This window comes from Cibotium barometz, chromosome 5 (genome assembly GCF_041138505.1).
Source record: "Cibotium barometz isolate CiBa-2024 chromosome 5, ASM4113850v1, whole genome shotgun sequence".
NCBI classification, from domain to species: Eukaryota; Viridiplantae; Streptophyta; class Polypodiopsida; order Cyatheales; family Cibotiaceae; genus Cibotium; species Cibotium barometz.
This window is the reverse complement of record NC_141050.1, coordinates 4,109,975-4,254,153: the sequence shown is the minus strand read 5'-3', so window position 1 is coordinate 4,254,153 and position 144,179 is coordinate 4,109,975. Positions and strand designations below refer to the sequence as shown.

Below are 144,179 nucleotides of genomic sequence, written 5' to 3'. Positions count from 1 at the left end.
TGTTCTCTCTCTCTCTCTCTCTCTCTCTCTCTCTCTCTCACACACACACACACACACACACACACACAAGGGTTGAGAAGAACATTGTACCAAGATATTTCTCAACTATCTCTATATATATAGGTCATACGAAGGCCCTCTAGCATTTTACATACGTCATATAAAGGCTACACGTGCACACGCACATGCACCCACCCACCCACCCACACGTATGCAAAAGAAGACACGATCTCTAAAAGCCCATCGCCCGCAACTCCCTTTTGATACCTCCAGTGAGCACCTCTTGTAACTTGTTCATTTTTCCATCGCATATCTTGCCTTGTTCCATCAAAACATGTCTAGCCAATTATGACGCTACTGTTGAAAAGGTCTTCCAGAACTCTCATGGATGAAGGATGACTACGAATGTCTCCCAAGCTTGTCGTGCACTCTTATACAAAATGAATACAATTAACTAAGGAAACACATACACTTGCTTGCTTGACTTGCCCTTCAAAAAAGTTTTGAAAAATATAGTAACATCACAAATAAACTTTTTTTCTAGCCAATGTAGAAAATGGTGACCTTCAAACTCAAACCAGTTTTTATTGAAAAAACGTGTAGGTTAATCGGTTTTCTAACTTAATTTTCAAAAAAATTAATCTTTGAATAAAAGACTACGCAAAATTACAATTGATTTTTCTCAATTTGATCCATGAAAACCACACTTACGGACTTTTTTTATTCTTACACTATTAGTATGCCCTTTCAAGAGGCAACATTCGCCCCTCGAATTAAATTGCCCTTCGCACGTGTGGTGAGCCCGCTCCCCCTAGCTTGATTCTTTTAAGTAAAACAAATACTTGACCCATAGCTTTTGTATGCACGTGACAGATGGCAATGTCCTCACAATTTTGGATTTGCTTTGAAGAATTAACAGAAAAAAACAACAATTGCGTGGTGGTGACGCTGTTGTGGCCTCTTCGTTCTTGGTTGGCTGATGAGGCACGATATTTTTGAGAAATGCATATTTGAAATTAAAAAACCAGAGCTTCTTCATTCTCTCTTCCGTGCTTGGAAGGAGATTCGCGCCACACACACACACACACACACACACACACACACAGGAGGACTAGGGATGAAAAAAGCTGATTGTGATCTTTTTTTTCGTCATATATATATATATATTCTAATTTAGACACAAGGAAATTGATGCCATCCTCCGAGCAAAATTCAATTTCATACCAATTTCCTTTGAAATTGCAGACAATCCAAAACCTACGTCACAAACAGGGTAGGAAAGACTAGCACCGTGTACCCAACACAGAATGGAGAGAAGCTTTCTGAGACTTTGTGTGTTAGAATTTCTTAACGCTAAGTGTACACAACTCCCATGACTTAAAACGCATTAAACCGCTGCACTAGTTATAATCTAAAAGACAAGCCATTTTTATAGCACACTAACCATGGTACAACCTAATGTGAAACAGTCTAATTGTGGTGATGAGAGGTCGTGCTCTCTTCGGAGCAAGTACTCTCTTCTTCAAGCATCTGTGAATTGAGGGTGGTCTCCTCTTCCGGCTCACCAAATCGGGACTTGTAGAGCCTCATTTCAAGTATTTTCTTGTGCGAGTTTGAGTGCATTTCACTAACAAAAGTTGGGCTGGCTGCTGGCCTGTACTCTGGGACGAGGCGGCCGGACTTGTACCGGACACCGCAGGCATTGCATAGGGTCTTGGGCCCCAAAGGACCAGCCCTCCATTGGGGAGTCGTTTGCACTTGGCAGTGTGAACACCTGCGGCCCTGTTGCAATCCATCATCATCATCGGCAATGGACGAAGATGGAGCCTTCTTGGCTTTCTTTTTGTGCTTGTTGTTGGAGAACGAGTAAGGCTCATAATCAAGAGACGAAACTTGGCTGTAGAGGTCTTCTTCTTCTTCTTCTTCTTCTTCTACATCTTCAATATAGTGATGGTGGGCAGGCCTTTTTCTGATGCGGTTTGCGATGGGCACCAGCATATGGAGGGACCAAATTTTCCCCCCACTTCTGGACCTTTTGCTGCGAGTTCTTCCTTTCAGAAGAGTGGGTTTTCCCCAACTGCTGCAATAATAATTATTGGTTTTCGAATGGGAGCTTTCGTAGCTAGTGCTTATACTGGGCGTTTCAATGAAAGGGTTTGCCGCACCCGCGAGAGAGCTGCTACTCTTGCTTCTTAGCCCCACGTCCACGCAGCCGTTCCCTTCATCTTTGCTCTTGATTAACCAGTGGCTTTGCATTAACCACTCGCTGTCGACGCCCCTCCCGCCCCACTGCGTCTCACTCCGGCTCGCGGCGCTCACTCTGGCCTCCTCCCCGAAATTCAACGCTAACAAGGACTCGTCCACGGTGTAGGAATCCTCAACGAAACAGGATAACCACTCCAGGTCCGCGAGCTCGTCGGGCTGAAACACCCCACAATTAAAAAGAATAGATAAGCACAAATTGCACATAGCGGGTATGCAACTCTAATTGCCGCAAGACAAGAATAATTAGAAGCATAAATTGTAGCCAAGAAAATAATAATTAGAGCTTACTGGTGAGTAGAGGGGCTCTCCAGCTTCAATTGATTCTTCTAATGACCTGAGGCATGTGGCCTCTGAGCTGTGGTGTGCGGGCTTCTGAGAGCACAGCGTATCGTTTTCCTGCCCAGAGACGGTCGCTGCACAGTCGTCTCCCTCCTCACATAGACCCCCAATGTCTCCGTTGGAGAAGTCGAGCAGGTCGTCCACTAGCAGGGCATCGCTGTCACAACGCTGCGGGGTTTCCATGAAAGCTTCGAGGAGAGAACAGAGAGAAAGCTCCGAGCTCCTCCAAGATTATGGTGTTGAAAATGCAAGGGACAAAAGCAGAGCGGATAACAGGGCTAATATGTAAAATATGTCTGAGGATAAAAGGCCGGGACTGTTTAACCACCCCCCCTCGTGATTTCTCATAAATAATGCATGCGCAGCAGTAGCAAGTCGCCCTGTTAACGTGGCATCTCCGGGTTGCCATGTTGGTGCCAGGTCATCTCTCGCGCGTGCTCCAATCGTGCTTTCCACGAATCATTTGCCTACACGTAGGATCCACCACGTCTGTTTGACTGGACCACGAAGCGCATCACGACCCGGCTTATCGTTTCAACAGTAGTCAATTAATGAAAGGAAATTGCTCTTTTTTGACAAAATCAAACACAGAATTAAGCTATAAAGTGATTCTTATTTTTATAATTTGTTAAGAGTAAGTAAATCAAAACATGGTTTGGTGAGATGCCCCCAAATTTTTAGCAGTAGTAGACTGTTGTGTAGAAGGAGAAGAAGAAGATAGGAAGAAACTCCAGAACCAGAAGACAACTAAGTTAAGTTTACGGTGCCGTCCCGCGGCCGCCCTGTCGTTTCTACCGACACGGATTATATTTGACCATGTCTAGCGGAGGAGATGCTTTCCAACCTCTCGGCCCGCCGCCGGCTTTCTTTGCACGTGCCTGCCTGTGACCGTTTCGTACGCAAAGAAAATCCACCCGCCGGCCCAAACTGGGGTCCGCGGGCGGCCATCACGTCACCGCCAAAAGCTCCACCATCACATTATTATTGTCCTCCACCATGGTATACTAGTAGCCCTTTCGCAACCACCTTTCAAAACCACACACTTACCATGTGCTTTCAGCGTATGTATATTCATTCCCCAACAACTCCACAACTACACACAGCCCACCGAAAGTTTCCTGGTCCAATGTGCAAAAAAGATTATTTTTTTTAAGAGTGTAAATTTTAAAACCTTGGTTTCAAATCAAAGAAATTATTGGTAAAGAAAGTTCCAAAATTTGAAGAAATTTTTTAGGTACATTAGGTCCACATTAGGCTAGCATGGGACTTCGCTTGCCACATTTTGGCATGGCTTTGTATAAGAGCGTTGGCCGCCTAGGACAATAGTGACCAAAATCTTCCATGTGTACTTCAATGGCTTCATGGAAGTCTTCATGCTTGACTTCTCCAACTCTTCAAAGGCTACTTCTTTTGTCACTCACTAGACACTTCTTGGTAACGTCATTTCTGCTATACTGACTTAGAGAAGGATCATGGCTTTATTCCACGCCAACAATTTTCAAGTGTTTCTTGGGCACACTAGCTATCACCACAAGTTTATCTAGACATACGCAAAGATCATTTACCCCTATCACATTTCTTCTTGCCTCCACTGTTGGGTTAGTACATAGAAGGAAGGTTCCTCAAAACTAAAGAAGCTTCTAGCCAACACCTCTTTTGCTTTTTGGGCACAATAGTTATAAGAAGAAATTCATTCAAATGTATAGAGAGATCATTTACCCAAATCACAATCCTCCTTGCCTCCATAGTGACTCATTGCACTAGGGTAGTGCATAGGAGGATAGCCTAAAGAGAAGACCGTACATGTAGATACGCATCGACCAACATCATAGGGTCAATGTTGTTGCACCATGCCATGTGTGCCTCCCATGTGTATCCACATTTTGTCACCATGCAAATGCATGTTCTTGCTACCTATCATCATGCGATAAATTGTTAAAACATTACTAAAGAAATGAAAACATGGATGGGTCAACGATAAATTGTTAAAACGTTACTAAAGGAAACGAAAACATGGATGGGTCAAATGATGTCATACCCATCATGTGAAACACTAGCATGAAAGTAGACACATTGAGAGCTACCTATCTATCCATCCCTTCATGTGTTTCAGCAAGGGGCATCAAGCTACTTGGTTTAAGTTAGGTGATTCCGACTTACTTTGGCAATCTCTCTCTCTCTCTCTCTCTCTCTCTCTCTCTCTCTCTCTCTCTCTCTCTCTCTCTCTCTCTCTCTCTCTCTCTCTCTCTCTCTCTCTCGTGAACGCACACACACACAACAAGTAAAAGAAGAAGCAAGTAGTTAATTTTAGTTTGTAGACCTAAACATGCCTTACATTGACTTCACATATATGAGGTAGATGGGAGAAGTGTCCATATGACTATTTTTCAAAGGTTATCATCATTATCTCACTTGCAATAGACAAGGGACTATTTGCACAACTTATGAGGAAACCTTTCTATACTACACCCTTTTTCACCCTAGAGTTATAAAATTGTGCTTATAATTTACAATTGTGTTCATGAGTGCTTATGTACTTTGTCACAAAATATTTTATTACATTTTCCCTTGAGAATGCACATGTGCGCACTCACACATAGACATGAGTGTTTCTTTTGGGTTGCAACTTACTAGGGTAAAAGTTTAAGCTCTCTCTCTCTCTCTCTCTCTCTCTCTCTCTCTCACGTTTCATGCTCTTAGACACTTGAATTTTTGAAATTTTTTTCACATATTCTCCATGGCATTAAGCACAAATAGAAGATTTGTTCATCACCCTTGTAAATATGTCTTTCATCTTCTAGGTTTTGTTTCCCTATCACTTTCGAGTGAAGGAAGTCGTATTTTTCCCCATTGAATGAGTGAAATCTTACATACCTCTTCACATGTCAATATAATTAGCTTTCATTTGTTGAAAATTGAATTTAAAGCTTTTATAACATCATGCAATACTTTATCTAAGAAGCATTTGTATGTAATAATATTTCTATAAGAAATGAAAACTCTCTATCACTTGCCTTGCACTGTTTTTGGGCAGAGAGAGAGAGAGAGAGAGAAAGAGAGATGGCTTTTCCAAGGAAAAAATACATGGAGAGAAGAAAAAAGAGCCTCTAAAAGTAGAAGCTATTGAAGTTCCCCCTCTACACATCTTTATGTAGAGAGAAAACCAAAATTGAAGGCTTCCTCTTTGATGGCTTATGCACAACGTAATACCTGCAAAGGCTCCTACAAAGGCACACCAATAATGTGCTTGCTACAAACCTAAGATGTGCTGCTACAAAGGCACACCAATAATGTGCTTAATCTTGCCATAATCCTAAGGTGCACAACAGCTCATAGTAAGTTGTTTCACATACATCACACCTTTGTACCTGCCTTACTATTACTATAAAAGGGAGGCCTACATCCATCAAAGGATCCCTACATGTATAAAATTCTTCCACTTTTTTAATTATGTTCTACAGAGTTGTGTGAGGAAAATCAACATTTATTTGATTTTTCTAAGAATCATGCACATAAATATGTGCACTTCAAAAGTGTCATATCTTTCTTTTGAATAATGGGGTTGTTCTTGTAAAGATTTTACCACAAAGTACACAATATTTCATAAGGATGTTTTTAATCTATTACAACATAAAAGATGAGTCCTTGAATATATGATGACACAAGGATTACCTCAAAATTTCGTAATGCTTATGTGAATATGCTTACATTGTTTTCACTACTTTATGAGATACATGGAACATTCAGAGGGGGGGGAGGGGGGGAACTTGCAAGAAAGTTCACTTTGATTTATAAAACGGGTGAATATCTAAGCATTCAAACAACTCATTTCTTAAAATCTCATTTCTTGCATCTTAAATTTATCTCATTTCTTGCATCTTACATTTTTCATGGCTTTTATAGTTTATGATAATAAGGGAGAAAAATAAAATTTATGTCTAGCTCCATAAAACATGTCCTCATGGAATAAAAATTACCTCCTATTCTTTTGTAATCATTAAATTTAACATGTATTGTTGATGACTTTTGCCAAATTGTGTGCCTAACACAAAAGCACTTACCATTTCCTTGGGGAAACTTAATTGGTCATTTTGATTCTCTCTCTCTCTCTCTCTCTCTCTCTCTCTCTCTCTCTCTCTCTCTCTCTCTCTCTCTCTCTCTCTCTCTCTCTCTCTCTCTCTCACACACACACACACACACACACACACACACACACACACACACACACAAACTTTTGGTAGACCTATTTGGTGAGCAATATGATTCACTCTCTATACAAATCTTAAGAACAAATTACTAGTTGAATCTTGTATAGGCTATGTTTTTAATAGAACTTTAAAGATTTTGTATAGCTGAATCTTGTATAGGATATGTTTTCAATAATAGAACTTTAAAGATTTTGTATTTGACCCTCAATCCATTAAGAAATTCTACTAGATTTTTTATTTGATCCTCAATCCATTAAGAAATTCTACTAGGTTTTATTGATTACAGCACTAGTGTTTTCAATAACCATACCATGTTCTAGTCTTGGTGAGCCAAATCTATCTTGAATTAAATTCACCATGATAACCTAGCATGATGAGATCATCCACATAAAAACAATAACTGTGCAAGTCCCCTCAACTCTACCTCTATAAAGACATAGAGTGAGAGGCATGCAGAGACTACAAGTTAGACACTTGCTAATGAATAAAACATCAGCCATGTGCTATTATGCTATGTGGGCCTATTTCGCCTTATAAAGACATAGAGTGAGAGGCATGGGAGGGACTACAAGTTAGACACTTACTAATGAATAAAACATCAATCATGTGCTCTTATGCTCTCTAGGCCTATTTCACCTTGTAAAGTGACATTTTGAGTTTGTCAACTAGGAAGCCCTTGCACCATAGAAAGAGTGTAGGAAAAAACCAATGTTGTGGGGCTTTGCCCAACCACACTCGGGAGAATAAAATAGCTTAATGAAGAAGCCACTATGCCATGACCTATCTCACAATTGCATGGGAAAGGTGTGTCACACCTCATGAATACTTGTGCTCGGATTCTCATAGGAGACGATATTGCCGCACAGCCACACTCCAAAGCTCCACTCCATCATCGCCACACTGGGAAATCCAAAGGAAGCTCGTCCTCTCACTCAATCTCTCTCTCACATACACTCACACATACACAATGAGCATATAATAGCTCTAATTGAATTAGGCAAGCAAGACACAAGAGAGCAAGAGAGTAGAGAAGAAGAGCACTCTATTAGTTATATAAAAGAATGAGTCATGAGAGTTACATTTTAGGTTTTGTAGGTGACCTCTAGGGTTTACACCCTTGGGCAACCAAAGTTAAAAGTTTAGTCCTTGGGCTCATTTGGCCACTCTAGCTAGTGTAAGCCACCTATTCTAAAGCTAGCACTCTCAACCTAGCATCCCGTGGTGCACCTTTAATAGAAAAGCAAGGAGCACACACATAAAATGTACAATACATGGTTTTCATGTGATATTTGGCCATTTCGACACTTGTGGCCCAACAGAAGTGAAAATAATACAGTGGCTACCTAGTGTCGACGCCATAGAGGTTTTCGGCAAGGGTTAACATACCTCCCTTCCTGATGTAGATTTCATCCTCGGTATATGTCAATGAAGATTCGTTGAGGCTGGCTAGATGCATGTTAGCGTTAGAAATGTCAGAGGTCTTGGAAGGTCTGCAAGGCAACATGGTACAATGAGTAAGATGCTCTTTGTGAAAAATAATTAAATTTAAGCATAATGCAAACATCAATCATGCAATGAGGAAAGATTTTTGCGACTGGTCAAATTTTCTAGTTAAGATAAGGGTAATGTTAAGGTTGGTCCAAATTCGATCTAAACTAAGATGAAGCAAAAAGCATGCCGTAGGTTATGACCTTAGTCTCTACATGTACACTATCACTTTGGTGAAACCATCTCTAGCTATTATCTAGCCTCATAAATGAAATTGCTAAGTGATTATTATATGCGTTTGATTTGATTATTTCATTTTTAATTTTTATTTAATGAGAAGAAAGAAATATAAAAGTAGAGCGCTATCGTGCAGAGACCCAAGCAATGGCCCAAAGACCTCATACAAGAGTATCTAACAACTGCTAATAAGTACCTTATGGTCCCAAGGCTCCATCACTAAGAGCCAAAAGTCCTATCTAGATCGCACATGACCAAAATTTTTGTTTTGTATTTTTGCTTTGTTTTTTGTTTTAACTAGTTTCACTTTCACAATTCACCTAGAAGGCTCCATTGTAACTAAAGAGGGCACACTAAGGAAGGTAGAGTACTTGGCATACTTTAATGTCGATCTCAGTAATGTTTGAACTACGATCAAATCCTAAATGGTTATCCAAGTAATAACTAGAAAAGTGGTAGACCAGTCACATGAAGATGCAAGTAAGTACTCAAACAAACACTAAACAGAGAATCATAAAAAAATATTAAAACAATAGCAATAGTTGAGCATGGGTTTAGAATACCGTCCACTGTAAGTTGTAAATCTGGATCTAGTCTACATGACTACACCTCAATAACCTATAAATCATACTCATCATCAGATAACCATAGCTCGTAAAAGCATGCTCTAATTCGGCATCCCTAGGTTTATTTTCTTCCTCAATTGGTTTTGCTTCATATATATATGTCTCCTCTTGTATAGACTAGGCAATAGTGTGAGTGCATCCTCACTGTGATATGGCATGGGTACTATATATAGTGAGCTAAGTAGCTACCGTGAGCAATCTATCTAGGAAATCACCCACCATGCTCTAGAAGAGATAAGGAGTCGGTAACATTACTTCATAGAATGATGGTGTAAGTCCATAAGTTTTTGCCCTCCTCCCTTAGTTTACAAGTTGTTCTTGTGCAGTTCTTATTTGATAGGGTACTCCCACTGGGTAATTTACACTCACGTCATCATGTCATTGTGGTGTCTCTCCTACCATGGACTGCAATAGTCATGTCCTATAGTGCCGAAAATAGGTTCTTTAGTCCCAGCATAAGTAGGACGCTATGTACAACATGCGATGCTCACAAGTAAATCATGGTGCAAGGGAATTGAACTGTAGGTAGAATAGGTCCACACAGGTGGCTCCACAACATCTCTCCCATAGTGGTGCATAAAAATAACGTGAGTAGGTTTGGAAAGGAGGAATACTTAGCTGCCCTTGACAGTACCATTCCTGGCAATCCGGGTCCAGGATAGGGTCACTCGTATATCGATCTACGAAAAGTCCATTCTCATGGCCTGTAGTCATAGTAGAGTCGTACTTCATTCTCTTATTTGACATGTTCTCTTTCTCGTCATCTTTCTTTTTTTGAATGGTATAGTCAAATTTTTAGTATGTGTATAGTTGCTATATTAATGTACATTATTGGTTTAAGCTATATTGTCATGGGATAGCTCTTCCAAACAGGCTCCCTCTTGATATGGACATGAACTTTGTCGGGCAGCAAAACGTGGAGGGTAAAAGTAATGATATTAGCATAAGACCCCCCCTTCCTGCTTTCTATCATACCTTGACCTCGCCGGAAGGTATTGTAGGTTTTTTTGTAACCATCCCTTCCAATTGTGCTCCATCAATGTTTGTTGGCTAGGAGCTCCCTTTGTTACTTGTCGTCACATGTCAATTTCTAGCTTTAATGGTGTTAAAGGGCTACCAAATGGAGCTTATGGGTTCTCCCTTATAGATGAGCAATGGATATGACACCTACATAATGGGTCGCTCTAGGGAAACCAATGGGGTTGGAGCTTGGATAGTCAACAATGGTTTTATAACCTTTAGTGATGTAGAAGCTTCACCATTAATCACCATGTCTCGTGTGATAGGGTTTCTCTTTGGGATCCAGATTTGTTTGGGCGTTGGTGGTGAAGGTTCTTTTACAATAGCTTTCCCTTTGTTGGCATTTGAGTTATTGAAGCCTTTATCCATCATTGACGAGGAGATTTAGAAATTTGTAAGCGCGGCCACAGTGAGACTAGTGGTATACTTTTATGTTTTGGTATCCAAATACAATGGTAACCCTTGTAGTAGCCTTGAGCTTTTAATAAGCATTTGGGGATCCATTTTGGGGTAACTTGTAACTTGGACTTTCTTCGCCGATTCTTGTGTTGAGGTCCTTCTTGCTTGGTCGGTTAAGGTGGTATAGATGGAGAAATCTTGGGAACCCATTTCAAGGTAGATTTGGGTTGCCACTTTATAGCTCATCATATCTACTTGTTCCTTTAATATGTAGGTGTTTGCTATTTGGAGGTAAAATAATCGAGAGTTTTTTGAATAGTGGACGTTGAAGTGGAGGGGGTTTCCATAGCTTTTGTGAATGTTGAAGTGGAGGGGGTTTCCATAGCTTTTGTGAATGTTGAAGCCTTTTCCTTGTTGACTTTCGATAATAGTGAGAGGTGGTAAGGTATTATGAGTAGATTGTTCAACTGTGTTTCGCCCACAAAGACACCCTGTCTCGAGACCAGTCAATCATACATCCTATAACCTTCATCCATGTACGACTAAGTATTACTGGTTTAGGTAATTTTCTGGTAGGCATTACCAGGAAGTCTCCCAATAGGTGCTTACCACCATCATAGTACGTGTTTATTTATAATAGCCCAAGAACCTTGGTATTCCTGCCATGGATACCTTTCACCTTTAAGGAGGTATCTATGAGTTGGGGTTTTTCCAAATGGTTCAATGCATTGAAGGAAATTATATTGTAACTAGCCCTCGTATCGAGTAATGCATTAAGGGCTAGGCAATTGAATGAATGTTCATAGAGGTGCTATGTGCTCCTTTGTGTCTCCTTCAATCTCTCCCACAAAGGCTTATGCGGATCCCAGAATAGCTTCTCGTCATTGATGCTGTTTGATTTGCCTTTCTTTAGCCTCTTGTCGAGCTTGAGATTTCTTTAGTTCCACTTTTTCCTTGGCTGCCTTCTTATCATGTGCGACCTTAAGGCTTCCTCACAACAAGAGGACCATAATACTTTTTGAATTTACTTCCATTAAGGAAGCCAACAGTTTCAACTCCATTAAGATTCTCAACGTGCATATAGTACCTTAAGGTGTTATTTTGCACACTCAAAATGGTCCTTTACGGGTATATTATATTTTTTTCTTTTTGTTTGCAAACTCCATACATAAGTACTAGGTCTCTCTCCTTAATTTCCTTATCCTTGAGATTATTATCAAACCACTTTTTTTGTCAATCATTTTTTGTTAACATGTTCTGCACAGCTATTTGTCTTTCTTCCTCTAGTTTTTCCAGAATGAACAGTAGATCGGCCAACATGTTACCCTCCAGTCTCTCAGTCAATGCCACCTTTAAGCTAGGTATCATGAATTCCTAGTGCAACACCGCCTCAACCCCATATATCATCTTAATGAAGTGCAACTAATTGCAACATTGTAAGAGGTTCGCTAAACCCATAAAGTTGATGTGAGCTTGAATTACCAATCATTGTGTCTTTCTTCAAGAGGTTTTATTGTATATGGAAATGAGGTTTTTATTGTATATGGAAATGAGGACTTTGTTGGTTGTCTCAGCTTGACCATTTGTTTTGGTAGTAAAGTGTGGACTTGCGGTTTGAGATTATGAATGTTGTGGTGAGTTGCTGGATTACATCATTTATAAAGTGTTTCACTTGGTCACTCACTAGCTCATAAGGACAAACAAAGCAGGTAATGATGTTCTCATAGAGAAACTTAGCAGTCACCATGACAGCCGGTTTTTTTTTATGGAGCTCTTGCTTCAGCCCATTTGGTTACATAATATATGGCAATAATGATGAAGCGTGCTTGTGTGCCACATGTAACAGGACTAATAGGGCCAATGAAATCTAAGCCCCATTTTTCAAAAGGGGGGTTGACTCTCACAAGAGGTAGTGGCATCAGTGTCCTTTTTCTGTGGATTTACACAACATTGGCATTCGTAACATCCTTTGACAAATAGTGCACAATCTTTGAAGAGCGTGGGCCACCAATACCCAGATTGGAGTATTTTTCTTGCCATAACATCGTTGCGATGTGTCCACCAGCTACCCCTTGGTGTGCTTACTTGATGATATTTAAGTATTCATCCTCCCTAGGGCAGCATCTTAACGTCATCCTTACCATATCTAAAGAGTTCTAGCAATCAATTGGTAAGGCTCTGCTTCTTTAAGAAAATTTTGGGCTAGATATTTTCTTAACTTTTTTTCCTCTGGAAAACCATTAGCTAGGAAGTTAACGATTCTCTCCCTCCATTATGGAATAGCTTGAACCTTGAATAGTGTAGCATCTGGTAACTTATCATCAACTCCAATTGGTGCTTCACCATTAGGTATGCGAGAGAGATGATCCCTCATGACATGTTTCTTGCACTTTAAGTCCTCACAACTACTATAAAATCAAACTCAAGAAGAATCAACAACTACCTTGTGATCCTTCCCATGGAGCATGGTTTGTTTACCAGATACAACAAGGCTTGATGATCAACATAGAAAACAAATTTGTTAGCAAGAAGGTAATGCCGAATTTCTTTACAGCATAAACCATTGCTTACCCTTCATGCTTAGTGGTGGTGTAATTGATTTCAGTCTCATCTAGTTTGCCGACTTGCAAAACTAATAGGATAGTCCAATTTGTGTTCCATTGGCTATGCTAGGACACATCCAATTGCAAAATTAGAGGCATCAATGTGTACATGAAAGATGAGATCTCAGTTAGGTGTTTGCAAGGTTGGAGCATTGGGGCAAGGCTTGCTTCAGCACATCATCAGCTTGTTGACACTCCTTGGTCCATATGAATACAATCAATAGCTTGTACAAAGGATGAGCTACTTCTGCATAAAAAAGAATAAACCAACCACAGTAGCCGATGTGGCCCATGAATCTCTGGACTCCCTTGTAGTTTATTGGTGGGGGTAAATCCAAGATGATCTTGATTTTTCTCTCATCACTAGAAATCTCATTTTTGGGCACCACATGCCCAAGAATAACTCCATGTTTTACCCAAAATTGGCATTGTAAGGGTTTAAGGATAGCGATAAAATCGGCACCTTTCAAACACCCTTTTTTAGGCACGCTCAATGCTTTTTCCAAGACAAATGATTGCACAAATCATCCAAGAAAGCTTTGAGAAACTTTCTTAAGAATTCCTTAAAAGCAGTATTCATAAGTCTTTGGAATGCAGCTGGTGCATTGGTAAGTAATTAAACCGAATGGCATAACTCCACTAGCATACACACCATGCTCAGTGAGTGACAAAAGCTATTTTGGCTTGGTCCTCAAGTGCCATTGAAATTTGATAATAGCCTGAATGTCCATCCAAAAAGCTATAAGCCTCCTTGCTCGCAACTCGTTTGAATATGGTAAGGGGTAGTGATCCCTGCGCATGACAACATTTACTTTCTTGAGATCAACACACTCTAAGTTTTCCATTCTTCTTGGGCACAACCACAATGGGTGAGACCCATTCTGAGTGTTCAATCTCATAGATGAATCCACACTCAATGAGTCTATCAATCTCTTTCTTAGCAATGCTTACATAATTGGGATACATTAGATAGGGTCATTTGTTGAATTGGTTTAGCTTCGGGTACCATGGGGATGGTGTGTTGTACCACCTCTGTGGTGTGGGAAATCCCTTCATATCATGGTATGTCCATGCAAAGCAATCCCTATACTCCTTGAGGAGAGCTACAAGTTCAGCCTCCTCAGGCTTATTAAAGTCCTTGGCTATGTAGACAGGCTTAGAATCTTCTCTTGGTTTAGCCGAGTCTACTTCTTTGACCTCTACAAGCCTGTCATCATAGGCTCTTGGGGTTACATTTGGCATTACCAAACACTAACTTGTATTCCCCTATGGTGTATGATTTGTAATGCTTAGGTGTGGAGGGCGTAAGTTAGGTGTTGGCATTTTATTTTCTTCTTAGCTGCCTTAGCTGCAAATTTCGCTTCCTTTGGGCCAACTCTTTGTCATTCTTCCACCTCGTGGAATGATTAAATTTTGTTTCATCTACGATGACGTCAATTTTGGCTATCAACTCAATGGAAGGAGGTTTGCAGTACATAAATTTTTGTAATTCCTCTCCCTAGTTTCAATAAACTTGTGTGATGTGCATCGAATGCACCAATGTATTGCAGCCATTAAGTGGTAGTTATCCTCTCTTGCAGCCTTCTATAATGATTGGTTGCATAGCGTTTATGTCTCTGCCATCTTTGGAGATGCTCCTTGTCATCTTGACGAACTTCATTCCTTTCTTCAGATTGGGACTCATCAAAACAGTGTTAGATTTAGAGCTACTCATAGTTTCTTTTGATATTGTTAGCTCAATTTTGCTTGTGGTAAGTGAGGAGCTTGTGTCACTTTCAGTCTCTATTTCAAATTCCTCATCACTATTGGTGTTTGAGCTTGAGTCATCACATGTGGACTCAAGTTCACTATAACCAAACCCCTTAGCATCAAAAGGTAGACCAGGAATCATTCATAGCGGCACAGTCTAAGGGAGCTCCTCACCATCAGGTGCAATCCAGGTAGATCATCTGGTTCCCTAGCTATCAATTGTGGCCATCATATGTATTCTATTTAGATCATCCTCAGGCTCAATAGCTTGTTTGTCAGCATCCTTATTGTGGGCTGGATCCTTCCCTACATCACTCTCTTCTCTACAAGTATAGCAGTATTGCAATGGGACTGAATAAGTGGTGGTGTCTGAATGATTTTCAAAAAGTCCTCCACTATCCCCATAAGATGTATGCGGCCAGTCAAAAGATCAACCCTAATGATGGAATCATCGAATTGAAGGTAGAGATGGTTCTTAGACCAGTCATGTACCATCTTTTCCTCTCTCAAATGAATGGGCATCGTAAGATCATTTTATATGATTCGGGTTGTTTGGAAAAATCTATAACACTGAAGGTATGTTTAACCCGATGTTTGAGAACCTTGATCTTTAAATCTCATAGCATCTCAATAGGTTTGACGATAGTTCCATCAGCCATCTTGACAATAATGTTTGAGACTTCTAGACATGGCTTGGCCATATTCTCCCAACATTTCTTGGTGATTATGCTCACTCCTGCAACACCATCTAGGACTCCCGTTACTATGGTTCCCTTGGAAGTGTGACTGGTAGTAGTGCGTTAGACTCATCACCTCCAAAGTATTGCCCCAGTTTGTTAAGTGGAATTTTAACCATAGATTTGGTATTCTCTTCTTCCACCGGACTATTGATTTGGGTACAACTCAAGGTGCCTCCATTGTATATTGGGGACGTGCCTTATGCATATAAGTAAATGGTGGTAATTTGACATTGAGTTCTCCATTAAGGAGAGCTCTCATTGCTTCAAACAATTCAGGATCTCCACTCAATAGGGTGGTTATAGTTGCACGAGTTTATGAGGTCAAAAAGTCTAACAATTTGGGAATATTTAGTGGTGCATTCATGACCTCCTTTCCATAAATAGGTGTCAGTGAGATTGAGAAATCCATCTCCGAGATACGCTCACGCTTTCCATATGGTAGTTGTCCCTTGAACTAATAGGGATCAATCTATGAGAGGTGGAGACCTCAGTCACTTCCATAATGACACTTGGCACATTTAGAGGTATGAAAATCTCAATAGTAGACATTAAGGTACTATAATAGCCTGAATGTCCATCCAAAAAGCTATAAGCCTCCTTGCTCGCAACTCGTTTGAGCACATGTTCTGAATATGGTAAGGGGTAGTGATCCCTGCGCATGACAACATTTACCTTCTTGAGATCAACACACTCTAAGTTTTCCATTCTTCTTGGGCACAACCACAATGGGTGAGGCCCAAATTACAACCATTTACTTATATGCATAAGGCTCGTCCCCAATATACAATGGAGACACCTTGAGTTGTACCCAAATCAATAGTCCCAGTGGAAGAAGAGAATACCAAATCTATAGTTAAAATTCCACTTAACAAACTGGGGCAATACTTTGAAGGTGATGAGTCTAACGCACTACTACCAGTCACACTTCCAAGGGAACCATAGTAACGGGAGTCCTAGATGGTGTTGCAGGAGTAAGCATAATCACCAAGAAATGTTCGGAGAATATGGCCAAGCCATGTCTAGAAGTCTCAGACATTATTGTCAAGATGGCTAATGGAACTCGTCAAACCTATTGAGATGCTATGAGATTAAAAGATCAAGGTTCTCAAACATCGGGTTAAACATACCTTCAGTGTTATAAACTTTTCCAAACAACCCGAATCATATAAAATGATATTACGATGCCCATTCATTTGAGAGAGGAAAAGATGGTACATAACTAGTCTAAGAACCATCTCTACCTCCAATTCGATGATTCCATCATTAGGGTTGATCTTTTGACTGGCCGCATACATCTTATGGATAGTGGAGGACTTTTTGCAGACACCACCACTTATTCAGTCCCATTACCATCTTTGCCTCTCTCATGAATGGGCATCGTAAGATCATTTTATATGATTCGGGTTGTTTGGAAAAGTCTATAACACTGAAGGTAAGTTTAACCCGATGTTTGAGAACCTTGATCTTTAAATCTCATAGCATCTCAATAGGTTTGACGATAGTTCCATTAAGGAGAGCTCTCATTGCTTCAAACAATTCAGGATCTCCACTCAATAGGGCGGTTATAGTTGCACTAGTTTATGAGGTCAAAAAGTCCAACAATTTGGGGATATTTAGTGGTGCATTCATGACCTCCTTTCCATAAATAGGTGTCACTGAGATTGAGAAATCCATCTACGAGATAGGCTCACGGTTTCCATATGGTAGTTGTCCCTTGAACTAATAGGGAGCAATCTATGAGAGGTGGAGACCTCAGTCACTTCCACAATTACACTTGGCACATTTAGAGGTTTGAAAATCTCAATAGTAGACATTAAGGTACTATAATAGCCTGAATGTCCATCCAAAAAGCTATAAGCCTCCTTGCTCGCAACTCGTTGGAGCACATGTTCTTAATATGGTAAGGGGTAGTGATCCCTGCGCATGACAACATTTACTTTCTTGAGATCAACACACTCTAAGTTTTCCATTCTTCTTGGGCACAACCACAATGGGTGAGACCCATTCTGAGTGTTCAATCTCATAGATAAATCCACACTCAATGAGTTTATCAATCTCTTTCTTAGCAATGCTTAGATAATTGGGATACATTACATAGGGTCATTGTTGAACTGGTTTAACTTCGGGTACCAGGGGGATGGTGTGTTGTACCACCTCTGTGTGGGAAATCCCTTCATATCATGGTATGTCCATGCAAAGCAATCCCTATACTCCTTGAGGAGAGCTACAAGTTCATCCTCCTTGGGCTTATTTAAGTCCTTGGCTATGTAGACAGGCTTAGAAGCTTCTCTGGTTTAGCCGAGTCTACTTCTTTGACCTCTACAAGCCTGTCATCATAGGCTCTTGGGGTTACATTTGGCATTACCAAACACTAACTTGTGTTCCCCTATGGTGTATGATTCGTAATGCTTAGGTGTGCAGGGTGTAAGTTAGGTGTTGGCATTTTATTTTCTTCTTAGCTGGCTTAGCCGCTGCAACTTTCGCTCTTTCTGGGTCAACTCTTTGTCATTCTTCCGCCTCGCAGAATGATTAAATTTTGTTTCATCTACGTGACGACGTCAATTTTGGCTATCAACTCAGTGGTGGAAGGAGGTTTGCAGTACATAAATTTTTGTAATTCCTCTCCCTAGTTTCAATAAACTTGTGATGTACATCGAATGCACCAATGTATTGCAGCCATTAAGCGGTAGTTATCCTCTCTTGCAGCCTTCTATGATCATTGGTTGCATAGCATTTATGTCTCTGCCATCTTCGGAGATGCTCCTTGTCATCTTGACGAACTTCGTCCCTTTCTTCAGATTGGGACTCATCAGTGTCAAATTTAGAGCTACTCACAGTTTCTTTTGATATTGTTAGCTCAATTATGCTTGTGGGTAACTGAGGAGCTTGTGTCACTTTCAGTCTCTATTTCAAATTCCTCATCACTATTGGTGTTTGAGCTTGAGTCATCACATGTGGACTCAAGTTCACTATAACCAAACCCCTTAGCATCAAAAGGTAGAGCACGAATCATTCACAGGTGCACAGCTTAAGGGAGCTCCTCACCATCAGGTGTAATCCAAGTAGATCATCTGCTTCCCTAGCTATCAATTGTGGCCATCATATGTATCCGATTTAGATCATCCTCAGCATCCTTGTTGTGGGCTGGATCCTTCCCTACATCACTCTCTTCTCTACAAGTATAGCAGTATTGCAATGGGACTGAATAAGTGGTGGTGTCTGAATGATTTTCAAAAAGTCCTCCACTGTCCATAAGATGTATGCGGCCAATCAAAAGATCAACCCTAATGATGGTATCATCGAGTTGGAGGTAGAGATGGTTCTTAGACCAGTCATGTACCATCTTTTCCTCTCTCAAATGAATGGGCATCGTAAGATCATTTTATATGATTCGGGTTGTTTGGAAAAGTCTATAACACTGAAGGTATGTTTAACCCGATGTTTGAGAACCTTGATCTTTAAATCTCATAGCATCTCAATAGGTTTGACGATAGTTCCATCAGCCATCTTGACAATAATGTCTGAGACTTCTAGACATGGCTTGGCCATATTCTCCCAACATTATGCTCACTTCTGCAACACCATCTAGGACTCCCGTTACTATGGTTCCCTTGGAAGTGTGACTAGTAGTAGTGCGTTAGACTCATCACCTTCAAAGTATTGCCCCAGTTTGTTAAGTGGAATTTTAACCATAGATTTGGTATTCTCTTCTTCCACTGGGACTATTGATTTGGGTACAACTCGAGGTGTCTCCATTGTATATTGTGGACGTGCCTTATGCATATGAGTAAATGGTGGTAATTTGACATTGAGTTCTCCATTAAGGAGAGCTCTCATTGCTTCAAACAATTCAGGATCTCCACTCAATAGGGCGGTTATAGTTGCACTAGTTTATGAGGTCAAAAAGTCCAACAATTTGGGGATATTTAGTGGTGCATTCATGACCTCCTTTCCATAAATAGGTGTCACTGAGATTGAGAAATCCATCTACGAGATAGGCTCACGGTTTCCATATGGTAGTTGTCCCTTGAACTAATAGGGAGCAATCTATGAGAGGTGGAGACCCGAGTCACTTCCATAATGACACTTGGCACATTTAGAGGTTTGAAAATCTCAATAGTAGACATTAAGGTACTATAATAGCCTGAATGCTAAGAAGAGGCTCGTTGCATAGCTGGCGGGAGTCATCGAGGGATGTCACTCTGGCAAAGCCTGCTGAGGTCTTGAGTGACCAGCCTTGGTACGGTTAAAATGGTGCACTTCCGGTACGATGGGCGAGGACCGACAAAGTAGTCCCTGAGTGAAGTGCTAGAATAGTGCCAAGAGTCTTGATTTCCCTCTTAAGTTGCTTTGGGGTGATCAAAGAGAGCTCTTTTAAGTGAATTCAGCAAGGGTTACTTGCTATCATGATGTTCAAAGCTCACAACACCTTGTTGAAGATTCATGTGAAAGTCACCCAATGTTGTGAAACAATCACACCCCAATATTACATCAATAGGACCCATGTCTAAGACCACCAAATCACCTTCCCAAGTGTATGAAGGGGATAAAATCATTTAGAAGGGCATGCCATCTTGGTCTCCTCATTTTCCCCATTGGCCACTTATACTTGGAAGGTTATAGAGGTAGCTCCATTGTAGTATGCTTGAGAGAGTTGATGGATTTAGAATTGATAAAGCTATGTGCTCCCTGAATCCACTAGAGTGTGAGTAACTCCCCCATTGATGGATCCTACCAACCTTAGGGTGTTTGGACACTTGCATCCCGCCATAAGCTCTTAAGTTATAGAGCATACACAAGCTAAAATTCCAAATTTTTAGATTCTAGAAGTGTCATACCACTCATCCATTGCTCATCATTTCCACCACCAGGGTCAAATGGAAACTCTCTATCTTCTTGTATGAAATAATTATCTTCGTTTGGCTCATCATCTTGTGTTACTTCATGGAAATATTCAAACTCTTCAACATCATGAGACTCCTTGGCATCCTCTCCATCCATAAGGATCATAGTGTGGCCACTACCTTCTTAGCTTTGCACACATGTCCGGGTGACCATCTCTCTTTGCACTTGAAGCATAAGCCTTTGCTTCTTCTCAACTCATCAATCTTTGGGTCATCCATCCTTTGAGTCTTGTTGAAGGTTTGAGGAGGATTCTCGTTGAAGTTGTTCCCTTTCTTTACATCAAAGTGAGCTCCACTCTTGGTCTGTCCACCCCGATATATGGTTGGAAATCTAGGAATGGGAGTGGGTGGTGTAGAGAGAGGGTTTCTATTCATGTTAGAAGAAGTATTTGGTGGCTTGTATACTTTCTTCATATTAGAATATGTATTTTTGGTGGCTTGTATGCTTCTTTCATGAGTGAAGTGGGCTGTGATTTTCTATATTTAGGCTCATAAAGCTCCGCCAACCTCATAGCGTCCTTGAGAGTATTTGGCCTTTAAGCTGATACATCTACCTGAATGAAGGAATCAAACTCATGTGTGAACGTCTATCTTAATTTTGTCATTGAGCCCTTCCACATACATGGATAACTTCATAAAACTTTTTATGTACTCCCTTACCCACCATTCCCTTTTGAGAAAGCTCATATCATTGCTCATGGTATCTATCAAGCATCAAAGGTGAGATTAAGGTCAAGTTCATCTCTCTTTTCAAATCCTGCCATGAATGTGGTACATTCCCATGTTTAACCATATGTCTCCACCATTGATGAGTATAATCCTCCAAGTGTACCTTTTCTTGCTCACTCTTGGGATAACGCTTGAAATAAGTATCTAACTTGGTAATCCACTCCTCCAACTCATGTAAAGCGGAACCGTCACCCTTGAATTTGGAGAGGGACACCTTGTCCTTGATATCCTAAAAAGTGTTTGAGGATGAAATCTCATGATGTGGCTTGTTCTTTTGCCATTGCATGTAGGATTTGGCAAATTGAGAAAAGTCTTTGTATTCCTTCTTCTTGATGAAACAAGGTAACTCCATCCAACTATGATGAGCTTCCACTTGTCTTTGTGCAAAAGACGTGCTCTCATGATCGGCCCCATCCGTATCCCAATTCATCTCCTCATCTACCATGATGGGCTGATTTGCTTTTGGATAAGATGGTAACCTCTTGGCATCCCCATAGCATGGATCCATAGGCTTGAATGAATCTTGTGGTGGTTTGCTGTTCACTTGAAAACTACTGGGCTGGAATGAAGAAAACCCCAAATCTTTTATGAGAGGTCTCCTGACATCCATCATAAATCCCAATGAAGGAGCCTTCATGGAAGCCTCTTGCATAGCTTGTTTTTCTCTTTTGTAACCACCATAAATAAATTCATGCATAGGTTGCTTGCCCTTCTGAACCCCACCAAGTCTACTCTCAATGGCTTCTTCATGGATTGACCCAATTGATCTTCAATAACTTCCATCTTGGTAGTCATAGATTCAATTTAACTTTGAATTCAAGGTATGGTTGGATTATATCCAATATATCCATGAGTGGCATAAAAACAAGTTTATCCACAAGCCATTGCAAGAGAGTGTCATTTGAAATGGCTGAGAGGTGTGCTTATGGGCACTTCCAACATTAGTATCCTCTTCAACTCCCTTTGAAGTTTGACCCATGGACTGAGAGGCATTTTTATGAGTACTTTCCCCAAGAATTTTCTTTTCAAGCTCTTCCATTGTATACATAGTGCCTTTGTCCATCAATTCCTCCCCTTTCATATCCTTTGTTGCCAATGATAGCTTTCTAGGTCTACCTCTTGGCTTACAAGCCACCATAATAGGATTGTTTTGGCAAATTTGTAAAAAATAGGATAATGTCGAAGTAACGGATATAGGTGTTCTAGGGCTCTATGGGAAGGGGTTAGGAAAAGGAGTAAGCCTATGATGTCACTTTTGGTTTAGTCAACCCCCTATATGCCTTTGTTGTGACTTTTTTCCACAAGTCAAATAGTGATAGTTTGGTCCACCGGTTGCACTCCAATGCTCCAAATGAGTTAAAACTTGGTGGTTCAGGTATTTGGTAAGTGGAGAACACAATAATGAAGCCAAATTTATGATCCAAGACTGGTTCAAATTTTGTCCAAAACAACTTGGACTGAATCACACTTTTCTGAAAAATTACAGATTATGTCAAATTGTCAACCACAAGTAACCAACTTGCAAACCAATGCATGTATGCATCCCAGCATATTGAAAGCATCATAATGCATCCAAATAGCATCCATACAAGGCATTTTGACCATATTTTTGCATGATCTTGGTGCATTTATGAACCAATCTCAATCACTGAAACATTGAAGCATTCTTTATGTAGCTTAAACTTGGCACTTATTGATAGAAGCTTGAATTGTTGTGTAGCATGAAGAGCATCACCATCACTCATCTTCTCCATGAAATCGTGTGCATCAAAAACACGGCCTTAGGGGTAGGAATCAGCGCCTTCTCCATGGAAACTAGCTACTCAATGAGTAGCTCTTCAATTCCCCAATCCTTTCCCTAGGTATTGGCAAGCTATGGAGGCCATAATGGTGAGGGATATCCATAGAAACTCAAGCAAAAAGAGGGAAAATGTGAGGATGCAAAAATTCCCCAAATTTTGTTCCACAAGATTGATTCAAACCTTGCCCAAATGCTCCAAAACCTTAGGAAATTAAAATGAAGCAAAAACTTGCAACTCCAGCATCTCCCCCATCAACATCAAGAAAATCCAAGAAAATGCAAGAAGAAAGTATGCAAGAAATCAAGAAAAAACCAAAATCACACATAAAAGGCCGTTTTCTAGCAAGTATCTTGCCATATTAGTATCACAATTCCCATGATCAAGGTCAAAGTTTTGATACCAATTAAAATGGATAATCACTAATGCAAGACTAAGAAGCTAAGATATGGGACAAATCATCAGGTAGATTAGCATGCAATTAGCAAGAATCACATACATATCACACATAATGCCTAAGTGGTTTATTCTCCCACCATGAGAATGAAAATAGCATTCCATAAGCCAAAGTGTGGTAGCTCAAGGCAACAAGGTTCATTCAAATGTCAAATGATTAAAAGATGTAAATGAGAGTCCATGTGCCCTTTTATACTTGAGCCCAATGGCCATAATCTTAAGCCCAACTATTAAAGTTGCTACTTCATTACACACCGCCCTCATGTTGTGCATGGTTCTCACTCATCACTTGCATTTGCAAGAGCACCTTATCTTAGCACTTACATTTGGGATCCAAGATCCTCGGGTGTGCAGATACTTGATCCTCGCCCATCGACTTCTAAGGAGGTTCCCAGCTCCACTCTTGTTACATCTTTCAAGGAGGAGCCTCTTCATCCCTTCCATTCAACGATACATTCGGAGGCCTTAGCTCCATCTTTTCCACCCTATTCCATAGGCCCTGTTGTGTTTGGTTACCATTCATCATTGGACTTTGATCCGACAGCCGCCTTAAGCCACTACTTTGTTTGGTTGCCATTCCATAGGCCCTACTTTGTTTAGTTACCATTCATCATTGGCCTTTTAACGGGCACCCACCTTAAGCCACTACTTTGTTTGGTTTACCATTCCATAGGCCCTACTTTGTTTGGTTACCATTCATCATTGGCCTTTGCGTGGGACCGGATGTGTATTAGAGATGGAGGGATGTTAACCTCTTTCCATACACCATAGGTTAGCACGACATACTTCTCCACATGATGGTGCACATGTACACGTATATGCATATCAAGTTGGTACACAAATCCTATACTTTGCCATAGGATATTTGGGTAACATTGGGCTTCATTGTATATCTTTTGTGGAATCACTTATGCTCGCCACGTGGCACTTGTGCATATGAGATGGCCCTACATTTTACTATATATCACAAGCATGGTGAGGGAGAACTCACTTTCCCTCTAGCCCAAGTTATTGAGTCCATCTTGTGTTCTTTCCCTTAAAATAGGATTAAGTCTTGTGCTCCCCTCCCATCTTAGAGGTTGAGGTATCTCCTTTTAGGATTTACTTAGGGTTGAGTGAGATCTTCTTCTTGCTCATGACAGAAAAAGGGTCTGTTGTTTTGGGCATGGCTTTCCCACTCTTGAGCACTCCCCACCATGTGTGAGAGGCATGTGGTTGAGAGATTGCGTGTGGGGTTGCCCTCTTCTCATTGCCATGCGCTTATCATTTACTTGAGCTTAGGCTTGTAAGCGAGAGATGAGTATGGAGTGAGTGTGTGTGATGAAGTGTGATTTTTGAAATGCTTTCTATTTCCTTTGTTAGGTTCATTCCTCTTGTTACCTTATCCCTTAGATTAGCGTGCGATGAGAGTGTTAGTACAACGTGAGTGTTAAGTTGCTTTCTATTACCTTAGGTTCATTCCTTTTGTTACCTTATTCCCTTAGATTAGGTTATTCTTTATCCATTTATCTAGATTACAACGGAGATTAGCACATTCTTTATTCTTTACTTGAGGGCTTGGATGAGAGACAAACTCTTAAGTGCCTCCCCCCATGGACATCCCATTGACCCACAAATACCTGGATTAGAGAGCACCTTGCAGGTGGCTTAACACCTATCTAAGTGACATATTGGCTCATAAGTGGCATTCCCTTATAGAGAGGACTACTCTTGGAGATCAAGACCCAAGCAACGTGGAGGTCATGTTTTGTACAGACGTGGATAGTGAGGTATATTGGTATGGAACACTAAAGTTTAGGCAACAAACATGTCTGATTATCCAAACCATGTTTGTTGTTGGTCTAGTCTCAAGATAAGGGGTGCTTTAGATAGAGCTTGGTTGGCAAGTAAGCATGCAAACCACTTCTATGTGTAGGTTTTTGTGTATGTTTGTGTTTGCTTTGCAAGAACTATCCAAGAGGTGAATGGCTATTTTAATTGGTATTAAAGTGACTTAGATATTCCATACAACTATTTGTCATTGTTGTTGCCTTCCTTATTGACATGAGATTTTTGTTTTTGATCTCTAACAGTTGTAATGCTAATTTACGTTATCGAGAAGGAAGCAGAGTGTTTGTTAATGAAAATCAAGGATTTATAGAGCTATTTTTTATACTATGCATAGGTGATGTATGGTAGTGAGCAAGTATATGTATTGTTGACATATTGGGTCATACATTGAGATGAATGGCAAGGATTCAACCGTACTTTGAGGAGGCAACGTGTCCTCATCTCTATATTATCTTAAAGAAGAGTTTCAGAAAGCAACCACGTGGCAAGAATTCGGAGGTTGAAGAAGGAGGAGGAGGTTTGGATAGAAATTGATTGTGCGTGTATTTGTTTATGATTTATCGGTTCAAAGGTTGCTTTTGAGTAAGTGGTCAAATGTTGAAAGGGAAAATAGGTATGTGGTATGTGGTTAGCTCATTTATTTGACACATGTATTGCACTTGGGTACATAGATCTTGTATCTCGAAGCTTCCATTTGAACCTATGAATTTGGAAATACCTTGTCGCTTAAAGGAGTAATTTTGCAGTGGAAATTCTCTTTGCCTCCCGTCTTTTGTTTTTTGTTTATTAATTATAATTTTGTCTCGTGGCCTTCAAAAATTGGGCAGCCAAGGAGATCTATTAGGTAGCATTAATTTCCTTGATCTTACTTTGTGAGCCTTGTATTTTCTCTCCGTGTTGTTGCGAATTGGATTAGCAAAATCATTTGAGAAAGTAAACCCTCCCTAGTTTTCCTTTCCATAATTAATTTGACATCAACTGTAACAACACAGATCGACTTCATTCAGCACAATCCTCTCCATCAATTTGCATGCTTGTGGCCACAAAATAAGAACCTTGAAAGTTTTTAAGTACTTGTACGGATTTTTAAATAAGGGGAATCCGGTCATATGCTATTTTTTGTTCCTTGTGTGACCTTTGACTCTTTTTTTTTTCTTTTTTTTTGAGGGGTAGTAAAAAGAGAGATCTATGGCTTCATTGTCAAGAACACGAGTAAATTGCATAACTCTAGAAGGAATCGTGCACAGTGAAGGGAAATTTTATCAATACGCTTGTCAAGCGACATCATTTACAGCTACTCCCACACTACCATTTGACTCATGTGGCATTTATCAATACGCATGTTGTGACATTGACATTGATAGAAGCCACTCTCTCAACTACCATTTCCCTTGAACAACTACTTACATACATGAATCAAACTGCATTCGTTGGTTCACATGATTCATCACTTTCAATAACAACTTTAGTCCATTCAAGTGGGTTCAACAATCTGATCCGCGTTTTTTTGCCTTCTTCAGAGAGATGAAGGAGAAGATGCCAAAGATTGAGCATGCTTAGGTTAATAAGTGGGAAGCCTGCTTATATGATTTCGGTGAAGCCCACTTTCAACTGTCCAATTCTTTGTTGACAGTTCAACGAGAGAGTGGTCACTATTAAATGCACTTGGAGTGAAGCTGCTAAACGTCCACCCCAGGTAAATAGCCTGACTGCAGTGCTGAAATTCTACGGCTTCTGAAGGTATATATATATATATCATAGTCATTTGAGACGCAAAAAACATTTTCTCCATTCAATATGGAGTTCGAATTTATCTTTTAGAAGTTACGTTTTAAATAGTGGGAAAAAAAAAGGGTGCGCCGCTTATTTTGATTTTGCCAGTTTGTTGAGAAGATGCATAACTATTTCCTGAAAGTACTGCTCGTGAAGGTGATCAGCTAAATTATATGTTGCTTGTGTGCTAAAAATGCTGCTTTTCTAAAAAAACAACTATAGTGTTTGGCAACATCCCCACCTTTTATATTGCCCTTACTCTACAACTCATATGTCAATCAATCACCATGCCATCAAAGTCGAAGTAATTAGTACTCAATTGATCTGAGTTGTTCCGTCGCAGAAACCAACTCCCGAGTAATCCCTTTCTCATACATGGAATGTCCGGCATTCGAAACTAAAACCACCAAACAGACAACTGAGATCAAGATCCCTAGGAGTCAAGTCACACACATAATAACTACAACTTAGAGCATGCCCATGAATAGCATTTCGGTGTAAGCAGCTTCAAAGACGAAGACAAAAGGTTGTAAAGTTTACCAATACAAAGCTTTGCCTCTGGCCAGGCCCGGTGAAGGTCAAAGGCATTCTGGAAAAGAAGAAGAAATCACTTCACGTGTGTACACAAGCACGCTAAGAAACAAAAAACAAAAAAAAAAGTCCCCAATTGTACCCTCTCTAGATCCCACTGGGGGAATTGAATTTGCCATCTCACTCACTTCACGTTAGAGAGGCGATAACAGACCCCCCCCCCGCACGTTGCACACCTGCGTCCCGCTCCTTCACCCCTTCTCTGACTGTACTGCACCTTCGCCCTTCTCCCTTGCCGCCACCCCCTCCTTCCCCCCCTACTGCCCTTCCTCCTCCCTCGCCTTTGCTTCTCGCTTTCACCTCACTATTGTGCGCAGCCCCCCGCCTTCCTCCTATACGTTTATCCCCGCCTTTGCCCCCCACTTCCTCCCTCCATCTTCGCTTCTGTCATCTCCTTCACACTACCCTCCACCCCTTCTAGCTGCACTGTGCGCATCCCGCCACCTCCTTCCCCTCCCGCCTTTTGCTCTTCCCTCCATCCAATCAGCACTCCTCCCATCCAGCCGGGCCCCGGTCCTTCCCTGGCCCCGCTGCTTCTACTCCCCATTGAAGTTTCGCCGCCTTCCCACCTTTTTGCTCTCCCCAGCCGCGAACGCCTCTCCTCGCATTGCCGCCACCTTCGGCTCCTCCTCGCCTTTCGCCATCCTCGCAGGCTTTTGCTTTGGGGCTGTTCTTCATCGGCAAGAGTAGGGGTGTTTGGTCTTCACCTTCCAGGAGGACTCCATGGCAGCCCCTCCATCATCCCTGGCCGAAGCTTCTGTCCCTTGCCTAATTTAAGAGGCGGACCTCCAGCTTTTAGCTTCAAGAGTATCTTCCCTCGTCGCCTCTTTGTTGGTCTGCAAGATCACCCTGTTCACAGACAAATCCAGGATTTGCTCCAGGCAGCCCTCATCGGCAAGCCTGGCAAAATCATCAGTGTCCATTTTCTTGGCCTTGGCTACTGTCATGTGGAGATTGATTCACCCGGAGAGTGACTGATCATGTGATGCAGCAGAGACCTGTTGCGATTCGCAGCACTCAAGTGTTCTTCGCAAGATGGCACCATGGTTTCGACCCTGCATCCGACCCCGTGGCAGGTGTATCCGGCTTCCCTATGACGGTCTGCTTCCCCGGCCTTCGGAATGAGTACTACTATAACTATTTGGCCCACCTAGTTCTATTTCACATGATGAAACCCATGCCCGGACACCAAACAGATGGAAGAAGACATGGGGACAAGGTCCATAAGAAAAAGCACCATTCTTGGTCAAAAAGCAAAAAAGTCAAACAAGGTTGACCGCTATCCAATGGCACCATTGGAAAGAGAAGACTCAGCCGGACCAAAAAGCTACAAGCCGCTTTTTCAAAAAGCAGCTCCAAGGCCAAAAAGCAAGGCCCTGAAGCTAGAAAAGCAAAACAAGAACTTTTGACTAAAATTGAGTAATATTTTACTATTAAAAAGACCAAACGCAAAGCAAAAGGCAAAAGCATCACTTTTTGGCAAAAAGCAAGGCTTCCCTTCAGTCTCTCGTGAGTATCAAGTTGAAGAAGAACCTCTTTATCACATTGCCATCTTCATTGAAGCGTGGAGATCATCTTCTCCATCATCATCTACTTGATCATGAACCAAATCATGGAATTTTTCATTGCTACCCGCTGATTCAAAGTGCCTCCATCAACTACTGTGCCACATCATCACCTGCCCATACGACTGTTCGGATCAGTACAGCCATATGATACTATACAGACGGGTACGGAGCTGTACGGGCTGAAAATTATAGAAACCCTAAAATTTTCAAAAACCCTAAAAAATGCTTTTTTGGAGGTTTTTATCGCTTGAAAACCATTAAAACATGTTTTATATCAGTTTTCTTGCCAGAAAGAGCTTTTCCATGGTTTTCTTCATCGACAAGGCTGTAGGAGTTGTGGAGATTACTCATGGGATGAGCAAGTGTTTCTTGGACTTGAAGAACTTGGATTTGAACTTGGACTAGGACTTGGATTTGGACTTGGATTTGGATTTAGATTCATTGGACTTGATCATTGGATGGGAACTAGAACTTGGACTTGATCATTGGATTGAAACTAGAACTTGGACTTGGACTTGGATTGGAACTAGGACTTAGACTTGGACTTGGACTTGAAACTAGGACTTGAATTGGAGCTAGAACTTGGACTTGGACTTGGACTTGGACTTGGACTTGGATTTGGATTTGGATCTGGACTTGGATTCATTGGATTTGGATTTGAATATTGGATCTAGTACTAGCCCGGTGAGAGATACTTCTGGGTCATTCCCGTGGTGTGCTCGGCATCAGAGATCTCGTGCCTCGACATCCACATCCACATCGACATCGACATCGACTTGGATATCCTACATCGGCATATATGTTTGTTTTGTATTCATTGCTTGTACTGATCCTGGCCAACGTGCCTGTGCAGTGTTCCTGAATAAATTCCTAAAAGGGGACGGGGCATGTTCCCCACTCAGTGTGGTGTATTGTCCAAGATCCCTAATCCCTTCTCTCTCTCTCCTCTCTCTCTATATCTCTATGTCTTGGTCACGTGGTTGAGCCTATCACGGCATGCCCTGCTGGGCCTACAGTGGTATTAGAGCAGGATTTCTCTTGAAGAAGAGCAGGATTTCTCTTGAAGAAACTTTCTTGGAGTGACAGAGCCATGTCGAGAGCAGAGGGTGACCAAGGGCCTAATGAAGGGGAAACAACTATGAGGCCAATACAGGACTTCAAGATGGGAACCACGGTCGTCGATCCATTACTCATAAGACCATGGCCATGGCATCAGAAGAGTACCATGACTTTCAGCTTGGAGAGCCACAAAGGAAGAGGACCAAAGAAGGGCTCGAAAGTTTGAAGATATTATCAAGGATCTAGCCATCAAAGCCAAAGGAGTTGAAGCTGCTAAAGCCTATCTTTGGGCCAAAGGAATCACCATTGTAGAAGGATCTAAAGCTACCCGTTCCTTTTCTCATGTAGAAAATAGGGAGGCTATCCCTAGGCCCGTTCTCTCGGATGCAGCATCTTCAGGTCAAGTAAAGGAAAGGAAGGCAAAGAAGCCTTCATCAACTGACAAGATGGACTTCAAGCCAGGAGAGAAGAGCGTCAAGTTTGATGCTTTGTATGGAAAGTGGGACACCCAAAAAGCTTTATCTTTTGTCAAGCAATTCGATGACCGCTTTTTGGAGAAAAAGACTTCTTCGAAAAGTCAAAGCTTCGCATGCATTTGAAGGATGCCACCTTGAATTGGTAGCCAAAAGTGGAAAGAAGAGACATATGGCTGCAAATTGTCCCAACAAGCTAGTGGAAGAAGCCATAGAGATCGGAAGATCATCAAATTGACATCATCAAAAGGATTGTCGTGGATCCTAGACCATTGCAAATTCTGACAAAGAAAGCCATAGAGATCGGAAGATCATCAAATTGACATCATCAAAAGGATTGTCGTGGATCCTAGACCATTGCAAATTCTGACAAAGAAAGCCGTGCAATCTTTGTGGACCAAAGCTAAAACAAAACCCTTTTGAAGCATTGAGATCGGAAGATCATCAAATTGACATCATCAAAAGGATTGTCGTGGATCCTAGACCATTGCAAATTCTGACAAAGAAAGCCGTGCAATCTTTGTGGACCAAAGCTAAAACAAAACCCTTTTGAAGCATTGAGCCTTTATGCTAGCAAAGGACCAGTGTTGGTTATTCTAGACCTTTTTGTGGTTGAACATGATGAACTTGCATTGGAGCAATCTTGAACCAAGCAGGCCATGTTGTGGCCTATGAAAGTCAAAGACAACAAGGTAGCAAATGCATTATCTCAGAGACCCCTGAGCTATGTGGTTTCTATGGGTTACCATATGGATTTCACTTTGATGAAGGATCCTTATGCTACCAAAGAGGATTTCAAAGATGTTTTTGAATAGATTGCAGAATAGAGATTTGATGACTTTTTTTTAATGTCATCAAGTAGGGTTTTCTTATGATGCAAACCTAGGTTATGTGTGACACAAGGAATTAAGGCCAAGGTAATGGAAGAGTGCCATGCTCCTTCCTACATGGAGCATAGAGACACCTTCAGATATCGACGTCTTGCAATCAAGACAAATTCAAGAGGGAGGGATTGTACATCTAGCCCTCTTCATTGTATATATATATTGGATTGGAATTGATCATTATTTTGCTTATAATGATTACTTGGACATGCTCTAGTTTGGGTGGCAACGATGCCCAATAGCCCAAGGAGCAGGATTTGTATTTGGGTGGCAACGATGCCCGAACGAGATTTGTATTTGGGTGGCAAGGATGCCAGATGACCCATTGGACGGCAACGATGCCAAAATGAGATTTGTATATGGGAGGCAATGATGCCAAATATCTTGGACTTCGGAGTCACGCAGTCATTGCGACCAGATGGCCCAGCTGACTATATTGGACTTTGCAATTGGGCGGTCATTGCGACCAGATGGCCTAGATGACTATATAGGACTTCGCAGTTAGGCAGTCATTGCGACCAAATGACTATTGGATTTTGCAGTGAGACGATCATTGCGACCAAATGGCCCAGATGACTGTATTGGACTTCGCAGTCGGACGGTCATTGCGACTAGACGGCCCAGATGATTGTATTGGATTTCATAGTCGGGCGGTCAATGCGACCAGATGGCCCAGATGACTATGCAAGAATTCTCGAGTGGTCCTAGTGACCAGATGGCCTCGAACGAGAGTTTGAGCGGTTTCCCTCGGGAACCAGATGGCTTAGCACGGTTTCGATGAAACCATACAAGACAATCCATGAACATGAGGATCATTACTTGTGCATTGCATATTGATGTATGTTTGAATTTCTTTGACTTTGTGTGTTGTTTTTGATGTGTGCACAATGCTTGGATTTATGGCATGTCATAGTCCAGTGAGCTCCAGACTACCTGGCTAGTACTTGGAATACCCTGTAGACGCGAATGATGCATACTTGTTTGTTGACTAGCTTGTGTCTAGTTTTTGCAGAAGGTAAGTATGCATTTATTATATCTAGCACATGTGACAGGCCATGAAGATGTACCATCAAAAATAAAGCTATTGGTCAAAGAAAAGGCATTGAGATGTTGCCAGATCAGCAGATGAAAGGAAAGACCAAATGCACAAGCTCACCAGATGGGGCTGGTACCTTGAAACATATGGATGTACATGATGTACTTGGAACACATGGAACATATCGATGTGCTTGGAACATTGACAATTTGCAGTTGAGAACAACTGCAATGTAAGAGCGAGGGAATGTAACTATTTGGCCCTCCTAGCTCTATTTCACATGATGAAACCCATGGCCGAGCACCAGATAGATTGAAGAAGACATGGGGACAAGGTCCATAAGGTTTGATTAAGCAAAAGCATCATTCTTGGTCAAAAAGCAAGAAAAAACAAAAAAGTCAAACAAGGTTGACCACGAGTCAAGGACACCATTGGAAAGAGGAGACTGAGCCAGCCCAAAAAGCTAAAAGCCGCTTTTTCAAAAAGTAGCTTCAGGGCCAAAAAGCAAGGCCTTGAAGCTAGATAAACAAAACAAGAACTTTTGACTAAGGTTGAGTAATATTTTACTGTTAAAAAGACCAAAAGCAAAGTAAAAGGCAAAAGCATCACTTTTTGGTAAAAAGCAAGCCTTCCCCAAGTATAGAAGAAGCATGAGCCTCCCTTAAGCATCAAGTTGAAGAAGAACCTCTTCATCGCATTGCCATCTTCATTGAAGCGTAGAGATCATCTTCTCCATCATCATCTACTTGATCAAGAACCAAATCATTGAATTTTTCATCGTTGCCCGTTGTGCCTCCATCTATTGTTGTGCCACATCATCAACTGTTCGTACGACTGTACAGATCCGTACAGCCGTACGAAACTGCGCTAACATGTACGGCCGTGTAGGTAGCTGTACAGACTGAAATTTTCAAAACCCTAAAACTACTCCAAAAACCCTAAAAACTGCTTTTTGGAGGTTTTTATCACCTGAAAACCATTAAGACATGTTTTATATCAGTTTTCTTACCAAAAAGAGCTTTTCCATGGTTCTCTTCATCGACAAGGCAAGAGTAGTTGTGGAGATTACTCATGGGACGAGCGAGTGATTCTTGAACTTGGACTTGGACTAGAACTTGGAATTGGACTTGGATTTGGGCATGGATTTGGATTTGGATTTGGATTTGGATTTTGGATTTTGGATTTGGATTTGAGGTTTGGATTTGGATTTTGGATTTTGGATTTGGATTTGAGGTTTGGATTTGGATTTGGATTCATCGGACTTGATCATTGGATTGGAACTAGAACTTGGACTTGGACTTGGACTTGGACTTGGATTGGAACTAGGACTTGGATTGAAACTTGGATTTGGACTTGGACTTGGATTGAAATTAGGACTTGCATTGGAACTAGAACTTGGACTTGGATTTTGGATGTGGACTTGGATTTATTGGACTTAGATTCATTGGATTTGGATTTGAATATTGGATCTGGTACTAGCCCGGTGAGAGATACTTGTTTATCCACGTGGTGTGCTCGGCATCAGAGATCTCATGCCTCGACATCAACTTGGATATCCTACATCGGCATATCTGTTTGTTTTGTATTCATTATTGATTGTATTGATCTTGGCCCGCATGCCCGTGGATTGTTCTTGAATAAATTCCTGGAAGGGGGTGGGGCATGTTCCCCGGCTGAGCGTGATGTATTGTGCAATCCCTATTCCCTTCTCTCCCCTCTCTCTCTATATATCTCTCTCTTGGGCATGTGGTTGAGTATGTCACGTAACGCCCCGCTGGGCTTACAACAACCCATTGATTCAATCGATAGGGCAGGTTTTGGAGTCATCACCAACAGCCACATGTGTGGCGGCCAGGACAGCGGACATCCCATCCATCAAAGTTTGCATTGCCTCCCTCCCGCATGTTATTGCGCTCCTGCACCTCTAGGGTGACCCGATTCTTCAGCGGGTAGAGTACGCTAGTCTCCAAGGCCGTTGTTTCAGTTGCAGGCAGATGGGCCACCTTGCTCAATCTTGTCCTCGAAAATAAGGTCACAAAGGACGTGCACCCGAGTCCTCAACAGACAGGCGAGAGCAAGGGAATCAGGACCGGAGGCCACGACGAAGGTTCCTGTCCAGCTGACCCCTGTGGCCTAACCTCCCTCCTAGGCTCAGCAAGAGGAGGGCCCTAACCGATCGTAGGCAGTCCACCACCCAAGAGCGGCGCCACCGCCTGCCTCCCAAGCGGCCCCCCCCAAGGTAACACTGCCCACTAGCAACCGTTATGAGCATTTAGTTCCCAACAAGGAGATGGATGTGGCGATCTCAGGCCACCCAGGAGATTCCTACAGATCTTGGCTTGTCCTTGGAGGTTCCGGACCCCCTGGTCCCCCCGCCCCACTCTGCACTCCCGCGTTTGTGTGGTCTTCCACCATTGTTACGTACCTCCTCCCTCTTTCCCCTGGTCTCCCCCCTCAATTTCTTCCCCCGTCCCTCAACCTCCCCTATCCATTCCTGGTACCCCCGTGCTACCCCTAATCCCCTCTAGAGTCTTCAGCCCGGACAAGCCAGGCGGTGGATACACCAGTTCCCGGATCCTGTGGAGATGTCTATTGCAACCTCCCCGATAGCTGCCCTCCCAACACCCCCCCCCCCCCCCCCCCCACTCCTCATGGGGGTGCCTATTGTTTATGGCCTCCTCAGATGCCTTCCAGTTGAGGCCGCCAAGTTCTCCGAGATCATGGCGCCACTCCATGTTTGTGTGATCTTCCACCATTGTTACGCACCTAGTGCTAATCCTCGGAAGTAGTGGCCTATTCCGACAGGGTTAGGGGAGCCGTGGGATTACGCGAAAGCAAGCTAGTATAGGTGGCTAAGGTTATTATTAATAAATCCATGAATATTGGCTATTTATAACAGGATGCTTATCTATAATAACCTTCGCCACCTGTATTAGCCTGCTATCTCCTCGTCTCTTGGAATGTTCATGGGATGGGAGGCCCCCGCATCCACCACAGAAGAGGAGTGCTTCTTCAGGAGCTTCAGAGAGCCTGTGTAGGAGGCCCAGACTCCAGTTGATCTTTTGTTCCTACAGGAACATCACCTTTCTGCAGCACGTACCCGCAAATGCAGGCAGATTTTGCCTGGAAGCAGCCATACCATTTAGTCCTCAGCTTTTGGCCTTGAGGGCAAAACCAGGGAGGGCTGTGCATTTCGGTCAGTGAGAAAATGCTTCCGTCAGTGCTGGATTCCAGCATCATTGTTCAGGGAAGGGCGAAATAGACTGTAGTCAGGGTTGGGGACGACCACGTGGGTTTCCTCAACATTTTTTCCCACAATAGAGTGGCAGGGCGGACTGAGTGCTGGGCCCAGGTGAAACAGGCTCTTCCCCTACCTGTATTTTGGTGCACGGGTGGAGATTTTAGCATGCTGGAGGAAACAGAGGACAAGGAGGAAGGAGGCTTGGATATGATCACTCAGAGTGAGTACACAGCCTGGGAGGAGCTGGTTCTCTGGTCCTCTCCCTGAGAGGACAGGATCCGTGGCACTTACCAAAGTTTGGCCGAACGCAAGGAAGCCTTCGCTTCTCCAGATCAGACCAGAGGATGTAGCAACCAAACCTCTCATGTATTGAGAGATTTGACGTGGATGAGTGGGCTTGTAGAAGAGGTAGTTTGGTTGGTATTCTCGCACACACCACGTCGTCACATCATTCACCAGTTGCACTTCTCTTGGAGGATGCTTGGAGACTAGAGCATCAGCAGAGTCTTGGTCCAGGATCCTAAGATCGTCAGAAGAGTCGAGATTCGGGAGTCCCTCACCTTTAGACTGCGAGAGGCGGCAGACACGCGCGACTATGGACTTCAAGAGATCAGCACAGCGCAGCTCAGGACCGACTCACCAAGTTCAAAGAGCTAGAGAGGAGTCTCCACAGGGGCCTAGCCTCCCTCCCTCCCAACGGCTGCAGGAGCAGACCTCAAACACTCCGTGGGTGTAGTCTCAGTTGGAGGCAACCCGCACAAATTTTTGATCGATAGAGGAGAGGAAGGTGGAGTATCGATACCATGCCAGGAAATCCTTTTGGACTCAAGCAGGGGACAAGGTCACCCATGATTGCTTCAAGACAGCAAGCCCTCGCCATCGCAGAGATGGGGTCCACAGGCTGATGAGCCCAGACGGTACCATTGAGAAAAACCCCTCCCCCCAGTTTGGGCCATAGCCACAGGTTTCTTCAGAAAACTCCTTTCAACAGATTCTCTCACCCCTCCGGTGGAGGAGGTGCAGGGGAGAGTATGGCGGCATACATGGGGGGTGGTGCCCCCGGGCCTCCAGGCCCTCTTGTGCTCCCCTTTCTCTCTGAAAGAGTTATGTGATTCGCTTCATGCCCTTTTGCGGGGCAAGTGTGTCCACGCAAGGATAGCTTGTCAGTCTCTCTTCCTATGTCATTGGGATCTCATGGCTGCCTTCAATGAGAAGGGAGACTCTCTGGGGGGCTGATTCACTTAATTTTGAAGGAGGGTGGTGCTGTCCGGAGATTCGACAGTGGCGCCCCATCACCCTCTTAGGAAATTACAAAATCCTTGCCAAATCCATCATCTGCAGCCTCATCTCCCTGACCTGATCCATGGGGCCCAAACCGGCTTCATCTAGGATAGGAGCATCCTCGATAACATCTTCACCTTTTGGGAGGTGACTGCTACAGCCAGACTTCGCAGAGAGGACATGGCAGTTCTTCTTCTGGGTTTTGAGAAGGCCTATTACAGGGTCAATTGGGCTTTTCTGGGGCACCATGCTTCGGATGAGATTTCCAATTGGATGGATTAGAGACATCTCCGCCCTATATTCGGCAACTCACAATCAAAAGGGCAGGTTTCCAATCTCCAGATCATTCAGACAGGGATGCCCCCTAACCCCCTTCCTCTTCCTCTTCATGGCGGAGGTGATGAGTAACTTTCTCTCTGCACAGGAGACAAGACTCTAGAGTCTCCGCCTCCCCATTAGATCCCAGGAGGAGCTACTTGACTTGCAGTTTGCAGATGACGCAGCCGCTTACCTCGAGAGAGAGGAGGGGAACCTGCAGAGACCATCGAGACCTTTTGCTTAGCCTCCAGATCTCAGATCAACTGGCACAAGTCGTGTGGTTTCTGGGTTGTTTCACCCACCCCGGCTCGGTGTCAGGTTGAGTCATTTCAGTGGATCTCCAGAGCACCCCAGTCAGATACCTCGGGTGTCACGTAGGGATTGACATCTCAGCCGAGCACCAGCTTAGCCATCTTCTAAGCATTCGGAAGAAGCTTTTGTATTGGAGCACCGCCCACCTCTCCCTCGCCAGCCGCATGATCGCGGCCAACCATGTGCTCCTAGCCACATGTGGTACATCACTTCTTGCTAGGCGTTTTCCAGAGCTTGCTTGGGTCACGTGCAGCAATGACTGATCCAAAATTTCTATGGGCCAGGTCCAATGTGGCCGACCGGCTCGGGCGAAGTTGGCTCGGAGAGTGATTGCCTCGGACATGTGGAGGATTGGGTATCATAGACCCAGCAATGCAGAGCAGAGCCCTACTGGGGAAGTTGATCGATAAAGGCCGCCTACCTAGTGGTGAGCCCTGGAAGGCCTTTCTGATCAATTGAATCTCAGCTTGGACCCCCTCGCTTGGCGGCCCCTAGACTCCCAATGTACAATGGATCTTCACGGAGGCCCAATCGCGAGGCTAAGCACCACCTTCAACAACAGATTTACAGCCAGTTTGATGAGAGCTTGGGTCGCCGCAAGCCTGCCCTCCAGCAACTCCCCCCCGGGCCTCGGTCCAGGAGAGTCTCTGCGTGCCGCTCATCTGGAACCGCCTCTTCACTCATCACTAATGAAAACCTGCCTCATTGTGGCACTACATGTACTTAGCCGGCCCAACATCAGAAAGTTATACGCAAACCGTGTCTCCGAGTACTTCAAGAGCTGCTTGCTTGATTTCTTATTACACTCATGTAGTAAGAATTGATGATTCAACACAAAAGTGACCATGTGATTTGCCCTCTCAATGATGGGCGCAATCCAAGGCAACTTCCCTATATCCTTCAGCAAATTATTGAGGCAATGTGCCATGCAAAATGACACTGTCACATGTGGATACATCCCTTCAACAATGGCACCTGCTGCCCTGTTGGCGGCCTCGCCATCCACAACAAATCCCATAACAAGGTCACTACCAACAAACTCTATTGCCTCTGTCCACTCTGATGCAAGCACATCAACACACTTCCCAATCCCTGATGCATCATGCGATGAAATGAAATACATCTCTCCTCGAGAATAGGCCACTACCCCATGGATAGACCTCTTTCGTGTATCGCTCCATCCATCAGCGATGAGAGACACTCCATTCTTCTTCCACATATGCTTTGTGTTCTCTACAACTTGCTCTATAGCACGCCTCTCTTTCTCAAGAAGAGTGGTACGCAAGGTCTCTGAGGATGAGGGAGCGTAAGATGGACTATACTCGCCAATCTTCCTCACCATAACCTTGAAGTAATCAAATCTGGCAGCATGGAAGGCAATATGATCATGAAAAAAGAAGCGAGCCACTGCCATATCAACATCCTCCTTTCTCTTGGGATCCCATTTTTGATCAAGGGTACTCTGTCGACGCACAAGAACTGTGGATGGCATGCTAAAGGATGCATGTGGTGTGGACGATGTATGGCTAGTTGATGCTGATGTAGATCTAGAGCCTCTACTACATGCCTCTGATACAGGTGGCCTAACAAATGGTGTGGACGATGTATGGCTAGTTGATGCTGATGTAGATCTAGAGCCTCTACTACATGCCTCTGATACAGGTGGCCTAACAAATGTTGCGGGGTCAACTGCCACACGACATGCCGCCCTCCTTGTTGTAAAGAGAGACGCTTGTGCTGCAGCCTGCTCTAAGAGCTCCGTCCTCTACTCTTGACTTACATTTGGGCAAAACTGCACCTCATGCCCAAACTCTGGAGAAGGTGAGCTCTCACCTTGTTTGCCCCACTTGTTCGTATGTATGGGCATAACTTGCAACACCATGAACATGAACCTCCCCCACTTCCGAGTCTTTGGGCAATCACCTCTTCCCACCAAGACGAATTTGAACCCTTGCCCCCAACACGGGCTACTGGTGCTCGTGAGGAAGAGGCCATTGTAATTGAGCTTTGAGCTTTGAAAGCTGGCCACTGATGGCACTGGGGCCTGGGCAGCTTAGATGGAGTTGTAGGCCTGTGGTAGTGGCAAGAACTTGTGCTGTTGTGCAGTCACACTACACCACAGAGCGAAGATGGAGGAGCAGAGACGGAGGAGAGGCTGAGAGCAAGTGTGCACAGGTGATGGTAGAGACGGAGGAAAGCGCTCAACAGAGATTTCTCGCACAACAGAAGAGACGGAGGACAGCAAGTGCACAGGTGATAGGTCACAGCAGAGACAGAGGAGTCTTGAGAGCACTCACAGGACATGGGACGTTCTCCCTGCGGAGGGATGCATCCCCATGTGAAAGGGAGGCTGGGACGGCATTCCCCTGCCCGAAAGGCCTGGGATGGGTGTCCCCTATGACTATGGGCCCCCTGAGTTCTAGCCTAGCCCAATCTCTTGGTGAGCGGACTAGCTTTAGGCATCTTCCTTTGGAGGCTTAGGAAAGATGTGAGATCCCTCCAAGATTCAACCTAATACACTGGCACAAACAAGATTAGAGAAACAAAATAAAAGGGATGTAGGCAAGCTCACCACCCAACCGTAGGTTTGCGTCCGCAAACCTCCCCCGAGCCAAGGGCTAAAGTTCCACTCCCACAGGCCAAGCCAGTCAGCCCTTGCATCCCATACCACCAGAGCCTGTCCCAAGGGACCCCCTCGGCAAGACCGCCTATGATCCGTTACGTCCATGGTAGAAGTAAGCCTCTTGGTCTAGGTCCAAACCACAAGGAATCAATAATAACCCAAGACTCACTTATATAGTGCTTATTGTTGCTATAAATAACACTCCAGTCATAAATATCCAATAACCTTGGATTTATTGAACCTTAGCCAACCATCCAAGCCTACTTTCCTTAATCCCAGGGTTTCCCTAAGCCTGCTGGATTAGTCCCTAGCCCCGAGGGTTAGTAGGTACATAACATTCGTCCTCCCGTAAAACATTTCCACACTTAGAAATATATGAAGGAGAAACCAACTGCTTGCATCAATAACTTTCTCCGAAATCGAGTTTATACCTGCCTACCAAATCCACATAGCCACGTATCAAGAAACCAACTCAACTGAAGTTGATGTTCCTCAAACATATGCCCGTGGAAACAAGAAAAAACCAAACCTTTCCAGGTCCTTCAAGAATATAAACCATCCTTCAATCCTTGGAATTGGAAACCTAAAATCATCGAGACAAATATCTACTAGCTGTAACGTAATATCCATCCTTCTTGTTAGGGTGGAAGGTACCATATTCGGAACCGGTTGTTGTTCCATGGTGATAGAGTCTATGTGCTGGATTGTGCTGAGATTAGGGGAGAAATTTCTTAAGTTGCGAGTCGCGACACTCCTACTATAGGTCATCCGGACACTTGATGGACTAGTGTTTTTCTAATCACCCTCAATCCGATGGGTAGACGCAGAGGGTGGGATTAGGTTTGGAGGTTATTCTTTGTGCATATGGCTCCCGGCGACCATTTTACTTAGAGAGGTAGATCTCTATGGTCGAGTTTGCCTATGGTACTACTGAGCATATGGTTCTAGCAACAGCTAGAATATGTTTGGTAGGAGTTGGGTTAAAACCCAGATTCCCTCATACTTTGATAGCTTGAAGGATACACAATTGTGGTGCCTGATAGTTAGGAGTCTCTGAGAGGGAGGTATGATGGATATCCCCTAGGTACGTGTCACCATTTGGCCACCCAATTGGTCAACCCGTGCTTTCTTACTTTGATAGCTTGATAGCTTGATAGCTTGATTCCCTCATACTTTGATAGCTTGATAGCTTGAAGGATACACAATTGTGGTGCCTAGTCTCTGAGAGGGAGGTATGATGGATATCCCCTAGATACGTGTCACCATTTGGCCACCCAATTGGTCAACCCGTGCTTTCTTATCATGTATGTACATTGGACTGGTGTCCATGGCAGTTGTATATGCCGGGGATTGATGCCACTCATGTGATACAATGGACTTGGCTTTCCGTTGGGACTTGTGCCTCTGTGTACATGCCCGGAAATGCCTGGTGGATTGGTGTTCCATTGGGTCTGGTACTTCATGTACTTGCCTGGACCACATCTATTTTGGTATACTCATGAACGGGGATTATCCATACCAATGCTACATTGCATAGCATCTTTATGTGCTTGCTTGCAATTAAAATTGCATGTTGTTTTCATGCTTGCTTGACCAAGGTGTAGTTCCGGGTAAGGGGACACCCGCCCGCGAACCGTGTGTGAAACTGTCTGCTGACATGGTTATGTGGCATGTGACAGGTAGTAAGTATTGGTCATAAACCTAGCCTTAGGAGTTAACACTAATTTATAAGTGAGTGTATACACACTTCATTAAGTTTTGGGTGACCAAAACTCACTTATAAATTATGACCAGCCCAATGTTCACACACACTGATGTCCCGAGGTGGACAAAATCTGATGTCCACCGCCCAGGCCTTATCCCCTTTGCACAAAGGGAGTAACCAGCCATGTGTCCTCTCTCGTTTGCTCCACATTGGTCACCCAAAACTTAATGAAGTGTGTATACACTCACTTATAAATTATGACCAGTCCAATGTTCACACACACTGATGTCCCGAGGTGGACAAAATCCGATGTCCACCGCCCAGACCTTATCCCCTTTGCACAAAGGGAGTAACCAGCCATGTGTCCTCTCTCGTTTGCTCCACAAGGCACCTGCCTGCCACCTACACAGGACAACTCACCACCTCACTCCTCCTCTCTCTACAGATAGGCGCCTCCTTCATGAGAACATTTGGGCTGTATTTTCTGCACGTTTCTCCTTCCCAACTCCATATCCAAGCTTTCTAAGGTGTTTCCCAAGCTTCCAAGAGTGTTTATGGGTGCTAATCACTCTCCTACACACTCCCAATGACTGAAATTCAGCAAAACAACTCTCTTTATTGCTGTAATTTTTGGTCATTTTGCTGAAAACCCTAATTTCAGCCCTCCTTTCTCAAGTTGAACCATAGGGGAAGCTTTCCCAGGGTTCCCTTCATCCTCTTGAAGACTCTTGTCACTCACGAAGAAATGCGACATATCGAAGATCTCGTCACTCCAAGGACTTCCATCACGAAGACTTCCTCTGTCATCGACTCTACTTGCAATTGGTAACCTTTTATGCTTAAATATGAACGCAAGTGGCACAAGGGAGGAATCGGATTACAAGATCACATACCCTGTGTAGTTTTCTTTTGTCCTACTTGCTCTCTTGCAGATTGTTGCTACAATAGAGAGCAGATGGTAGGGTCCAGGGAACATACTCAGATAGCAGCTGCTTTGGGTATTGAAGTGAAGGACATGGGTCCTCAAATTGAAGCAGGGGCTGCCTTTGTTGGTAGAGAAGTGCAGATCGTGCCTATTATTGGCAAGTTGTGCATGCACATTCAAGGCTATGTGGATCATGAGGATTTTCTTGTGGCGCCTTTGAATGGCTGTGATGTATTTATTGCTTGGAAAGCCTTGGCATACATGTATTGATCCGTGCAAGGCTTACAAGACCAACAGGATCACCTTTATGCATAAAGGCCGAGAGCATGTAATTGATGCTAGTGAAGAGAGTGATACCATTCCCCTTGTATCTCATATACAAATTAAGAAAGTAATGAAAAAGAGTGTTTTTGCATACTTGATTTTTGTACCGGATCATGTTGAGGAAAATAATGTTACATGTAAACACTCTTAGTAATAATAGGCTGAAATTCTTGCAAGAGTACAATGATTGTTTTGCTGATGAGTTACCAAATGAGTTACCACCAGTACGACCGGAAGATCATCGCATTGATCTTGTGCCGGGTAGCTCACTACCTAATATGCCAGCCTATCGTGTAAGTGCATCCCAAAAAGAGGAGATCATGAAGCACGTGAATGAGCTTCTTGAGAAGGGTTTGGTTCAGCCAAGCTCTTCCCCATATTGTTCACCCATCCTCTTGGTTCAAAAGAAGGATGGATCCTTTCGTACGTGTGTGGATTATAGAGCTTTGAATAAGCTTACCATCAAAAATTGGTTTCCGATTCCACGCATAGACGACATCCTTGACAAGTTGGATGGATCGGCATACTTTAGCTGAATTGATCTCAAGAGTGGGTATATCAAGTGCATGTAGTGCCTGAGGATGTACACAAAACTGCTTTCAGGACAGCATTTGGGCTTTATGAGTATCTTGTTATGCCTTTTGGTCTTACGAACGCCCCGGCTACATTCAATAGAACGATGAATCGCATATTCCGTGGGTACAGGAAATTTACAGGTGTCTTCTTTGATGACATCCTAGTCTTCTCAAAGACCGAAAAAGAGCATAGAGCCCATTTGGCTATTGTTTTTTAAGAACTTCGTAAGCATAAACTCTTCATAAATGCAAAGAAGAGTGAGTTCTTCTTATCAGAGATACATTATCCTGGGTATATTGTGTCCAAAGATGGAGTGCGGATGGATCCTGCAAAGATTGATGCAATTCAGAATAGGCACGAATTGAGTTTGGTGCACGAGATCCGTAGTTTTCTTGGATTATGCTCTTACTACCGCAAGTTCATTCAGCACTTTTCTCCTTTGCATGATTTGACAAAGAAGCCACATTCAAATGGACTAAGTAGAGAGGGATGCATTCCTCAAATTGAAAGATTCAACTACTCATGGTCCCGTGTTGATCATTCCGGATTTGCACAAGCCTTTAGTGTGGAATGTGATGCATCTAGAAATTACATAGGAGCTGTCCTAAATCAAGAGGGACATGCCGTGGCTTATGAGAGCCGTAAATTGCATGATGCAGAGCTATCTCTTGGCATTAATGAGAAAGAGCTCTTGGCTGTAATTCATGCACTTCCTATACGGAAACATTACCTTCTTGTGGCTGATTTCACTATGAAAACAAATCACCAGAGTTTAAGGTATTTTCTTACCCAAACTAAACTGTCAAAGAAGCATATGAGGATGGCCAATTTCCTCTCTATGTTTCATTTCAAATCTTGCACAACCCAAGAAAGAAGAATGTAGTGACAGATGCTTTGTCATGAAAGCTGTATGTAGCAGCTATCTCGGTTGCCTCTCATGGGGACTTGGCTGCCATGCGTGATTTGTATCATACAGATGCTGATTTTGCCCTATTTGGGCTGATTTGATGGCTGGTCATGCACATGCCTCTTATGTGATCAAAGAGGGATATCTCATGAAAGATAATTGCCTATGTGTGGTGTCTGACATGAGGCAAAAGGTTTTGGATGAGTGCCATGCTCCTCCATATGCTGGTCATAGAGACATAATGCCTACTACGCACATGATCAAGTAGTATTTCTTTTGGCCAAGTATGCAGAAGGACATAGAGGCACATGTACGTGTATGTATCACCTGTCAAAAGGTGAAATGTGATAGGCAAAAGGCACCAGGTTTGCATCAGCCATTGCCTATTCCCATGCAGCCATGGGAAAGTATTACAATGGATTTCATTATGGACTTGCCACGAACCCAACAGGGTAATGATGCAATTTGGACAATTCTGGACACATTTAGCAAGCAAGCTCACTTCTTGCCGGTCAAAAAGACCATCAAAGCTGAGCATATGGTTAAAATATATCTTACACAAGTGTTCAAGCATCATGGAATGCCGAAGTCCATTGTGGGAGATAGAGATCCCAGGACAACAAGTCTCTTTTGGTAGGCCTTATTTGATAACATGGGCACCAAATTGGACTTCTCATCAGCTTATCACCCTCAAACGGATGGGCAAAGTGAGGCTGCAAATTCAACCGTGTTGGATCTCTTGAAATGTTATGTGGCGGATCAGAAGTCTTCCTGGGAGAAGTGCTTACCACCTGTGGAATTTGCATACAACAACCCGGTGCATGCATCTACGAGAAAGGCCCCGTTTGAGAATGTTTATGGTAAGGTGGTTCTGCCACCCATCCTTCCTACAAAGGATGAGATATTTGCAGCTGATGAGCATGTAAGAGACTTGGATATTGCTTTTGCTCACGTGCGGACAGCCATTGCAAGGTCACAAGACAAGCATAAAAAGGCTGCCGACAAGCATAGAAGGCAATTGGATGTTAAAGAGAATGATTGGGTATTGCTGAAATTTGAGAAAGCAAGACTTGCAAAGAGGCCTGGCAAAAGAGGGTGCATATCCTAAGCTTGTAACCAGGTACTATGGGCCTTTTCGAGTGATCGAGAAGATCAATGAAGTGGCTTTCAGATTGGCATTACCTAGTCATTGGCACATACACAATGCTTTTCATGTGAGTCTCCTTCCCAAGTATGTAGGGCCGGAGCCCAATGAAACGGTCATTGAGGATCCACCAGAAGTGGATGAGCTTGAGGAGATCTTGTAGCCAGAGTAGATTGTGTATCGCAAGGAACGCAAGCTTGCTATTTTATCTACAGGCCAAGATGTCAGGCGTTACCTTGTGAAGTTTAAGAACTATCTTCCCATTGATGCTAAATGGGTACATGAAGAGTTCCTCAGAGATTGCCCACATGTGCTTCAGACATATTTGGATGCTTTTCAGTTGCACACGACTGTTTAGAAGCCGGGGGGGATGTCAACATTTGGCCACCCCATTGGTCCACCCATGCTTTCTTATCATCTATGTACATTGGACTGGTGTCCATGGCAGTTGTATATGCCGGGGATTGATGCCACTCATGTGATAATGTGGACTTGGCTTTCCGTTGGGACTTGTGCCTCTGTGTACATGCCCGAAAATGCCTGGTGGATTGGGTCTGGTACTTCGTGTCATAGTAGCAGGGAGAACGCCGTTTCCACTCCTTGGGAACGGTGGAACGCATTCCCCCAAGGCTGAGATGCCTAAACCGGGTGGAACGTGCATGGGGGAACGATTTGGCATGGGAACGGCCAGGGGAACGTGGGGGGACGGTTTCATGGAACGCTTGGCTGCCGTTCCCCCTTTGGGCCACGTTTTTTATGTTTGGCCAAGAAAAAAAAAAAGAGAAAAAGTGGGCCTGTTGTTGCGAGCCGCCTGTGGATATCCTTGAAAGATGTACCCTATTGTCGCCTGCCCCCATACTTCCTAGGCCCGTGCGGCAACCAGCTGTCCACCTAGAAGACCACAACTCACTCAGCACAGAAAACATTTGCAAAACCACGCATTGATGCTTCCTAAACTAGCGTCCCCCAAACATCCAACTTAACCGCTATAAACCAGAATTAACATCAGATGAAAGGATGCCAATACAATTAAACACTTTATAATATATACATATTATATTACGAAGTCCTGCTGAGTTACAAAAATAGAGTGGGACCACAAAATCTCCCTCCAAAATACTGGAGCATCTTCCATTACAAAGGACAAAACATGACCCTCTACATGGACGCAGAACTCTGAATATATATCAGTCACTGAGACACCTACCTGTCCCAGATCTATCTAAGTCCCGCCACCAAGTTCACACAATACACGTGATCACTCAAGTGCATCTTCACTCCCATCTTTTGCACAAGTGTGGCATTAACAAAGTTGTGAGTCCAACCAGGGTCAAAAAGGATGTGTACAATCTTCCCTAACACCGACTTATATATGTATGGTTGTTAGGACCAAAGACTACCATGTTGAAACACATTCCATGCAAGCACTTTGATACAACTAAGAATATCTATGGACTACGGTCAAATGGGCTGCCTTAGTCTTCGCCTTCGGACAACTCGCCTTCATATGGCCAATCTGAGTGCAAGAAAAACATCCACCCTCCCTAATGCTCTGGAGGATTTGCTGATGCTTTTGATGTTTCTTTGGATTTGGTTCACCCGCGAAGAATGGGTTTGGTCTTGTGGATCCATCTCAGACTTAAACTTTCGTTTACACATGGAATCCTGCTGAGAGGTTCCTGTGTATTTGAGGTTTCTCAGAGATGTTCTTTTGAGTCTGGCTGGCCATCGTCTCCTCATAAATCCTAGCATAATGGATGGCATACTCTAGCGCCTTGCTATGATTGTTATTAACCTGGAGCTTGTGTTCCCGTGACAATCCACAGATTAAAAACCCACACAACGTTGTGGCATCCATGTGTACCACTTGGGACTGTAACTCTCTAAATCTATGCAAATACATGTCAAAAGATAGGTTCTTTATGTCCAAGTTTGTAAACTTGGCCACTAATCAAACTCTTCCTCCGCCTAGAGGAACTCATCGCGAAACATTGTCTCAAACTCGACCCAAGCACTCGATTTATTTCTAAGTTCCCTCTACCATTCAGGGCTTTCCCGTTTAGGAGACCCCTAGCCATATGCAACTTCCGAGCTTTCGAGAATGGGTAAAACCCAAAGTGTACGTTCCAGCAGGGCGGTTGAGTCAACTGTGAGATCCCTCCAGGATTCTACCTAATACACAAGCATAAACAAGACTAGAGAAACCAAATAAAAGGGGTGCAGGCAAGCTCACCACCCAACCGGAGGTTCATGTCCGCAAACCTCTCCGAGCCAGAGGCTAAGGTTCCACTCACACATGCCAAGCTAGTCAGCCGCCCTGGCATCCCAAACCCACAGAGCCAGTCCTAAGGAACCCTTGGCAAGACCACCTGCAAGATAACACCACATCCATTGCAGGGAGTAAACCTCTTGATCCAGGTCCAGGCCACAATAAATCATTAATACCCAAATACCTAGATGAATCTAGGGACATGTCCAAATTCACCTTTTAGGAACGTGCATGTTATATACTTATGGTAGTCAATCCACAAGACTATATAACTATCAACTCCATTGTGCATAGTATGGACTAGATACTACGATATCCCCACTAACGTCTTCAGTGCCCAATAGTGGTGTAGAACTCTGTATCAAGATATGCTCTCACACACGCACTCCACAGACACACACACACACACACACACACACACACACACACACAAATAAGAGCATATATTCACACAAAGGCCTTCGTACTGAGTTTCTGTCAAACCTCTGGAGATGCAAGGCAAACTCAGCCTAGAACTAAGGGAAGTAGCAAATAGAAAGAATTAGTACAACAAATAAGTAGTTGATAGAGCAAATGCACCACTAAAGATAGAAAGAATTCGCACACTATCAACTGGCCGCAACTCGGACGAAAACTCCACAATGTGAAATCTGCATGTCCGCTAATACGGCTGAATTATATACCTAGATGAATCTAGGAACATGCCCAAATTCAACTTTTAGGAACGTGCATGTTATTTACTCATGGTAGTCAATCCACAAGACTATATAACTATCAACTCCATTATGCATAGTATGGACTAGATACTACGACATCCCCACTAACGTCATCAGTGCCCAATAGTGGGTGTAGAACTCTGTATCAAGATATGCTCTCACACACACACTCCACAGACACACACACACACACACACACACACACACACAAGAGCATATATTCACACAAAGGCCTTCGTACTGAGTTTCTGTTAAACCTCCGAAGATGCAGGGCAAACTCAGCCATAATGAAGCCTAGCACTAAGGAAAGTAGCAAATAGAAAGAATTAGTACAACAAATAAGTAGTTGATAGGGCAAATGCACCACTAAAGATAGAAAGAATTAACACAATATCAACTGGCCGCAACTCGGACGAAAACTTCACAATGTGAAATCTGCATGTCCGCTAATACGGCTAAATTATATACCTAGATGAATCTAGGAACATGCCCAAATTCACCTTTTAGGAACGTGCATGTTATATACTCATGGTAGTCAATCCACAAGACTATATAACTATCAACTCCATTATCAATAGTATGCACTAGATACTACGACATCCCCACTAACGTCTTCAGTGCCCAATAGTGGGTGTAGAACTCTGTATCAAGATATGCTCTCACACACGCACTCCACACACACACACACACACATAGGAGCATATATTCACACAAAGGCCTTCGTACTGAGTTTCTATCAAACCTCCAGAGATGCAGGGCACACTCAGCCATAATGAAGCCTAGCACTAAGGGAAGTAGCAAATAGAAAGAATTAGTACGACAAATAAATAGTTGAGGCCAAAATGGGCCGATCCCATTGAGGCCGAAATGCATCCCCCCCACCCCCCCCACCCCCCCGGAGTATTTCATTATCCAAGGAGAAATATAACAGGTACAAGCTTTGAGGGCCTTACTCTCCCCACGAGAGATGCCAGATTATCCATATACAACCATAAACCTACCCTTCATCCAATATGGATGATCCATTCACCTGTGAAACTGCTAAATAGCCATAAAGTTCATCCATAGCCCTATAGAACCTATACATCATCCCATATGCTTCATCCATATGTCAATAAGCCTGTAGGGATTATAACACATATGCCTCTTCCATGAGTGCATAAACCTGTATGGCAGCACATATACCTCTTCCTTGAGTGCATAACATGTAGGGCAACACATATGCCTCTTCCATGAGTACATAAACCTGTATAACAGCCAATATATCGCATAAAACCAGAAATTTCAGCAAGCTTTAGGATTCTTTTGCTGAAAAACAGCCATCCGGGGTGTCCAAGATGGTGCATAGTAGTGAAATCATCTTCCCCAAGCTGGGTATGGCTATGGTGGGCTTAGAAATGAAGAGAAATGGTGAAAAATCAGAGTTTTCAACCTCCAAAAACCTGCTTGAAGCTCATACTCCCCCAAGAGATGACTCTCTCATGTTCAAATAAGCAAGAAAATGCTACAATGCCATGTGTAGAGCTGAATTGACAAGTGTGAGGACACTTGTCTCACCTTTATCCTCTTATCTACCACATGTCCCAAATCCAAAGGCCAAAAATTCCACAATCTTCAGCTATATAAATATCCCATATGACAGCTAATATTACAATGGCGCTTTGGCAATCCTCGATCTCTGTCGAATTCCAAAGGTGATGACGCAAATGGAAATTCCAGCGGAGACTACCAAAAAATAGCAACTTTTCCTAAAATTTAGGAGATGATCTCTTTGTGTTCCACCACATGAGAAATACATGTAAGCACCATGTAGAAACCTGTTTCATTGCTCGATCTCTCCCGAATCCTCAAGAGTTCACCATACATACTTTCCACTTGACACTTGAGCTCCAAAGGTCATTTCTGTGTTCAAGAAACTATCTCGAGTGCCTGGACCATGCTACCAACACTTGGTCCTCTTTAAAGGATAATCCCCCATTCCCAAAGCTTGTACATTCTTGATCTATTGGGCATCCAAAGCCCATCCACACACATGAATTCTAGAGATGCCCAAAATGGTGACATACGCCTATTGGATTAGTCCCTAACCCCAAGGGTTAGTACTAGGTACATAACAACACACGACTCATGGAGATTAGAGGAACAGAGCACATAGTCCTCACCATCGACTCGGCCATCCCCCCTGACTGGCAAACCCCCTTCAGGACCCCTCCCCTCCTTGGTGGTTGGGAGCTTTAACACAACACCACATCCCCTTGGCGGTACTAGGCTCAGATGGGAAACCAACTCTCATTTTCTAACCCAGATGACATGGACATCTGACCCCATGTCATCGAACCCTTTCCCCAACGAAGGACTTTAGTGGTGGCTCGCTTCAAAGAGTCTGAATCATCAGCTTCCATGAGCACTGCAGGCACATCGACACACAAACCCCCCGCGGTACAAGTAGCTCGAGACAAGTCCTGGAGACTCTCGCTCTGTGAGGGTTGGCCTTTGACGCAGATTCAGTGGGACCCATGCGAGTGGGAGTGGACATACCCCTTTAGCCCAAAGAGCCCAACCACCCCCTTTTTCCACTACTAGGCGAGGCTAGGCCGCCAGATCCAAATGCACGAGATTGACGGTACTCCTGCTTCACCAAACTATTGGTCCTCCCAAGACATCTCACCTAGCTTCCTCAGAGATCACAAGACGCGACTATGGGACAGCTTTCGACCTCGGAAGGTCACTCTCTTCCTTTGGCACGTAGCTTAGAAGTTTAGCAGTTGGCACGTGGCTGGCCATTGGTGGTCATCCACCGTAGTGCACGAGATGCAGCCACCCGCAGGAATCGGCCTTTGGGACTACCCCAAAGTCCATCAGGTTTGGCTGAGGATTCTTCGTCTATTCACCATTTCCCGGACTTCCTCCTGCATCATCACTTGGACGGAGGCAAGACCCACCCTTCACTATAAGGAGACAAATGATGGTCTGGCCCTCAGGATCACCCATTGCACGATAGTCTATCCCCACCCCGACTCTCCACTAGTGGTTTGGTCCCTCGGACTGGGAGATCAACAGCATTGCGGCATGGCACATCTGGCGGGCACACTGGCTGCGGAGGGTAGAATGATATCTGTCCATATGGTATGGATGGACTCCACTGGGGGGTGAGGGAGCCCTCAATGGCCTCATTGCACCACTATATACATGAAGATCCAATACAATGAGAGTGTGGGGCACAAGGGTGGTATTTATACCACCTTACAGTGCTGGTCGGCCAAGCCAAAAGCAGCCAATTACGCTTGAACATGTCCACGACTGAGAAATGGCCAGTCGGCCAGAACAATACAGCAATCGGCCAGCACAAGAGCGAGTCGGCCAGCAAAACAGACAACCCCCACGACCCAAAAACACGGAGAAATAATATGGAAAAAATGGAAAAAATGAGAAAACTCTTGGGCGGGCACACCCACAACAAAGGCCCTTATTGAGTAATATGTACAGACAAGAGATGACTGCTAACCCCCTCTCAGATCTTGGATGTGGAACTAACCCCACTGAACTGGAGTGCTATCGGAGCATCGCCCAAGGTAGAGACTTCGTGAAGAGGTGCACCACATTGTCCTCCGTCGAACTAGAGTCACCAGCCAAAATCTTCTCACGAACAAAGTGATATTGTATCTCTATGTGCTTGGTCCGGGTATGAAGACCCGGTTCCGAGCAATAGCGATACAGCTCTGGGTATCACACTGGATGATTGTGGGCTCCTTCTGTGGAAACCCAATCTCGCCAAGCAACCTCCGTAGCCACACAACCTTGCAAGCAGCACTACAAGCAACCCGGTACTCTGCCTTTGTAGACGACAAGGCAATAGTTGGTTGCCTCTTGCTGCTCCATGATATAGCTCCTGAGTCGAGGGTAAATCCATAGCCTTATGTAGATCTCCTCGTGTCTGGATCTCCTCCCCAATCTCAGTCACTCCAACCTTGGAGTCAGGCTTGGTCCTTCGTTTCCCCTCCAGTATCGTAGAAGAGTCCAAGATCCTTCGTACCCTGCACATACCGCGAGATCCGCAAACCTGCGTCCCAATGAGACTTCAAAGGCGTATGCATGAATGAGCTCAACACCCCCACTGGAAAGCTCCAAGTCTAATCTAGTGTTCAACAACCAAATCAATGAACCAACAAGCTTTCAATACAAACAAGCATCAACTTGCTCACAAGGATCATTAACTGTAAGTTTGGTGTTTGGGTCCATCGGTGAAGAAATAGGCTTGCAGTTCTCCATCCCAAAGGTCTCCAGCAACTCATGAACGTACCGCTGCTGAGAAACAAAGAACCCCCTCTGGGTCTGCCAAATCTCCAATCCCAAAAAGAAATGGAGTAAGCCTAAGTCGGTCATCTCAAACTCCTTTGACAAGGTAGCCTTCATCACAGCTATGTGCTCCAAATGACCACCAGTGAGAATGAGATCATCCACATAAAGGATAAATACCGCATGCCCAAAAGAGATACTACTTAGGATCTGCAACTTATCTCTAAAAACCTATCCTTAGAAAGAAGGAATCAATCTTCTGATTCCAAGCCCAGGGAGCCTGCTTAAGACCATACAAGGCCTTCCATAACCTGTAAACCATCCCCTTTGATCCCGGAACCTCAAAGCCTGGAGGTTGCTCAACATACACCATTAAGGAACGCAGATTTTACATCCATCTAATATACGGGCCACCGTTGAGAAGACGCAAGGGCAAGAACTGTCCGAATCGTGGTCATCCTCGATGTCGGTGCAAAGGTATCCTCGTAGTCCATGCCAAGCCGCTAAGCATAGCCCTTAGCCACAAGTCTGGCCTTGTGCTTCTACATTGACCCATCAGACGTATACTTGGTCTTAAAGACCCACTTGACACCAATGACTAACCGTTTTGATGGCCTCGGAACCAACTCCCAAGTGTAATTCCTCTCTATGGCATCCAGTTCCACTTGCATGGCTTTCCTCCAAGTCTCCTAGGAAAGAGCCTCCTTAACGGAAGTGGGCTCTTTGTCCCGAATGATACGAGATATCAAAGCATAGTTCACCTGTAACAGCTCCTCTGTTTGACTTTTGTCACGAACTCTGTGCGATCTTCGAGGTTCATCCTCTGTGGTCCACTCGAAGGAAAGCTCCGTAACACCCAACTCCCAAATGGTGTCTAACAACCACTTTGTTACTCGAGCAGAACGTGGAGCCTCTTGCTGCTGCTACTGGGGCTCATCTCCAGCCTCGAGCTCAACCTCTACAACTGACTAAGGCTGTCTAGCTGGAACAATAGACTGGGAATCATCCTCATACTCAACTGGTTCTCCAAGAAGTGGTGCTCATCAACACTGGGAGCTGAAACATGCTCATCAAAGACAACATTCCTACTGCTGACAACAACCTCGTTTCGCTCTGGGTCATATAACCTGTAGCCTTTGGAAAGAGAGTTATATCCCACAAATACAAGCTTTTGGGACTTCGAGTCAAGCTTCCCCCTCTGCTTCTTTGGAATGTGAACATAGGCATCACTCCCAAACACACGAAAATGAGGGACATCTCGTTTCCTGCCAAAATAAGCCTCAAATGAGTCATCTTTGGTACTGAAGTCGTCGGAGATCAGTTGAGGGTATGGACAGCCGTAGGCACAGCCTCTCTCCGAAGTGGACGATGAAGATCATGATGCTCCAGCATCATCCTCGCCATCTCCACCACAGTCCGGTTCTTACGCTCGACTACTCCATTCTCTGAAGGCGAACCTGTATTGGCCAGCTCCCGCTTGATGCCATGTTCCGCACAAAAGCATAAGAAGAGAAGTCCCCTCCTTTGTCAGCCCGAACAGTCTTCACCTGCAATCCAGACTCCTCCTCCACCATAACATGCCACTCCTTAAACCAAGCAAAGGCTTGGTCCTTCTGGGAAAGAAAATAAACCCATGTAAATCTGTTACGATCATCCAGAAGAAGCAGCATAAAGTACAAAGAAGAGAAGTCCGCTCCTTTGTTAGCCCGAAGAGTCTTCACCTGCAATCCAGACTCCTTCTCCACCATAACATGCCACTCCTTGAACCGAGCAAAGGCTTGGTCCTTCTGGGAAAGAAAATAAACCCATGTAAATCTGTTACAATCATCCAGAAGCAGCATAAAGTACAAAGAACCTCCCAAGGATGGGGTCTACATAGGTCCACACAAGTCAGTGTGTACCAACTCCAAAGGTTTCGAAGCCCGCCTAGTAGCCTGCTTCGGAAAAGTGTGTTGCTTACTACGAATGCAAGAACTACAGTGCCCCTACCAGCTGCCAACATCTAGCAAGCCATCCACCATCTGGTCCCGGAAAGCCCGCCGTAGCGCATCCACATTCAAGTGGCCAAATCGAAAATCCCACAAATCACCGAGCTGAGTGCCTATCAGAGAAGAGACTGCTGAGAGTTTGTAGATCCCATTCTCCACTCTACCTTCCCAGACAACCTGGTCTATTGCTTTGTCTCGAAGAGCAACAAAACGCTCATCAAACTCCACCCGGATGCCAACCTTGCAAACCTCATGCACTGACAAAAGATGAAAACCAAGTGCTGGGACGTAAAGAACACGGGAGGAATGTTCCCCCCTTTGCCATCGCAGATAATCTCCATCCTGCACTCACTGTGAATCGGGATAGTGGAATTGTCACCAATGAAAATGCGACCTGACTGTCGTCGAAGATCCTGTAATAACTCTCAAAAAGGAGTCATATGCTTGGAAGCACCACCATCAAGAATCCACTCCCGAGTATCCCTAGCGGTGAGACTAACTGTCTCCCTGCTCAAAGAAGATGAAGCATCTGTATCCATAATCTCCAAGTGCACAAAAGCCGGAGTCTTTGCAACTGCAACTGAAGAATCAGCACTCTTCTCGGTACTCCGCTGGGGACACTTCCTCCAATAGTGACCCTTCTAGCCACAATGGTTATAGGTCCCCTCAGCCTTTAAAGCATCACGCTCTGAGTCGGGCTTCTTCTCAAAAGACTTCTCCAATGAAGACTTCCCTTTGCCCTTGTTGTTGTTGTTTCGACCTTTCGACCGCTGGCCAGTCAAGGCCTCAGAACCTCTGCCCTGTGGAGGGTTCATAAAACGCTCTTCCAGGTCCAAAACCATAGACACAAGCTCCTCCCATGTGATGGTGCTGAGCCTCCCACTGGTGATCAAAGAGGAGTAGAAAGCTGAATACTGCGAGGTCAGATGAGACAGTAAAGTGATGGCCATGTCCTCTGAAGATATCTCCTTCCCAGCCTGAAGAACCTCTTGCTAAAGAGCCTAGAGCTTGTTGATGTGCTCCCGCATGGTTGAAGACTTCGCAGGATTCATCACTCGCATCTGCACTTCCAAGGAAATCCTCTTCATGGGTGATAACTTGTTATACAGAGAAGCCAAGTGCTACCAAATCCCTCTGGCCAACGTCATGTGTTTGATATGATTAGTCACCTGGGTTGTGCAATTAACAAAACACACACAAGCATTGACATGATCCCATAACTGTGCCTGAGCCTCCCATTCTTTACTAGTAGAGGGTAACAGCACCCCGTCCTCCAACTCTCGCCGTGAAACACCAACCACAATGAAATCGGCCAAGTCATAAGTCTCCAAGACAGACTCCATCATCACCTTCCAGATGCCATAGTTGGTCCCGTCCAACTGTTGACCCACCGGGAATGTGGGGAGAGTGGGGATCTTCACGTGCTTCTTGGCCATCTCAAGGGTTCACAAGGTCTTGGGAGGGTGGCTGGGAAAAGAGGCTGCAAACACTAAGCAAGGTGGCTCTCCAACAGTGATGGCCGCCTTCTACCCGATCTCCAAGTCTCGAATAGCCCAAGAATTCTCCAATCAACACCAAAAAACAGCAAACCCTCAAGCTCCCACTGTCTCCAAGCTTCAAGCCACATGGGGCTCCAATACCATGTCGGAATGCACAGCAGAAAAATGAGACAAGTGCTGTGAGAAACAAAACGCAGAAGTGTAGAGAGAGAGAAGCTGTATAAACTCTGCTATATACACGAAGATCCGATAAATACAATGAGAGTGAGGGGGGCAAGGGTGGTATGGGTGTTATACCACCCTGCAGTGCTGGTCGGCCAGGCCAAAAGCAGTCGACTGCACCTGAACATGTTCACGACTGAGAAATGGCCAGTCGGCCAGCACATCATCAGTTTGCCAGAACAAAAGAGCAGTCGGCCAGCAACAGACAGCCCCCATGACCCAAAAACAGGGAGAAAAAACAAGGAAAAAATGGGGAAAAATGAGAAAACTCTTGGGTGGGCACACCCACAACAAAGACCCTCACTGAGTAATATGTACAGACAGAAGATGACTGCTAACAGCTTCAGGGAGCTTCGGACCGCATGCGGCGACGGCGAGAGGCCCTTCTTCGTATGTGGCAACAGAGCCCGTTCCTCTCAGACAGTGCTGGTGACCCCACTTCGCACTACAGGCCACCAGTTTGACTACACCGCCCCCCCCCCCCCCCCCCCCCCCCTTCCGTGAGGCAGTTCCCTCCAAGAGCGGCCAGCCAGGTAGGGGACTACCCTCACTGGTGTCTTTTCCTCCTTTGGAGGTTCTGAGCATGTATTTCATGCCTGTTGGCTGGTTTTTCTTTTAACTGATAGAAGGATCTATTTCCTGGATCTATTTTCTTTTAACTAATAGAAGGAACTATTTCCTGGAAAAAAATAAAAGAAAGATGATAACATAAAAGGTTAACATAAAACTTACCTTGATAGGGCATACAAAGTCATAACGTCCTTGAACAATAACACATGGGATATGGCGAATGTTTGGAACACCCTCAAGCAGCTGGTTCTCCTTAAGGAAACCTGTATTGATCTAAAGAGAAGAAGAATGTCATGCACACTTGTTCTTTGCAGGCCCTTCGGTACAACCTAGACCTCCACTTTACCAATGTACAAGTGTACTTACAAAATAATGGCATTCTAGGCGAGCCTGTGCAACTTGCGGTGTCATTGCTAAACCTTCCCCCTGTGAGCCTTCCAGAACTGGGTTTGAACTCGACTGGATGTCTCTAGACTTTAATAATGATTGACCAACAGCCCCTTCAAGACTCCAGCAAAATTGAAAGGCCAGTCAGCCAGCATTTCAACACAGTAGTGAAGTTCCAGCTTCTTTCCCTGATTGTGTAGATCTCAAGGTCAAGGTCTGAAGGCTTACCCTGAACAGCATCACTTATCCTTTCCTTCTGAGCTGGATCGAACTTGTCTTTGCATTCCTGAAAAAGGTGTAAAATAAGTACAAAGGCACTTGTTCCTTTCCATGTTGCATTTACATGGCCAGCATCCTTCCTAGCTCTTTACAATAATCATTGGCATTGCCCTTCCCAAGGCATGCCCTGATGATAATAATAATCATAATCATGATAATAAATGGTTCATTTTAACAAAAGATGTCAATTAGGACTATGAAAAAATGCCGAGCCAGGCCATACCATCAAAAACATGATATAAAAAGTAACCGTTATGTAAATAACATTAGTCCATATAGAGCGGATGGAGTCGGCAGGAGCATCCCCGCCATGCGGTAGGCTGCTGATCACCTCCTATCAAGAATCGGGATTCATCGGCAGCAACCATGGAGTCACTGGCACCTGGTGTGCAGCCATAACAGCCATATACTGATAAGACAAATAAATTGCCAGTCCAGTGCTGTCCTCCTCATAGTGAATGCTCAGGCCCACCTCCATTGCCCACACCACAATACTCCAAGTGATGAAATGGTCACTGTGTTGTTCCAAGATGACGAGGCACAAGAACGTCCACAAAACCTGCTCACTGAGAGCAATCTTGTAGACACTGACCCTAGGATTCTCATGGTGCCCTGCAGCAATCTGCTGGCCTATGTATGGCAGAGATCCATTATCCATGCCCCCATTCCCAGACCTTGATGATAGTAAGCCAGAGAAGTAGGCGAACTTGTGGAGATGGAAGCTGCTCCAACAACATTTTCAGTAGTAACCCACCTGTTATGCCCAGAGACTGTCAATGCTGCTGGGCATGGGAGATAATGGCTCTCGAATGCACTTGAATCAAGATTCCAGGGTCTGGTGGAGTAGAAAGGTGTCTAGACTGTAAAGAGTGGCTGCTGTGAAATCCATCTGTATCCTAATAGCCCAGGGCCACCTAGGGTAGGGCTACAACGTGCAATGCAAGTGTCACTACCATGACATTTTCCTTTTTTTTTTTAAATGGGTTATATGATGGTTTTGTACCGTGGGACCCATGGATTTGTGTTGGGTTATATTCTGGTTTCATATCTGGGACCCAACCTTGGATTGTATTGGGTTATATGACAGTGGGACCTAAGGATATTCTTTTTGGGCTATATTAAGGTATTTGTACTTGGGGCCCAAGGGTAAGTACAAGCTATGAGACCAAGAGATTGTCTTGTGCAATGTGTATGTGTGCATGTGCATATTTTGATGCGTGTGTGTGCACTATGTTTAATGAATATTGTTTAGACAATGCCTACGTGTTTGTGTAAATGTGCCCAAGGAGCCAGAGATGCCTGGAACTACACAACCTCAGGGATGTGAAAATGGACCTGTTTGTTCACAGGCTTTTGCCTTGGTTTTGCAACCAATGTTTAATTGTGCTTTAATGATCAACTTTATGTGTACAATTTTAAAGCTAAGTGTACACATTCACTAATGTACAGGGCAGGCACTTTAGTCTAAACGGTCACACAACACATTAATGAATGTGTAGGTGTTTAAAGTTTGCTAATATCATGCACCCAACCCAAAAATAGAGTAAGTGATGTACGCTTCTGGATTAGTGCTGGATGACTTGCTCTCTCACACTTTTGGAGATTTCTACACATGCTCTAAGTGGGCACATGCCTTGGCAGCCACAGCACCATGTCACTTCATCGTACGAGATGGTTGGCTCTTCTGCAAAGACCGACTATGTTAAAAACATTTCGGGCTCAGCTCCTCCATGACATGCATGACACCATTACTAGTCGTCATTGGGGCATGAACTCTACTTTGGAGAAGCTAGAAAGGCACTTCTACTGGCCACACATGAGGCACGATGTCTTCACTTATGTGAAGCATTGCCTAGTTTGTCAAAAGGTGAAAGTGTCTCACGGGAAGAAGGTGGGACTTTTACAGCCCTTGCACCCTTTGAAGACATATCTATGGATTTTGTGACAAACTTGCCTCCTAGTACCGGTAAAAGGATTACACAGTGTTTAAACACTATGGATAGATTCAGCAAATTCGTGATGCTAATCTTGTGTCAGTTTAATGCACCTATTGAGGATGTTGCTTGTTTTTTTACTCGATCTTTGTACCCACTTTGTGATCTCCCATGTCTCTTGTGTCAAATAGGGATCATAGTCACAAGAAACGTTTTGAGGTTTTGAGGTTTCAAGGTTTCGAAGGTTTTTTCGAAAGGTTTCGTCTATCACTTAAAAAACCGCAGGTTTCGAAAAATCTTTATTTTATAAATTATATATATCTTTCAGAAAGCACTAGAAAGTTCTAAAAGATGCACATAATTTAAAACATTAAAACAACATTGAGACTATGAAAGTTGAAAGTTGAAACTTAAAACATAAAATGCGCTATCAAAGTGCATAATATTTCAAAATACATTATTGAGAATCCAGATTCCATACTACTTAAGAGTCTGTACTAATGAGTCACGAGTCACAAAGCATCAAAAGTTGAGACTCAAAAATTCAAATACCAAAATGGATTCTGTTGCAACGAGGTATTGTGGAATTTGAAATTAGAATCTTAAATTTATGAGATTAAAGGGAAAAAGAAGAGCAAGTGGAAGAAGGGAGGAAGGAGAAGAAAAGGGGGAAAAGGGGAGGAAGTGGAACAACGGAAGACGGGAGAATAAGAGGGAAAAAGGGGAGGAAGTAGAAGAAGGAGAAAAAGGGAGAAGAAGAAGGGAAGTGGAAGAAGGAGAAGAAGGGAGTAAGGAGAATAAGAGGAGAAGGAAGGAAAGGAAGAGGAAGAGGAAGGAGGAGGAGGGGATGAAAGGAGAATGAGAGGCTTGCAAGGGCAGGTAGGCTCAGAGCTAAAGCAAGCATGCAAGTCGCAATGCACACCACGGGAGCTGAACAGGCGGACAAACGAGCGGAACAAATGGCAACACAAAACTGGAAAATGAGACGGAACGAAAACACGAGCAAGTTTGGAGGAAAAAAATGAAAAACAAAACGCAACCTAATATGTGGGTGAAACTTGTTTCATCAAGGTTTCCTATAAACGTTTCAGCTCAAAACATTTCGTAGGTTTCGAAATCGCAAAATGTATTTTTTTGTGACTATGATAGGGATGCTAAATTTACCAGTCATTTTGGCGTGCTCTATTTGACAATTCTAGTACTAGGTTGAAATATATACCTAGATGAATCCAAGAACATGCCCAAATTCACCTTTTAGGAACGTGCATGTTATATACTCATGGTAGTCAACCCACAAGACTATATAACTATCAACTCCATTATGCATAGTATGGACTAGATACTACGACATCCCCACCAACGTCATCAGTGCCCAATAGTGGGTGTAGAACTCTCAGCTCTGTATCAAGATATGCTCTCACACACACACATAAGAGCATATATTCACACAAAGCCCTTCGTCCTGAGTTTCTGTCAAACCTCCGAAGATGCAGGACAGACTCAACCATAATGAAGCCTAAGTGGCAAATAGAAAGAATTAGTTCAGCAACTAAGTAGTTGATAGGCAAATGCACCGCTAAAGATAGAAAAAATAAGCACAATATCAACTGGCCGCAACTCGGACGAAAACTTCACAATGTGAAATCTACATGTCCGCTAATACGGCTGAATTATATAACTAGGTTGAAATGTCCAAAGCATTCCACCACCCCACAGACAAAAGTCTATTGAGATATACAATCAAGTCACCTTTAATGTGCTGAAGTGTTACATGCACAATCAGCAAGATTGGGAAGAATTTTTGCTATTGATTCAAGCAATATTGAATGACTCCTGGCAAGAATCCATATCATAGTTACCACGAACGCCGTTCCGTGGATCTGGAACCTGGGAACGTCATTCCGTCCATCCAAGGCCACTGGAGCGCTCCAGAACGCCCTAGAACATTCCAGGATCTGGAACGGCTAGTTGGAACGTTCCAGAATGTTCCCTCACCCACCTATGGGCCATTCCAGAAGATGTGGCCAAAAACGTTTGAAACGGTCTCCCCAATTTGACTCAAAGCATCTGCAACCTAGTTCAAACTGCCCTTCCTATACCAAATCTCCATATCAAAAACCACACATGACTAACTTTCATCAATCTACTCAAAGATCAACCCCCTAGATCTAAACAGGGATAGACTAGGATAGTGGAGCCTTTAATAACATAAGGCGGTACAAACATACAACAGACATGGAAGAAACACACAAGAGATACACTAAAATTTCGAGGGACTACCCAAGCATAGAACCCAATATTGATACGCCACACATGGAATCTAAAAATACCAATCGGTATCTATCTCAAAAAAAGAGAGATTAGCCATTGCAGTGTAGGCTTTTTTTGGTACTGTCATAATAGAAGTCTCCAGTTGCTCTGGTGCATCTTCAGGATCTTCTTTTTCTGCCACTAGCTTGGTGTGATTTTGCTCCTATTCCCTTGCCATCTGCTTGTAGCATCTCTCTTCGGTGTGTCGTCCCAACTTCTTGCAAAATGTGCACTTGATTGCTTTTCCCTTTGGTTTACCTTTCATTTTGGAAAAGTAGCCTCTATGTCATGACTAAAAGAAGCATGCTCTCGAAGTCAACGATCCTCATCAATGAGGATAGCCACCGTGTCATCATATGGCATCTCTCTAGATACCCGAAGTGGAGTTATCACCTCTTTGTACTTTTCCATCTCTTCCAAGCTGGAAAAGAGTACTGCTTTCTTTGTCATCCTCGTCATAGTTGTTATGAGGCGCGCCTCTAGGCATACGAGGCGTTCGACTGCTTGATCGAGGCGTCCACACACACACACACACACACAAAAAAAAAAATCGCTGGTTTGAGTCTCTACACGAGAGCTTTAAGGGCCCAAGGAAGCCCCTCACATACACACGCTCTTTCCCTCTCTTATACATTCTCTCCCTCCCTCCCTCAAGCCTCAAACACACACACTAGGATGATAATGTTTTTTATACCCACTTTTGGGGCTATCTCTATACTCTACCATGTACCTACAACCTCAGCTCATAGACTCTCGAGCCTAGATAGCTTAGCCCCCATCATACCCTACTCAAGTTTATCCCAATTCATTTCATTTTACTTTGTACCCTTGATGATGTATCTAGATGATGAGGATGTATTATTTTGGTCCCATAGGTCATTTTGGCCCTCTACAAATGTTTAATACAGCTTTCTTTCTTTCTTGTTTCTTTCACACACACACTCTCTCTCCCTCCCTCAAGGTTCATACATACACACTCTCTCTCAACTTTCACTATATATCTATCTAATATATATATATATATATATATATACGCGTACCATGCCCCGTCGTACCAAACGCCTTTAACAACCCTGATCCTCATCAATGTTGGCCCTTAAAGAAGTTAGTTGTTGGAGGAGGGACCCTATGGTGCTGAGGTGTTCTTGCAATTAGTGATGTTCTTGCATTTTTAAACCATGATACTTCTGCTTTAGAAACACCTTTGAATTATTAATCTTGTTCACGAACAGATTTTCAAGATTGTCCCATACCTATTTGGCAGTCTTGTCAAAGTCGACATGATGAATGAGGTTGTCGGCAAACCCTAGACCGATGTGTGCTAATGCTCAGTCATTCTTCCCTGTTGTGTGGGAGTAATTAGGGTTAGGTTATTGTGGGAGACATACACAGAGAAGGGAGAGAGAGAGAGAGAGTTGTGGGGATAAGTCAACTCATGAGGCATGAGTGTGTGACTCCCCTATCACACATGTATATTACACTAGTACACATAGTGCACTTAGTACATTAAAAGTACTAAGTGTACTATGTACTATAACTTATGGGCTTGTACACACTATAAGGGTGGGCATAACGCCTTTACCCCAACAACCTCCCACTTAAAGGCAAAGTGCCCTTAAGTAAAGGAAAAGAAAAATCAGCATGTACATGATAATATACAAGGCCATATCAAGGCTGAAACTGGCCTCATCCAATGCCCATCAAGTGTCTGCAATGAGCAAACCGCTCCGGAGGCAAACTCTTCGTCAACACATGAGCCGGGTTGTCATCCGTATGAATCTTAACAAGCTGAATTTGCTTGTTCTCTATCACCTCTCTGATGAAGTGATACTTTACATCCACATGCTTCGTCTTTGCATGAAAGACAGGGTTCTTTGCCAACTGGATGGCACTCTGACTGTCACAATGCAACAATGGAATATCCCCTGTATAGCCCAAATCAACCACTAACCGAGATAGCCATAATGCCTCCTTGCAAGCCTCTATGGCTGCAATATACTCGGCCTCTGTAGTAGATAAGGCAGTGCACTTCTGCATCCTGGATATCCATGACACAGCACCTCCTGTGAATGTAAACACATAACCGGTAGTAGACTTCCGGTTATCTGGATGACCGGCATAATCCGAATCCGTGTAACCATGCACTAATGCATCGTGTTTGCCAAAGCAAATGCACAAATCCTGTGTGCCCTTCAGGTATCTCATGACACCTTTCACTGCTTCCCAATGCTTCTTGCCAGGGTTGGCCATGTATCTAGAAACCACTCCCACTGCAAATGCAATGTCCGGCCTAGTAGCAACCATGGCATACATGAGACTGCCACAAGCTGAAGCATACGGAATCTTGGCCATATCAGCCCTGTCTCTATCTGACTGTGGGCTGTCCATAGCACTGAGTTTCACATATGGAGGCAAAGGAGTACTAGTCTTCTTCCCCCCGTCCATATTGAACCTCTGCAAGACTTTGCCAATGTATTCCTTCTGAGACAAATACAACACATGCTGATTTCTGTCCCGAAGTATCCGCATACCCAAGATGTGATTTGCATCACCCAAATCCTTCATATCAAAGGTTTGATGCAGCCTCTGCTTCAAGGCATCCATCTCTTTACGAGATTTCCCGGCAATCAACATATCATCAACATACAAGATGAGGATCAATAGACTGCCATCCAAAGCTTTCTTGGTGTACAAGCAGTGATCTATGTCACTTCTCCTAAATTTCTGAGATTTCATGAATGTATCAAATTTATGATACCATTCCCTTGGTGCCTGTTTGAGCCCATAAAGACTCTTTTTCAGCTTGCATACAAGCTTCTCCTTTCCACTTACTGCATAACCCTCTGGCTGCTGCATATATATCTCCTCATGGAGATCACCGTGAAGAAAAGCAGTCTTCACATCCATCTGAATCAAGTCCAGATCATCATGCGCAACCAAAGCCAACACAGCTCTAAGTGTGGTCATTTTGACCACTGGAGAGAAGATCTCATCAAAGTCCACACCATATTCTTGCTTGAAGCCCTTAGCCACTAACCTGGCTTTGTATCTTGGTTTTGCATCTGGTGCAACTTTGAGCCTGTATACCCATTTGCATGGCAAATGCACCAAAGGCATTTGCCTGCAGGCAAATGCACCAAAGGCATTTGCCTGCAGGCAAATGCACCAACTTCCATGTTCCATTTTTATGCAGAGAATCCATCTCTGATTTCATGGCACGCTCCCATAGAGCTTTGTCTGCCCTCTGTAAAGCCTCTTTATAACATGAGGGCTCCCCACAGTCAGTGAGCATCAAGTAGTCAACCCCTGGAACAAACCTGTCAGGGGCTCTGGAGGGTCTTGTGGACCTCCGTACCCAATGACCATCATTTGCAGGTTGCTGTCCAGCCTGCATATCACCCATTGGTGGCTCCTGTTCCATGCCATAAGGCTGAAAAATCATGCCCGGTATCTCTTCTAACTGTGGTATATCCATAGGGATATCTTCTGCCATATCTGGCTGTCCATTTGGACCATTTTCAGCACCATTTAAGGGCTGGTTTTCCTGCTGTAATGGCTGATTTACAGCCCTTTGTTGTTGTCCATGATGTCCATCATCATCAAAGATGACTCTGCCAGGCTCCTGTTGCCTTGCAGGCTCCTTATACATGCATGTTTCATCAAAAATGACATCATTGCTGCGTATGATCTTTCTATTCATGGGATTCCAAAGTCTATACCCCATTTCACCTCTGTCACCATATCCTAGGAATATGCATTTGTGAGACTTAGGATCAAGTTTGGTGCGCATTTCCCTGCGTATGTGCACGTACGCAACGCAACCAAACACTCTCAAGTGCTTGTATGACGGAGGCTTCCCTGTCCATACCTCTTCTGGCACTTTCCCACCAAGCCTCGTGTTAGGTGACCTGTTTATAAGGTGAACGGCTGTCATAACAGTTTCAGCCCAAAAACCATGAGGTAATGCAGCATGTGACAACATAGAACGGACCTTCTCCTGTATGGTCCTGTTCATCCTCTCTGCTGTCCCGTTTTGTGGAGGATCATAAGGAGTAGAGAGCTCCCTCTTGATGCCTTTAGCATCACAAAAGTCCTGAAACTGTTTGGACATGTACTCTCCACCATTGTCGGAACGCAAAGCCTTCAGTGTTTTGCCAGTTTGATTCTCAACTAGAGCAACAAACTTTTGAAACACTGCGAATGTATCACTCTTCAAACGAAGAGGATAAACCCACACCTTGCGTGTGGCATCATCAATGAAAGATACAAAATATTTTGCCCCTCCCAAAGAAAGCTGAGGCATCTCACATACATCTGTATGCACAAGCTCTAACTGAGCATCTTTCTGTCCAAGAGTTTTCTTGTGGGGGCACTGTAGTTGCCTACCATATATACAATGCTCACAAAACTGAAAACTTGAAAACTTTAGAGAAGGCAAGTAACCCAAACGAGACAATTGCTCCATTCCCTTGACACTCATGTGTCCCAACCGGCTATGCCACATAGAGATTTCCGGCAGCTCGGTTGCATTTACATTAGCATGGTGACAAACACCTGCATGCATGAAATAAAGAGTGTCCACCTTAGAGCCTCTGGCAACAACCAGTGAGCCCTTACTAATTTTTCACTTTCCACTACCAAATGTGGTAACATAATCAACATCATCAAGCTGTCCAGTAGAAAGCAGATTTTTCTTGATCTCAGGCACATGCCTGACATCATGGAGCATAAGCTGTGAGCCATCTGAAAATACAAGCCTTACATCACCTCTGCCAAGAATCTTGCATGCATGGTTATCACCCAAATAAACCACTCCTTCATTGCCAGCAGTGTACCTGACAAACAAGTCTCTGCAACCTGTGACATGAAAGGAGGCACCTGAATCAATGATCCATGAGTGCATACCATGACCACCTGTAAGAAGTGAATGGGCATCAAGTGAAGACGTACTCATCCTCACTGCCACCTGCATGTGACACATTGATTTCTTCAATCTTGACTCCACTTTTGCCCTTTGGCTTTACATCTTTGGCTTCATCCTTCTCTTTGTCTTTGCCTTTTCCCTTTTCTTTTTGATCATTTTTCCATTTGTAGCATTGCTTTTTAATGTGTCCCTTCTTGCCACAATAATGGCATTCCAAATCCTTTTTGGAGCGAGACTTGCTCCTTCCCCTTTCTTGGCTTTTCTCCCTTTGCTGGGATCTCCCACGTGCATTCATTGCATTGGACTTTCCAACAGAGTTGTTTTTCCTGTTCATCTCTTCTTGAAGAAGAGCACCCTCAACATCTGCATATGACAGCATAGCATTCGAATTGCTAGTGGCTGTCCTGAATGTGTCCCAACTCTCTGGCAAAGTGCATAACAGAAAAGTGGCTTTGAACTCATCGTCCATTGCCAACTTTTGATTAATGACCTGGCTGACAATACCATTAAACTCATTTAGATGGGCTGTCATAGACGCCCCTTCCTTCATCTGAAGACCTATGAGTTTCTTCAACCAATACACTTTGCTTGAGGCACTTTGTTGGGCATACAAGTCCTGCAATCTCTGCCACATTCCCCAAGCTGTCTTCTCTTCACGAATGCTGAAAAGTAATGAATCTGACACAGACAACATGATAGTAGATCTTGCCAGCTCATCCATATCTTCCCACTCTTCAGCAGTAAGAGAAGCGGGCATTACACCCCTTTCTTTGATAGGCTTGTGCTGCTTTTTCTGGAGCAACACATTGTAGCACTGGGTTTGCCAAATATCATAATTATGCGAGCCTTCAAGCTTCTTGATGTGAAGCAATGAAGAGCTCTCACCTGTGTGGTTGCCATAGCAAAATGCAACCTGTCAATGCCTGACTCCCTGCAAAATGTGCAAACACTGCACCAAAAGCACACAAAGTGCTCACAGTTTTTCTCCCCAGCTTTATCTCCCACTGCGGAAGCACAAATGCAACTTTTCTCCCACTTTATGTGATGAAATCACCAAAATCTGGTTGCTGCAGATTTTGGACAGCACCTTAAATGTGCTCTGTTGCCCTTCCAAAGTACTGTACAGCAGTACCAAGTGTTTACCAATGATGTACCAAACCTGTACCGGCAAGTACAGCAGCTGAAATTGAACCTTTTGGTCACTCAAAACAGTGTACAGCCATGCCAAAACTTGCACAAAGCTGTGCCAAATCTGTACCAGCAGGTACAATAGCAATAAATGCTCTCCTGGCTGTCCAAATGAGTGAAAATCAGACTTTTATAGTCCTGTACACTGCATACAACAGTCCCGAACAGAAATTGGGCAAAAGCCCCTTGACTGCAAGCTGATTTTTGAGGATTCAAGGCATAAATGTCTTGCCTGCTGCTTTGCCAAGCTCAACAAGCATACGAACTTGAAAAGCCCCTTGATTTAAGATCAATTTCTGATCATACATGGTACATTGACGCACATGAAGGCATCCAGAGTGTTCACGATGCTTCCCCCTGGCCACATATACATCCAAATAATGAAAGCCCCTTGATTTACAGGCACATTGAGTGCTTGTAAGGCATCAACACATTATCCACAGCATCAAATGCGATTGCCTGCATGCAAATCAACCAAATCGGCACAAAAGCCCCTTGTTTTGCACTGCAATTTGCTGCAATTTTGCCCAAATGTGCGATTTTTCACATCATACAGCATGTATGAGTGCTTAATTGCACAATTACATCAGAAGCCCCAAATTTCGACATCCAATTTCCTGCAAATTGATCCTGATTGTGACCAATTTCCTGCAAATTGATCCTGATTGTGACCAATGTCACCCAATTTTGCCAATTTTGCTCAAAAATTGAGCAATTCGACACCTGTATCTGCTCAATTGTTGATTGTACTTGCTCAATTGCAAATCCCAAAAAAAAATTGAGGAAAATACCTTGTAATTTTTTTGATTTTTTCTCTGATTTGCAGGAAAGGGGGGTTTGCTGATGCTGATGCTGCTGCAGAAAGCTATTGCTGCCTATTGCTCTCTTCTACTGCTGCCACGAGGAAGGAAGAAACACCGCCTTCAATAAGTGCAGCTGGTTATGGCTTTGCTCCTACAATGAGTAGAATCTTCGAAGTTGCAAGGCCGGCCTGAAGTGCCATTTAGAGGCCGAGCCCTAGCCGGACAGCGCCACTGCCGACTGAACACGTATGTTGTTGGGTGGGAAAAGAATGCACACGGTTCACCTTCAATCGAAGGAGTGGCGGGGTATCGAAACGAGAAGGGTGACGTTTTGATGGTGTGATCAAATCGACGAAGCGCTTAGTAGCTTACACCTTGTGGCTAAGGCTCGACTAACGCCGCGTTCGTGTCCTTGCGCTTATGTCACACTGCTCTCTGTCCTCCGTCAGTTCCTAGTAGCGCTTGAACGCTTAGCTACCACAGCCGAACTTGTGTGTAGCCTTCGCTTCACGCAGACAGCCCAGCGTTCAACACTCACAAAGAGAGAGAAAAAATCAGCGCTTGAACCTTCTTCTCCTCTACAGCAAATTCGACACCACCAGTTGGAAGTTTAGGCTCTGATACCAGTTGTGTGGGAGTAATTAGGGTTAGGTTATTGTGGGAGACATACACAGAGAAGGGAGAGAGAGAGAGAGAGTTGTGGGGATAAGTCAACTCATGAGGCATGAGTGTGTGACTCCCCTATCACACATGTATATTGCACTAGTACACATAGTGCACTTAGTACATTAAAAGTACTAAGTGTACTATGTACTATAACTTATGGGCTTGTACACACTATAAGGGTGGGCATAACGCCTTTACTACAACACCTGTCCAGGCTCTTACTACAGGCTTCTCTTCTATGCCCTTGACAACACTCCAAACTTCATCTCTCATGAGCAAGAGTCTGAATTTTGTCTGCCATGCTAGGAAGTTGCCAAAGAACTTCTCGAATGTGGTTGCTGATCTAAGAAGGCCCATGTCTATGGATGGTGAGACTCAAAGAAACACCAAAAAGAGAAGTGGTTCAGCCAAGGAACTTGGGTACCGTAGAAGCAGCTCTGAGAGTATCAGTTTAGGCGGTTGTCGCAGCTCAGAGAGTATTGTGCATGAGAAGGCGGCTGTTGCAGCAGCAGTAGTCAGAGCAGCAGCTACGGACAGTGGAGCAGCGACAGCTAGTGATGGTGATCAGTGGAGAAGGCCGCAGCTCAGTCTGTCAGTTGACACATGGGTGGCGGTTGGCGGAGCCGCTAGCAGCATAGGTGTACATCAACAGCTCAAGTAGGGCAGTCAGGTGGCAACGAGCAACTAGCAGACAGCAATGGCGACTGGTGTTGGAGGCGGCGACCAGAAGTGGTGCAGATCAGCTTCAGTCGGCGTCAAGCTCTGATACCAAATGTTGCCCAGGGCTGTGGCGGATGCAGGTGGACAGCCATAGCAAACATTAAGAGAGAGAGAGAGAGAGAGTGCAGTATCCACTGAATACAAGTTGAAAAACATCCCATGTCATAGGCTTCTCATGGAGATCTTTCCATCAAGCGAATGCTTTGTTGAGTAACATGATCTGTATTTGGCTAATATGCTGCTCATCAATGTATTTATACATATCCAAAAAAAAACCACTTCCCAAGCCAACTATCAATGTAAAGCTCCTCACACTCTTTCCGCTACCCATAAAAGGGATTCAGATGGAGAGTTTACACACTGCAGCTATGGGACATTCGGATCACATCTCCTGTAATCCTTATGTAAATCAAGCATAGTGGAATACACACGATGAACGGGATATGGCATAGTTTCAAGAGGATTTGGCATAGGTGATGGCTGTCCGGAGGGTATAGGTGGCTCTTCAAAACCAGTATATCGCTCGTATATAGTTGTGCAAATTGAGAAAAAAGCAGAGAAAAACTTAGGTTCATTACTCAGCATTGCCATATGAATGGGCTGCCCCACGGGTTGATTCAGAACCTGTGGTTGCACAAGAGGTTGAACTTGCAGTTGAATTTGAGATGAGACGCCGGCTTCAAACTGATTTAGATGATAATTCCCTTGTGGTTGGTAAGCCATCGGCTATTCACCCGGCTCCTCTTGCTCTCTGGGCTGCACTGACTTCCTTGAGGATCCATGCCAAAAGCCAAGTAGAACTCCTGGAACTCAACCTATAATAGTGCCAACAGCCCCAAAACTTATAGCCACCAAAAGTGCAGGTAGAAGGAAATAAAAGCTGAGGTATAGGCGTGAAATCTTAAGTGAAATTTCCATGCTTATTAGCTTTCAAATGAACCCTTCAATGGTCTACCAGTAGCCCCTCTAGAGGGCTTATGTAGCACATCTCACCTATGTACAGGGGCTGTCAACAGCAACCAGGCCTCAGAACACATGTGCAGGACAGGCATATAGGCGCCTGTGCCACATGGCAATCAGCAGCAATAAACGCTGGTCGTGAACAATAATAACACGCCAACAACATTTTATGCTGGCCGACCAGCACCTGGGGTGCATATATATGCGTGTTGCATTCCCGGTGCTACACGTCTACAAGAGTTTCTTTACTGGCGTCAGCTGGCCAAGGAGATCTTTAGCAGTGTTGGGTTGCAAGTTGCCATTTGCATTCTCAGCCATCATTTGTACTTGAATTTCAATTGTATTATGTATAACTAGATGAATCTAGGAACATGCCCAAATTCACCTTATAAGAAACTGCAATTGATAACCTCATGGTAGTCATCCACAGGACAATAAACCATTCTGAATTGAGAGATTTGAGAAAGAAATAATAGTACATTAGTACAGTGCAGCAGTTCTAGGAGTCTTGTGTGTGTTGTGTGGTTGTTCCACGTGTTTGTTCCCCTACAATCTCTTTTCTCAAAACCCTAGCACATAGGACTCTTGAGTGTGTTGTGTGTTTGTTCCACTGCAATCACTTTTCTCAAAACCCTAGCACATAGGCGGAAGTGTTTTACAATAAGTATCACAGCCTAGTGAACCTGCAAATTTTCTATTTTCTGACACCCATGTGCATTGACTCGTTAGATAGGGTAGAGCCCCTAGATTCCAAGAGTGCACGAGTTTGGGTTTGGGAAAAGTCACTAGTGCCCCAAGGTTCAATAAATGCACAAGTTCGGGTTTGGGAAAGGTCACTATTTGGGTTCTTTCAGGTATATTGGTGTCCCTATATTCCAAGTTCAGGTTTAGGAAAGGTCACTATTTGGGTTCTCTCGGATGTATTGGTATGCCCCTAGATTCCAAGAGTGCACAAGTTCGGATTTGGGAAAGGTCACTATTTGGGTCTTATAGTTCAGACTAAGATAAAACCACACTTACATGTATCTGAATCAAAGAACCATGTATTAGACATGCTTGCTTTTTTATACTAACCATCCAAGGCCACTTGAAGTGTATTAACCCTTACCTCTTCCAATGAACGTGTCAAGTACTGCTTGCCGTCCCAAGAATAAACAGTCTGGGATACTGAGAAAAAACTCAAGCCCATCTCCCACCTTAGCCATGCTCGGGCCTATGCAATCAAGTCACCGAATTCATTTTTTTTCTGCTGACTATAAAAGTGCCAAAAACGATGACAAAGTTCCTATATATTTGCAAACGTTTTGGTATCCATAGAAAGAACAAATAAAAGCTTTACCGCCTGACGACGTAATTCTGCATCATTTGAAGTCAACCTCTTGTAGAAGGCAGGAAGGACATCTGTACGTTCCAATGGCTCGAGGACAGAGAGAAGCTCCTCCCAAGCAAATGGAAAAAGTGAGCTTGCACCCTGCAATATATTTCTAAGACGAGATCAAAAACATCACATAGACCTCCAATGACAAAGCATGGGCCATCTTCAAGCTTATATCAAGCCAAAATTTGGACTCCACAGTAAGGCAAAGTATTGAGTAACCTGTTTGTAAAACCAATCAATTTCCTCTTGACGCAGCATACAAACTCCACGTAGAATAAAACCAGATACAACACCAGGATGCGCTTGACCATAAGCCAGAGCTAAGGTCACTCCCCAAGAACCACCCATCACCAACCACCTGAAAGTTAAAACAAGTCCACAAAAACAATAATATGCTTGCAAGTTAGAGCCGGAAACTTTAGCCAATGATTTCTACATCCTTGAAGTTCCACTTCAAGAACACTAATCCAATCCTAATGAAATAGAAGAGATGAAAAATTTATATGGAGTTTAAGCCCTCTTGAATCACACGTTTTGAGCTTAATTTTTTTATCCTATTCATCTCTTCCAATATCTGCAGCCCTCTCAAAATGCTATTGAAGCTTTCAACTCCTCTCATAATTGTGAAGGTTCTAGGAAAAGGCAGAGTGAAGACTTGTTTACTCGCAGATGTTTCCTCAACTTTTCAAGGTCTTTGACAAGATCCCAAGTTGTGTTCTCTTCAAGGCAACCACGAGGAGTGGACTTTCCACAACCTCTTTGATCAAATAAGATTACTTTGTAATATCGCGGATCAAAAAAGCCTGCATGGCGTGGTACACAACCAGCTCCAGGACCTCCATGCAAAACTGCACAAAACCATTTGACAAAGTCACCCACCACTTCACAGCGCAAAGTTCTGTGAATATCTCGAAAGAGTCGGAAAAAAAAAGATATGGTTAACTTACATACTGCAGCCTTCCCAACAGGATTCCCAAATGTTTCATAGTAGAGCATGTGTTTATCGGAAACCCTCAGATATCCACGATCAAAGGATGGTCCATGCTGATATGTACTACCCAGTGTTTCTCCATTAGTCTTATACGTGTTTCCTGTGTCAACAGGAAATGCACGGTGAGGCTGCATGGGAGGTGCAAGAGGCACCACCACGAGCATGCCAGTGTGTGATCATGAAATGAAGCCCAGACTCAAAGCAATACCTAACCAATTACAAAAAAAATGGCTATGGCCATTACACCTTACACATCAACCTTAGAGAGATCATACATTCAAACCTATCTAAGCAAGCATGATGTGCAAGCAGGAAAAACTTGCCATTGTCGCCTTCATTGAGGAGGTGCTCTACTGTTTGGAAGCAATGACAAATTTACACACACACACACACACACACAGTCATAGCAAGACATTAGCATCTAGTCATCTTTACTTTATATTCTGTGTTTTTTTCTACCTTAAACTGACCAATATACTTTTAACTTATGTTTTCTAGGCTTATTACGAGCAAATCATCACCCCCTCACAAGATCACCTTAGCTGTTCCAAACGATCACATACCTTCAAAATATCTGGTCTCTTGCACACGATCGTCTCCCAAAGATTGCATTTGACGTCAACATGATGGAACGGGATGGTATCATTACACTACTAGATAGCTTCTTTCTAGAGGCATTCGTATGGATAAACTACCACCCTTCCAGTATAATCTTGATGCCCCCAATCTGAGACTTCCTAACAACAGCGTAACCGGATGCATTTGGACGGACATCCTCTAGCTCATGTCTTTTGAATGTGGATTGAGCTGCCAAAATCTCCCCACAAAGATGTGTTTCTATCAGGATCACTTTTTATATATTACTACTGATGGATTCATTTCAGAGGCTCGGGTACTTACACAAACATAAGTCACATGCTTTGACAATTGCCATTGGTCCAATCAAAGTCCGATCACACCGCTCGTGATGTGAGACATGGCCTTATGGGGAGCAATAGTCACAGGAGACCGTTTGTGAATTGCGTAACCTCAAACAGGTAACCTCAGACAGAGGAGCACTATGTCCTCTCTATTTTTTTTTGTTCCCGGGAAAAAGATCCTTCTATCAGTTAATGAAAAAAACAGCCACAAAGGTCTAGATACAATCACGAAGGCCTAAATACAAACTCGCCTCATTAGGGGCCGGAATCAAATGATCAAAAGGGGAAGAGACACTTCCCCTCTGTCTGGCCGCTCTGTGAGGAGAAGGCGATATCATGGGGGGGGGGGGGGGGGGACAACACACATGTGGTTTGTAATGCCAAGTGGGGTCACCACCTCTATCTGTGAGAAATGGGCCAGGCCTCCAAAGCCTCAAGAAAGCTTCATGCCACTTCCGCATGGGGTCAGAGCCTCCCTGTAACTTCCCCCACTAACCGCGGAGGGTGTAAATGATATTGAGCCATATGCTCCTGATGGACTCAACCGGATGAGTGTGGGTACCCTCGATGGCCTCGCTGCATCTAGCTCACCAAATGTGCTAGGCTGCTATGCTGCTACAAATCCCCCATCTCCAGCATGAGCCTAGCCGCCAGTCGCCGTGGGGCTGTGATGAGAACTGCTGCAATACGATGGTGAGAGACTTGAAGGGCTAGCCCTCCCCCATCCTCCTCATAAGCCCTGACCACTCCAGCCTCTGTGGCCCAAGCAACAGTGCCCCAGGTAATGATCCAGGTCGATGCCCTGTCCATAGTGAAGATGCGGAGAATCTGCTACCAAATCCACTATACCTTGAAACGAATGACCGCGTAGCTCCCCGAACCCTGGCCTACACCCCTCCGCCTCTATGCCTGCTTCACCCCCATCCTCCCTCCGCCTCCATCCTTCCTCCTCTGCTGTTCTCCCCTGCCTCTGCCCCGCTATCATTCCTCCGCCTCATCCCTCTACGCAGCGCATCCTTCCTCCGCCTCGCTGTTCGCCCCTACCTCTGCCTCCCCTCGTTCCTCCGCCTCATCTCTCTGTGCAGCGCTTCCCTTCGCCTGTGTGTCCAACTCCCCTCCCCTTGCTTCCCGTTTCTTTTTGCTTTTCCCTTTTCCACCCTCCCTTCCTTTCCTCCGCCTCCTTGCCTGCCTCTTCCCCTTGGTTCGGATTGCTCCTCATCCGGGTTGTTCAAGTCAGCCTTCTTCTTCGATTAGCATCATGGCTAATCATTCTCCCTCGGCCGGGCGAACCATTGTTTTTTTCGAAGCCGAGCTCACGGTCCTCTTCGCCGAAATCGAGAAAGACTCCAAAACGACCCTCATTGCCAGAATCTTTGGATCTCACCCTTCCTGTCTCCAGGCTCGGGATTGGGTCCTGGCGGCTCTGCCTTCCAACCTCGCTCCACACTTTCGAGAGTATTAGAAAAAGAGAAACTCTAATTGTGAGAGAGAATGAAAGACCTAATGGCAAAACTCTAATCTACATCTAAACACTTTAATCTACTCCTGCCTAACCTAAGCTCCGATACCAAGAAAAGAAATGCTATATAAGGAGGATTATAGCAAATGCTAAATTTCATGATTTACTGATTAGAATAATAAAAAGGAGATTAAGCTAAATACAATGCTAACGGCAAACCAAATCAACACAGGATCTCATTAATTGAGCAAAGCAATACATCATTTTATAGCTCTCCAAAGAGGCATCTAGATCCACCAATCACTCCACCGAATAACCACAAATCACTCCACCTTTTCCATGATATCTCAATCAGCCATATGACATCACCTTGACACCTCGTTAATTACATCATTGGGAATCTAGTCTTTTGACCTTTGCTTTACCAAACCACTTAACCTTTGGACAATTTAACCTTTAATTTATGCCCTTTAGACCACCACATAAATGTGCACACACACGAGTTACGCTCCCCCTTCGTTTATGCAAGATCACTTTTTCAATAGTAGCAACCAAAAAGGATTACAATAGAGTATGCAACACTATCAACATCATGAAGTAACAAATTAGCATACAAAGCATCACACAAAGAAGACATAGCATTAGTTATCTCATCAGTCTTTGTGCTAGAGATGACATCATACTTCCAATTGTGAAGCTCCCTCCTTAAAATCACCTAATACACAAGCTAAACGCACAAGGTTAGAGCACAGAGAATGGTGCAAGCACACTCACCTCCCAACCATAGATTCCATCCCAAGCCAAGGGCTAAGATTCCATTTCCACACTAAGCCAGTCAACTATGGCATCCCATACCACCAAAGCCTGTCCTAAGGGATCCTCGGCGACAGCTTGTGAACCACCATATCCATGGCAAGAGTAAGACTACTCTAGTCTAGGCACAGACCAACTATCAAGTAAGATAGTCCAACAACACAATAACCCATAAGTCACTCATATAGTGACTACTTCTACTAAAATAACCATCTAGCCACAAATGGCCAGTAACCATGGATTATCAATAATAATGAACCCTAGCCACTTGTAACCTGCCTACAGCCTTCCCCCTAATCTCAAGGCTCCCCAACCCTACCTAGATTAGGACCTAAACTTGAGCATTAGTGTCACCAATTGACCGACCATTCGGTCCATCTCCAGATTTGTGTCTCGTTCACTTGAGGCCAGGCCGGTGTCTCATGTGAAGGGACCAATATTTTTGCATAACATGGACGGGAGCCAGACTGGTGCCACCCGTGTATTAGCAGGATGGTGTCGTATGGACGGGAGCCAGACTGGTGCCACCCGTGTATGACCTGGACTGTGTTCTATCCATGGGATTGTCACGCCATGGAAGAGTACTTGCCTATGGGACTGTCACTCCATAGGGAGGCTCGTGCCTGGATCTGTGTCTTACCTATGGGACTGTCACTCCATAGGAAGACCGGGATTTATGTTTCTCTGTCATGCCATCATTGTGCCCGACAGATGTTTTGTACTTGTTCCATGAACGGGAGATATGTCCATGATACTATTTGCACATGCATTCATGTTTTACATGTTTGGAACTGTTTTCGCATGACTTGTATTCTTGTGTTTGCCTGGTGATAAGTGTATTGCACTTGTTTGTTTAATCGCTTTCTTTCTAACCTTTATTTTTATAAGGTTGTAAGTTCACATTCATTTAAGAGTGGGAACCCATTGTGGGCACCCGCATATAGACCAAGGTGGGGAGGGAAACCCCACTCTTAACCCTTTATGTGTGGGGGTGGGTGCATGGCCACCTACTCACACCCCACCTTGAAACTGGCCGCCCCCATGCAAGCTAGGGGAGCCGGCCAGCTGTGGTCGTATGCTCTCTCTCCAACACCTACAAAAGAGTGACCATCTCATGGAGAGACATTGCCTTATGCAAGAAGGTCACATGCATCTGATTCTCAAGTTCGTGGAGCACATGCCACCGTGCTTCATGAAACTTCCATGATGGCGCATGGAGCCCATGCAGATAGGGTTGCCCCGTTGGATAAAGGGAAAAGAAAAAGAGAGGACCATGAGCCTCATACCAGAAAGCTCAAGGAATTTAAAGCAAGTGACAAGTCCGTTAAGTTTGATGTTTTTCATGGAGAGCATGATGCTTCCAAAGTGTTAGCATTTGTGGCACAGTTTGACATTGCTTATAGCGATGAGGACTTCACTGAGAAGTCTAAAGTACGCCATGCTAGCCTATTCTCGAAGCGGACCGGTGCTCATTGGTGGATCACTGAAAAGATCACCAAAGACCCCATTTGCACCTGGAAAGAGTTTAAGAACAGATTTTATGCTCAGTTCTTGCCACCTAATGCGGAGCAAACTCTCACCCAAAAGTGGGATAGACTTGAGCAAAGAGATAATGAAAGTGTATAACAGTATGTCAACAAGTTTTGGGAAGTGTTGCTTGAGGTAACTCCTTTTATGCAAATCACTGAGAATGAAAGAAAGAGGAAGTTTCGCTCCGGATTGCAACCAGCTTATCGTTCAGGCATTGAATTGCACCCGAAACATACTTTGCAACAGCTTACAGCCTCTGCTCTTGCTACAGAGCAATTGGTGCCCAAAATTAAGCAAGATCAAGGCGGTTCAAAAGGCAAAGACAAGGCTGTCCCAAATCTGCAAAAAGGTGGACAGCCACCTAAAAAGAACTTTCGGGAGACCCAAAAGGGAGGTAAAGCTGAAACTACCTCATCTAAAGATCAGGCCCCAAAGAAGAACAAATTTGGCTTGACCCCCGAGCAAAGGGAGCAATATGCCAAGGAGGGAAAATGTTTTTCTTGTGGCAGCAAAGAGCACATGTTTCGACAATGCCCTGACCGCAAATCAAAGCATGAGGACAAGCAAACCAAGGCTAATGTGCATGCAATTCCCGATGTGCAGGGAAACACAAAACATGATGCAAAAGAGCGGATGGTATGCAAAGCATGGGATCAAACCAAGGATCAGTCCGCCTTATTCATGTTTGATGACTGTGTAACCGATAACTTCATCTCTATACAAACGGTAGCTGCCTTCGGTATTGAGGTTGAGAACATGGGACCTCAGATTGAAGCAGAAGCTGCCTTTGTTATTAAAGAGGTGCAGGTTACCCCACTGATAGGAAAGTTGCGCATACATATTCAGGGCTACCTTAATAATGAGCATTTCTTAGTTGCACCACTCAATGGATGTGATGTATTGCTGGGCAAGCCATGGCATCATAGGCTTGAGCCCCGCAAAGAGTACAAGACCAACATGATTTCTTTTATGCATAGAGGCCGCATGCATTTCATTGATGCTGGCAAAGAAGAGGATTCCATCCCACTTGTATCCAGATTAATAAAGCAATGAAAAAGAGTCTTTCTGCGTACTTGGTTTTTGTTCATGATAGCATTATACCAAGTCATCAAAATGTGGATGCTCTGACTTACGATAGGCTGAATTTTCTTCATGCATTCAACAATTGTTTTGCCGATGCATTGCCAGGTGAATTACCTCCCCAAAGGCCCGAAGATCATCGCATAGATCTTGTGCCAGGTAGTTCTCCACCTAACAAACCCGCATACCGTGTGAGTGCCGCACAAGAAGCAGAGATCATGAAGCAGGTAAATGAGCTTTTAGAGAAAGGTTTGGTTCAGCCTAGTTCATCGCCTTATTGCTCTCCTGTGCTTCTTGTTCAAAAGAAAGACGGGTCATTCCGCATGTGTGTGGACTATAGAGCTTTAAATAAGCTTACCATCAAGAATAGATTCCCAATTCCGCGTATTGATGACATTTTGGATAAGCTTGATGGTTCGGCTTGTTTCAGCCGTCTTGACTTGAAGAGCGGTTACCACCAAATACGAGTGGTGCCACAAGATGTCCATAAAACTGCATTCAGGACAGCTTTTGGATTATATGAATTTTTGGTGATGCCTTTTGGTCGCACCAATGCTCCTGCCACATTTAATCGTATGATGGATAGGATATTCCGACCCCATCGCAAATTCACAGGTGTATTCTCTGATGACATCTTGGTTTTTGTTGGGTTTTATGCTGTGTATGCACCCAGGGGAGTGCTAGTGATCATCAGTAGGTTACTAGGACACTTTTTACTTCAGTTAGTGGAGGTTTTTTTACCCAGTTTAGCTTAGTTTCACTTATAGTGGTTTATAAGTGATTTGGTCCACCTCGCACAGTTTATGGCCGGACCATGTGAACACACTTTAGGTCACATCTTTTATGTGGCTATTGTACTCCTTTTTATCATTATCAGTACATGAGCAAACGTGTTCCTCTCTCTCTCTCTCTCTCTCATGCCTCCTCTTGATGTGCCTTCCAAAACCCTAACCCTAACAACCATTTCCCACATTCTGGTATCACAGCAGCTTTATCTGCCCTGTCCGTACAGGCCCTCGCCACCAGCTGCCCGTACAGTCACTCGCCATCAACTGCCCGTACAGTCAGTCGCCTTCAGCTGTAGCCACTCCAGCCCACGTACAGTCCTGCACAGACAGCCGTACAGTCTCTACAGGCCTGTTGTCTGTCCATACAGGCGCCGACTGTTCCGTACAGCTATTCCAATCTGCCCTGCTCCGTACAGGCGCCTGTCCTGTTCCGTACACTGCTCCGTACACTGGTCGACCAGCCTACTCCGTGCAGCAGACAGCAGACGACCAGCACCTGCTGCGTATACCTGCAGCAATACAGTCGCTGCTTCTCCTCTGTACACTGCTCCGGACAGCTGTTCCGTACAGCCTACAGCCGACCAGTACCTGCAAAATCACATGGGTAAAATTTAAAGCTTTACATGTTTTGAAATTTGGACGCTTTTTTTGTGAAAGCTTTTTTGGCAGATACAGGGAGGTTTTCTTGCAAAGAAACCTCTACAGGCTTTTGCAAGGCTTTGGGTGCAGAAATTTTGGGCATTTTTGGGCATTTTGGCACGGTGTGAACCACTTTTGTTACTCTACTCAGTCAGTGGTGCATTGCTTTGCACATTCAGAGGATGGGTCAGTTGTATTCACTGGAGTACAGTTGCTTTCAGGGTTGTTGCTTTTGGGTTTTTTGATACACAGGTACAACATTGTGCACTAGCATAATGGCAAATCAACAGCAGAGTGATGTGTTCACGTACTTGTCTAAGGAAGACAAGCTGGATGGCATGAATTACTCCTTGTGGAGTTTTATGCTGAGAAATGTGCTCGTGGCAAAAGGTCTTTGGGATTTTGTTAGTGGTGATGAACCACGTCCAGGTCCATTGGCTCCAGAGACTCCTCCTCAAGGGGGTGCTCGTGGAAGAGGACAACAGGCACAGGTACCGGTTCAGCCACAGCCTGTTCAAAGAACAAATGCCCAGAAGACATGGGATGCCAAAGATGCACAAGCCTTATCACTTATTGCATTGTCAGTACAGAGGTCTATTATACCTCATATTCGTTCAGCTGGCTCTTCACGGAATGCATGGGTGACTTTGGAGCAAATGTATGCTGCTCGTAATGAGGCACGGATCTCATTTTTGAAAAGAGAGCTAGAAAACCAGAAGATGCATGAAGGAGATGATATGTCTAGCCACTTGAACAAGCTGCAGGATTTGAGACAGCAACTCATCAATGTGGATGAGATTATTCCTGAGACACAGCTTGTATCCACCATCTTAAACTCTTTGCCAAGATCCTACTTGGCTTTTCATACCTCTTTGAACCTTAGCATGAGGAATGCTATTGAGCCCCTAGAGTATCAGGAACTTGTTGCTCTCTTGTTACAGGAAGAGCAAATCAGGAAGAACATGAACATGAACACAAGTGCTGAACAAGCATTTGTGACAGGTCAAAAAGGGAAAGGCAAGTTTCAGCCAAAGCGTTTAAATCAGAATTCAGGTGATGGTGGTTCATCTCAGGATACCAAGAAAGGTGATGGACAACCCAAGAAGAAGGGCAAATGCCATTACTGTAAGAAGCCAAGTCACTACATCACAGAGTGTAGGAAGAGGATTGCCAAAGAGAAGGAGAACGAGTCTAGGGTGTCTATAAAAGATACCTCTAAAGCTCCTCCGGAGACTGCTTCCTTTGTTGAAAACAGGGATTATTGTTTCTACACATGCAGTTATGATGCCTCTTGGTCTTCACAGGCACTCAGTGTGACTGAGCATGCATGTACTTGGTATTTTGATAGTGGTGCTTCAAAGCATATTACATCTCGCAGGGATTTGTTTTGTAATGTACGCCTTGCCCCTCTTGGCAAGACCGTTCAGTGTGCCAATAATGCTTCATATCCAGTTCGTGGCATTGGGGAGATTCAGCTCACAGCCATTGATGGCTCTATTCTTCGCCTTACAGATGCCTTATATGTACCAGGGATAAAGAAGAATCTGTTGTCCGTTTCTTCTTTAGCACAGTGTGGTATGCAAGTCAACTTTGATGATGACAAATGCATGGTCAGAGACAAAGCTAATGCTTTGACCTTGATGCTTACTGGTACATTATGTCATGGACTCTATCAGTTGGATGCATTTCAGCCAGTGGATCAGTCTGCCTATCATGCATTCACTCTTACTCCAGCTATGGTTGATGCGGAGTTATGGCATGCTCCCATGGGGCATGTAAATTTTGGTAGTCTTATGCTTATGCAGCGACATAACATGTTGACAGACCTACCTCTTATGGAGAAGCCTCCAAATCACATATGTGAAGGATGTATTTTGGGAAAAATGCATCGGTTTTCCTTTCCACGTGATCAATCTCTACGAGCAACTGCAAAGTTGCAGCTTATACACACTGATCTTTGTGGTCCCATGCAGACGAAGTCATTAGGAGGTTGCTTCTATTTTGCTACATTTATTGATGACTTCTCTCATATATGCTGGGTCTATCCGTTGACACAGAAATCACAGGTATATGATGCATTTTTGACCTTTGTAGCACTTGCTGAAACAGAGTCAGGATGCAAGGTTAAGACCCTCCGTTCTGACCGAGGGGGGGAATATGTGTCACACATGTTGAATTCCTTTCTTGAGAGTAGAGGTATCAAGCATCAGTATACTACTCCTTATACTCCACAGCAAAATGGGGTTGCAGAAAGGAAGAATCGGTCACTCATGGAGATGGCCAGATGTATGTTAAAGGCAAAGAAGCTACCACATGTCTTTTGGGTGGAAGCTGTTATGTGTGCTTGTCATATTTTGAATCGATGTCCCACAAAGGCATTGGTTTCCATTACTCCTTTTGAGGCTTGGCATGGCCGCAAGCCTTCGGTATCACACTTTCGTACTTTTGGGTGTCTTGCATATGCACACATATCCAAAGAGTTGAGGAGGAAGTTGGATGATAAAGCCACAAAATGTATTTTTGTTGGGTATAGCCGTGAGAGCAAGGGCTACCGGTTATATGACCCACTGTCCAAGAAGATATTCACTAGTCGGGATGTGATTTTTGATGAAAAATCAAAATTATCCGTGGCTAGTTATGATGCAAATCAGGCTGAAAATGATGTGTTTGAAGGTCTACTACCTGTGAAGTTTCATTCCACAGTTGGTGATCCAACCCATGAGGGTGCAAGGCAGCCAGCTAATCATGAAGGTGGTGCAGAAATTCGGCAGGAGATTGAGCGAGAAGTTGAGCCAAATATGGGGCAGCAGGCTCCACAGGTAATATACCTAGATGGTATTTGAGGACGTTACAGGACAGCCATCTAGATGCTCCTCTTGCTGGCCGTACTCGTAGGGAGACACGGACCAATGAGCATGCACACATCATGGATTTAAATATGGTTATGGCAGCTAGTTTACAGGATGATAATGAGCCTGATTCATTTGTGGATGCACGAGACAATGTGCATTGGAACAAAGCCATGCAGGATGAACTTGATTCTATTAAAAAGAATCAAACATGGGATTTGGTTGATCTGCCCAAAGGCAAGAAAGCCATTGGTACTAAGTGGGTCTATAAGTTGAAAAGACATGCAGATGGATCCATTGACAGGTACAAAGCCCGTCTAGTTGCAAAGGGCTATGCACAAAAGAAGGGCATTGATTATGAGGAGACATTTGCTCCTACATCCCGTATATCGACACTTAGAAGTGTCATTGCATTGGCTGCACATCGTGGTTGGATTGTTCATCAGTTGGACATCAAGACTGCTTTCCTACATGGGGACCTCGAGGAGGAAGTTTATGTACATCAGCCCATAGGTTTTGCAGAACATGGTCATGAAGGGAAAGTATGCAGGCTGAAAAAGGCCTTGTATGGTTTGAAACAAGCTCCACGAGCTTGGTATGCAAAGATAGATGCTTTCCTGCTCACTCAAGGCTTTGTGAACAGTCCATCAGAAGCCACTTTGTATGTAAAGAAAGAAGAGAAAGATCTGCTGGTCATCAGTCTTTATGTAGATGATCTTTTGCTCATGGGATCAAATGATGACAAAATTGCAGCTTTTAAAGAGATACTGCAACAGATATTTGCCATGTCTGATTTGGGGCTCGTACACTACTATTTGCACATACAGTTTGTGCAGGATAACAGAGGCATTCACATGCATTCATGTTTTGCATGTTTGGAACTGTTTTCGCATGACTTGTATTCTTGTGTTTGCTGTTTGACTTGCCACTTACTGAGCGGGGACGCCTGCTAGTGAGTCGTGAAGTTTGCTCTGTCTTCTAACGAGTTTTGTTGCATGTGAGCAGGTGGTAAGTGTATTGCACTTGTTTGTTTAATAGCTTTCTTTCTAACCTTTATTTTTATAAGGTTGTAAGTTCACATTCATTTAAGAGTGGGCACCCACGTATGGGCCAAGGTGGGGAGGGAAACCCCACTCTTAACCCTTTATGTGTTGCGGTGGGTGCATGGCCACCTACCCACACCCCACCTTGAAACTGGCCGCCCCCATGCAAGCTAGGGGAGCCGGCCAGCTGTGGTCGTGTGCTCTCTCTCCAACACCTACAAAAGAGCGACCACCTCACCCGCTTGGAGAACACAACAGGCGATCATCTCTTCTCCGTTTGCTCTCAGGTGGCTGCACCTCCACTCTGCAAGGTGCTACGCCTCTCCTCTCCAAACGGCTGCACTCTCTACACACAGGCGGCTGCGTGGGGCTGCACTGCCCTTCCACAGGCTGTACGGGAGGCTGCGCTTTCCACAGCAGGCTGCGCTCCTCCCCTCCATAAGCGGCTGCACTCCTCTCCATAGGCGGCTGCAGCCAGGCTTCTTCTGCTCTCCTCGGGCGGCTGCGCCTCCTTCGGGCGGCTGCGCACGCCTTCCACAGGCGGCTATAGGTGGCTGCGCTCCCTTTGCAGGCAGCTACTGGTGGCTGCGTTCCTCCCCTTGCAGGCGGCAGCGCCCTCTTCCTCACACGGCTGCGCTCTCCTCCACAAGTGGCTCTACAGGCGGCTGTGCCCCCAGACCTCCACAAGTGGCTACGCCCAGGCCTCCTCCCCATTCAACAGGCGGCTACGCTCAGATCTCTAGACGGCTGCACTTAGACGCCTCAGGTATTTGTCTTCCACTAGCGAGCTACAAGTAAGTGGATTGAGATTTAAGTAAAGGATTTTGAAGTAAATTTAATAAGGGATACTCTCTACTGCTAACACCCATTCGGTGCCGGGTAGTCCAAGCTTCTGGAGAACCACGGTCCATGGGTGCCGAGATCGGGAGAGCCAAGCGTTAGTACGGGAGCGCTTGTTTGTGCGTGGTCCTAGAACACCAGTGGGGCGCTCTCCGCGGATTCCAGTGAAGGCACAGGACCGTAGAGACTTGACCACTCAAGTGGGTTGCTCTTCTTCGAACGTCTACTTAGAGTCTCTTGTTTGGTAACTGTATTCATCCCAGTTGTACATGGACATCATCTGGTTCATTGAGCCCATGGAGCATTGTATCTTTTAAATACTCCCAATAATATATCATATATTGAGGGGGGGGTCGGCCCCAGTGCTGGTGTCCATAGATCAACATTTCATTTCATTTCAATTTTCAGTTGTTTTTAAGTTGTCCATTCAAATTGTGATATTTAAGTTGTGCTATTACGCGTGTGGGTGTCCAACGGAGTCTATTCCCACTTGACGGGATCGGTTTCAATTAGTGTTAGGTACATAACATACTTCCGCTCCTAAGACCTTTCCTCTCTAGGAAACAAAGTCAGGGAATCTCCACTCTTATCCAGCAATTGTCTCCCAAGTCCAGTCCTCCACCGCCTTGTCTTGCCACTTGATCTTATGCTCAGAGATCAACTTATTCCTAAGCTTCCTCTCCCTAAAATCCATTTTAAGCTCAGGCTCATGTGGAACAAAGGACAAGTCCTGAACCTCTACCAACTCCTAAGGTGTAACAAAGTTATTCTCAGCTCCCAATTTCTCTGTGAATCTACTCACATGAAAAACTAGATGAAATTTTACATCAGGTGGCAATTCTAACTTATACATTAGGAAGCGTTCACGGAGGGAGTTCTCCGAGGGAAGGCTTGTATCTCTATGAATATACAAGAGTTTTGAGATATTGCGAACATGGAAGGTTGGACTGTGGACCTTATTGGATCTTGAAAAGGATTGGTGAGGTGACGTAGAAGTTAGAATTGCCTACCAATGTAAAAGTTCATCCGATAAATTACCATCCACTGACTAGCATCTCCTCATATCCGCTAAGAAATCTCTAGCCACATCAAATCTCTATATCCTTAAGCCCTGATATAGTTACCAAAGATTTAGGTTGCAACTATACATCAGCATAAATAGACTATAACTAGTAGTTGAATGCTTAGCACTATTATAGGCAAACTTGACCATTGGGATATACGTCTCGCGATCAAATGGCCGCTTGGAGACATATGCATGAAGCATATTCTCCAGAACCTGATTTGCCCCCTTTGTCTGCCCATCGGACTAAGGATGATCAAAGGAACTCATATTCAACATAGTCTTCAATGTACTAGCTGCCAGAAGTGTCCAGAAAACTTCCAAGCCTATCACTCGCTGTGTCCCAAGGCAACCCATACAACCTGAAAAGCTGCTCAACAAACTATTGCGCCAAATCAATTGCTCTATCTGTTGCATGCACGGAAGCAATGCTTACTTGATCCTCAGCCTTAAGCTTGATAAAGAACAATGATGCAAACTTTAATGATGATTAGACAGAGGGAGAAGAGAGAGAGATGAGTTGTGTGTTCAATGCATTATATGGCGCAACAAGATGATGAAGTCTGTACAACTTCTCAGGCTAACCAAAAGGTTGACTTTATACCTTCTATTGACTACCTATGCCCTGATCCCAAAGGGGGATTAGATGATATGTACAATGAGAGCTTGGCTATTTAAAGGGAGAAGAGGAAAATTCGTAATCAGGTCGGTTTTGTCTTTTCAGCCCACAAAACTTCGTTCAAAAAGTCATCTTTTGTGTCCAAATTGTGCCCAAAAGGTGTCCCATATTTGGGTGTATGTCTTCGGCACTTCGGGAGACTATTGGGCTGCAAAATCAGCTCTAAATCTGCCCCTAAATCTCCCCTAAAACGTATTTGACTCCGGAGCTAATGATGAGGTTATCCATGTCCACAGCTGAGCACGTGACATCCCCTTTTGCTAAACTTGATAACGTGTTGGAAACATGTCTCCTTCCTCCCTGGACTACTAACTTTGACTTTGATTGCCTTAACACCTTGCTACTTCTTGAATTCGACTTTGTGCATATGTTTCACTTTGTCCCCGTGCCTACAATCCCTTTCCCTTAACACAACTATGGTCTCTTGCCGAGAATGATCATGCATGTTGCTTTGCCTCGGGAAGTGATCCGAGAGTTAACTAATGTCCTTCTTTGTGCACACTCCCAAAGAATTCTTTCCTCTGGCTTTGCCTATTCCAAACCACCTCATAATGCTACCTTTGTATATTCAATGTATTATATGGTACAAAAAGATGATGATGTCACTACAATTTTTGAGGCCTTTGGCCTGACCAAAAGGTTGACTTTACACCTACTGGCTGCCTATGACCTGATCCCAAAGGGGGATTAGATGATATGTACAAATGAGAGCTTGGCTATTTATAGAGAGAAGATAAAAATTCTTAATCCAGTCGGTTTTGCCTTTTCAGCCCACAAAACTTCGTCCAAAAAGTCATCTTTTGTGTCCAAATTGTTGGGATATATCGGTGCCTTACTGTGTGTGAATAGCCCCTCAAAAGGCTTAGATGTCTCTAAGTGTCTCATAGTGTGTGAACCCATCCTTATATGGATAAGGGTACATTAAATAAGGGTCAAAGCGTTTGGCAGATTGAAAAGGCTATATATGTAAAGGTCTTGTACTTCATTTTACACAATCAATCAATCAAATCCTGATCATTATCCTTGTCGTGCAATCACCTCTCCCTTTAGCATCTCTCTCCATCCCTCTCTCTCTCTCTCTCTATGCGTATCGCGATCGGCCAGCTCAGGGTATCCTCCCACCACCTCAAAGTAGAGGCTGGAAAAGCTGAGGATATCCCACATGAGGAGAGGACAAGCATAGTATGCACCACTGGAGCAGTAGAGGATCAGGCCCATTATATGTTCAGTTGCATAGCTTACTACGAGATATGGGGGAGATTCCACTGCCTCTTCCGAGAGGGATTCGGACCACTCACACGGGTGATACAGTTTGAGGATCAGAGGTGCTTGGGCATGTACTTGATTGAGCTCAAATGACACACGGATGTAGTGTTGAGGCAACATGCTAAGAGACAGCCCCGGCTCCGACCGGACACCTCACAGAGAACCATCATAGATTTCTTTGTGGTACACACATCCACATCGGAATTCACTCGCCACAACAATTCCTCTACGACGACATCAGAGCCCACCACCCATACCCACGCTCCATCTCTCTCTCTCTCTCTCTCTCTCTCTCTCTCTCTCTCTCTCTCCTTACCACATGATATTATCCGTGCAGAGATGGCTGCCCCCCCATTGGTAGTAGAGACACTCACTCGATCAGTCTCCTTTATACATAGCACTTGGGCTCTCCCTAGAGACAGATATGCTCGCTTAGCCCTGGAGTCTTCACAACAATTGGGACGGATCATGTTGGTATGCACAGATGACATCTTGGTTCCAACTGCATGGCTTTAGTATGGACAAGCTACCTCCATTTCAGTAATCCCTGGATGCACCCTCCCTCTCTCTCACACGGGCAGAGATTACCAGACTTATCAGGCAGGACTTGACTCAGCTGGACACTAGGAGGACATGGATACAGCCGACACACGAGCTTGGTACGAAGATGGCTTTCTATAGAGATCATCTTCTCCAGCTCATGCAGGATGGGTTTGTGATTAGACCCAGCTACATGGATACTCATCTTTCTCATAGGGTAAGTTGTGCTATTGGTCAGATGCACACATCCTCACACCAGCTAGAGATTGAGACTGGCAGATTCAGAGGAGTACCAGAGCTGAGGCCAGGATTTGTCAGCTACGCCAGATGGAGCCAGAGACAGAATTACATTACATATGTCACTGTCCAGTATATTATGAGATACGAGGCCGTTTTCACTACCTGTTTAGAGAGGGTCTCGGACCACTTTCTAGAGTCATGAGATACCAGGATCAGAGATGCCTCAGATTATACTTGCTGGAGCTGCGTAGACATAGAGAGGGTCTCTGTCACCATTTGGCCACCCAAATGGTTCACTCTTGCTTTCACACTATGTACATATTGGATTGGTGTCCATGGCTTATGGAATATGCCTATGCAGGTGATTGACACGTGTCATGCTGTATAGTTGGATATGATATTCCGCTGGGACTTGATGTTATCATGCCCGGAATATCTGGAGGACTTGGCTTTCCGCTGGGACTTGTGCCTTTGTGTACATGCCCGGAAACGCCTGGAGGACTTGGCTTTCCGCTGGGACTTGTGCCTTTGTGTACATGCCCGGAAACGCCTGGAGGATTGGCTTTCCACTGGGTCTGGTATTGCATATACTTGCCTGGAAACGCCTGGTCTTATATGGTTTCATGAACGGAAATTGCTCATGCCAATGCTGCATTGCATAGCATCTTTATGTGCTTGCCTGCAAATGAAATTGCATGCTGTTTTCATGCCTGCATGACCTATGTGTAGTTCCGGGTAAGGGGACGCCCGCCCGTGAACCGTGCGTGTGAAACTGTCTGCTGACATGGTTGTGTGGCATGTGAACAGGTGGTAAGTATTACCCAATCTAGGCTCAAATAGCCCTTAGGACTTAGCCAATATTTATAAGTGAGTGCGTTCCCATTTCATTAAAGTTTGGGCGCCCAAAAGTCACTTATAAATTATGACCGCTTCCAAGTTCACACTCACTGAAGTCCCGAGGCGGACAAGACTCAATGTCCAGGACCTGATCCTCCCTTTTTACTCATAAATGGGCATCTCCCCATGTCCCTTCACCTGATTGGACCCCAATTCACTTACTTATTAAGAGAAATTCGTGTTTTCTCTTCATGAGGATTTTTGGAGGCTGAAAACTCTGTTTTCCCACCATTTCTCTCCATTTCCAAGCTCTCCATAGCCATACCCAACTTACTAGGGTGTTTTCCAAGCCTCCAAGGGTGTTTCCAAGTGCTAATCACTCTCCTACTCACTCCCAATGACTGAAATTCAGCAAAACAGCTCTCATTTTTGCTGTAATTTCTGGTCTTTTTGCTGAAAACCCTAATTTCAGCCTTCCTTTCTCAAGTTGAACCATAGGGGAAGCTTTCCCAATGTTCCCTTCATCCTCTTGAAGACTTTTGTCGCGAAGGATTGCGGCAAATCGAAGATATCCACACTTCTAAAGCTTCCAACGCGAAGGCTTCCGCTTGCAACAACTTCTATGAAGACTGGTAAGCTAATTGGACAATGTGTTGTCATTACTTACTCAGTAGAAGGGCAGGACTCCTTGTTTAGCCGCCCTGTGTAGTATTTCTCTTGTCCTATGTGCTCTTGAAGATGTTGCTACCTTGCTTGGTAGAACATAGAGCCAATGGTAGAGAATATGGGCACTGAAGTCGGGCCGGGCATCAAGGCAGCTCCTTGGTGATCTACATCGACATACCATTGTTTTCTAAATGCTGAATTTCATATGCATTGGCATGGAGGATTTGGCAATGGATGCCCGTGAAACTATGTATTGAATTTCTCCAATAGTAATACAATTTACTCAAGGGAGGGGTCGGCCGTTCCGGCTCATTGTGTGCCTCTTGTCAAATTCAGCAATTTACTTCTTGTATTTGAGCAAGTGTCCTTCAAATCTTAGTGTATTTAAGTGTATTGATTAGCATTGTGTTCAACCAAGTTACATTGGTATCAGAGCATACGGTTCTCTTTCACTTCTATCGTGAGAGACGATCACCGTGAACACTAGCTATCTCTACACTTAGAACATTATAGACAGCCATACAATGAATGTTGGAGATGCTAATACAAGAGACAGGGACAATGAAATGCATGCCTCCAATGCTTTACAGGATGAGCAAACTCATGTGGTGCACAATAGGGAACATGAATATGTGGGACAGCCGTCTCGTGGCAAAGAGAAGATGCAAGAAGAAGAGTCCATAGTCTTGAGAGCTGAACTTACTCGTATGCAGGCTCTTCTCCATGCACAACAAGAAGAATTGAATCTCTATCAGCGCGAGGATCCATTGGTACATGATCGTTTGAAGGCCAAGAAAGCTGAATCTTATATGGATCATGCAATGGCAATGATTGCTCAAGAGTTGCACATGCAACCGAGGGATGCAGCACGTGCATACTTGGCTCGTACCGAGGATGCCTATGCAGAAAAGGCAACCATCCCACATGTCTTGGAATCCCCACAAGTGCCCGAACAAGAAGTTATGTCTAAGAGGATGAATCTCCATGCTATGGGAGAGGAACAATCAGTGACTTCACGCCATGCAGGAATATCTCATGTAGCCCGTGAAGGATACAATGTTTATGACAGTGGTCAAAATGTATGTCAAATGCCATTGCCGGCTGAAAATATACATGCACAACACATGCAACATGGGCTGCAATTTTCTGTTGGTGCAGGTATTCCGCGTATCTCTCATGCCACTCATGCCTTCGAGTGTGCTCGTGAGGGAGAAGCTATGGCTGAAAATGTATCAATGCATGTTGAGGGGCCAGCCATGCCTCATGCTTACAGGGCACATGTATCTATGCCTTATGCATCACCTTTTGGTCCAAAAATGATACCAGTTACAGGGACTGTCCCAATGGACAAACATGGGGGAAAACATGTTGAGATGCACACACATGCATCAAAGTCTCGTGACTTCAAAGCCGGAGACAAATCTGTGAAGTTTGACACATATCATGGAGAATATGATGCATCAAAGGCACTTGCTTTTATTGCCCAGTTTGATATTGCTTTCAGTGATGAGGATTTCACTCAGAAATCCATGATCCGGCATGTAAGCATGTTCATGAAAGGCACTGCTGCCCATTGGTGGCTCACGGAGAAGCTCTCACCGAATCCTGTTAGATCATGGGAAGAGTTCAAGGAGAGGTTCTATGCTCAATTCTTGCCTCCCAATGCATTGAATGAGATAACAATGAAGTGGGATTGGGTAAAGTAAAATGAGGGGGAATCGGTAAATGCATATGTACAAAAGTTTTGAAAAGTGCTCTTGGAGGTGTCTCCATTTATGCATGTCACCGAGGCGGAAAGGAAGAGAAGGTTTCAATCGGGATTGCAACCCGTGTACAAAGCGGGATTACAAATGTATCCTGGTCATACCTTACACCAATTAATCGCAGCCGCCACCGCCACCGCCACCGAGCAATTGGAACTCAAATTGAGTCGATCCAATAAGGCTAAACCCTCATTTCAAGGCAAAGGGGGCTGTCCAAAACCTGCAAAATGATGGACAGCCACCTAAAAGGGACCAAAACCAAGCCAAATCAGGTCCAAAAGCTGAAAATAAGTTTGCTAACAAGCGCCCTTATAAGCCGGCAAACTTTGGTCTTAGTGCTGAGAAGAAGGAGCAATATATGCGTGAAGGCAAATGCTTTACTTGTGGCAGCACTGAGCACATGGCAAGAGCATGCCCAAATAAGAAGAACAAAGCTGAAAATGCTAATGTACCGAAGCCTAATGTGCATATGGTTCCGGATGTGCAGGGCAACACTTCACATGATAGCAAAGATAGGGTTGTATGTAAAGCTTGGGGACAGCTCAAAGATCCACCTGCTTTGTTCATGTTTGATGATTGTGCATCGGAGAATTTCATATCCACTCAGATGGCAGCTGCTTTGGGTATTGAAGTGGAGGACATGGGTCCTCAAATTGAAGCAGGGGCTACCTTTGTTGGTAGAGAAGTGCAGGTCATGCCTATTTTTGGCAAGTTGCGCATACACATTCAAGGCTATGTGGATCATGAGGATTTTCTTGTGGCGCCTTTGAATGGCTGTGATGTATATTGCTTGGAAAGCCTTGGCATACACGTATTGATCCGTGTAAGGCTTACAAGACTAACAGGATCATCTTCATGCATAAAGGCCGAGAACATGTAATTGATGCTGGTGAAGAGGGTGATACCATTCCCCTTGTATCTCATGTACAAATTAAGAAAGTAATGAAAAAGAGTGTTTTGGCGTACTTGATTTTTGTACGAGATCCTATTGAGAAAACTAATGTACATGTAAACACTCTTTGTAATGATAGGCTGAAATTTTTGCAAGAGCACAATGATTGTTTTGCTGATGAGTTACCAAATGAGTTACCACCTGTACGACCGGAAGATCATCGCATTGATCTTGTGCCGGGTAGCTCACCGCCTAATAGGCCAGCCTATCGTGTAAGTGCATCCCAAAAAGAGGAGATCATGAAGCAAGTAAATGAGCTTCTTGAGAAGGGTTTGGTTCAGCCAAGCTCTTCCCCATATTGTTCACCCGTCCTCTTAGTTCAAAAGAAGGATGGATCCTTTCATATGTGTGTGGATTATAGAGCTTTGAATAAGCTTACCATCAAGAATCGGTTTCCGATTCCACGCATAGACGACATCCTTGACAAGTTGGATGGATCGGCATGCTTTAGCCGAATTGATCTCAAGAGTGGATATCATCAAGTGCGTGTAGTCCCTCAGGATGTACACAAAACTGCTTTCAGGACAGCATTTGGGCTTTATGAGTATCTTGTTATGCCTTTTGGTCTTACAAATGCCCCGGCTACATTCAATAGAATGATGGATCGCATATTCCGTGGGTACAGGAAATTTACAGGTGTCTTCTTTGATGACATCCTAGTCTTCTCGAAGACCATAAAGCTCATTTGGCTATTGTTTTTGAAGAGCTCCATAAGCATAAACTCTTCATAAATGCAAAGAAGAGTGAGTTCTTCTTGTCAGAGATACATTATCCTGGGCATATTGTGTCCAAAGATGGAGTGCGGATGGATCCTGCAAAGATTGATTGTAACTTGGTTGAACACAATGCTAATCAATACACTTAAATACACTAAGATTTGAAGGACACTTGCTCAAATACAAGAAGTAAAATTGCTGAATTTGACAAGAGACACACAATGAGCCGGAACGGCCGACCCCTCCCTTGAGTAAATTGTATTACTATTGGAGAAATTCAATACATAGCTTCACGGGCATCCATTGCCAAATCCTCCATGCCAATGTATATGAAATTCAGCATTTAGAAAACAATGGTATATCGATGTAGATCACCAAGGAGCTGCCTTGCTGCCCGGCCCGACTTCAGTGCCCATTTATGAGTAAGAGCTCTTGGCTGTAATTCATGCACTTACTATATGGAAACATTACCTTCTTGGGGCTGATTTCACTGTGAAGACAGATCACCAGAGTTTGAGATATTTTCTTACTCAAACTAAATTGTCAGAGAAGCATATGAGGATGGCCAATTTCCTCTCTATGTTTCATTTTCAGATCTTGCACACCCCGGGAAAGAAGAATGTAGTGGCCGATGCATTGTCACGAAAGCCGTATGTAGCAACTATCTCGGTTGCCTCTCATGGGGACTTGTCTACCATGCGTGATTTGTATCATACGGATGCTGATTTTGCCACTATTTGGGCTGATTTGATGGCTGGTCATGCACATGCCTCATATGTGATCAAAGAGGGTTATCTCATGAAAGATAATTGCCTATGTGTGGTGTCTGACATGAGGCAAAAGGTTTTGGATGAGTGCCATGCTCCTCCATATGCTGGTCATAGAGGCATAATGCCTACTACGCACATGATTGAGCGGTATTTCTTTTGGCCAGGTATGCGGAAGGACATAGAGGCACATGTACGTGCATGTATCACCTGTCAAAAGGTCAAATTTGATAGGCAAAAGGCACCAGGTTTGCTTCAGCCATTTCCTATTCCCACGCAGCCATGGGAAAGTATTACAATGGATTTCATTATGGACTTGCCACGTACCCAACAGGGTAATGATGCAATTTGGACAATTGTGGACAGGTTTAGCAAGCAAGCTCATTTCTTGCCGGTCAAAAAGACCATCAAAGCTGAGCATATGGTTAAAATATATCTTGCACAAGTGTTCAAACATCATGGAATGCCGAAGTCCATTGTGGGGGATAGAGATCCCAGGACTACAAGTCTCTTTTGGCGGGCCTTATTTGATAATATGGGCACCAAATTGGACTTCTCATCAGCTTATCACCCTCAAACGGATGGACAAAGTGAGGCTGCAAATTCAGCCGTGTTGGATCTCTTGAAATGTTATGTGGCGGATCAGAAGTCTTCTTGGGAGAAGTACTTACCGCTTGTGGAATTTGCATGCAACAACACGGTGCATGCATCTACGGGAAAGGCCCCGTTTGAGATTGTTTATGGTAAGGTGGTTTTGCCACCCCTCCTTCGCACAAAGGATGAGATATTTGCAGCTGATGAGTATGTAAGAGACTTGGATACTGCTTTTGCTCAGGTGCGGACAGCCATTGCAAGGTCACAAGACAAGCATAAAAAGGCTGCCGACAAGCATAGAAGGCAATTGGATGTTAAAGAGAATGATTGGGTATTGCTGAAATTTGAGAAAGCAAGACTTGCAAAGAGGCCTGGCAAAGAGGGTGCATATCCTAAGCTTGCAACTAGGTACTATGGACCTTTTCGAGTGATCGAGAAGATCAATGAAGTGGCTTTCATATTGGCATTACCTAGTCATTGGCACATACACAAAGCTTTTCATGTGAGTCTCCTTCGCAAGTATGTAGGGCCGGAGCCCAGTGAAATGGTCATTGAGGATCCACCAGAAGTGGATGAGCTTGAGGAGATCTTGCAGCCAGAGCAGATTGTGTATCACAAGGAACGTAAGCTTGCTGCAGGCAAAGTTGTGAGGCGTTACCTTGTGAAGTTTAAGAACTATCTTCCCATTGATGATAAATGGGTAGATGAAGAGTTCTTCAAAGATTGCCCGCATGTGCTTCAGACATATTTGGATGCATTTGAGTTGCGGACAACTGTTTAGAAGCGGGGGGGAATGTCACCATTTGGCCACCCAAATGGTTCACTCTTGCTTTCACACTATGTACATATTGGATTGGTGTCCATGGCTTATGGAATATGCCTATGCAGGTGATTGACACGTGTCATGCTGTATAGTTGGATATGATATTCCGCTGGGACTTGATGTTATCATGCCCGGAATATCTGGAGGACTTGGCTTTCCGCTGGGACTTGTGCCTTTGTGTACATGCCCGGAAACGCCTGGAGGACTTGGCTTTCCGCTGGGACTTGTGCCTTTGTGTACATGCCCGGAAACGCCTGGAGGATTGGCTTTCCACTGGGTCTGGTATTGCATATACTTGCCTGGAAACGCCTGGTCTTATATGGTTTCATGAACGGAAATTGCTCATGCCAATGCTGCATTGCATAGCATCTTTATGTGCTTGCCTGCAAATGAAATTGCATGCTGTTTTCATGCCTGCATGACCTATGTGTAGTTCCGGGTAAGGGGACGCCCGCCCGTGAACCGTGCGTGTGAAACTGTCTGCTGACATGGTTGTGTGGCATGTGAACAGGTGGTAAGTATTACCCAATCTAGGCTCAAATAGCCCTTAGGACTTAGCCAATATTTATAAGTGAGTGCGTTCCCATTTCATTAAAGTTTGGGCGCCCAAAAGTCACTTATAAATTATGACCGGTTCCAAGTTCACACTCACTAAAGTCCCGAGGCGGACAAGACTCAATGTCCAGGACCTGATCCTCCCTTTTTACTCATAAATGGGCATCTCCCCATGTCCCTTCACCTGATTGGACCCCAATTCACTTACTTATTAAGAGAAATTCGTGTTTTCTCTTCATGAGGTCTCTCCATTTCCAAGCTCTCCATAGCCATACCCAACTTGCTAGGGTGTTTTCCAAGCCTCCAAGAGTGTTTCCAAGTGCTAATCACTCTCCTACTCACTCCCAATGACTGAAATTCAGCAAAACAGCTCTCATTTTTGCTGTAATTTCTGGTCTTTTTGCTGAAAACCCTAATTTCAGCCTTCCTTTCTCAAGTTGAACCATAGGGGAAGCTTTCCCAATGTTCCCTTCATCCTCTTGAAGACTTTTGTCGCGAAGGATTGCGGCAAATCGAAGATATCCACACTTCTAAAGCTTCCAACGCGAAGGCTTCCGCTTGCAACAACTTCTATGAAGACTGGTAAGCTAATTGGACAATGTGTTGTCATTACTTACTCAGTAGAAGGGCAGGACTCCTTGTTTAGCCGCCCTGTGTAGTATTTCTCTTGTCCTATGTGCTCTTGAAGATGTTGCTACCTTGCTTGGTAGAACATAGAGCCAATGGTAGAGAATATGGGCACTGAAGTCGGGCCGGGCATCAAGGCAGCTCCTTGGTGATCTACATCGACATACCATTGTTTTCTAAATGCTGAATTTCATATGCATTGGCATGGAGGATTTGGCAATGGATGCCCGTGAAACTATGTATTGAATTTCTCCAATAGTAATACAATTTACTCAAGGGAGGGGTCGGCCGTTCCGGCTCATTGTGTGCCTCTTGTAAAATTCAGCAATTTACTTCTTGTATTTGAGCAAGTGTCCTTCAAATCTTAGTGTATTTAAGTGTATTGATTAGCATTGTGTTCAACCAAGTTACAGTCTCTTGAGAGGGAGGGGATCAGAGTGGGAAAGACACCTACAGAGGCAGATTACAGACTTCTTTCGACCAGAGATTGAGCAGTCAGGCCAGCACACATTGTAGCTAGCCCCAAAGTATAGCCGCACGCGCCCCCAGATGAGAGGCCCATCTCGACACCGGCGGAGACTACAACAGAGGATCAGGACCATACTAGCATGGCATGGGAGACGTCTAGTCAAAGTACTCACCATGGAGGACATTGAGGATATCCGCCATCGACCGATGAGAGACATCTTTGGATAGTGATGTGTATGATGCTTACCTTTGTTGCTGGAGTTTTCCTCCCAGATGTTATCCATTAAGAGCTCCTAGTACCGTACTTTTCCTCATAGTTGTTTCAGTTTCATTTAGTTCTTTAGTTGTTTTTAGCTTTTCTTACACAGACTGTATCAGATTGTAACCTTTTTGGTCTCATAGGTCATTTTGGCCTTCTGAAGACTTTAATATATCATTTCATTTCTTTTTTTTCCGAGAAAAGATCCTTTCATTAGTTATGTAAAAAAAAACGCCCGTAGGGCTACAAAAGAGATCTCTCCTGCTCCTAACAGAGAGAAGAGCAGTGAATACATCATGGCAGCCCGGGAGACTCTCCCTAGGTGCTGCAAAATACAAGCATCAGTCTAAAGGACTGAGCGGCTAAATCATACAATGGGGGGGGGGGAAGAGCCAAACAGGTGGCCTGTAGTGCCAACGGGGGGATCCCGTGTGTAGGGTGTAGAACGGGCCGCATCGCCAAGTGGTATGAAAGGCCTGGCGCCGTAAAATCGCCTCATCCGAGTCTCCCCGGATGCGGTCGTACTGTCCTCGCAGGGTGTGGATCAACTCCTGCCAAATCCCCCGAACAGTCTCTGCTGGTGGCTCTAATCTCCCCTCAAAGGCCGTGAAGCATCGGGCCCTCCAGGTGAACCAGATGGTGAGGCTGCTGAGGAGCTCCCATCGTAAATCCCTCTCCTGTGTCCAGCTGTCGAACGAGAAATCCGGTGCCGGAACCAGGCGAGGCTGGCCCCTAATAAATCTGATGGCCTGACTGCCCTGCTCCATCTCATAGCCCATAGCAGGCCCTGACGAAGTCGACCAAGCAGCGGCACCCCACGTAAACATACCCTCTGGAGAGAGGGGGGCTAGAATACGCAGCATCCGCAGCCAAATCTGTTGTGCCTGAGGGCAGTCCCAAAGGCAATGTCTCTGTGTCTCCATAGGGTGGCCGCATCGGACGCAGGCCGCCGGAAGACCGCTATAAACAAGCCAAGTGCCAACTGCTGAGCCCCTGTGGGCGACCAGCCACTGAAAAGCCGAGATCCTGCGGGCCTGTCGACTAGCCCAGAGTCGAGCCCAGAAATCCTCCAGGAACTCCTGTGATAGTCCCTGCAATCGCCAATGCCCCGCTGCCGCTGGAGAAACCGTCCTCCTCGCCGTCAAAATATGCCGTCCCAGCCGAACAGTATACTAGAAAAATGTGATCTCTGTGGCCTCAAGGGATGCATAAGGATCATGCCACTCGTACTCTCCGGGGTCCCACTGTAGCCGGGCCAAGGGGCGCGCTGCATATGCCCATATACGCCAATCCGGGAGCACGTCAGCAGGGTCGGGGTCAATATGCCACTTCCGAGAAGCGGCAGCCACTACCCGAATCCTCTGAAAGGTGCACTCTGCAACCAAAGGCGACTCCACCTCCACTCTCTGGAGTCGGCCCTCATCCTGAATCTCATAATAGAGGCATCTGCCATCCTCAGTGCTAGCTCTGACAGCAATCAGGATCTCCAACTGTGTGAAGGCACCCATCCACCGTGGGGCCATTGGCTCGAGAGGTGTGAACCACTCCTCTGAAAGTGCCTCCTGAATATCATCCCTCATAATCAACCCCCCTCTGAAGTGACTCAGCCTCTCCACCTGGGTCTCCTCTGGTAGACTGCAGAAAGCCTGCCAGTCTCCAAAACTGCGAGCTGGGCCTGCCGCTAAAGGTCCCCAGGCTAGACGAGGCCGAGAACCCAGCATATGACCCTGCTCTGTACGAACCGCTGGGCTCCAGATGAGCGGCTGCCTGGCCCGCTCCTCAACACAAGACGGAGGCCGCTGAGAGAGCCCCGGTCTCAGCAGCTCCCAAGCTCTCAGGATACGCAAAGCAAATCTGTCCTCCCATCCTCTACTGAGGCCTGTCCTCCTCATCTCTATGAATATCCAGCGAATCTCTGGTGCCCAAGTACCCCCTGCAGGAGGCGCCCGGGCCTGCAATCGCTGCAAGAGGAGCTCTTTCCAAGGCTCAGCGCCTGGAAGCAACCCCCGAACAATAAGCTTCCCCAATAAGGCTCTACTCTGATCGACTGGATCTATAATGCCCAAACCGCCCTGAGCCAGCGGGAGTGTAATAACTGCCCATGCAACCTTTGCCCGAGCTGGCTGACCGTCCCGCCCAGACCACAAAAAGTTCCTGATCAGCCTCTGTACCTGGCTGATGCAAGAGCTCGAAAAAATCCAGCAAGACGTAATGTACCACATGGTCGCTAACAGCACCTGATTTGCCACCACCACCCTCCCAGCCAAGGATAGTCGAGCTGTACTCCAATACAATAGCTTCTTCCGAATGCTCAGGAGAAGCGGGGCAATCTGCTGCTCAGGTGACAAATCGAGGCCAATCTGGCATCCCAAATACCGCACTGCTGTGCCGGGAGGAATCCATCTAAAACCGGGGTCCGGACTCCATGCCGGAGTGGGAGCACTACTGATCCAAAAGGCCACTGTCTTGCGCCAATTGATCAATGCTCCCGAAGCTGCACTAAAAACCTGGAGCGACTGCTCTGCCCGAATAAGATTGGCCTCTTGGCCATGCAAAAATAAGCCCGTGTCGTCTGCAAACTCAGCATCAAGCAAATCCTCCCCCCGGACTGGGAGCTGAAGTCCTCTCAAACCAACCTCCTCTGCCGTCAAATACATACTCATAGCCTCCGCAAAGAAGAGAAAAAGGAAAGGGGCGAGAGGACACCCCTGACGGACTGATCTGGTCAGCTCAAAACTCGGCCCCCGACCTCCTGCAATCAGCACCTGGCTGCGAGCTGTGGAATACAAAGCTGCCACCCCTCTGATCCATCCTGGCTCAAAGCCCAGGCGTAGCATAGTGCCCTCTAAGAATCCCCAATCAACTCTATCGTATGCCTTCTCAAAATCGAGAAGCATCACGACCAAGTCCTCGCCAAGAAACCTAGCTCGGGCCGTCGCCTCCCAGAAAGTAAAGATGTTGTCAAGGATACTGCGCTCCTTGACAAATCCTGTCTGAGTAGCATGAATCAACTCCCCCAGGAAGGGCTGGATCCTCAAACTCAAGGCCTTTGCCAAGACCTTGTATACAGTATTGAGGATCGTAATAGGCCTCCAATGCCGAATGTCATCCGATACTCCCTCCCCCTTGGGGATAAGATAGATCAAGCCCTCTGAAAAGCTCTGCGGCATCACCCCAGTGTCCAAAACATGCTGAAAGCCCCTGCGGAGGCCTGGCCCCAAAAGGTCCCAATAGCGCATAAAAAAGGCCGGCGTCAGTCCGTCCTCCCCTGGGCAACTATGTCGCGGCAGGACCCTCAAGGCCTCGGCAAGCTCAATCTCTGACAGAGGCGCACCTAGAACTGTGCGCATATGGTCTGTGACCCTCCTCTGCACATGGGCCCACACAGTCTGTCTGCATACATCTCGATCCTCAGTGGCTGGCTCCGCTGAAAGCAAGTCACGATAAAAAGCAGTGGCAATGGCTCTGATCTCCCCGAGCTCAGTAGCTATCGATCCATCCGGTCTAGCAAGCTGGCGAACCCCTGCTCGCGCATGACGGGGTCCAGTGATCTCAAAAAACTCCCCAGTCACTCTATCACCAAGCTGCGTCCACTGAGAGGCCTGACGACGATAGTAAAACTCATGTCTCTGCTCCTCTGCCTCTCTAACCTCCTGGCGTGCCTGGCTCAGCTGGGACGCCACCCACTCACATGCAGGCTGCTGCTCCTGAAGGCGCTGTAGCGAAGCAAGGCTGCGTCTCAGCCGTTGCTCCCGCTCGCGAATCTCTCCCAGTCGTGTCAAAGCTGCAGCGTGTAGAAAAGAGCTAAGATCAATGAGTCCCTGGGCACACTGGCCCGCTGCATCCTGGTCAGAGCACTGACTATCATGCCAGATCCTCTCAATGTCCTCAGCGAGACTGGGGTCTGCAAGTACCCTCTCTGGGATCCTCAACTGCAAGCTGGGCTCCCGTGTCCCCTCCTCCAAAGTCAGTATAACTGGCGCATGATCTGAAAATGAGGTGCCAGCAAGAATGCCGACGGAGCCCCCTCGCTCCCCCAACCAATCGCCCACATAAAAGCGATCAATCCGAGATAGATTAGTCCCTCCCTGCCGGCGATCCGACCGAGAGAAACTAAGACTGTCCTGAGACCGGGAGAAAGCCCCATGCATCAGTGATCCTCAGTGTCATACAAAACCGGTCCCAAGCTGCAAGCTCCGTGCCGTGCACTGTAACATGACTGCCTCCCACCCTATCTGCCGGGTCCTCAAGCATGTTGAAGTCTCCCCCAACACACCAATGTGCGGCCTCTGGCAATGCATCTGTAACCTGAGTCCAGAACTCTGCTCTGGCACTAGCATGATTGGGCGCATAGATGTTGAGCACACCCAATAGCTCATCATGCATCCTCAGAATGACATACTGTGCTCTACCAGGTACAATGATCCCTCGGTCCACAATGGCCTGCCGCCATGCATCTGCAATAACCATGCATACTCCTCCCTGTCCACCCAACGGACCAAACCCTGCAGACCAGAAAGTGTCCCATCTACCAGGCATCACCGAACCATATCTCCGGATCCTGCTCTCACCCAAGTGGTGCTCCTGCATCATCAGAATGTCAATGCTGCCACCAACCAGACATCTCTGTAGCTCCTGCCTCAAGCAGCCTCGATAGCGTATAAAGTGTGCTCCGCCAAGGCCCTGTACATTCCATGAGATGATCCTCATGGATGTCCTACTGAGATGGATGCTGTCTCAGCCGTACGGCGGGCCTTCGCAAGCGGCTTGGATGGAGAGTAGTCCCCATCCGAACGGCTGCGAGTCTGCCCACCCGGTGTACTGCAAGAATCCCGGATCAGGCGCCAGTGGCTGTGACCCATGGCGACTGCCTCCTGCTCTGACATAGTAACCTCGTGAATGCTCACATATCCTGGGTCGCGCGCCAAATCTGCAACTATGCGCACGACCAAATGCCGAATCCCGGATGTATCCACACCCCCGGGATCCAAGACAAAATGAGCCAACTCCCAAAGTCGGCCTAGCACATCTGTAACCTCCAAATCGCTCATGTGATGTGAAAACTCAACTGCCTGAGTCTTCAACGTGCTGAGAGCGAGCTCTAGAGTCCACTCCCGGTCACAAGGTCCACATAGAGGGAACGAGAAGGCCACTGCTGAGTCTAGTGCCTCCTCCCCGCGGGCCGGAGGTATCACTACATGCACTCGGATGGGTGCTGGCTCATGGGGGCCCTCTGCTCCAAAAAGCCGTGTGAAGGTATAATCAAACGCCGCCGAGCGCTGTCGAATGCCGAGGCGACTCAGCCGACTACGAATAGATGAAATCCGTGAGGCCCTAATCGGCATAGGTCTCCTCTGTGATGCTCGAGCGAGGTCAGTGCTCAGCGCCCTCCGGACTGCTGGTGAGCGCCAGGGAGCTGCCAGGACCTCCCGGGAAGGCGAGGCGGGCGGAGGGGGAGGAGGGGGAGGCGAGGGAGGAGGAGAGGGAGCCGCTGCCGAGACCGGAGCGGGGGCGGGAGGAGGCGATGGTGGAAGCGAGGCGATGGGAGGGGATGGGTGTGGGGGAGGTGAAGGAGGGGGAGCTGGCATCTCCTGGTCCTCGGTCGCTGCAGGGGTCTCCTCCTGAAGGGGAGCAAATCTGTTCCTCACGGGAACCCAGTGAGGCTGAGACTGTGGCTGCTGCTGCAGCGGTACCTGGGCGTGCTGCTGTGGCTGTCTCCCTCGACGGCGCCCCTGTCCAGGCTGCCACTCCGAGGTCTCTGTGGCCTGAGCAGGTGTCCCTGAGGCAGCCTGCCGAGCCGAATCTGTGGGCGGGCCATCCGTGGCCTGCTGCTGTGGTGAGGGCCGAGGTCTCCTGCGAGGGCAGGCCTTGGCCAAATGACCGACCTGCCTGCAAATGAAGCACTGGTTCGGGAGCCCCGAGAACTCCACTCTCTGATCTATCCACCCCCCCCCCTATCCTAGGTAGCTGAATGACCTTAGGAAGGGAGGAGATGTCAGATACTAACACTCTGACCGAAGGTAGCCCAGCTGCTCTGGCCACCACTGAAGCTGCTGAGGGGCCCGTCTCAAGAACCGAGCCCACCAGTGCTCCGAGCCTGGAGAGGAGCGGAAGATACTCCCGGCGGAGACCAGGGAAACAAACTGTAATATGGAAGAGGCGCTCTCCCTGCTCCGCCGCAGCTGGGTCAAATCCATGCTGCCAAGGCCTGAAGAAAGCCCGAGCACCCCTGATATCCAGAGGACTCATGGCAAGGACCTTGGCAACGCTCTGGGCGGCCTCGAACTCGATCTGATAATGTCCCCGGCCCAAGAGCTGTACATCAAGGATCTTGCCCACATCTGCAAGAAGGCGAGCCTGAAGTAGATCCCTGATCTCCCCTCTGCTGGGGCGAGTGCCGACTATACGGCAGATGGTGGAGTGAGCCTGAAGGCGTTCCACCTCTGCGGTGAGGCTCGCTTCCTCTTCCGGCGAAAGAGAAAGCCTGATGGGGAGGACCTCGGAGGCGGGCGAGGGGGCTGCGGAAGAGTCCCTCTGAGACGAGGCGGGAGGAGTCTCCATCAGAGTCTGAAGCTCAAGCGAAGGCGAGGCGAAAGCGGAAAACCTGCAAGAAGCGGGCTGCACACCAAGAGGCGGAAGGACGGAAGACGAAGAGGGAAAAAAAACAAAAACCCCCAAGGGGTGAAAAGCAGGGAAGGGGGGGGCGGCGAAAAGAGGAGAGGCCCAGAGGGGGGGGGGCGGCGACAACGCGAGGAGGAGGGAGGCGGGGCGCTGCTGAATGGAGGCGGCGAGAGCAGGCGAAGAGGCGGGGGGGCGACCAGGCGGCAGCGGGGGGGGGGATGACAACAGGCGGCAGCGGGGGGGGGATGGCGAACAGGCGGCAGCGGGGGGAACAGGCGGCAGCGGGGGGGTGATGGCGAACAGGCGGCAGCGGGGGGGGGGGTGGCGAAATGGCGAAGAGGGGGGCGCAGCGGCGAGGAAGGAGGGGGGGCGGCGCAGCAGCGAGGAAGGAGAGGGGGGGCGCAGCGGCGAGCAGAGGGAAGCAAGCGGGGGGCGGAAGGAAAACAGGCGCGAGGAGGGGGGGGGAGCGAGGGTGCGCAGAGCAGGGTGAGGCGGGGAGCTTCAGCGAGCAGAGATATCCAAGTGCTATGTCATTTCATTTCTCTCTCTCTCTCTCTCATGTTTTGATGTTCTTAGTATTCCATGATGAGTTTCCATGGATAGTTTTGTATCACCCCACTCAGATAGCTATGTTTATGTTTTCTTTCTATTTTATTTTCCATTCCATGATGAGATATGCCATGGACATTATTGTATCACTTTGGTCTCATAGGCCCATTGGGTCTTTAGTAGATGCTTAATATATCTTTCTTTCTTTCTTTCTCTCTCGCATCCCAGCATAGACGGAGGTTGCAGCGGCAGATTCGGATTATTCTTGCGAGGCATGCGGGACACCCAGTCAGGGTGCTGACCACAGAGGATATTGAGGAGATTCGCCAGTGTCCGATGCGGCACATATTATGAGATGGAGGCACCTCCATAGTGTACCTTCCAGTTCCAGTTTCATTTTCTAGGTGCCAGTAGTATCATCTTTATTTTTCATTTTCTGGGTTTTTTTATCCAGACATTGTATCAGATCCACCATTGTATCAGATCCACCATGATGTAACTGTTGGTCTCATAGGTCATTATGGCCTTTTGAAGACGTTAATATAACATTTCATTTCATTTCATTTCTCTCTCTCTCTCTCTCTCTCTCTCTCTCTCTCTCTCTCTCTCTCTCTCTCTCTCTCTCTCTCTCTCTCTCTCTCTCTCTCTCTTGCGAGGCATGCGAGAGGGTTATTCTTGCGAGGCATGCGAGACACCCAGTCAGGGTGCTGACCACAGAGGATATTGAGGAGATCCGCCAGTGTCCGATGCGGCACATATTATGAGATGGAGGTACCTCCATAGTGTACCTTCCAGTTCCAGTTTCATTTTCTAGGTGCCAGTAGTATCATCTTTATTTTTCATTTTCTGGGTTTTTTTTATCCAGACATTGTATCAGATCCACCATGATGTAACTTTTGGTCTCATAGGTCATTATGGCCTTTTGAAGACGTTAATATAACATTTCATTTCATTTCATTTCTCTCTCTCTCTCTCTCTCTCTCTCTCTCTCTCTCTCTCTCTCTCTCTCTCTCTCTCTCTCTCTCTCTCTCTCTACTCCATCATGGAAGTCTTCCACCCTCCATAGCTAACTGCTCCAAACCCTAGCCCAGCTGCCGCATTCAATTGGTATCAAAGCCCGTGTTATCTATCCTTCTTCGTGCCCCACCCTGCTAACCTTTCTCTACCTAGCGCCGCCCCTCTGCCGCCTGCTCCGCCCATTTGCGCCACCCGCCCGGTGGACCCCATGATAGGGTGCCGGCGGGGCTGAGCTAAGCACCACCGCTCAATCGGGTGGGTGGACAAGGGGGGGCAAAGACCCCAAAGGCCGCCGCCCACCCGGCGGACCACATGATAGAGTGCCCGTGAGGCTAAACTGAGCGCCACCGCTCAGTCGGTTCAGTGGAACGGGGGGGAGGGCAAAGACCCCGGGCGAGCCACCGCCCGACCTAGCAGTGCTGGGCGCCCGGGTCCCTTGCCGGGGAAAGGCTCTATTTCACCTTGACTAGCTGATTCTTTATCGTTGCCTTCGTCTCGGAGACTCTCCTGTCTGACATTCTTTGCCTTCCGTCATCCGTTTCCGTGCCTTCCGCTCCACAACTTTCTCACCAATCGTTCTTCGCCTTTGTCGCCCCCCTTGCACCTCGACATTATCTCGTCTCTGCACTTTGCTCCTTTGCATGCTGCTTCTTCATGGGTTGCACCGTCTTTGTGCCTCTTCACTGCCCTTTCCTCTGATGTGTGGCCTCCCTACGTGCATCATCATCAGTGCCATCAACAGCAGCAATGCAACATCAACATCATTATTAGCAAAATTGGAAAATTGGTAAAAATTGAAGCTCTTGCACTTTTTTAAAAATTGAGGATTTTTTGAAATGTGCTGAAAATTATCTAATTGAAGTCTAATTAAACCCTAAAAATTGGGGGTTTCTCTAAAAATCAACCCTCACCATCGACATTGAACCCCTAACAACAACATTATGGCTCTGAGCATTATGTCTCTATCAACGACTGCAATTGACAAGTTCTCTAGTGCTGGGTTTCCTACCTGGCAGACCAAGATGCAACTTCTCTTGATGAGGGAGGGCGTCTGGAACATAATCTGTGGAGATGACGAATAACCACAAGACAACGAGCCAGAAAAGCAGCAGTTGTGGCCACAAAGCTATTGCACTAATCGGCCTCAGTTTGGCAGACACTCTTGTTCATCAAATAGACTTTACGCAAACCGCCAAGTAAATTTGGGACCAACTGGAGACTCTTTTTGATAGCAAAATCACTAATTCTAAGGTTTTCTTGAAGTTGAAGTTCTATGATTTGAAAATGCTAGATAATGAAGAATTCATTGATCACCTTGCCAAGTTCTACTCACTACTTCAACAGCCCACTAGCCTTAAGTGTGAGCCTAATGATGAGGACAAGGTGGCAGTTCTCACCAAAAGTATGCAAGATGTTACCCCGTTTCAACAAACCATCGAAGTCATGCACATAGCTTCAACATCGTTTGAAGATATGGTAGCCTTGCTGGTTGAAAACGACAAAAGAAACAAGGAAAGTCAAGCAAGCAACAATGTAAACTATGACAAAAGTGGGAGAACAAAAGTGGAGAACCAACAAGAAGATTCACTGCAAGTACTGCAAGAGAATGGGACATAAGGAGGCCAACTGCTTGAAAAAGTTGGAGAAAGAGCAACAGAAACACCATGCAAATTAGGATAAAGTAATCATGTCAACAAAGTCGTGTGCTCGCTCCCGAGCTCCACCCCCCCCCCCCCAAGTCTAGTTTTTCCGCCTGCACCTCTAGGCCTATGCCTTTCTCCTCCTCTTCACAATCCTTCGCTAGCCCCCCCCCCCCCCCCCTCACGTCCCTGCGCGTCCCCCCCCCTCCTGTTTTTGTTGCGCCTCCTCTCTTTTGCGCTACTCCGCCCCCTCCCCCCCCTCAGCTTCCGCTTCCCCCTCTCCTTCGTTGCCCAGCTCCCCCCCCCCTCCCCTCAGCCCGTTCCCTCTCTCGCCCCTCCCTTTACCCTCCGCCCCCCTCTTTCCTTGGCGATCTCGTCTCCCCTCCCCTCCCCCCCCCCTTTTCTTCCTTTCTTTTTTCTCTGAGCCAACCCCCCGCCTTCCCTTTTTTCCTTTCTTTTTCTCAATTGGGTTGGAAGCGGCTTGCACCTCTCGGATTGGGTTGAAACGCTATTCCTTCGCGAAGACCCACGGATTGGTCTTTTCTCTATTTCCTCAGACTTCTCCTTTTCTTCAGTTCGTCATTTTAGTAGTGACACGGACAGTCCTCCTTTCTGTTTTTCCCCCACTCCCCTTTCTTCCCTCCCGTTCAGGTTGGTGTTTCCAAGCTTCTAGGGGTTTTTGCTTTATTCGACAAGCTTCGGCCTTTTCTCGTCTTCGCCCTCACAAGGACTCCATGGCAACCGCTCCGTCATCCCCGACCAAAGCCGCCATTGCTTGCATTTCTTTCTCCCAAGCGGATCTTCATGTTCTCGCCACAACTGTTGCCTCACGTGAGGCCTCCACCCTAGTCTGCAAACTTGTTGGTAGCCACTCTGCGCGCGGACAGCTCAGGGATATTTTACAAGCCAGCCTCATCGATGAACCAACAAAGATCACCGATATTTACCCTCTGGGGCCGAATACTACCAGGTGGAGTTCGACTCGCCATCGGCATGTCCGCCCACAACACATCACACTCTAGCTCGTCAATCTGCCTGTCCCTAGCGTGCACATGACACAAAAGAGATTGTGTTTCATTCTATGAGAAAAAGAGAAAAGACAGTGATCAGAAAGTCTCTTGGAATTCGAGAATTATTCGCTATTGGATGTGAAATGGATGCCAGAAAAGTACTTCCAGAACTATCTACATATACTTTGAGCTTATGAAGAAATGGTTTGTCTAGATATATTTGAAGTACAGATATGGACGTCTTGCGATCAAGACAGATTCAAGAGGGAGAGATTGTGCCTCTAGCTCTCTTCATTGTATGTGTGTGTGTGTGTGTGTGTATATATATACATATACATACATACATACATACATACATATGCATGCATGCATATGTATGTATGTATGTATGTATGTATATGTATATGTATATATATATATATATATATATATATACCATCAAGAACAACGACATCGATCAAAGAAAAGGCATTGAGATGTTGCCAGATACGCAGATGACACCAAAGATATGGGAAAAGATCAGATGCACAAGCTCACCAGGTGGGACTAGTACCTTCAAAAAACTTATGGAAGTACTTCATGTACTTGGAACACACGGATATACATGGAACACATGGATATGCTTGAAAGACTTGCAGTCCGCAATTAAGGACAACTACGATGTAAGAGGGAGGGAATGTAACTATTTGGCTCTCCTAGCTCTATTTCACATGATGAAATCCATGCCTGGACACCAGAGAGGTGAAATAAGACATGGGGACAGGGTCCATAAGGTTTGATTAAGAAAAAGCACCATTCTTGGTCAAAAAGCTAAAAGGCACCATTGGAAAGAGGAGACAGAGCCGGACCAAAAAGCTAAAAGGCACTTTCTCAAAAAGTAGCTCCAAGGCCAAAAAGCAAGGCCTTAAAGCCAGAAAAGCAAAGCACCAAAAGTTGAGTAATATTTTATTAATAAAAGTAAAAAGAGCAAAAGCAAAGGCAAAAAGAGAAAAGCAAAGCATAAAAAGGCAAAGCAAAAGCATGAAGGCTTTTTGGAAAAAAGCAAGATCTCTTACAAGTATAAAAAGGATTAGACTTCTCTTGTAGTACCATGAACAAGATCATTGTTTATGGAGATCATGGAGTGTGTGTGGGCATAATTATGATCATGGAGAACTTCTTATTCGCCGTTGACACCTTCTCCAACTTGCTTTTCCGATGTACGGTCAGCCTTAGACTTGTATGGTCATATGCATGGGCGATACGGACGAGTGTACTATGGACAGAAATTTCAAAAACCCTAAAAATTTCAGAAACCCTAAAATTGCTCAAAAGCCCCAAAAACTGCTTTTTGGAGATTTTTATTCACCCAAAAACCATTAAAACAAGTTTTATATCAATTTTCTTGCCAGAAAGAGCTTTTCCATGATTTTCTTCATCAACAAGGTTATAGGAGTTGTGGAGATTACTCATGGAAACTTGGACTACTTAAACTTGGACATAGAGCTTGGAAATGAAATATAGAGCTTGGACATGGAGCATAGACATAGAGAACTTGGACATAGAGCTTGGGCATGAAACTTGGACATGAAGATGGAACTTAGACATATAGCTTTGGATTTGGACTTGGATTTGGACTTGGACTTGGACTTGGATTTGGATTTGGATATTAGATCTAGTACTAGCCCGGTGAGAGATACTTGTGGGTCATCCCCATGGTGTGCTCGGCATCACAGATCTTGTGTCTCGACATCGACATCGACTTGGATATCCTACATCGGCATATCTGTTTGTTTTGTATTCATTGATTGTATTGATCCTGGCCAGTGTGCCCGTGGATTGTTCTTGAATAAATTCCTGAAAGGGGACAGGGCCTGTCCCCCGCTTAGTGTAGTATATTGTGCAAGATCCCTATTCCCTTCTCTCTCTCCCCCCTCTATATCTTTCTCTCTTGGACACATGGTTGAGTCTGTCACTACACGCCCCGCTAGGCTTACAAGTAGTGGTCGTATCCGAAATCTCTCAATATGTGACAACTCTAGAGGAGTAGCCCAACACATCTGATACTAGAACCTCGGATCTACGCTCCTCATGGTCTATGATGTGCAACATATGAAGTGTCATCCCCATGTGTAACAAGAATGTATGACTAGCCAAATGATCATGATTGCATCACTATTGTCATCTAATGTATCCATATGATCACTAGGAAAGCGTAGGGCACTCGATCAAGTCCCCACATACAGCATGCCATGCAAGCAATGCCGAATCATCCATTTAAAGATAACCACATAGATCCTCAACAAAATCACCATGTATAGAACGTCTCGACTATCTAGCACGGACATTCTCCTCATCAAATAAATGTTAAACTAGCTAGGCAACAACATCTCAAGCTCAAACATCCATATGTGACATGAATATGATGTGTCATCATAGCATGATATCGGTGAAGAAGGATCTAGAGGTCAAGCCGCAATGTGCCAAGTGTATGTATGAACTCGGCAAATGATATACATCTCCACACCTGAAATGATAAATCAAGATGACGGGCATGGAGCCAGAGTGATAGAATACGAGCGGATGCCGCGCAATCAGCATCTGGGATGGAGTCACAGTGATGTCGATGACAATGATGGTGGGTAGCACTGCAATCGTAGGCAGATAGAGGTAGTAATGAATCCCCATGTCGTCCCTAATGCCCGAGAGTTAGAAAACACCCCCCCAAAATGTGCTCAAGAATGCCACGCCGTGCGTGGAAAAAACACCAATATGCTCAAATGGCCACCCGCACGTGAGCGAAGGCCAAAACAATGACCAAAATGCTCAGAATGACCACCCGTGCGTGAACAAGGGCCAAAACTGAATGCAAATCACCGCCAAATGTCCAAAATAGTACAAAAATCAATCCACGAGGTAGAACTCACGTGTGAACACCCTCAAAACCAATTAGTATTTAGGTTCTCTACTTTCAGCAAATACAAGTACATTAGGTGCTGTACTTGTAGATTCAGCACATGGACAGCAAGTACAGGCCAGTTCATAGCAAGCATGTACAGATTTCAGCAACCTCACGTGTGCAGGTGGGCAGCAGGTATAGCAAGGACAGCAACCGTACAGCTCACAAACAGCAAGAACAATTTAGGTGGGCAGCAAGCGAGTATAGAATGGAGAAGGGTACCAAGCGATGGAGAGAGAGGGACAGCAGGCGATGGAGAGAAAAATACAGCCACCACCCACGTGGGGAATAAAATACCAATGTTCCATGCAATACCTTTTTCAAAGGTTATAAAGCCTTAATACCAATTTAATACTATGGGCACCATCAAAAGAAAATGTCCAGCCCCTTTTTTAAATGTGTGTGAACACATTAGCTTATAAACATTAAAGTAAACCATAGTTAATGGATTTTACATTTTAAAAGAGCCAAAATGGTAAATACTTACCACCTGTTCATACGCCACACCACCGAGTCATCAACTAGCACTCCACAATACACTGGGAGCATCCTCGTCCAGTGTACTGGCAAAGTATAATAGGTAGACACACGCAAACAAGTCATGCAAAAACAAATTTAGGCATGCAGGCATAAATGCATGTGCACATTAATGGACGAAATCTCCCTTTCATGAAACTTGTACAAGAAGTTCCTGTCGGGCACAAAACTGGCGTGACAAAAATATAAAAATATGTCTTGGTCTTCCTATGGAGTGACAGTCCCATAGGTAAGACGCCATCCTGGCCATACACGGGTGACACCAATAGGCTCTCGTTCATACATCACGAAGCAAGTCACACACGAGTGGCACGAAACTGGTTCCCGTCCATGTGACGCAACACTGGTCACACACACGGGTGGCATTAATCTCACTCCCGTCCATGTGACACCAAAAGACTGGCCCTTTCACATGCGACATTGGCCTGGCCCCATGTGAACATGGCACAAATCTGGCCGCTCTATGGAGTGACAGTCTCATAGAAGTGGCTCCAAAAATGGAGATGGACCAAATGGCGACAAATGCAAATTTCATTTTGCAACAGGTGGCAGAGCCATGACATCAATCTTCACAAAAGCAAGGGCAGAAATTCCATTTTTTCTCAACCATGAGAGGTAGCTGCCTTGGGCTTGCCAACTCTTTGCCATAGACCACAGGTTGAAGCTGTGGTTGTCAGGTGGCCGCACATCGATTCCATGCCACATAATGAGGTTCCATGGGCCCACCGTCATGGCAACATGCCCTTTTGATTTGATCATGCTGAAGGCCAATAATGGAAAACGGAAAACAAAATTTTGGTGCAGAGGGCATACAAGTAGTTGTAATACACTGCAACAAGAAACCCTATGTGCACGGTTCCAGGTGGTTTCTATAACACTTGTCAATGCCAAGGGCTTGCCAATGCGCAAGAAAATCACCAGCTGAACCTGCTCACAATCCGGAATGTGATGACTTGGCGACACGAGAATGCACATACATTCTGAAAGCGTCACCTGGATCACCCATACATCCCTTACAGCGACGGCATGGCAAGTTCAAGGAATGCAAGTTGCCACTTTACTAGAAACATGCGACCATACATAAACGCACCACGCTTATTCAAAGAAGGGACCAAAGAAGTCCACGATTTTGCAAGTGCCCCTCAATTGTGGTTAAAGATCTTCTCAGACATCTACAACAACTGGGATGCACATATAGAAAACATGCAAGACAACTTGGAAACCTGCCTGCTTGGTTGTCGAAGGACACCAGAGAGCACCATCGTGGAGCCTTGCCATAGAGGGATGAGATGGTCACAACACTTCTTGAATGAATAGAGAAGACTGGCAGCGCCGCCGTGTAATCAGCAAGTGGAGTGGAGATCGCCGCCATCAAAAGCAACTAAGGGCAGACAATTTCATGGATGTCTTTTCAAATACATATGTTTTACATGTAGCAGCGGCCACGGAAATATACAGGTTAAGAATCTACTCATCATGTAATGAAGCCGTGGACACATAAGAGGCCAAAGGCCAAGCATAAGTTGTATTAGGCCAAGGCCAAGTGTAAGTTAGGGACATAGGTTTACGGGCCAAAAAGGCCAAGTACTGTGGACATTAATAAGTGTGTGAAAAGGGGGCCATGGTATATAGGCCAATATGAACTATTAAACACAATTAATTCATACTAATCCAAATTACACGCTAACAAGCTTTCATGGCAATCTTGCCCTTCTCCTTGCTCATGGATGTGCTCCTACACCCATACTCTGAGTGGTCAATCATAGTTCATTACAGTGGTATCAGAGCTTCTTATTGATCCAATTTTTCCCAAATTTGGTCAAGGGAAGCTGCAAAAATTTCCAACCCTTTGTGCTTCATGGGAAACCCTAGTTTCATCATCTTTTTTGCTTAGATCATTCCTTTTGTTAACCATCAACTAGGCAATGCTATGGGGGAGTTATGGAGCATATTAAGTACTTGAAACAGGGTTTGGAGAGGCGGCAACAAGGTGACAAAAATCACAGCAACCAAGCAACGTTTTCGCTCATTGACACTCTATACAAGCTTCAATACAAGCCTAAATGCCCTCTCAAGCTTAGTAATGGAGTCTTCTACCATTTTCTATCATTTTGGAGCCTTATTTCGTGAGGATGAATGAAGGCCGTGATCTCTTCCAAAGGCTGTAAACAGAGGTCCACGTTTCTTGGTAACATTTGAACAATTGCTAAGCATTTTCTTGCATCAATTGATTGATTTCTTGGATTTCTTGAATCTACACTTGAGATTTGGGACTTTCTTCCAAGAAGCCCTAATTTCTCCACGATTGACCATTGATCCATGCCATTAGCATTGCTTAATCATCATTAAAACCAATTAATAATGACATTAAGCACAGCTTCTCACCATATGGCCAATTACTCAACCACCAAATGGCTCTCAAGTTTAGAGAAATTTTGTTAAGAATGAATCATTTACATCCTCTTGAGGAGCCTTGTGGTTGATAGCAAGCTTTTAGAGGCATTATTTGCCTTGCTATTACTCATTGGATGCTATTACTCATTGGATGCTTCAAATGCTCAAATGCATGTAAATGGTATGCTAAATGTATAAAATCTTGGCAAACCTTATGCTATGATGGGCTTTAAAGAACATTAATGGTATGCATCAAGGCGCATTGGAAAATTTGATTTCTTATCGCTATTGGATGCCATTTTGAATGTGTTGAACCATTGGTGAGATGATTGATGGAACATGAGTACATGCTTGAATGTATGAACAATTGTAAAAACATGAGTCATGCTTAAAATCAATTTGTAAGTGATCTTACCACTTATTTAAGTTCATTCACTCTCCACATCACTTTGCATTACACCTTCTACATCAAATCAATTGGGAGGAGCAAATGCACAAGCGATGCTCGCTACTATGACAAATGACAAGTCACAAATGATGATGGTGACGAGAAGCATGATGGAAACCATGATGCAACCACTTGTGGAAAGCATGATGCAACCAATTGTGCAAGAGATTAGGGGCATTCGTATGACATAGAGAGCAAGGATGAAGATAAGGGTGGACCATCTCACAATATTTGACAAGCTCATGTTGAAGACAAAGAGAACCATCACCCAAGTTTTCATTCTACTTATGGTGCTATTGACAACCTAATGTTTCCGTACACACCCAATGAAGCCAAAGGCAAGGGTCATGCATTTCCAAACCCAAGGAATGAAGGCTCAAGATTCCCAAGGAGTGATGGTCGTGTTTCATTCAAGGGGAATACTCATCGAGGAGATGCTTCAAGACCTCATGTTGTTGAGGAAGATCTTGTTGGTGAGTTTGAGGATAACAATGATTATATGGATGGGCCTATGCGTAAACGTGGTGACCGTCATGGGGATGTAGATGAATTCAAGGGTGTGAAAGATAAGATTTCCCTTTCAAAGTTTAGTGGTGAAGGCACTAACTATGACATCTTGGAGGAGTGGGTGAACAAATTGGATCTCTATTCGAGATTAACCCTCGAAGTGAGAAAGCTAAAGTTTACTTTGCTAGCATACACTTGAAAGGGTACGCTCATGCATGGTGGAGGCATCTCCAATCACAAGATTATGAGGTCACAAGTTAGAATGCATTCAAGGTAGATATGAGAGAAACATTCACTTCTAAGATGCACAAAGATAAAATGGTTTGTGAATGGGACGATCTACAACAAAAGTACTCGAGTGTGAAGGAGTACACACATAAGTTTCTCAAACTTATGCTTCATGTTGAAGGGTTTAGTGAAGAGTTTAAAATAGTGAAGTATAGCAAGGGCTTAAAGAATGTAATTGGAATGGATGTGAAGGCACAAAGACTAACAACTCTCAAGGATGTAATGATCTTGGTCGAGGTATATGAGGAAAAGTATGCAAATACATGGGAATCACCGGTCGGATTATGGGTCAAATGCTTTCACAAAGCCACCTTTTACCACTCCCAATGTACCCAAATTTCCTACCATCTATGGTAGTGGTGGCAAACCATATAATGCGGGAGGTTTCAAAAGTGGGAGTACTTCTCAAAAGCCTTCACAAGTGGGTGCAGAGCCAACCAATGATGAGGTTACCAAGACCAAATTTGTGAAGGAAGACCGCATCAATGAGACGAGGGATAAAAACATATGCTACAAATGTGGTAGGAAGTATCACAAATAGTATTGGAAGGAGCGTAAATCCCACAATATCAAACTTAATATGGTTTATTCAGAAGTGGTGGATGAGACTAATGACAAAGAAATGGATCCACTTGATGAGCCATACGAGTTTGTGGACACCTATCATTCTTTAGAACCAGAAGGGGAGTTTCCTTTTGATCTCGGTGGTTCTCTTAGTGATCTTTATGATTACGATGATGGCTTACCTCATACTTTGGGTGCTACAAATGTATATGAACACAATGCTACTCTTTTGTTCCATATCCAATGAATCCTATGTCAATTGCAAAGGGGCACGTACATTGAGATTCAAGGCTAAGGTCAAGGGAAGAGATGCATTTGTGTTGGTGGATAGCGGTAGCACACATAGTTTGTGAACCAAAAATCATTGAGAAATCTCAAGTTGCACCCGAAGGCATTAGCAATGAAGAGAAAAGTTGAAGTGGAAAACGGGGATAGCATGGATTGCACATTGATTTATAGAAATGTGGATTTGATGCTCTCAAAGGAGTACACTTGCAAAGCTGAATTGTTCGTGCTAGATATGGGACCGATTGATATCATTTTGGGGTGTGATTGGCTATCAACTCTTGGAACCTTCTCTTCTATGAATTTGCAACAAGGCTTTTTGAGGTTTATACATGGGAAGGGGATCATTACATTGCATGTTTTTGGTACCTCAAAGTTAACCTTGATCAATAGCACACAACTCAAGAGGGAATTGAAAAAGAGTGGCTATATGTACGTTTTGCAGCTTTGTAAAGATAAGGACAATGAAAAAGATAGCAAAGTTACACATGGGATCATGGAGAAGGCTTATGAAGATGTGTTCCATATGCCCAAGGCCGGTCCTCAACAAAACTCCATATAGATTATCAAAAGTGGAGAAAGACGAAGTGGCAAAGCAAGTTAAAGAGCTCAAAGATAAAGGGTGGGTGGAACCAAGTTAATCACCATTTGCATCGCCTGTTTTATTGATGAAGAAGAAGGATGGGACTTTTAGAATGTGCATAAATTATCGGGATGTCAATAGAATCACCATCAAGAATAGGTACCCAATCCCGATCTGTTAGATGAATTGAAGGGTGCTAAGTTCTTCACCAAGATTGACTTGCGGTTCGATTACCACCAAATTAAGAATTGGTGTTTTTCGATAACATATTGGTGTATAGCAAGGGTGAAGAGGAGCACTTGGTTCATGTGAAGGAAGTATTTGATCCATTTAGAGCCAACCAATTGTATGCCAAAGAAACCAAGTGTACATTCATGGTAAAAGAGGTGAAATACCTTGGTCACATTGTGCGCATTGATGGTATAAAGGTGGATCCCAACAAGAAGGTGGAATGTGTGAAGAATTGGCCTACTCTGACCAATCTCACTACTCAAGTGAGGGGATTCTTAGGTCTCCTCATCATTCTATTGATGGTTCATTGAAAAGTATGCACATATAACAACTCCTTTGATGAATAAGTTGAAGAAGGAGGCATTCTTTTGGGATGTAACGGCACAAAAGAGTTTTGATGAGCTGAAAAGAATGCTTACTTCGGCACCTATCTTGGTATGCCTAGATTTCTCTAAGCCTTTCACTATTAGAGTGGATGTATGTGGAAGAGGCATTGGTGCCGGTGTTGTATCAAGACCATAGGGTAATTGCTTTATGAAAGCCAAAAACTTGATGACAAGGAGATGGGGATGCATGTGTATGACCAAGAGATGATTGCTATCTTGCATGCAATCAAGAAATGGCATCACTATCTTTATGGAAACAAGTTTTATGTGCAAAGTGACCATAGGGTTCTTCAATTCTTCCTATCACAATCAAATATTTCACCTAAGCAAAGAAGGTGGTTGGCTACCCTTCAACAATATGATTTCGAGATCACATATATGAAGGGAAAGGAAAATGTGGTGACGAATTCACTTTCTAGAATGTGGGCATGTTCATTATCAGCCATCACGGAAGTGCATAACGATTGGATTGAGGAGATCCAAGAGGAATACATGCTTGATTACAAGGCTTCACAATAGTGCAAAATTACAGCATGTTGTTTGTAATGGTTTACCTCATTTTTTGTTACAAAATGGTCTCCTCTATCACAAGGAAAGGGTGTATCTTATACCCCACTCATCTTTCAAGAAAAAGGTCATGGATGCGATGCATTCTACTCCCATGGTGGCGGGACTTTTGGGTTTGTTCAAAACCTATGATGCCATAAGGAAGAGCTTTCATTGGAAAGGTCAATGGAGGGAAGTTAAAGAGTATGATGTTACTAAGTGTATGCCTTGTCAATTCAACAAGAATCCCACACACAAGCCTAGTGGTTTGCTCGGCCATTACCAATTCCAGAGGATAAATGGACACATATTGTTATGGATGTCATTACCGGCTTGCCTTCTACCATGAAGCGATAGGATAGCATCTATGTGGTGGTTGACTGATTAACGAAAGTTGCCCATTTTGTACCAATAAAAGTGAGACACTCAGCATCTATGGTGGCACACCAATTCATGGAAAATGTGTTCAAGTTGCATAGTATGCCGCAGCAAATAGTGAGTGACTGTGATGTGAAGTTTATGGGCACATTTTGGTGTACATTGTTTGATAGCATGGCTACCAAGTTAACTCCTAGCACGGCCTATCACCCAGAAACCGATGATTAAACCAAGAGAGTCAATAAGTGGCTTGAGACTTACTTGAGGCATTATTGCTATGAAACACAACATGCATGGGACGATTGGTTGCATTGGTGGAGTTTGCCCACAATAGCACCTATCATAGTAGTATTGGAATGTCGCCTTTTGAGGCTATGTATGGCTACAAGTTGCATGTACCGATCATAGCATTCGAGCAAGAGAAGGAAAATCCACATGCAAGGGAGAAAGTGGAAAGAATGCAAACTCTTGCAAACATGTAAAGAGAACATCAAGAAGTCTTAAGAGAAGATAAAGCAAACTCTTTTGCAAACATGTAAAGAGAACATCAAGAAGTCTTAAGAGAAGATAAAGCATTATGAAGATGCACATCTAAGACCATTGGAATTCAAAGAAGAAGACTTTGTGTTCTTGAGGATACCTAAGACTCGATATGGATCTCTCAAAGGTAGTACCAATACAAAGCTTGCACATCGTTATTACGGGCCATACAAAGCATTGAGAAGGGTTGGTGAAGTGGCTTATCAATTACTACTTCTATCTACTACAAGGATACATGATGTCTTTCACACATATCACATTTGAAGGCATATGTTGGGCCAGAGGTGCAAGTATTGGATGAGCTGGGGAGCATTACATGAAGTTTTGGAGGTCTCAAAGGCTTAAATCATGCTCTTTTGGACAGCTTTGGCAAAGAAGTGTGAAGTGGTTCATTTTGATGCTTATGCAAACCATCCATACTATGGGTTTACTTTGTGCATGTTTTGAGGACGAAACATATTTGGGTGGGGATGGTTTGTAATGAAGCGGTGCACACATGAGTGTGGACACAAATTGTATATAGAAGGCCAAGGGCCAAGTATAAGTTGTATTAGGCCAAGGGGCCAAGTGTAAGTGAGGAACATAGGCTTACGAACCAAAGGCAAAGTAGGGTGGACATTAATAAGTATGTGTGAAAAGGGGGCCATGGTATATAGGCCAATGTGAACTGTTAATCACATTTAGACTAATCTAAATTACAAGCTAAAAAGCTTTAAAAATCTTGCCCTTCTCCTTACTCATGGGGATGGTGCTCCTACACCCATGTTATCACTCCATGTTATCACTCCATGCTCTGAGTGGTCAATCATAGTTCATTGAACATAAACTAAATATGCAATTCACAAAGGGTGCTAAGAAATAGTTGATACCTTGGTTAGCCCTTGGATGACTTGCATTGCTATTTTCCATTTAGAGCAGAGTTTCTCTCCACGCTCATTGGCAGTGAGTTGCATCCATTATAAATTATCTACAATCCTAAGTGCTCCGTGGGGCACTGCTCCTAGAGATTTTGAACATGTGCTTTAGGTCTTAGGTTTAAACCACACCAATTGCAGCAGCACTCATGGATTTTTGTGAAAAAATGCAGGTGTCCTCCGCTTGGTCAAACTCATGAGTGATGAGGATGGAATAAGTTTTTATTTGCAGGGTGTCTATGATGTGGAATCTCCTCCTGCCACCTCAACTACCCTTCATTCCTTTGTGAGCCCAGTCTTAGCTTGAAAGACATGTTAAAACCACTTGGTCAACATCTCCACGATCATTTGGTGAGGGATGCTCACATATTTTATAATGATGGTGTACTGTATTCTAAGCAACCTAATATTGAGGTCAATGTATATGGGGAAGTCATTTGACTGCAATTGTAAACAATACAAGGAGCTAATCTAGTGAGTATTTTTAAGCCTTGACTATGCAAGTGTGAAAAAAGCTAAGTCGATTTCACAAAGAGTAACATACAAAATCTCCCCATTGTGAAGCATGCTTGCAAGCTCTCTCTATCTCTTATTCTCTCTTGTTCTCTTTCTTACTTTAGTCTATGCATTGGTTGGAAGTGCTTATTAGTGAGTGTGGGAGGCTTATTAGTGAGTGTGGGAGGCTACTAGCGTGCTTTAGGATTTTCTTCTTCTCTTCCTTGAGTCACATGTGTAGCAAAGATTTCTTGCAACCACCCTTGCGAGAGATGAGCTCTCACTAGCTCACGTTCAAACAATAGGTTGCACCATTAAATACATTTAATTTTGGCATCCCTTTAGCCGTGCTTTGATGTGTTAAGGTTTACATTAGCTTAGAGTAAAGTTTGCAAGGTGTGAGTACATGTAACTTGAAGTTGGAAAACATTATCCAGTTATTCAAGAGGTAAGAATTACTGTGTTAATCTATGCCTCTTCATGAGTAACAACTCATCTATCAAAATTCTAAAAATTTGGTAATTTAGGACCATTAATGTGTAGCCCAAGGGGAAGGTCTTGAAGTCCCAAGGCGTGGACCTAGGTCTGCGTCTTGTTTTTGGGAGGAGGAGCCACCACGAATGACATCATTGTAAAGGCGTGGGGGCTAGGCCCACCCCCACGAGTGCATTTTATCCCACAAAAAAAGAGTTTTTCTTTAAATCAGTATATTACTTAGGTTTATGACATCATAAGGCACATCCTAGAGTCCAAAACCCTAAGCTGTAATCTCAAATTCCACTCTCTAGAAAAACGCATGGTGAGTGATTGTGACACTCATGAACATCAGTGAACTGACTCACATACCACCTTAGTATTGCCACTACAATGCCCATGAAAACTTGTAATCCTACATTTCAACCCTACAGTAACCTAAATTAAGGTTACAACCACAAAAAACAGTGTGTTCAACTCATCTGAGTTGTCACACTCATGAAGTACAACCAATTTACTCATGTCATGGCTATAGTAGTTCACTCACAAATGTTACTCAAATTGTCATGTGTTATGAGTATAGTTTTCCCCCCCCCCCCATAATGCATACCCATCTTGGTCATAAAAACCTAAAATGTTGGTTTTCTTAGGAGAAAATGTTTATGCACCTCCGATCCTTCCTCCTTTAAGGTTTAGGGAATCCTTGGAAGCGCTTGCCTCGCCCTTCAAGGCCCCGGCTTCCCCCTTCCCCCTTTAGGGTTTTTAGCTCATAAGAATTATTAGTGATGTTACCAAATTGTAGTGCATCAAACAACCCTCAAACTTTATATTAAGTGAGAAAAATTTTATGCACCTCTGATCCATAAGAATTATTAATAATTCTTATGCACCTCGAATCCATAAGAATTATTAGTAACAACATTTAACTGAACTATAGTGCATCAAAACAACTCCCCAACTTTATATTAAGCAAGCCTTAGATCGCTTATATTAACACAAGCCTTAGCTCATGTTATTTGAACAAAACACAAATAGTATAATTTAAAAGACAAGAATCATTAAACACCACAATCAAACAATAAGCCACAAGAGTGGTCAATTGGGGCATTGGGAATATCAAAATTGCCCACTTACAGAGGGGAGCCTCTACCCCAGTAGTATTTTCCTTCTCGCATTGGATTTATAAACAATGTTATAAACTTCTTGAGCGAACTGTTGAAGCACCCTATTTCAGCACATTATCATATCAACGTGCTTGTAACATGCACTACAAAATCCACTTAGGTGAGAAAATACCCAACACTAAAATGGAACATCACTAATGCAAGATGACATCCCTCCACAAGCCTTTCTAAAAGAAACTTTTGCTCACTTTGTCATATGTCTTCAACACACCAAGATGACCCGTAATTAAGTGAAGAAGAATGCATTTCATAAAGCACCTCTGGTATGTAGGATGAGGTAGAAGCAAGATACACTCAATCTTGTATCGTAAGAGGTTGTTGTTGTGAAGCTTGTAATGGGGAATATCTTCATGATTACCTTACTGTAATTTCTTGAAAATGTGGATAGGAACCTCATTTAGGAGGTATTCCTCTTGAATTACCTTAATCCAATCACTATAAAGCTCCATAATTGATGACATAGTGCAAGCCCAGATTCTTGACAATGTAGTCGCTACTACATTGTCCTTGCTCGATATGTATGATATCTCAAAATCATAACTTTGAAGAGTGGCCAGTCACCTCTTTTTCTTTGGAGAGAGAGTTGGTTGGGATAAGAAAAAATTGATCACCACTTCTCACCTTGAAGTGGGAATCATACAAGTAATGATGCCACTTCTTGATAGCATGAAATATAGCAAGCATCTCTTGCTATCCTTCATGTTTATGTGCAAGCATCTCTTGTTCATAAACATGCAATGCCATCTCCTTTTGGTAAAGCTTTCTACTCTCAAAAGAAATGACTCCATGATGCGATTGATACAAAACAGCCCCAAGTCCTCTTTCACTTGCATCCGCTCTCACATAGAAAGCCTTGGAGAAATCGGGAACAAACAAGAATGGAGGCCTATGTAAGCAAAGATTTGAGCTCATTGAATCTTTTGTCAGCAATAGAATCCCAAAAGAAAGCTTCCGTCTTAAGAAGATCGGTAAGTGGTGCCGCTATATAGATGCATAATGCACCATGAATCTTCTATAGAAAGAAGATAGCCCCAAAAATCCTCCGAAATGAGTTGAATTTCTTGGTGTTGTCCAATCTTTGACACATGCCACCTTATTTGGATCCTCTCTTATGCCATTCTCTCCCACTAAATGCTTAAGATATTCCACTTCATTGACCATGAATGTGTATTTTTTTTCTTTTGTAAATAGCTTGTGCTCCCTCATCACTTCAAACAATTGCTTCACATGAGATATGTGTTCTTCTTTACTCTTTCTATATATCAATATATCATCGAAGAACACTAGCACAAACTTGAATAGAAAAGGAGCCAATACCCTATTTATCAATGCTTGGAAAGTGGCCGGTGCATTTGTAAGACCAAAGGGCATGACCATAAAGTGAAACAACCCTCTTTAGATCCTAAATGTGGTCTTTTCTTCATCACCTTCATCATTATTTGATAATATCCCGATCTTATATAAATCTTGGTGAAAAATCTTGCTCCTTGAGCTCATCCAAGAGATCATAAATGCGTGGAATGGGGTACCTATTCTTGATAGTGACTTTGTTCAAGTCATGATAATCAATGCACATGCAAAAGGACCCATCCTTATTCTTCACCAATTGAACGAGAGAAGAAAATGGAGATTGTGATGGGTTGAATAAGACCCATGGAAAGCAAATCTTGCACTTACTTTGCTACGTTCTCTCTTTCCACCTTGGACAACTGATAGGGAGGCTTGTTGACGAACTTTGCATTTGGTTCATGTACAATGGCGTGATCAATCTCTCTCTTAAGAGACAAATTCTTTGGCACTTGAAAAATATCTTCAAACTCCTTAAGAAGGGAATGAAGATTTGATCTTGAAATCCTAAAAAATTATTGGAATTGAAATTTTCTTAGCTCTTGATAATGCTCTAGGAGTGTACTAAACAATGGTATAAAGGGGTTTGACCTTGGTCAATGTGAAACCATTCTCTGTTTTGAGTTTTAGGTCAAAGCCAACCCTAGAGTTTTGACCATCCAAATGACATCGAAATTGGGTGTACTTTGGCTTGTTTGAGAGCCAGATTGTATAATCATCCCATGATGTCAAATGCCTCAAGCAACTTGCTATTTTTCTCTCTAGTACTTCTGTGATGGTATGATCTCTCCTGAATCTTTTTAGGAAAGCCTTCTTGAATTCTTTAAACATCTAGAAGTGCTCCAGACCATATTGTGCATACCAGCTATTGTGGCCTTTCCACCCAAAGTTGTCATAAAGTACTCTGTCTTTTGTAGCAATGAAGCTTGACTGGTCAAGAATGTGATCTCAAAGGGGCAAAGATGTGAGCATCTAGATCCTCCTCACTCTTGCCCTTGAACTTCAGGTATTTGAGAGACATCCTTCCACAATTGCCAGTTCTTCTTCTTCTTGATCTCCTACCTCCTATTTTGAAGCTCTTGGTGCTCTCTCAACTCAATGAAACCACAATGGCATGTAGATGGCCATGAATGATTCCACAAGTATGTAAATGTCTTCAATATGTAATCGAAAGCATCAATGGTGCATCCATATCATGTATTGTCATTCAACACATCATCACGTATGCCATTGGCCATCCATAAGCTTGAAATTCCATCCAATGATGCCATAATAAGCTAGATCTTGTCCAAATGCCAAAAATGCAAGATTATACAAGCATTATGGCATAAAAAACGCTTCCAATAGCCTCAACGAGTTCCCAATGATAAGAGGGAATGGCCAATTTCTGAGAAATTAGGGTTTCTTGAAGAAATCCCCAATTGCCATGGAAACTTGCAAGAAAGCAACCATAGAATCAAATTTTGGCAATAGCTACTTATCACCAATGACCCGTAGGCATCACCAATGCTTGGAGTGGATGAGGATTTGCACTCTCTTTGTGTTGATTTGTGAAGAACTATTCTCTAGTTTTGTCCACTTCAAGAGAGCTCCAAAATCTCCAAGATCTTCAAGAAATGCACCAAGAATGTCCCATTTGGCCTCCTAAGGCCATTGCTAAAGTAAACAAGCCATCAAAGTTTGTAAGAGAGCAAGTGGTTGAAGTAAACAAACCCCTACAGGGCTGAGATTTGGGACAAATCATTATGTAGATTAACATGTAATCAGCAAGAATCACACATAATGCCTAAGTGGTTTAATCTCCCACCATGAGAATGGAAATAACCTTTCATAGGCCAAAGTGTGGTAGCTCAAGGCTCCAGTAAGTAATTCAAAAGTCATACAAAAGATACAAATGAAGATCCATGAGCCCCTTTTATAGTTGAGCCCATGCCCATACCCTAACTAAAGTTCCTACTTTATTACAGGCATCCTCCCTACTAACTCAAGATCCTAATATTCATGCCAAACCTTCAATAGACCTTCAAACAAAGAATCTAACAACATGGAACTTTCCAAATTCTCTTATGGTACCCGTACAATAGGCACCTCGCCAAGGTAGTGCATAGTAAACAAGTGGGGACATTCCAAATGCTCTTATGGCACCCATGCAATAAGCAATAGTGCACAATTGGGAACATTCCGAATTCTCTTATGGCACCCATGCAATAAGCAGTGGTGCACCTAACCTAGGTAGCACCTACTTGAAGACCATTAAGATGATCCCCACCTAGCACTTCACATGTTAATTTAGCAATGCAACAACACAACAACATATTAGGGGAGTATTATCGACCATATCTTTATAAAAGAGATGGGCACATCATACGTGCCAACTCAAATAGGCATCATAGCCACCCTAGTCAGACATAACAGTCATTTCCAAAATAAACAATTGTTGTAATTCCGTTACAACTTGCACAATTTCTCAAGTACCAACCTATACAAATTGGACACAACTTCAATTGTACATGCTTACACATCAGTCTTATTATAGAATGCCAGTAAGAGTGAATGTTTAACCTCAACAACCTTAATATAATCCCTTGGATATGTTGGTACAATGGAAAAAAATACACAATGGGAAACCATGCACGACCCCAACCATTTGTGCCACCATCTCAAAAATAATGTTTAGAAGGAATGAGACAAATGGGAAGGAAGTGCCACTTCAAGTAGCCTAAGCAACAAGAGCCTAGCTGCATAAAGAACAAAGCATGTTTACAAATCAAAGTTTATATCCAAATTTGATGGATTTGCATTTCCAATTCAATATTTGGAGATGCTCGATCAAGTTTACAAAGCTTTTAGGCACATGGTTAACTACACAAAGATCAAAGAATTTGAGGTATAACTGTATGGCAAAGCTAAGCAATAGTCTAAATCACTCAATCTAGAAGATAAAATAGACTATCGCGGGCTCAAGTGTGCTTTTATGATTGGTTTCACACCAAGGGAAACCAAAAGGAGTCATATTGCTTAATTTCATGCAATTGAGAAAAAAGAGGGTGAATCAAGTAGAGACTTCATCCTACCTTAGGCATCTCAATTTGAGATGTGAGGAATGAGAAAGGCTTGATGATAGGCAATTATAATCGTGGCTTCTCTTGGGCCTAAAGGACAAAAAATTTATGACCATGTATACACGGTAATGTATACCTCTTTTGATGGATGCAATAAGGAAGCTATTGATTTTAATTATAATCTAAGCTTTAATGGGCGAACAGCCCAACCCTTGGGACATACTATGGACACCATATCTTGTAATCAATTGACTAGTGTGCCAGAAAAGTATCTTAGCTTAAGAGAGAAGAAACTTACATAAGAGATATAATTATTGATGAGATCACAACCGTGTTGTTGAATCAACTTACAACATTAAGGTGTGGCATAAGAAAGAGAGCTATAAGCAAGACAACATTAACATGTGGGATAAGAAAGAGAGCTATAAGGAGACCATCACTTGCCCCCAGGTAAAGACATGGCTTGGTGCATACAAACACTTAATTCTTACATCCAAAAGAAATACCACTTTTGTATTGGTTGCTTTCTTAGCACCTTGGAAACCATAAAACTTCATAGTGTTGCTATGTAGTTAGTGAGGCTACAACTCCTCCTACAAATGAATCCAATGCAACCAACGGCCTTACCATTGCCACTTAGCACATAGCACATGCTACCAATGTAGCTTAAGTATCACACCTAACGTGAGGAACCCCACCCCCTATATACTATATAATACGTCTTCCCAAGTCATGGCAATGATGTATACATGTATCGGGTAGAGGTAGAGAGTCCCACTTGGGGGCATCATACACACTAACCTAGTGTTCAGCTAACTAGTAGCATACATCCCAAATCTACCAAAGAGACCTTACACTAAGAAATGAATATGAATCTTCCTATGGGGTCCCTTCATGATCCTCACAAGTAAGAGACGATTGGTGGCTTTGTACAATGCGTACAACACTCTCCAATGTCTTACTCCTTGATTTGATTTAGTCAAGCTATAATTCTAAGTTTAGACCTTCCTTGGTCTTTGTTTATTGGGCCTCTAGTTGTTGATATCTGATTATTCTCTTTAACTTTTCCCTTATCTCTCTCTAGATTAATGCTACTTCTTTCTAGGATTTCATTGGGGCCTTTCCTTTCCTCAGTACTTTTCTAAATGACCCTTAATGACACTTCTACCCTTAATTTCTTTTATAATTCTGGTCTCTAGTGAGAAAACCCCATTAGTAGTGGTATTCTCTCTTTACAAATGACTAGTCTTTTTTAAGGGTTAGAGTCATATTTATTGGAGAGCACTCACTTGAATATATTGAGGCTATTGGCTGAACTACCTATTTTATAGACAATGAGCTATTGAAGTCTAGAAGGTCTCTATTTTAGCCAACTCTATAGCCATAGGAGGAGATACTACATCCAACAAAATGAGGCATTCTTACTTGGCTAGGCAAAAATGCAACAAAGCAAAGGCTAAGCTAAACAGAAAGCAAAACTTCAAGGAGCTAATAGTGTAAAAGAAGAAGAATAAATTTCTCAAAATACTCTAATATTACATCAAAGACTGATTTATTCACTTTGAAAAAGCCAAAAGAAGCACTAGAAAAGAATCATTATACACTTTGTATGATGGCCTCATAGAGGTTCAAGAAGTAAATCTTGTTGGCTCATGCAAAAATCCCTAACTTGTGAAAATGGCTAAGGATCTCAAACTTGATATAAAAGAAGAATTGGTTATCTTATTGAAAGAGTTTCAAGGTGTCTTTCTGTGGAAATACATGGACTGAAGGGATTATCTCTATGAGTTGTTAAACACACAATCCCTTTCATAGACAAAGAAAGACCAATTAAATAAAGATCATACCCCATGAATCCTAGATAATAACACATTGTAAAACCAATTGTTGATACTTTAGCTAAGACAAACAATATTTACATACAAAGTTATACCTTTTGGTTTGACAAATGTCCCATTCACATTTTAAAGACTAATGTTCCCTGTATGCAATAAGTACATTTGGAAACTCCTTGAGGTATTTGTGGAAAATGAATTTTTCATGTATATAATATCTCCCTTTCTCAATGACACATGGTGTAATCTTAGATGCATTATCTCCAAGGATTGGATTTTGACAAATGAAAGAAAATTAAATCTAATTTTCAAATTGCCAACCCCAATAGACTCTAAAGTGGTTAAAATATTTCGGGGACATATGGACTACTATTAGAGATTTATTAGGATGGTACACTTAGAACATATGTGGCTTATATCCTCTTTAGTTTTGTAATATTAAAAACTTTCCCATGAGATCTGGTCCAACCATATCACAAGGTAACTAATCCTCATGCAATATTAGTGGAATCCTACAAAGGACTCGATTTTTATAGATAGTATATGCTTTATAATGACAAGGATACAATTTTAACACTTATTAGAAATGCATATGTCTAGATAGGTTTGATCTTGAAGAAAGTGAGTAGGATCCTTTCTATCTGACAAGGTAACTAATCCATTGTAAACATTAGGGGGATGTTATAGAAGACACGTATGTTTTTTACAAACAACATATGCTTTATAACGACAAGGATACAATTTCAACACTTATTTTTTATCGCTACTGGAGAAAAGCTAATTTTGCTAGCTTGGCGACTCTTATCTCTATGATTTCTTAACTATTGATACTTGCGATTTGATGATAATTTGTTGGATTTCACAACCATACATTGAAAGGCAAAAGTAGCATGTGCTATAAAAGCTATGCCCACTATGTTGAGCAATTTTGCTAGCTTGCTGACTCTTATCTCTAAGATTTCTTAATTATTAATACTTACGGTCTCATGATGATTTATTGCATTTCACAACCATATATTAAAAGGAAAAAGTAGCATGTGCTATAAGAGCTATGTATGGTATGCTGAGCAATTGATATTTGTGGATGCCTCATGATTTCTCATTGACTTTCAATGCCAAGATTCTTCATAATTACAACTCAGGTTGCTAACTCAATGTGAGTAACTATTGGAGGGGCCCTTGCTAATTTCATTTGGTGAATCGGAGGCAGTGGTCCACCTTCCGACTTGCTAAGTGTGGTTAGCCAGGTAGGGTACTCGATTCCAAGATCACCAGATACCTTGCTACCCTACCTTGCTAAGTGTGGTTAGCAAGGTAGGGTACTCGATTCCAAGATCACCAGATAGCTTGCTAAGTGTGGTTAGCAAGGTAGGGTACTCGATTCCAAGATCACCAGATAGCTTGTGGCTATTGACTAAAGTGTTAATCCTAGACTTACTTATCTACTCAGTTAGCTATCCTACTCGTCACTTAGTATCTCAAAACACACCTCAACACCAAATACATAGTTATGATATGAACTATATTTCATTGTATTATTGTGATGAACAAGTATATTTTGCTTTATAAAGCATGGAATGATTCCAATAGTGTTTCAATACAATGTACTATCTAGACTATATCTACAACATTAGGCCATACCTTTATATAGAATTTACATCAACATGTGGCATTGACCCATTTGTCCCAACGTACAGCTCTTGGATTGATCTCTCATTTAGGCTGCGATTTCAAGTTAATTGTCAAGTATCCTAGGATTCCATCAGCCGGTTCAAGCTATGATCTTTTGACCTTCATGATGTTGAGATCTATGGTCCTCCCACTTTAGTAGTTGACCACTTTCAGATGGTTCGTGAGTGTACTTCACGCTTCAACTACTTTCAGGCATTCTCTATGTGTCCCAAGCTTCGTGTTGGGACTAGTGCCTCCATTACTCATCCCTTTGCTTCAACTACTGTGCCTCCATTATTCATCCCTTCGTGTTGGGACTAGTGCCTCCATTATTCATCCCTCAACTACTTTGAGGGATTCTCTATGTGTCCCCAGCCATCCATGTTGGGACTAGTCTCATTTCTTTAAACTCGTATCTTCATTATTCAATCCAAAGTCGGGATCCTAGCCTCTTCAATATTTACACTTGGCTCTTGGCAGCAAAGCTCTATGTGTGTGTGTGTGTGTGTGTGTGTGTGTGTGTTTAAAAGAGAGAGAGAGAGAGTGTGTGTGCACATGGATTTTGTCAAAAATATTATACTACATTGGGTCAAAAAATAGTTATACTAAGCCTATTTTTTAATGGTAAAGGCCTTAAAATTGTAATATAAAGTTTAAAATGTTTGAATACAAAATCACTTTTGAAATTGTAAGATGTTTAGTTATGAAAACAACCTTTTGTAAGATGTTTAGTTATGAAAATAACCTTTTGTACTGAACAATCATACTTATTAGTTATTTTTAACTACCTAAGTAGCTAGTAGGATGATGTTAATTACAACCTAGGATGGAGATGTGGGATGTTAATATGAGTCTAGAGTAATGATATCCATCACCCCCCCTCATCTACCAAAGGTGAACTACCTCTATGATCTAATGATGCCGATTCAATGAAGATGTTTCTCTATCTAGTCCTTGCTAAGAGCCTTTGTGGGTATATGTATACATGGTTCTCTATCAAACCATCTTGACCTCTCTGAACATGATGAGCTTGTGCACAAAGTAATAATTAATCTCAATGTATTTAGTGTGATCTTGAAACACAAGATTCCAAGCAATGGCCATGATGAGCTTGTGCACAAAGTAATAGTTAATCTCAATGTATTTAGTGTGATCCTGAAACACAAGATTTCAAAAGCAATGGCCACGTGTAAGACTTGCCTTTGATATAGCCTCTATGGACTTTTGGTACATCTTGATCTCTCAAAGGGCAACGGGCCTGGTCTCCAATCTCTAGCCTTCCTCATGTTTACTAACAAGTATTCTCCATGTTACTTCCATGTATTATTAACAAGAATTCCCCATGTTACTTCCATGTGTTGCTTATGGAGGAACAATGACCATTGCACATTCTCTCAGTATTTAGAAAAATAACAACAAGATTCCTATCACAATGACTTTTGATCATTATCACACGAAAGGAGAGAATGCTAATGTATTCTAGGACTAACAGCTATCACCATTAAAGTCTTTTACTCGATCACAAACAATGACTTTTGATCAACGTCACAAAAGGAGGGAATGCTACTCTATTCTAGGACTAACAGCTATCACCATTAATGTTCTACATCAAAGCACAAATAAGACACTCCAAAAGGATGTATAATCAAGCTATGAAGAAATGATGCCCAAATGTACAATTTGAATGGGTGCCCATGTCATGGTCCTATGGAGAATGCTTATTGGGGATTCTAGTGTGTAATGTTCCTATAGAATACTTATGGTGATTCTTGCTCTAAGGGCATGTGGTAGCAAGCTAGTATAAGTTCCTTGTGAATGTACTTCATGTATATATTATGAGATTAAGTATTATATAAAAAATAGGCTACTTATGAGTCTTAGGCTCCCCCCAGCAACAGCTCAAGTGTGTGTGAATACTTATGAACTTATTTATATAAGTCAATTTTCTCTCATTACATAACACATTCTCCTATTGTGCATTTGAGCCATCTTGCTCTCGCTTCTCTACTCTATCCTTATGCATATATAGCTACCATAGGTGTGAGAGATCGGAGTGTGAGAAGCATGACAATTAAGAGCTACCATAAGTGTGAGAGAGGAGCAGGAGGAGCATGATAATGAAGAACTCTCTAAAAGAAGGAAGGTTGCATCCATTACTCACTTCTGATACATGTGATTAGAGTTCTTAATTGCATCTGTTATCCTCTTATAATTACATCCATGTAATCAGTTTCAATGACATGAAGATCGAGTGGATTTTAATGCTATTATTGGCATGGGTACCAGACATCGAAAGATGAAATGTGACTTATGGTAGCGGGGCGCATCATGAGATGGTTGCTTATTCTTTTGGAGTTTGGTTTCACATGGAAAGGTCCAATTCTAGAGAGATATCAAGGCACATGAGACTCTAGAAAATGGCACCTGTCACATCAAGAACTGGTAATAAAGGCTCTTTGGATCAAATGAGTGGTTTATGCAGTCTCACGGTAGTACGTCATCGTGATTGTGCAATCTACATAATCACACTTTTTGAACTATTGTGGTCCACTTGCAAGATTATGGGCTTGTGGGCTTATGGGCCAATGGGTTTCTCCGATTTTGAGCTTATGGATATACATGCTTCTTAGCTTGTGGACTTTGCAACTAACTAGGCTATGGGTATACAGGCTTCCCAACTTGTAGACTTCCAAGCTTATGGGGTTTTCAAGCTTAAGGGATTCTCGATTCACGTCAACCCCTATGATGCAAAAATTACAACACGGTACATGTGAAGAATTGCCTCATTTTCGTATGAGAAACTATATCATTTACAAGGATAAAGCCTATCTTAAGCAAAAGGTGTTAGAAGAAATGCACTCTTGATTCAATAGTCTCAAAGAAATCTTTACATTCATCACATTCATTTCTAAATGGTTTATGCAATCCTTACATGTATCACATTCATTTCTAAATAGTTTATGCAAGTTGGGGATTCCAAGGTAGCCTTGAACTTTTGAAAGGCATTTCGCTCTATGATTGTCCACTTAAACATGGCTTTCTTCTTTGTAGGATATATAATGGTGAAGACATATGTGTAAAGTGAAGTGTAAATTGTCTAAAGTATGAGCATAAAGAGACATTCTAATAATAGGCATTAATTTTAGCTATAACTTGATTTTAACAGGATCCATTTGTGTAATCTTTTGATAGAATATAATGAAAATAATGTATTCCAAGTGGAAGAATTTACTCTTAATTGTGTTCATCATGCACTTTCTTTATCATAGGATGACTACCCCAACAAAACATGGTCAACAAAGTGTGCATCATGAGCACACTTTGCACGAGAAGGCATTTGAAGTATGCCCTCCATAAGAGTACCCTCTTGAATTGGCCACCTCCTAAGACCAATGAAATTCCCATGACTAAGGTTAAGCATAATCTTCTCAAACTTAAACTATTATTACTAGTGAGTATCCTCGTGAGTTAGAGTTGAAAAATGACCATTATGGGGTGCTACATGATAGTGTGCCTGACTTCTATGTTATGAATTGGCTATGCTGGTATCGATGTTTCAAACCATTGTCCATCGGGATGAGATATTAATTCTCAACTATTAGGAGGGCTCCATGAAAATGTTTCCATTACCAAAAGGACCCCATCAACAAGTAGCGGAATGCCAGCTTAGAGCAGTTATGCTAGTTCAACTACAAGATCATGTGCAATTAACATCAGTTCCAAATTATATATGTTCCACCTTATACAGTTACAAGATCTTGTGTGTAAGTAAATGACAGTTCCAAATTATATATGTTTCACCTTATATAGTTCCAAGTGTGGATTTTTAAAATATACATGTTCCACCTTATATATGTTTCACCTTATATAGTTCCAAGTGTGGATTTTTAAAATATACATGTTCCACCTTATATATGTTTCACCTTATATAGTTCCAAGTCTAAATATACATGTTCCACCTTATATATGTTTCACCTTACAATTCTAAATTACACATGTTCCACCTTATACAATTCTAAGTTATACATGTTCCATGTTATACAATTCTAAATTATACATGTTCCACCTTATATAATTCTAAGCTATACATGTTCTACCTCATAGATCCAAGTGTGGAGTTTTAAATTATATTAATCCACCTTATACATGTTCTAAGTATGGAGTGGATCATTTGATTAAAGACATGTTTCAACTGTAAGCTCATCTGCAAGTAATGATAGTTCCAAATTATATAGTTCCAGCTTATACATGTTCCAAGTGGGGAGTGGATCATTTGATTAATATTGTCCATACAAATCATGTGGAGAGGCATTAACTTCTACCAATCCTACCACCATAAACCTTCACATGATTAGTGATAATTTGGATGGATAATGCCCCATTAAATATTTTAACTCATGGTGGTCAAGCCTGATAATAGGGCAAAGACAAGGTAGATGTCTTATTTGAGCCTTTAAAGTTGGCCAAAGGAGGTGGGTTATGAAAGTGGGCAAGGGTGAAAGTATGGTTTGAATTTAGGATGGTTAAGATGAAGGAACCATAGGAATAGGGTCAAGACAATGAAGAGGACTTGTTACTATAGGAAATGATGGTGGATCCTAACAAAGGAGATCAAAATGCCATAATGGCATACGTGTAACTCCTCAAGGAGTTAGGGAATACTCAAATGCTAAGGAGGAAATTCAAAATCTTGGAACTGTGAAAGCCCTAGTTGAAAATTTTCAAGACAAATACGAGGAAAGACTAAGGGCTAACAAACAATGGATACACTGTGCGAAGGGAAGGGGATTGAATGTTCCTAAGCCAATCCCCTTGAGCAAGGGGAAGAAGTTCTTAGCTTTGACTATGACTCAAGGGATGATCTCATGGCATAAATGTTTGCAAATGAAAATGAAGTCCCTTCCCCAAGATCCTTTTTTCATCACAAGAAATGAAAATCCTGCCATGGAACAAGAAACCACTAACCTATGCTGTGGAAGATGTTAAGGAGTGGGTAGACGGTAGCTCAAAATCAAGAGCTAACCAAGAAAGAGACACACCTTAGCTTCTTATTGAAGTTCCGCTCCAATCAAGGGAGGAGTGTGCCTCGATTTATTTACATTCTAGTGAATTAACTTGGTTGTTACTATGAAAGCGACAAGATTAATGCTGCAATTCCACAATCCACCACGATGGATATCATGCAACTGTGATTCTAGATAAAGGGATGGGAATGTGCATTATCACGAGAAGATGTTAGGAAAAATGAGACCTCTAGGCTATCAAGAACATGGAAAGCTGTTCGGTTTGGGTAGGTTGGGTAGCTGGTGTAGTTTGGAATGCTAACTCTCTACTAGGATCAACAGAGAGTTTCTTCATCTTTCACTCCACCAGCTTGAATCAGGGCCTTTACTTCTTGCACTTCCTCTTTTGTCTTACCATCTAGCAATAAGATTTGTGGTAGGGTTTAGTTCAACAAGCGTTCAGTTATTACCGGTCACAATAGGTTCCGTGTGGATATGAGTCTCTACTTGAATGGGATTTGTACGTGACAAGGCTACATTGGGGGATGGGAATAAGCATTATCACAAGAAGATGTTAGGAAAAATGAGACCTCTAGGCTATCAAGAACATGGAAAGCTGTTCGGTTTGGGTAGGTTGGGCAGCTGGTGTTGTTTGGGATGCTAACTCTCTACTAGGATCAACAGAGAGTTTCTTCATCTTTCACTCTACCAACTTGAATCAGGGCCTTTACTTCTTGCACTTCCTCTTTTGTCTTACCATCTAGCAATAAGATTTGTGGTGGTAGGGTTTAGTTCAACAAGCGTTCAGTACCGGTCACAATAGGTTCCGTGTGGATATGAGTCTCTACTTGAATGGGATTTGTACATGACAAGGCTACATTGGGTGTGGCCCTGGAGTTGACCTCAACTCCTTCATCACTAGTTTGATATGTTGCATGGGTATAACTCAGATTCCTTGATCCTCGTAGGAAGCGTTGTCGATGGAGCATGTAAAGTGTGCTACACAATTTTTGCTATGAAATATCTATTCAAGTATGTGTATAAGAGCCTTTACATAGCACCAATAAGGATGGATGATCGTAATGATGTAGAGGATGAAGTTTGTAAATACTTGCATGCAAGTGGTGTAGCTAGAGAATCTGATTTGCACGAGGAGAAGCTGGATATCCAAAGATTACAAGTTCATCTGCTGTTGCGAAATAACGTCATGTTTCAAGACAATGACGACTTGCGAGAATAAGAAAACTACTCTTAAAGAGTGATTTGTAACTAATGAGCTTCATGTTGATGCAAACAATTTGATATATAGTGACTTCCCTTACAATTGAGCTTGTGAATTTCTTTGAGTACTCTTCCATATAGTATTTTAGGATTCTACATAGTAAATGGTAAGAACTTAAGATTGTTCTAATCAGAAACTACCAATTGGACCACACAATAGTTTTTTGAAAACTTAATGCTGCGCATTTCATGCATATAATCTACCTGCCCTTTACACTGCTTGAGATAGTTATCCTCCACAATCGTGATTGCAACCAACTTTTTGAGGCTGGCTTCTAGCAAGATTTAGCAAAAAACTGAACCTAAAGCAGACCTCCACTGAAGATACACTCATGTGGCCGTCTCACATTATGATCACAAGAAAAGCAGTGAGGTTGACTTTTCAATGGCTTAACCAAAAACTGAATCAAAGAAGAATTTGACATATGAATTGAGGACCAAGTAAAAAACTCTTTACCAGTCACTTAACTGGGATAAATAGCCAAAGAGGACAACCACTAAATTTCTTCCATTCCCCCCACATTCAAATTGCTACATAACTTACAGCACCCAGCACAGAAGCTTTTGTTGATTGGCTGAAGTTTGGCTTTCCACAGCCTAATTTCTCAGCTTGTTTTAAGTCCATCACTGGATCGTTTGGATGAATGATGCCCTCTCTTGCAATCCCTACAACTGTTCCCCACCAAATTATTCGTCAGGCTGTCATATTTGGTCTTCAGAGTACACATAATGTGCCACAAACCTTTGCCACCACTTAGATGTAAACTTCTAAGGATTTCTCACTGTAGTTTAAACTATGGCTTTAAACGGCAAAAATGAAGAAGCCTATTGAGATATACAGCAAAATTACTGGATAAACTGCCAAAGCCTTTCTGTTTGATGACACTGCTGCACTGACAAAGGGGTGTGCACCCCAAGAACTCCATGCAAGAGTTATCAGGACAATAATGCCATTGGTTATGGTATGGCTCTTGAACCTACCGATAAGAGCACCAATGTCCAAAGGAAACAACTCTGGAAGAATATTATGTGTTCACCCTGCATAGATATCCCAGGGTAAAATAAGACACACTTTGTGCATTGTTTTGAGCTTAAATGCAAGTAACAGTTGTGATTTATCCTTTTTTTTAAAGGTACGATTGAAATACCAGTAGCAGCACATTCAGAGTCAGAACAACTGCTCCAGCAGCCAATACAGCAAAAACCACCGCAAACACCTTGGACTGCCAAAAAAGGTCTGTCAATTCCCTCTACAGATAAAACCATGCACAAAAATCCAGTAGCCATTGCACATCAATGATCATACAGCTATGCAAGCCTAATGATACCCATTGTACTTTAAGATTATTGCCACTCAGCAACGCAAAGAATGCCAAATAAGATGGAGTCAAATATTCCAACAGTTTGATGTATGATAAACTAGGCCACAAAGAAGATATGGTGACATGCAAAAAAGCCTTCCCTTTACTGTGTATATTGGATGAGGAATATGATGAGGACCATGGACCCAATTGCTCAAGGAGCCTTTCCCTCTTGTGTATCTTGCATGAGGGAGAAGTATGTGCATGTGTTTTCAAGACTATGATTAGACATTAATCTTCAAATTTATCACGATAAACTAATCCAAAACCGCTTTTGCAAAGCACACATGTTCCGGTTAGCTATCCATAAAGGCATAGGGCATCCCAGTCTAAAGACTCAGAAGCATCAAGAGACCCTACATGAAACACACCTTGGCATCCCATACCACCACCCCATGTAAAACCCCCTGTTAGGTACACAAGTCTAAGGTGCAACGGCCAGTTTCCCCTGCAGTTATGTGCCTTTGGCTTGTGCCCGAAGAGAGTGTGTGTGTGGAGAGAGAGAGAGAGAGAGACACACACACACACAGATTGTAAGCATAAAACAGAACTCTATAACAACCCAATGATACATCTCGGATCCATGACTGAGCTGAAAGAACCAGTAAAGGAAAGGAGCCTTACATTATCTGAGGATGCTGAGTACGAGATGGCCACGCCAAGAAAGACGATGAAGAAGAAGGGACCCCAGAGATCCCAATCTCGCAGAGCTTGTCCAGGGTCTTCACGGTAAGGATTGGGAAACACCACATGCCGCAGGTTGACGCCCACGCGGACAAGGTCTCTCTTGATGGTTAACCAGACGGGTTCTGTGAGGGTATTTGCAGAAGGGCCTCCGCCAAAGCCAGTAGGACCATTTGAGCCGAAATTGGGATCTGGAGTGGAAGAATCCACGGCGGGCTTAAGGGGAGGGGGGCCTCCTGGTATTGGCGTCCTTGAGGGAGGCAAAGCGGAGGGCACCTGCGAAACAGAGATAGATGTGCTCACAGGTATGGAGGGGCTTGATGGCTTCGCAGGTGGAACTGACCACTTGGGTGGATTTCAAAAGGTTGTTTCGAAAGGAGTTTTTACCCGTGGGTGAATGAGTTGAAGAGATCTTGGTGTGAGTGGGATAAATGCTTGATCGATGCGTGGCATTTCTCTCACCCAGTACACCTCTAACTACCATGAGCGTTGTGCTTAAATTGAAAGGGATCGATGAATTCCAAACTTTGTACAGGTTTACATGGGGACTATAAGGCTTTTGTGGAGCCTAAGGAACCGAAAGATCTCAATGAGACCATTAAATACACACAGATTTATGATGATGTTTTGCATCATTCTAAATCGGGCCTTGGTAAACCAAGAGAGGAAAGGGTTGGTTTGAGCTTTAAAAGAAGTCATTTGGGGTGATAGGGGGTAAGGGGGCTGTTTTGATAAGTAGAGAAGGGAGGGTGGACGCTGGTCGAAGAAACCATGCCGTCTAAAAGGGAAAAACCAGGCGAGAACCCTTAAAAAAGAGTAGTATGAGAAAGCGAGAAAAGAAAATTTGTGCTTTCACTACTTTGAGGGGCGAGATATAGCAAAGCAGCATGTCTTCAGCTAGGTACTAGAGGGAGTTCCAGTGATGCCAACAAGAAGGAGGGGAAATCCTCCTGAAAGGTGCATACCATCTAGAGGTTACCACTCAGTTCCGAGAGGTAACTGTCTATCAATATGGATAAGACCCATGCTTGTTGCATTACACAAGCGATGTGGCAGCCATCGATGGGACCACATGATTTGGTTTGTCTATATGGCAAGATAGGTGGCTGTAGAGTCACCGTCATCATAGACAATGGAGCCACGCACAACTCTCTTAACTATGCATTGGTTAAGAGGTTGTGCTTACGTGAAAAACCAAAAGTGATCATAAGTACACTATTTCATTGGCAAATGTTCATGACAAAACCATTTGAAACACGGTGGTTTTGGGTATACCTTTGGCTATGTAGGACTATGAGGCTAGATTGGATTTCCAGGTCATGCACTCAGCTGGAGTAGATATATATCTAGGCAGGGAATGGTTGTATAACCTCGGCCCTACCTTGAGTCGCAGGGTTACCATGATAATAGCCTAGAGTTTGTGCATGAGGGTAGAGTTGTGAGGCTACAGGGTGAGCAAGAGGTTCCGGCTACACCCCTTATATCTTCCCTAGAGTGGTGCCATGCCTTTGACGTCGACTATATCTCGGAGGTGTAATATTTGTGCCCTACTATATCATTTTGTTTCCGTGATGAAACAAGTTTGAATAATGTTATTTCCATAGATGAAATAAATGATAAAGTTAATGTTTTCGTCGTTGAAACTAGAGAAAACTTAATTAGCCTTACGAGACCCCTATTTGTTAAACAGTGTCTTGTCGTCTTGTGAATAAAAAAAGCAATCCAAGGCAGAAATCAAGTCGATAAAGACTAATAAGTACGCAACTACTTTATGTTCTTTAGGGCGAGAGTTTAGGGATGTTTTTCCTAAAGATTTGTCAGATGTTCCACAATCGAGAGAAACTGACCATAGCATTGAAGTGCTCCTTGGGTCAAACCCCATAAAGGATCAACCACTCCGAGGCACATGAGGTGGAATGATAGTTAGCCGAGTATGTGAGGAAAGGGTTTATTAGACTGAGTTCTTCACCTTGTGCATCGCCCATTCTTTTAGTTAAAAAGAAAGATAAATTCATGCGGATATACGTAGATTACTACACCCTTAATCAAATTACAATTAATAAACAAGTACACCATGCCATGCTTTGATGAGTTACTTGACCAACTTCATGGTGCACGGTATTTTTCTAAGATTGATCTTACATCGGGGTATCATCAGGTAAAAATAAGGGAACAGAATGTTTCCAAGACTGCATTCAGGACTTGTTTTGGACATTACAAGTTCTTAGTCATGCCATTTAACTTAACGAATATGCCAATGACTTTTATGATGCTTATGGACGGTGTGTTATGTCCATATCTAGGAAAATTCGTAGTAGTTTTCCTAGACGACATAATTGTTTATAGTAAGTCAAGGAAAGAACACTTGTAACATTTACGCTTGGTGTTTGAATTGCTTTGGGGAAACAAGCTATTTGTAAAGGAAAGCAAATGCATGTTTTTTACTAAGGGAATTGATTGCCTTGACTATATTATATCCGCAGAAGGAAATTCATTACCTAGGCTATATTATATCCACAGAAGGAACGTAGATGGACCCTGAGAAGGTGGAATCCATTCTCAAATGGCTTGAGCTGAGAAATCTATAAGAATTGCAATTTTTTCTAGGATTGTCGGGCTTTTACTGACAATACATGAAGGACTACGCAAAGATTACAGTCCCCTTAATGGATCAATTAGGAACAAAGATAAAACTATTCGTTGGGAGCATACCCAACAAAGGAGTCTTGAGAAACTTAAGGTGGCCATAGCAATGGCACCTATTTTTAGTATCGTCGATTCCAATGAGCCGTTTTTGTAGTGGAGATAGACATGAGTGGGGAGGCCATTGGGGTGATTTTAATGCAAGGGGGATGCCCTATTGCATTTGAAAGCAAAAAGCTTAACCGTGCTAAGCGTAACTACTCGGCTTATAAATAAGAGTTACTAGATATTGCTCATGCTCTAAAAAAGTGGCGACATTAGTTATATGGTGGTACTTTTGAGGTCCGGATGGACCATGAAAGTCTAAAATGGCTTTCTAGTCAGAATGAGTTGAAGAGTAGAAAAGTTCGGTGGTGGGTGGAGCTCCTACAAGAGCTTGACCTAAAACTCTATTACCAGAAAGGTAAGTTTAACGTAGTGACGGATGCGCTTGAGTTGCATGCCGATGGTGAACGAGTTTGAGTTTCATTGAGTTTCATTGTAATCAAAAGTAAAATCTTGGATTCACTATGTGGTATTTGTGAGCATGATCCTGTTTTCTTAGAGGTATGGCTTGATGTACGTGCGCGCCCTTGCCAACAGCCTACACCTTCCTTGTTGGAAAGGAGTGCTAGTTCAGAGTGACCAGCTGAGTTTTCCATGAGAAGAAGAGTGCGAACTAGTCCAGAGAGACTAGACGAGTCTCTTGGGTTATGTAGCGAGACGGAGAGCTCAAGGGTGGACCCTTCACAACCATTTGATGTTGGTTCATTTGGGGGTGATAAAGTTCATCGGGGGAAAAAGTATAGACACTATTCCATTGACGATGAGTACTTTCTCTACAAACGTAGAGTTTGCGTACCAACTATTGGTAATTTTTGGTGCTAAATTGTTATTGAAAGCCACGGTAGTCTGAGTGCTAGTCATCTTGGGTTACAAAAGACCTATACACTAGTTAAAAGCAGTTTTATTTGCCTAGTTTGTTTAAGGACATCCAGGACTTTGTGCTGAAATGCAAGAAGTGTAAGGTCAATAAACATGAGCACCTCAAGGTTAGAAGTTTGCTTCATCCATTGGATATTCCCAAAGGAAAATGGGAAAATATTTCCATGGATTGCATCATAGGTTTACCTAGAACAAATCGAGGGAATGATTTGGTTTGGGTAGTGGTTGACAGATTGACCAAGATGGTCAAGTTTATACCTACTAAAAATGAGGTGAAAACTCTTGAGTTAGCTAGGTTATTTATCGAGAATCTCTACAAACTATATGCCCTACCTCTGCAAATATAGTTTCTAATAAACAAAGGAAGTTCGATAGTCATTTTTGGAGGGAAGTCTTCAAAAAGTTGGACACTACTTTGAGTATGAGTATCGTAGATCATTTGCAGTCTCATGGTTAGACAGAATGAGTCAACCAAGTGTTGGAAGACATGCTTGGAGCATATGTCAATAAAAAGCAATTCAATTAGGAGTACTTGGCGCATCTGGAGTTTTCATATAGTAGCTCAAAATATTCGGCGATTGGATTTAGGCCATTCATGTTGATGTATGGTTTCCAGCTGAGGTCTTCTGTAGCCATGGGGCTAGAGAAGGAAAAGATTATGTTTGTCTAGGATTTTCTTGAAGACATGCAAGATATGCTGTAGGTAGCAAAAGATAGCATACATAGTGCACAAGATCATGCAAAGACGTATGCGAAAAAGGGTTACAGAGA

General features: G+C 43.8%; 2 protein-coding genes across 5 annotated transcripts; both read right to left on the bottom strand.

The window, feature by feature from the left end:
• Positions 1-1,308: 1,308 nt before the first annotated feature.
• Positions 1,309-2,927, bottom strand: LOC147637979 (GATA transcription factor 9-like). The gene is made up of 2 exons (XM_086797225.1): positions 2,554-2,927; positions 1,309-2,421 (listed from the first exon to the last, which is right to left on the bottom strand). Exons 1-2 carry the CDS (start codon positions 2,785-2,787, stop codon positions 1,471-1,473), a joined length of 1,185 nt encoding a protein of 394 aa, XP_086653351.1. The 5' UTR covers positions 2,788-2,927; the 3' UTR covers positions 1,309-1,470.
• A 24,197-nt stretch (positions 2,928-27,124) lies between these two features.
• Positions 27,125-114,824, bottom strand: LOC147637978 (uncharacterized). 4 transcript variants are annotated; one of them, XM_086797203.1, is made up of 11 exons: positions 114,548-114,824; positions 74,189-74,332; positions 73,897-74,089; positions 73,461-73,599; positions 73,203-73,334; positions 72,972-73,076; positions 58,308-58,365; positions 58,059-58,192; positions 57,855-57,965; positions 27,706-27,754; positions 27,125-27,562 (listed from the first exon to the last, which is right to left on the bottom strand). In XM_086797203.1, exons 1-11 carry the CDS (start codon positions 114,690-114,692, stop codon positions 27,474-27,476), a joined length of 1,299 nt encoding a protein of 432 aa, XP_086653329.1. In that variant the 5' UTR covers positions 114,693-114,824; the 3' UTR covers positions 27,125-27,473. The 4 variants fall into 4 exon arrangements, with proteins under 4 accessions (XP_086653329.1, XP_086653323.1, XP_086653344.1 ...); XM_086797197.1 differs by having other exon boundaries at positions 57,855-57,955; XM_086797218.1 differs by having other exon boundaries at positions 73,924-74,089.
• Positions 114,825-144,179: the final 29,355 nt, after the last annotated feature.

Coding starts and splice junctions, on each gene's coding strand:
- LOC147637979 (XM_086797225.1), bottom strand. CDS start 2,787: ATGGAAACCCCGCAGCGTTGTGACAGCGATGCCCTGCTAGTGGACGAC. Junction 2,422..2,553: donor GAGAGCCCCTCTACTCACCA/GTAAGCTCTAAT, acceptor GGGGTGTTTCAG/CCCGACGAGCTCGCGGACCT.
- LOC147637978 (XM_086797197.1), bottom strand. CDS start 114,692: ATGGCGGCGATCTCCACTCCACTTGCTGATTACACGGCGGCGCTGCCA. Junction 74,333..114,547: donor GTCCTTCGACAACCAAGCAG/GCAGGTTTCCAA, acceptor CTGTTGACACAG/GAAACACGTATAAGACTAAT. Junction 58,366..72,971: donor TGACACGTTCATTGGAAGAG/GTAAGGGTTAAT, acceptor CACCTTTTTCAG/GAATGCAAAGACAAGTTCGA.